The following is a 142,361-nucleotide window of genomic DNA, read 5'->3' on the forward strand; positions in this document are numbered from 1 at the left end:
GTTCTGTGGTCGCCGGGCCAGGGAGACCTGACGGGTGCAGCCGCCCCCAGCCCCTGTGACCCACGTGTGCCCCCCCATCACCCATTGCGGCCTCTGATTGAGGTTGATTAAGGCTTCTCTGGGCCTGCCTTGTGGGGTTCGAAAGGGGCGTTTTTAGGCTGATTGGTGATTACTCTTCAGACCCCATGTGCAGCTTAACATCAGAACTTGTGCCGAGGGAGGGAAGGCTGTTTGGAACCTGTGGTGGTTCTGAGCTGCGTGTACCCCAGAAAAACGTGTTCTGAAACCCATTCCATTCCTGTGGGTTGAACTCCTTGTAAATAGAACCTTTGAATGAGCTTATTTCAGTTAAGATGTGGCCCACCTCAATCAGGATGGGTCTGAATTCTATTACTGGAGTCTTTCATAAGAGAATGAAACTCAGAGGGAAAGAGAGAGAGAGAGAGAAGGAGACAGCCACAGAGGGAGCCTGGAAGAGAAGGGGGAGCCAGGAGAGGCCGCCTTGGGCCTTGTCGTGTGACAGAGGAGCCCAGGACCCAGGATCGTCAGCAGCCAGCCCCAGAATGCATCTTCCAGAAGAAAGCATCACCTTGATGACACCTTGTGTTCTAGTTTGCTGATGCTGCTGGAATGCAAAACATCAGAGATGGATTGCCTTTTTATAGGGGGTTTATTTGGTTACAAAGTTATAGTCTTAAGGCCATTAGGTGTCCAAGGTAACATATCAGCAATCGGGTACCTTCGCTGGAGGATGGCCAATGGTGTCCAGAAAACCTCTGTTAGCTGGGAAGGCACGTGGCTGGTGTCTGCTCCAAAGTTCTGGTTTCAAAATGACTTTCTCCCAGGATGTTCCTCTCTAGGCTGCAGATCCTCAAAAATGTCACTCTCGGTTGCTCTTGGGGTGTTTGTCCTCTCTTAGCTTCTCTGGAGCAAGAATCTACTTTCAACAGCCGTCTTCAAACTGTCTCTCATCCACAGCTACTCTCTCAGCTTCTTTTCATTCTTCAAAGTGTCCCTCTTGGCTTTAGCTCCTCTTCAAAATGTCACTCTCAGCTGCACTGAGTTCCTTCTGTTCATCAGCTCATTTATATGGTTCCAGTGATTTAATTTAGACCTGCCCTGAATGGGTGGGGTTACACCTCCATGGAAATTATCCAATCAGAGTCATCACCCACAGTTGGGTGGAGCACATTTCCATGCAAACAACCTAATCCAAACGTTCCAACTTAATCCCCACTAATATATGTCTGCCCCCACAAGATTGCATCAAAGAATATGGCTTTTTCTGGGGGACATAATACATTCAAACCAGCACACCTTGATTTGGGCTTTCTATTAGCTTCAAGACTGTGAGCTAATAAATTCCCATTCCTTAGGCGATCCCATTGCGTGGTGTTTGCTTGGGCAGCCTTTCTGTGCTGCCCTCCCCGGGCACCTTCCTGGGTGGGCAGAGCCGCCCCCACAGTCCCCCGCAAACCACCTGTGGGGGCCCCAGCTCCTTGCCTCTCTTAGGGTAAAATGAGCTTGTGTTTGCATGTGTGGTTGCTCAGGAGCATTCACAAGTTAATTAGTTGTTTTATTAGTCACCTGTAAATAGGCTTAATTTGATATATCCTAATTAAGGATCTCAGAAAACACACGTGTGGATGTGAAACCTAGAGATGGCAGTTTTAGGAGGGTATCAGAGACCCTTCGAGACATTAAATGCACGTACTTGTCAAATCACCTGGAGCCTCGCTTGCGTCTTTTATTTATCAGTCCACTTTGGAGGCTAATTTTAATTATTTGCTCATTAGGTGAGGTCTGATAATTAGGATCTTACAGATACCAAGTTTCAATGAGTGGGATTTCCCATCGTGCATTTGGGAGGCTCTTAGATCAGGACATGGGTTCTCTTGGGAAACAGAATCAATGAGAGATGTCTCTGATTATCAATTGTAAAAGTGACTCACGCAACTGTGGGTATGCACGAGTCCAAATTCTGCAGAGCTGTCAACAAACTGTCAACTCCAAGGAAGATGTCCGATGAACTCCTCGGGAAATGAACCGACAACTTCGACAAACTCCTCAGGAAACGAACTGGCAACTTTGACGAACTCCTCAGGAAATGAACTGGGATCTTTGACGAACGTGCTCGATGAACTCCTCAGGAAACGAACCGGCAACTTCGACAGCTCCCCAGGAAATGCTTCACTGGGCAGCGGAAGAAGAAGTGAAGGTTCTCTAACTGTCCGGCTTATAAGCCTCCAACTGATCACCCGGACCAAATCCAGCCAATCGCATTCTCTCACTGTGGAAGCACGCCCCTTGATGAGTCATCAGTCAGCCGCAGTCAATTGACTGATGATCCAGCAAACCAGCCCGCTGGTTTATTAACTAGCCTCAAATATCCTCACAGCAATCATCAGACCAGTGTCCGCTTGACCAGACAGCTGGGTCACCTAGCCAAGTTGACACATGAACCCAACCATCACAATTAGGATCTTACAGATACCAAGTTTCAATGAGTGGGATTTCCCGTCGTGCATTTGGGAGGCTCTTACAATCAGGACATGGGTGTGGACACGGGAGATTCCCCACCTTCCAGCCCTCTTGTTCAGACCTTGTGGAATGAAGCTGCTGTGAGTTTGAAGGCTGGGGGGCAGCGGGGGCTGCTTTCTGATCCAGCATTGGACTCGGAGTCAGGGAGTGTTAGCGGGCAGAGTGCAGACACCTCCTCTGGCAGAACCTTTGGGTAAGGGATAAGAAGGGCAATTGGGATGATGTGGCCGCACTGTACACTGAGGTCGGGAAGATGCTTTGAGCTTTACTAGACTGAGGATGAAAATGAGACTCAAACGCAGGTGAGGGATTTTAGCAGCCGGTATACCCACAGGCTTCTGGTCTGGGAGGATAATTCTCTCCAAGCCAACTCGCGATGGCCAGCTGCTTCCCATGCAACTCTTTTTAAGAATGTCATGGGTCAGGCAAGGGTTAAGTATTCACACGGGTAGCTCTGTGGCAACCCTGTGGGGCCAGTCCTTGTAGGTCTATCACGATCACTTCTGCAGATTAGGAGGCTGAAGCTCAGAGAGGGCATGGCTCTCACCCGAGGCCACACAGCAGAAGAGGCAGAGCTGGAAACTGAGCCCAGGCAGTTTATTTGTCTTTGCTATGAGCTGCCCAGGACAGCATTGGCTCCCACAGAGAGAGCAAGCAGCCCTGTGTGTGGTTATGTGTAGGTTTGCACAGAAAAACCAGAGTCAGTTGTTGCTTTTATAACCTGGGAAAGAAATTAGAAAACAAAAATCTATGGATTTTCCTGTGCTTTCTCAGCAATAGCAAACTGATCATTTTCCTTAGGAAGTAATGGTGTGGACATTTCTGCTGAGTTGATTACTTCACGTACTCTTTTGCAGTCACAGAGAGGAATGCTGCCGCCCTCTGGACATCAGAGGTGGCTGGAGGGATGTGCTTCCGGGAGGTGGAGGCCATGGCCAAGGACAGGGCTCGGAGCCACAGTGTCAGAGAAGGGGATCTGATCGAGCTGGGACAACCGCCCGGCCCCCAGCCTGGAAGTCAGGGCACCCAGGGGAGGGGGCCCTGGGGACTGAGAACAGCAGAATACAGGCTCTGTGTCTAGTACCCTCACTCTTTCTCCCCCTTCTCTTTATTTCTCTCCTGTCTCTTTCTCTCAATTTTCCTCTCTTTCTCTCTTCCCTGATGGTGGTGGAGGTGGAGGTGGAGGTGATGGTGGTGGTGATGGTGGACATGATAGTGGCAGAGGTGGCAGAGGTGGTGTTAATGGAGGTGGAGGTTTAGGTGATGAATTTGGAGGTGATGAAGGTGAAGGTGATGGTGATGGAGGTGGAGGTGATGGTGGAGATGATGGTGGAGGTGGTGGTGATGGAGGTGGTAGAGGTGATGGTGGTGGAGGTAGAGGTGGAGGTGATGGTGATGGGGGTGGTGGAGGTGAAGGTGGTGATGGTGGAGGTGGTGGTGGAGATGGTGATGATGGAAATGGAGGTGATGGCGGTGGAGGTGGAGGTGATGGTGGTGGTGGAGGTGGTGGTGATGGAGGTGGAGGTGATGGTGGAGATGATGGTGGAGTTGGTGATGGAGGTGGTAGAGGTGATGGTGGTGGAGGTAGAGGTGGAGGTGAAGGTGGTGATGGTGGAGGTGATGGTGGTGGTGGAGGTGGTGGTGATGGAGGTGGTAGAGGTGATGGGGGTGGTGATGGTGGAGATGGTGATGATGGAAATGGAGGTGATGGCGGTGGAGGTGGAGGTGATGGTGGTGGAGGTGGTGGTGATGGAAGTGGAGGTGATGGTTGTGGTGGTGATGGTGATGGTGGTGGAGGTGGTGGTGGTGGTGGTGATGGTGATGGAGGTGGTAGAGGTGATGGTGGAGGTGATGGTGGAGATGGTGGTGATGGAAGTGGAGGTGATGGTTGTGGTGGAGGTGGTGGTGGTGATGGAGGTGGAGGTGATGGTAGTGGAGGTGGTGGTGATGGAAGTGGAGGTGATGATTGTGGTGGAGGTGGTGATGGTGATGGAGGTGGAGGTGATGGTTGTGGTGGTGGTGGTGGTGGTGATGGAGGTGGAGGTGGTGGAGGAAGCCTCCTATACCCTGGGACAACATGGCAGCATGAGACAAGCTGTCGTTGGCTGGGTGTATGGGTGCCCAGTCCTCCCCCGGGCCCCCTGGAGGCTGTCCTGATTTTGGTCCTCAACCTGCTGGGGCCTGAAGGTGCAGGAAGGGCCCTGGCCCCTTGGGCCCATGGCCCATACATGCCCCAGCCCCCAAGCCCCGGCCTACCCTCCCCGCCCTGCCCCTCCCCACCCACCTTTGCTGCCGCCACCAGGACACAGACGCACCGGCTGTCAGCGGGTCCAGAAACCAACTCAGGAGGCCCCACGGTGGGCCTGGTTTTGGAGGCGAAAATGAACAAAATGTCCTTAGACGTTTTATTTTGATTAAAACATTAAAGTGCATGGCAGTGCCTTATGGAAATTGTAAATCTTTACTAGAGGAAAATGAGAAAATAGTAATGACATGAAATAAAGAGTTGGTCGCGGTGGCTTGCAATGCCTGCTTGATTTTACATGTAAAACTGTGTCTTGGAGCACCCAAATTAATTTTTGGAAAATGAGTTATTGACTGCAGATATAATTTATTATTAATAAGCAAAATATGTTTGTAACCTATGCCTGATGGGTAGTTAGTAGAGCAGGAAGAAGGACTGGAGAGGAGGAGGGGAGAGGAGGAGGGACCCAGAGGGTGAGGAAGTGGAAGCTTGGCCCCATGGGCCAGGACCTGCTCCCTGCCTCCTTCCGGGTAATTTATCTTGTAACAGCTCGGCGAGCGGAGTGTGTTCTGATCTAGTTTCTGCAGTGGGAGGTTTAAACAATGTGGGCAATGCCAGACCACCTGTAAGTGGCAGTCTGGATTCCTTCTGGTGTCTTTCCCCCCACTCAGGGGATAATCTTTCTCTTTATCTCTCCCTTGATGGTCCCTGGGGCACTGCCATCAGGCCGTCCTTGCTGGAGGGGCTTGGGAGGGTGGGTTGGTGGGAGCTGACTCTTACAGCAGGTGACAGGCTTTCAGCTGCCGCTCAGGGTGGTGACGGGGCCATGGCGAGGGCCTGCAAATTTGTGTGACTTCAGGAAGAGCTGTTTGTCTTGGACCCTCAGTCTCTTCTTCTATAAATGGGCACAGCAGTCCCCTATCATTCTTGAAGTTATGGCAATAAAAATAACAATCAAACTGATACGGTCAACATGCTTGACCATCTCCAGTGTTATACTGAATTTCAGGCCAGGCCTTTTATTTTCTCCAGGTAATCTTTATCTTACATGTATCTCAGGTATCTCCTTTCTTCGCTTAACAAAAAATTACATCTTTTGAAAACTTGGAAAAGAAAAGTATCCTCTAGATTCTTTAATCTTTAATTTTTTTATTGAGGTAAAATTCACATAATGTACAATTAGCAAATTTTCAGTGGGTCCACCAGGGTGGACAGTCCGGTGAAATTATGGTAACATCATGGTATAGTCTAATCAACAAAAGTTACATTTATACATAAAAATATATATTTGGACACTTGCTGTTTTGGAGTATTGCATCAAGATGCTGAATATTAAACAATAATAGGTGGAAAACGTTTATATTTGAAAATTGATATTAAAAACCACAAAGTCTTCCTCAAGTTTAAAACCCAACCTTGTGTAAATAATGATTTGGTCTTTGTCACCCAGTGGGGAGGGAGGTGAGGGTGCTCGGCCACCAGAGCCTGCAGAATTAAAATGATGATTTGGAGAGATTACAGATCTCCGAATGAGCAAAACTATATCTTTTATATTTATATGCCCATTTAGATAGAGCCTTTACATGTGTGATAATAGCATTACTTTACCAGCCATGTGGTTGGTGGCTTGATCCTCTGTACCCCAACAAAACGTGATAAACAATCCATTCCTGTGGGTGTGAACCTTGTACACAGGACCCTGTGATGAGATGACTTCAGATACGGTGTGGCCCAGCCGGATCGGGATGGGACTTAATCCCGTTACTGAAGGCCTCACAGGGAAGATCGCACAGAGAGGAGAAGCCGGGGAGGGCAGCCAGACGCTGAGCTTCAGCAGAACCTGGAGGGGGAGGGAGAGGACAGGGGGGGCCGGGACCCAGGGTCACCGGCAGCCAGCCCAGAACCACCGTCTTCTAGGAGAAAGCCTCACTCGATTTTGGAATTTTCCTAGCCTCAAAACCATGGGCCAATAAGTTCCAATTGTTTGAGCCAACCCATTGCTTTGGCTTGCAGGAAACTAAAACACCATGTCAAAAGTATCTACTTTTCAAACTTCCAATACCAATTCCCTAAAGCTTTGAAAATAAAATGCCTATTTATTTTTCATAATTACAGTGTGCATGTGTCCATCCTCCCCTTGCTACCACACTAGGCACTGTCCGTAAACGTAGTTCGTGTTTCTGTTTAGAAGGCCTTTGGTTTTCCGGGTTTTCACTCACTTGTTAGAGCCGGGCTGAGGAAGAGCGCTGTGATTTGAGGAGATCCAACGCCCTTTCTCCTCCCTGGAAATGCTTGGGCAGAAGCCAGCCCAGGCACTGTCAGCACGTTGGCTGCTGTTGTAAATCTGACCACAGCTGGGCAAGTCCACGGCTGACCCGCCGGGGAGAGGGCCATCCCGAGACCACGGGGCAGTGGCCTGAGAAACTCGGCACAGCTGCCTGAGCTGCACTTCTGCCATCGTTTCTGGCTCATGTTTGACGCTTTGGCCATCACCGGATCTCGATTGCATTCTCAGTGGGCCCTGGACATGCCAGTTCTTGGGCCGTGGGGCAGTCAGGATCTAGGGGGGCTGGGCTTGCAGACACCCCCAAAGGCACCCTTCATGTGTGTTGAGGTGGGCAGAGATGCTGGAACTGTCAGGGTTTGGAGGAGAAAGGGCTCTGTCCAGTTGAAGTAATCTAGGGATCCCTTAGTGGGGAGAAGAGTTGGATTTGGGGACCCCTCAAAAGGAGGGGAGTTTGATGGGAGGGAATCCCTACAAGAGGAGGTGTTTTAGTTTCCTAGCTGCTCAAGCAAATGCCATGCAAGGGGTCAGCTTAAACAATCAGAATTTATTAGCTTGGGGTTTGTAGTTAGGAGCCCAAGTCAAGGCTTCATCAAGGTGACACTTTCTCCCTGAAGACTGTGGTGTTCTGGGCTGGCTGCAGCGATCCTGGGTCCTGGGCTCCTTGTCACACGGCCAGGCACACGGCCGCCTCTCCTGGCTCCCCCTTCTCTCCCGGGTTCCGCTGAGTTCAGCTTCTGGCTGCTCCCTCAGTGGCTCTCTCTCTGTGACTTCCTCTCAGCTTCTTGCTTCCTGTGGTGCCGTCTCTCTCTCTCTCTCTCTCTCTGAATTTCATTCTCCTGTAAAGGGTTCCAGTGATAGGATTCAGACCCATCCTGATCGGGCTGGGCCACACCTTAACTGAAGGAACCTCACCAAAAAATCCTTACAAAGGGTCCACACCCCCAGGAATGGATTTGGTTTCCAGGAGCCTTCCGGGGTACATTCAGCTTCAAACCAACATAGTAGGAGTATTGGATTTGGAGGGTCCCTCAGAAAATAAGGGAGTTTGATTGGGGGATCCCTCAGGGGAAGGGAAGTTTGATTTGGGGGTTCCCCCAGGGAGGAGGGCATTGGATTGGGCCTCTGAGGGTGCCAGCGTTAACTTCTGAAGGTCGTAGCACCCCATCTGTCCCCGTCCTCTGTGGCTCCGGGGGCTGGTCCCAGGACCCCGGGTGGGTGAGGCCGAGGGCTTGGCCACCCCGGCTCCAGCCTCCGCCCCTGGCCCTGCCCGCCCGAGGCTGCCCGGCTGTGAGGGGCTTGGCTCATCCTCAGACCCCCTCTGCATTTCTGCACTGGCCCCAAGCGGGAGCAGTTTGGGCAGGACCCCAGCTCCCGGGCCTCGAGGTCCCCCGTCCTGCCGGTGGTCCTGGGCCCCGGCCCTGCAAAGGCTGAGGCTCGAGGGCTGCAGGGCGTGCGGTCAGCGGAGGACAGGGGCACTCGCTTCCCGGCTCCAAAACACTTTCTATTAACGGAGACTCTTTTCTCCATTGTAAGTTTTTGCCCATAAATGTTCCTAAACCTGATGCAGGCCCTTCCTGGCCTGCTAATTGGAGCCAGGGGTTGACAAAATGGGAGCCAGGCTAGTGATGGACACAGGAGAAAGCCTCGGGGGTCACTGTCAGCCTCAGTTTAGGGGAGCCTCTGTCCTCGGGTTGCAGAAACCATGTAGTCGAGTGAGCTCATTGCCTGCGAGGGGAGTAAATCCGCGCTCCACCCCGGTATCCCCCTCGGCCCTCAGGACGCTCGCTGCTGGGCCTGTGCACAAAATGGGGGGTGATAGGTGCACTGTGCGAGGCTGATTAAAGCGCTTTGGGCACCTCCGTGTCCCCAGCAGCGGTGCCTTCCCTCTGGGGCACAGGGTGCTCAGTGGACACACCGGGGACGAGGGTGCAAGTGGCAGTGCTGGGAGGGGAGGGGTCTGGTCCTGGAGTGACCATGGCCGGGTCTCTGCAGCCCCTGCCCACCCCAGGGGCAGGGGGCAAGCCTGCTTCGTGGGAAGTCCACGGGCCTGAGCCCAGAAGCGCCCCAGGGCCGGATGCCAGCCAGGGATGCCCACGACATCCCCTTGGAATCAGGAACAGGCAGAGTGCTCTGAAGACCCTCTGCCTCCCGCCCCTTCACTCCCAAACCCTTCATGGGGCCCCCTCGCCTCTCCCCGGATTCACCCCATTCGTCCTCTGCACTGTCCCTTGTCCTCTGCCCGGTGACGAGTGCCTCCAGCCCCATCGCACAGGCTTCCCAACCCTAACCGGAGGGGGCTGCCTCTGGCCCCCTCCCACCCACCGTGGGCCTGACTCTCTTCTGGGCTCCCAGGGCAGCCTGCGCCAACCCCTGAGGCTGTTGTTCCCATCGTGTTCTTGTGTTGGGGACACGGCTGCCTGGCCCCTCTGCTGTGGACGGGCGCCCTGAGCGCCGAGCTCAGCGAGGAGCCCCCGCCTGCAGCCTCGTGGCACCCCCAGTGTGTGCAGCCTCATGGCACCCCCAGTGCATGCAGCCTTGTGGCACCCCCAGTGCCCGGCTCCCTGTGGTCCTCAGTGGGTACTTGTGAAGTGGAGGCCTGGGCTCGGCGTGGCACGGTGTCCTCGCAGCTCAGGGCCTCTCTCTGACGCCTGTGGCTCCCTCTTGGGTCCCCCAAGAGGCTCGTGCTCTGTAGCCGGCTCTGTTCAGCCTGGCGCCACCTGGGGCAACCTGGCTCAGAGGGCCATGGGCACCGCATCAGAGCTGCCGGCGCTCGCTCTCTGTTCCTCGGTGCCATGTTTCCAAATGCCCTCTCATCCTCTGCAGGGTGCCAGGGCCCTCTCCTGCTCTCAGCCTTGTGCCCCTCCCTGCTGGGCCTGTCTGCGGGACCAGACCTGGCGCTTCCGTGGGGACCCCCAGGCTCCCTCGGGTGGATTTAACTCTGCCGACCCCGGCTGCACTCCCAGGCTGGCTTACAGCCTTTAAATCCTGTCCGAGTTACTTTTTCTAGAATGTCCGAGCCACCAGCCATAGGGTGGGGTCAGAGGGTCCCCATGGCCCCCACGGCTGGGATCGCCTGCCCAGGGAAGGCAGGGAAGTGGCTTCCACAGCAGTGCCACTGAGGTGCCGCTGGACCTACTCCGTGGGATTCTTCCTTTTTAAATTTTATTTGTAGTAAGAGTTCAGCCTGTTGCAGAGTTGCATGGCACCGGGCTAGACCGAGCATGCACGAGGCACTTCCGCAGAGAACGCGTGGGGATAAGTCACTCCTGACAGTGTTTCGTGGGGGTGCTGATTCCAGAGTCTAACTTTTTCTCCCTTTTTCTCTCACGTTTTGATTTTATTGCCATCCCTTTTGACGTTAGGAGAAATTGAAAACCTGCTTAGATTTCATAGCTTCACATTTCGGAAGTATGCGGTGCGGCGGTAGCCAGGATGGGTCTAATTTATTCTCCACGATGAGATCTCCCTTCCCTTTTTAATTGTGCGGCATTCCACGAAGGAGAACCGCTGGGATAAAAGGTAAAGAGAACCACCTCACAGGCAGAAAAGGCGATAAAACCAGGCGTGATGAAATCAGAAGCGGGAGAGGATAGGCTGATGGCCAAATGGGCCATTGGTCAGGAGCGGCCGGAGTCCCCGAGCAGCAGGGTGGGCTGCTCCCGGGCTGGACGACAGCCCCGGCCGAGCCCTGTGCCCTGTGGACACAGCCGGGCGAGGGCCACTGAGCTTGGGGTCCCGAGAGTGTGCGTCTCAGTGAGTACCTGCCCAGCGGGAGAGCCGGGACGGGGAGGAGAAAGCTCCTCAGGCTGCTTCCGAGTATGAAGCACCAAGGAACACTCACGTCCTTGAATATCTCCTCGGATCCAGCTGGGACCCTTCTGCACAGTCCCCGTTTCCATCTGAACCATCTTGGAAGCAGGGCCCAGATCTCTTGTGGTGTCCTCTAAAGAGAAATCTATTCCACAAGCAATGTGAGCTGTTTTGGATATGTGAGGGGCTTTACAGCACATACGGCACCACCCAGGATGCCATGCCCCCTGCCCCGTGATCTTGGCTCCCCTTTCTCGCTGCAGCCCCGCTCTCCACCTGGCTCCTCCCGTCTGTCCACCCCCAGCCCCCATGTGCAGAGGGATTCATTGGTGTCTAAGACCCCACAGCCTGGTCCCCGCTAGCCCACTGCCTTGGAGCCCGGCTGATGGAAGGAGCCCCCCGCTGTGCTGGGTCCCTCTATTCGGGGGGGGGGTCTTCTAGGAGGGAGGTTCTGGGTCGAGGTCCCTGGGACCCCAGGTCATCCCTTCACTTTGATCCCGTGCACACTCAGTTTCCCGGAAAAGACAGGGCTGTTCCTAAAGTCGTGGAGAGCCCTGCTCCTTCCCAGCCAGGGACCCCCAGGACCCCTCCCATAGCCAAGAGGGTGAAGACACGTTAGAGCCACAGCTCGTTCTATTGTCGGAGGCCTGGCAGCAGCAAAGGACCTTCAAAATTAAGAAAATTTAACAGAGAAGCACAGTTGGCACAACGTCCTCAGCTCCACACCCATGGCAAAGTTCAACCCCAAATTTCCCTTACCCCTGTGACTTCCTAGAAGCCACTCTTGGTGGTAGAGCTCCCAGAGGCCAAATGTCCCAATTAAAATGACTCTAATTAAGAGCAAGATGACAAAATAGCGCCTTTTCCCTGGTGAGCCAGCCTCGGCAGCACCCCCACCCCCAGGGTCTGCGAGGTGAGGGGACGTGACGTCGGCACCCAGGGCCCTTATCCCGCATGCTCGAGGGAGCCCACCCAGGGACTCTGAGAGGGCAGCCACGGTGCCAGCTCGGGGAGCTCACACAGCACTCTCCGTTCCTGGGTCACCGGGAGGGTCACTGTCAGCCCGTCCCGCAGCTGTCGACTGAGCCCCGCACAGGGGGGCTTGCGAAGCCGCGTCCCCTCCTCCCACCCACCCTCTACCCCAGCCACCCGCGGGGCCCCCTTGCTGCCCGAGGACTGAGTCAGTGCCGGGCACCGAGTGCCCTCCTCGGTGCCCTCCTGCCCTAGGGGACGAGCAAGGTCCCGAGTGCCCGAAGAAGGGCCCCGTGGCCCCTCCAGGGCGGAAGCAGCTGCACACGGTCCTGTGGGTGATTGGGGCACAGCAGACCCTGCCGTCCTTGGCCCGTTGTGACTGATTCTCTTTTCCCGGGTCCAGGAGTCTGGAGAAGGCAGCTACTACCCGGGGCTAGCTGGTCCCTGGAGAGAAGGCCCTGGCTAGCCTGGAGCCTTCTGCCCCTCTCCAGTCGGGACTGTGTCCCCCCGCTCTCTCACACACTTGCGACCAGCTTCTCACCTGTGAGAGCCACACACAGGGTGGCCCGGGCCAGCTCCGCAGCAGCCCTGGGACCTGGGTTTCCTTCCCTTCATTGTCCCTTGTGTTTGGGGAGGGGGAGAGTGGAGGGGGTGGCCTTGGATGGAGGCCGAAGGAGCGGAAATGTGGCATCAGTGTACATTGGTTGGGGTCGGGCTTTGCAGCAGGGGTGGGGCTAGGTCTTGCCAGCCTTGCCAGCCTGAATTGGGGACCCCCACTCCCCTAGATACCCCCAGCACTCTGGCTCTGCACTAGCCTCTGAGACCAGAGCTGCAGCTGGGAACAAGAGCCTCTTCAACAAGGCCTGAGAGTGCTGTCCTCCAGACGCTCACCGGCTCTTACACAAGTGACAAACAACCTCCATTCTGGAGCCATTTAATAGAGGAGGAATGTCTTGGTGGCAGAAGCTAAGGTGTCATACCAGGCTTTTCCTCAAAGTAGAATCATCTAGCTGCGCTGAGCCCGTTTGGATGCTCGACCAGCTGCGGTTTCTCTTGGGACAAAGAGGAGACCCCGGGGCTTCCTGGCTACCAACCTCATTGAACAGCCCGTCCCTCACCGTGATGAGCTAGTCCCAGCCGTGAGCCCCCGGAACGTAGCATAGTGACAGTCATAAGGAAGCCCCCGCTCATGCCGCTGGTCCCGGTGGGTTGGGCATGGGGGGCTGTGACTGGGGTTGGAGCACCACCATTTGTGAGGGCCGTTACGACTCCTGGGAAAGTCATCTCTGGGGTCATCTGAAAATCTCTGAGGGCCGCTGCCCACATTGGTTCTTGGATTTCTGAGTGGATCCCCTCGCGGCTGGTGGTAAATCACGCTGTGCTTATCCACGTGGCCCGGAACTCTTCTCCCGATAATCTGCGAACCAGAATAAGCCCCTTCACCCCAAATCTCCCCTTAGCATGGAGATTAATTAACATGAAGCATGAAGCAATTTTTCACTGAGTTGTGGGTCCCTGTAGGCTGGAGACTTAATTTTCAAATGTTTATCTTTTCTAATTAAACTGCAAAATTGTAAACACGTTATCTTTAAAAATAGAACAACTTAGAAATACAGAGAGGACCTCCTCCCAACCCTACCCTTCTCTCAGAGGAGCCTTCTGCTAAGAGCTTGTTGTGATAATCAGAAGATTTCCAATGTGTTTATGTGCATACGTATGAACTCACGATCAGACAGAGGAATTTTTTAAACTGAAATGGGATTTTTTTTTAGAACATATATATCTGCTGGATGATTTTTTTACTTAATGATAAATCTTGAAGACCAAAGTGTACTGATGTAGAAAGACCTTCCACAATCTTAACACTGCAGTGTTTTCCACTGTGTGGACATAAACATGATTTGTGTATTGCCGGGCATCGGAGTTGTCATAACATGGGGTCTTAGGAACATCTCGTAGAACGCCTTCTCCTCCCACATGCCCCTTCACACCGGGTGCAGGTGCCGTGTGCAGCTGGAGATGATGAAAATCGGTGTGCTGTTTCTGGAAAGACATAGAATAAGTATTTTTTTAATGTAATGTAATATTAATGAAAATTCTTGGTTTTCCTGAATCATTTGGCCCAGTGACTCTGTCCCTGGACTCCGTTCTAAGGGACACCACTGTCGTGGTTCCCGAAGCACCACAGCCTGGGGGTTTACAGCAGCAGAATCTGCTGCCCCGCAGCTCTGGAGGCCGGAGGCGGGGAGTCCGGGTGTCGGCGGCCGGCGCCCTCTGAGGCCCTAGGTCTTGGCGGTGCTGGTCCCGGCACTGCCTGGTGGAGGGTGTGGGCGTGATGCCATCTCTCCCCGGACCCACAGCCACCTCCCTGTCTCTCTCCGGTCTCTCCGTAGCCGTGGGAACCCGGGGGCGGAGCCTGCCTCCCCCCTGTAGCCATGGGAAGCGGGGCGGAGCCTGCCTCCCCCTGTAGCCTTGGGAACCTGGGGCGGAGCCTGCCTCCCCGCCTTGAAGCTATGGGACCGTGGGCCTGTCCCTCCACTTGCTGGCTTCCTGTCTCCTCATCTGTAAAGAAGGGATGGCCATTGTGTTCTCAGCACAGGGACATGGAGTGAGCTAGCCGGTGTGATAACAATACTTTGGGAAGTGACTGGTGCATTGTGAGCTCAATACCAGTGGGACAGTTATAAGGTCACCCGAGGCCCTCAGAGAGCAAGTGTAGGAACATCTCTCGGACCTCTGTTTAAGAGGGAAATTAGAGATAAAGATGTCTCAGGGCTCGACAGCAGAGATGGAGTAAATTGCTGCATATTGTTTGGATTTGGGTTTGGATTGGGAAACCAACAGACGTTTCAACCAAAGCCGTAGGGGTTCCTGGCCTTGTGTTCACAGGATCAGGTTGCTGTAAAGTTTTCACAGCTGTCTGACTAGTTAGGGTGCTCGGCCTCAGCTCCCCCTGCCCCGGGGTAGACATGCTGGAATCCAGCTGGGGGAGGTTGAGTTGGGGGAGCCCCTAGTTTGAGGACAGTGGGGTATACGTGCACGTTTCTCTGTCACTTTCCTGAAAGGCAGTGCTGGCCTTGCCGGGGTGGGGACGGCATTCAAGGGTTCTGCGTGCCTGTGTCAGGAAGAGAGGATGCAGGGCCAGGGGACAGCACACGTCCCGCAGCACCTGGCACGGGCAGGGACGTGCATCTGGGTCTGCGGGAGCAGGTTGGAAGGCTCTGGAGCCAGGAGCTGGTCCGTGGGAAGCCTTCCAGTCATCAGACATGGGAAATTGTAAGGTGAGGATCCATTTCCCATCAACAGCTCATCAGTAGACACTCATAATGCAGCATCTACCATGAGAAACACACTACATGTGTTTGCCACTTTCCAGGGGAATCCCAGCAAATAGAATTTTCCGACATCCCTGTGCAGGGGACAGAGACCTGGGGAGTGCCACTCCAAGTGCGTCTGCAGGTGGACCCGCATCTTCAGGCCTAGCAGCCACTAGGAATAAAAAAAGGGAATTTTGATCAACAACACTGCAGAAAAGAGACTGAATTATCTTTCTTTTCTTCTCTAGGAAGTGATTATAAAATTATTGAAAAAATTAGAAAATTGTTGCCAGGTGTTTGACAAGGACACAGTTCAAGAATGCAGGAGCAAAATATATTTTGTAAGAATGGTCAGGAGGTGAGGCTGATACTGTGCTATTTTTCTAGATTTTGTGCTGCTAGTGATATTTTTCAAACTTTTTTAATGTTAGGAGTTTGTTGTGATTTACTTGGTCATTATAAGTAGAGGTTCTCATTTGTACCCAGCTTTGGTTTGGTAATTCTATATTATGCTTCCTAAGTGGGCTCCTGCTGCTGTGTGAGCCCAGCCCCGCACCCGGCTAACGCACAGATGTTTCCTATCCCACGTGATCTCAACTGTGCAGATCGACACAATCAACACCGCAAAGTGTCCTCCAGGGTTCACAGCTGAGGCCTATGATGCTGGATGGTGGATAATTTCTTTTTTCACTTCATTTTGCATTTTGTTCCTTTACAAACTTTCTGCAACCAATTCTATTACCCTAAGATTAAAAAAAAGAGAGAGAGAGAGGGAGAGAGGACAAAGAAGGTCTTTGGGTTAGGTGCCCAGCTAAGTGCTCTGATGGAGCTCCTGGCCCCGACTCCTGAGACCACCCAAGAAGCCCCAAACAGAAGGAGCTGGAAGGGGGTCTTCAAGCTTGACTGGGCCTTGCTTTGGTGACCTCTCACTGCCTTTCTGCTCCCCTGAGAATCCCCTCCTCACTTGCCATCCTGCTCCCAGTCCCTTTTAGAGGCAGGTCTGGGGTCCTCCAGAAGTGCCTCATTCTCTTCCTCTTCTCTTAGTAGAGCTGGTATCAAAATATAGATGTACTGACTTATACTAAGAGGTGAACGGCTGCCAGGCCCGTCTAACTACTAGAGGCAATTGTTTTGTCGTCTTTATTGTTAGGATATTTATTAATTCAAATAACTTGCTTGCTGGTGGCATTTGAGCCAGCCTGGCAAATAAAGTGAGTCGGCTAAGGCGGCGGGAAAACTGAGGTTCTAGGGCAGTGACCCCACAATGAGGGAGGGCGGCCTCCTGCCTCCAGGGTCCCCCTTCCTTCCCTCCAAGCTGCCTCAGCAAAAGTGCAGGTCGTGTTCCCAGTGGCTTCCAGGGCAGTGGAGGGGAGGAATCATGGGGACACCAGAGGCCTCGGGCCCGGGGCCCCCGCTGCAGTGCCCTGGGCGTCTCCTGGGGGAGCCGGGGGCCCACCCTCTCCAGCGGGCAGGACCATGGCAGACCTGGCTGTGGTGCTGGCCCGGCTCTCAAGTCCGTGGAGCAGCCCTGATCACAGATGCTCTGCAACAGAGAGAAGCAGCAATGAGGAGGGGCGGCTGAGGGTCTCGTCCTGGGGGCTCAGCCAGTGCTGGGCCAGGAAGCAGAGCCGCCCCTGTTGGGGAGCTCAGGCCCTGTTTACACAGTGAAGCGGGCAATGCTTTTCGCCTCCTGAGAACTGCTGGCCGCAGTGACTCGGGGACGGGGAGATTCTCCCTGACCCAGAGCTGCCTGGGGGGTGGTGCGTGCTGGGGCAGGAGCCCTGTACTCCCCAGGGACCACCAGTGGGCCGTTCAGACGACTGGGTTTTTTACATTCTTAAATAAAAATTGTACTGTGTTATGAACATTTCATCAAAGCAAGTATCCATTACCTTTCTTCTTCTTTACGTTTCCTCTGCAATGCAAGCAGCAAACACCGGCCCTCCCACTGTGGGCCCTGGGGCCCTCGGCACGTCCCAGCAGGAGCTCATGGCAGCGGCCACCCTACAGGGGCAGGGCAGTGGACCCATCACACTTTTCTTCCCACGGATGGTTTTGCTGAGTGTCTGCTGAGGGCTGGCTGCAGGTGGGCACTGGCCCTGCTTCTTATACCCACACAGCTCTCCGAGGTGCCCCCCGAGGCAGGGGCCGAGGAGGCCCTGCTTGTGCTGAGGGAGTAGGACAGCAGTGTGGCTGCAGGCAGGGAGGGTCACTCGGCCCCTCGGGGACAGAGAGGGCTCTGCGGAGGACAGGATGCTGCACCAGGCAGACCCTGAAGGGGGCACCCACCCAAAGCAGAGGGTGGGGTGTGGGGTGGGCAGTGGGCACCTTCCACGCTGGGAGAAGGACTGTGCCAAGCAAGGAGTGTGGTGTGGCAGGGAACCACAGCCCCAGGGCGACGGGCTCGGCATGCCCGCTCTGAGCCTGCCCTGTGACCCCCCCTCCCACAGGAGAACAGGGGGGCAGGGTGGAAGGACAGATGGGAGAACATCGTTCCCTAGAGAGACACTGGATTCTATGGCCCATTCACGCATTGCTGGGGATTGAATCACGTCCCCCAGGAAGACGTGGTCACTTCTGAAACCCCAGCCCTGTGGCTGTGAACCCGTTTGCAAACAGGATCCTGGAAGAAGTTCTCAGCTGGGGTGAGGCCGCCCTGAGGGAGGTCATCCCCGGGGCTGAGGCCACTATAGCAGAGGACATTCAGCTCTGGTCAGGTGAAGACGCCAGAGAGGGCGAGAGGTCGGTAGGTGGCAGGGAAAGAGTTGGCCTGGGGACGCCCAGGGTGGGGCAGGCCAGCCCAGAACCCTGCAGGCCCGGGAGGAGGCTCGGCCCAGGATGTCCTTTACTTCAGGGCCTGGCCCTCCGGCTGTGACCCAGTCCTTCCTGCCGTTCGAGCCAACCAGCAAGTGGGATTCGTCACAGCGGCCTTGGCAAGCTGAGGCACTGATGGGCCATGGAAAATGGGGGTTTCCTTCTTTCCCCAGTGTTCCAGGCTGCCGGATGGAGGGCAGGCCTCTGTGTCAGTGTACAGTGCGGTGTCCACGGCTCTGAGCTGCCCCCAGCGCACGTGCCCACGAAGACCCCTTCTTGCCAGATAAGGACGAGTGTGGGGCTGTGGTTTGGGTTTAATGTGTGAGCACCACAATCCCAGCCTTGCGGGTGTCCTCGCTTATACGCTTTCATGATGCTGCATTTGTTATGGAAATATCAAAATAAGTGTCCACTTGCTACCCCTTTTACCTCACCCCTGGTGCTGGTGAGAGCGAATTCCAAGCTCCCTGCAGCTGAAACAAAGCCCGGGCTAGTGCAGCCAAGGCAGGAGCCGCCGAGGCAAACCTCTCCTGTTGGCAGATTTCTGTTCCAAGAGATCCTGCAGGTGACAGGCTCTGGCTCTCCCGGGATGTGTGCCATCGTCAGAGACCTCAGTACATGGGACAGTGGGAACTTCTGTGAGGTTGGAGTTAGTAACACTTGTGTATCATCAGCCAATTTTACCATCAATATTCATACCTCTTTTTTTTTTTTTGGCTTTTATAAAGGGGGTTTGTTTAGTTATGAATTTACAGTCCTAAGGCCATAAAAGTGTCCAAATGAAGGCATCAACAAGAGATACCCTGAAGAAAGGCCGATGGCATCCAGAACACCTCTGTCAGTCAGCTGGGAAGAAGGCACGCGGCTGGCGTCTGCTGGTCTCAGTTTATGTTTTAGCTCCTCTCTCGGCTCCTGTGGGTCCTTGCCTTTTGGTCCCAGGACGTTTCTCTCTAACGTCTAGGGGTCCTCTCTTAGCTTCTCCAGGGCAAACTCTGGGCTTCATCTCTTAGCTTAGCATCTCCAATCATCCTTCTGTCTGCATCTCCAAGCGTCTCTAAGCGTCTCTGTCAGCTCCCAAGTGTCTGTATCTCCTGGCTTAGCATATCCCAGGGCATTTTTGTTTCAATTTTCTTACCTCTTTGATCTTAAAATAAGTACTTTTGATCACACACACACACAGATGTGTGATCAATGTGTAAATATGTGCATATATATCCAGGAATTGGGTGCTTAGAATATGGTAAAGAAGGCATTTCAAATCCAGGGGAGATGGATATTTGGGTAATGGAATTGCAAAAACGGGGCAGCTGTCTGGTGAAGAGCTGTATCTACCTCACAGTGTCTTGGGACAAAGTCCAGGTGGAGCCGAGGATGATGTGCAAAGATGAAACTCTAAAAGTTCCAGAGGGAAGCATGCAAGAATTATGACGTAATTGTGGGGAGAGGAAGCCCTTTCTCAGCATAGCAGAGAACCCAGACGCTCTAAAAAAGGAAAAGACTGGTAAATTGGATAATAAAAAATGCAAAGTAAAACAAACAAACAAAAGATAAAAACAGCCTTTTGCAATGGTCATCACCAAGGAGCCCTGTAAATCTATAAGACAAACAATTCCACAAGGCAAAAGAAACACGGACAGAGGGCGCGAACGAGGAGTTCACAGAAGGGGAGGGACACACGGAAAGACGCTCGAACACAGTCCTGTGGGCTCCTTCTCCTTTCATGGGAAGGGAGGCGCCGCAGGAGGTGTATCTGCTCTGTTCCCTGTGTATTCCCGGAGGGCAAGGACAGCGCGCGGCGCACGGTGGCTTCTCAGGGAGCATTTGTTGGGTCGGGAAATGAAACACAGATCAGGTCTCTCGCCCCTCAGGTGGGCTCGGGTCTCCGCTGTCGGGCAGGGGTGTGGGAGCCCAGGCGCTGCCCGCGCTGGGGGGTCTGGGGACACTCTGCGGGCTGCGCAGCTGGGCGGCATCTGTCAAAACCAGGAACGCAGGTGGCTCTGACCAGCGACCCCACCTGCAAGTTCACCTTCACCTAAACCCAGCAGGTGCCAGGTGCGGAGCTCACTGCAGCAGGGTCTTCCACAGCCAACGAGCGCTCAGAGCCCGCGGCCACCGGACAGAGCGCTCGCCACCACCCCCATGGCGCGGGGGGTCAGGCTGCTCAGGACGACGCAGGCGATGAACCGGGGTCTCGAAGAAATACTGTCGGGGTAAAAATGAAGGTGCCAAACAAGCATATGTTATGGTAGATTTATCTGTTCCCAGAAAAAAACAAGTAATAGAACGGATGTGTGCTCCTATTTTTCGGTGAATGCATAAAACACGTAAGATCGTTCACCTGGGGGACGGCTGGCCACCTCCATTGCTTCCGGGAGGGGATAATTATTCTGAATGAATGCAAATTATGTGCCCGTTACTGGATGTAGGAATAACGGAAATATTGAAATTCAGCTTGGTTTTTGATATACTAATTCAGTATTAGGGGCGGCCTAATAGTAAACGCATTTTGGCCAATATTTGCCTCTTATTTCAGACATTCATTTCTCGCAGACTGTGGCCTGTATATTTTCAATGTGGAAGAAGTGATTGTGCAGGCGAGAGGAATCTTTTATCTCCCAGTAAAAATTTGGGGCCTTATTTCTGTGCTCTCCGCATGGGAACCAGCAGGGCATAGTTATTTTTATTGTGTTCCCTTGCATTCGGCAGCACTTTAATTTCCAGTATTTCAACTGACAAACCTCACCATCAGTGAATCTAACTGCATCAGAAACTGCCAGGGAGCTTCACAAGCATTCGAAACACATAAATAACACCACCAATTAACCACCACGACTGCGGAGCTCTCCGTCTTGTCAAAAGCCGTGCGAAAGTTGCTCTAATTGCACCCGCAGCAGGGCACGGTGGGCCTCCTGCCTGACTCACCAGGAAGGGTGCGGTGACAAAGCCAAGAGGAGGCTCCTTTTGGAAGTAAGCACGGCTCAGGGTGTGGTGTGAGCCTTCAGCTCTCTGTCAGATTGAACTGTCCGCATCACATGAAAGGCTGAGTGTTTGGAAAGTGGCAGCTGTCACGCTGGGCATTTTGAACTGCGTTGGGCACACACCTCTCCAGGAGCCGGTGTTTGTTACTCTTGCCCCTTTCTTTCCTGTTAACTGAGTCCTGCTAAAGCCATGTCAGCAGAGTGGCATGAAAGCTCCACAGGGGCATGGAGGGACCCACAGTTCTCTTACAGGCAGTTCTCTGGCTGAAGGGTGATAAAGGAGCCGGCAGGGAATTGGGAAGCTCAAGAACTAAGGGAGAACCTGGGGGCATCACCCCGATGGGCAGGTGGTCTCACTTTTGCTTGTCCATCCAGGAATTGTAAGGACAGAGTGCAGGAGCCTTGGGCGGCTGCCTCACTTACAAACCTGCCCTCCGTAAAAGCAGCCAAGTGTGGGTTGATGGGGGTCAGTCCTGGGCATTCGGCCAGGTAGGATGCTCCCTCTCTGGCCAGCCGTTGGTCGTTATGTTCAGTGAGGGTCTGGAAGACAGTCTTTGAGACCATTAGCAGGGCTCGGCATTACCTTGGACCTTGTCTTGGGTGTTTTACAACCTTAGCAAATATCTCTGTGCTCATTTTTCATCCCTTCATTCTACAGTCCGTCTTTGGAGGTGTGGGACTCAGCCCTGTGTCCAGGGTTTGGTCTGTTGCCCCTTCAGGTTGTGGTGCATGTTGGCTTTGGTGGACCTGGTTGTAAGGGGCTGGAGACCTGTGGTGGAATGGAGGGTGGGGTGGGGTGGAAGGGAAAGGCCACCTTGTGAGGTGAAGGGCAGCTGGCCCAGGGGTTGGCGGGGTGGGTGCAGGGTCCTTAGATGCAGCTCCCGTCCCCAGCTTCTGCCTTTGGAAGCCCCTTCATATAAAGCACCATGCACCAGGCCAACATCTCCACTAGGTAAATCAAGAGTAAGCTTTAACCCCGTGAGACTGATGAGAAAAGCCATAAACCAACCAACAAGCAAAAAAGCAGCTCATAGCAGCTCAGCAGCAGGTGCAATGCTCAGAGCAGAGTGGTAGACTAGATCTAGAACCTTCCATGACACAGCTCTCCCACTGTCAGATGGGAGCACGGTGTCAGTGACTTCCAGCAGCCGAGCTTGGTGCTAGGGTGCCTCCAGCTTGTCCCACCTCCTTGTTGTAGAACTGGTTTTCTTTTTCTTCCTGGAGCCTGTCATTTGCTGCCATCTCCTGTGTTCCCAAATGTCCCACTCGTGTCCAGATAGCACTCTGCAGCCATTAGATCTGAAGCCACAAGCTTTCAGAAGCTTTTGGGAATATCTTCTATCTTTTCCTGAATTCCTTTTTGGAAATTCAACTTCCTGGATTGATTACTTGTGTCTCTATGTCTCTGACTTTTACTTTTTAAGGTCTTTATCACATTCTCTATTTTGGGACATTTACTTGATTTCACCTTTCAAATATCTAGTCATTTTTTCCCTGTTTTGAGCTATACATATATGTTTGTGTGTGTGTGTGTGTATACACACACGCACATATATAGGTTGTGAGAAAGAACAATTAGAGAACAAAAAAAGCTTTGGGGAATGTAAATATAAATATAATTGCAGATTCATATATAATTACATTTACATATACCGTATATGATGTGTGGAGATATATATATTTCTAGAGATCATGCTTTCTATTATTTTTCCTTGGTACCACCTCATTCTTGTTTCATGGAGAAAATGCCCCCTCCATTCACTCTGAGGGCACTGTCACAAGTGTGGACAGAGCCTAGTAAGGAGCTTTCAAGTGTCCTTCCTCTTGCTGCAGCTGCCACCCCTGTCATCTGCTCCCCGGAGCTGCAGGATTTCCTCGGGTGTCCGGCAGTCCCAGGGCAGTGCAGCCAGGAGAGCAGCTGTCTCCAGGCGTGCTCTGGGCACATCCATGCAGCGGCTCTGGGCCCTGGTTCTCACCAGCGGTGGGTGCACGGGCAGCCGGCCACATGGCAGCAGGTCCCTAAATGACAGGGACGGCGGCTGGCCTCTGGAGCGCGAAGCACCCACACCACCTGCCTTCACTCTTACCAAACGTGGAGTCCAGTTTCCTGCTTTTACGTTGATTGTTTTTCTTTTGTTTTGCTTGCTCTGCACAGGGGGATGGGCAGAGTGACAGTCCCATTTCTCTCCCCTGGCGGACCTGTGCTCTTTCATGTATCTAAACATTAACTCGGCTGTATCCAACCTTTATTAAGTGTCTGTTCTGCGCCAGTGACATAGTGGATTTAGAGTGTTTTTAAGGATTAGCAGGTGTGGCTTCTGTTTTCTGGGGGTGTGCAGATAGGAAATGGGTCATTTAAATGGGATACGCCAGGACAGAAATGCACAGACCATCCTCTAGAACGGGGAGGCGTGGGGAGGGCCTTACTTCCCTCGGGCCTCTAAGTGCGGCTCTGCCGGAGAAGACAGCTTCCGGGGTCAGTGAGGGGAGAGGAAGAGGGATCCCAGGAAGCAGGGACTGTGCAGAGGCAGGAAGGCCGAGAGTGCTGGGGTGACAGCCGATGGCCCCTCCAGCTCCTGGAAGCAGAGGGAAGGATCTGCTGTCGGGATGGGGAAGTGGCCCTGGACAAAGGGGGTTGGTTGAGCCCCCGGCACCCGAGCGCCTGTGTGGGGATGGGGCAGACAAAACGCTGCAGCCCTGGTTTTGCCTTGAGGAGACTGTCTTCCAGGAGCAGAGGGGCACAGCCACCTGCAATTTCAGCACCTGTGTGCAGAGGTAGGAGATGAGACCATGGAGGGCAGAGCCGGGAGGCTCACTCCTTGGGGAGGGTCCTGGAGAGGGTCCCGGGGGATGAGTCGGCGCTCAGTGTGGTGGGTAAGGGCCAGTCGGGAAAAAGGGAAAAGGGAGGTGGCGGTTCTCCCGGGGAAAGCAGGTGGAGAGTGACAGCCCTGCATGGCGTGTGCTCGCGTGGCGAGGCCGTGGGGATTCCTAGAGAATAAGATCCAGGAGGGGAAGCAGTGGTGGGAGCAGATTCTCTCCTGCAAAGAGGGAGCAGCCACCGGAGGGCATCAGGCGAAGGAGGGCCAAGGCCAGGCTGGTAGGAAAAGTGCCGGCCTCACGGAGCAGAGATCCGATTCCGGGTGACAGGGAGCTGAGCTGCTGGCAACCAGCCCAGCAGGACCGGGAGGGCGGACATCCAAGAGAGGAACATGCATTCGAGTGTTTCCAAAACAAAGGGTCTCTTTTTTACCAGATGCTCTGTGTTACGTGGAGGATGGATTGTTTTAATTTTTAACACCTTGAAAAGACATACTCATTAAAAATGCAAGTCCCTTGGCAAATTGCTTCTAGTCCCTAAGCCCAAGCGTCCCCATCCTGGCTGGCTCCAAGCAACGCAGTCGAGTTGGAGCACCTGCTCCCCATCACTGGACAGAGTGCACCTGTCCTTGTCAGTAAAACAAGAAACGTGCCTTGCGTGTGCAGGGACGGGCCGGTGGAGTCGCTCTTTACTTGGGTGCCAAACCGAATCAGATCGTGCAGCTGAAAGCACAAATCCCTGCACAGAGCAGGGGCTGCTCTCCACGCCGCAGCACGGGCACCCACCTTCCCTGGCCCGGGTTCGTTAAAGGTTACGTTTGCCTTAAACTAATTAAAGCCATTTGTATCAAATGATGGGAATAACGTCCTTTCTGAAAATAGAGAAAATAACTGAAGGAAGTTGGTTAAAAAAAAGTGAGGTAATTTCATCAACTGAGATGAGAACTGCACTATTAATTTTATTCCATCTAAATGTGGAAATAAATCAGTTAGGTGAGAACTGCATTTTCATGTAGATTAGTCTGCAGAAAGAGCCGACTCAATATGAGCCCTTTGGAGTATAACTAGGCTACAAATGCCAAAATGCTGTGTATATAAATCAAAAGGCTACTGCAATCAAATATGCAGGGGGCTTTGTGTGCTTCTCTGGAAATCACCTGTGAGTTCAGGCATGCAGAGCTAAAAGAAGCATAAGTGCCCTTTTGTGCCTTAGAAGCGTACCCTTCTAAGTATCTGCTCATTTAAATCATGCACATATTTTAGGTTGGGATTAATTTATCACAAATCATGATTCATAGCGACTATGGTTTTTAAAATAAATGTTTATTCCTTTTGCAGTTACTGGCTGAGGGCTTCCTGGTGCCAGGCCCCCAGCTGGGAGCAGGGGACACAGAGGCACCAGGCACCCATTGAATCAAAGTCTTTATTCTTATATTTCCTTGATGTGTCGTTTCCTCCTTTCTCACTGTGATGAGGCCAGAGTATTTTTACAAGAAGCAAGAGAAAATTCTTCACACCTTTTCCCCTGCCCACTCACGCAGAAACTCAGGGACCTGGGGAAGGGTCGTGGGTGTGCAATGAAGCAGCTCGACATTGAGCATGGAAATGCACACATGTGCACATGTGTGCATGCATATACACGCTCATTCTCACACACTGTTGTGTCAGGGTGACTCTGATTTCTGCATCCCGCAGCTACATCTCAACACGAGGTGTGATTAGTCTCTGCCGATGTATTTGCAGAGAGTTGTCAAACGTTTCCCTGAAAATGTTGATGGTGGAATAACTGCTGCCACAGTTTGTGGGGAGGCCTGGCTGCCTGCACAAGCCGCAGTGTGCAAAAGGCAGTAAGTGGACTCACAGGGGCTGGCTCCAGAGACCTCTGTTCTGCTCCTGACCCTTAGGGAAAGGCAGCAGGCCCTGGGTATCGCTGCGGTCTGGGGTCGGCCCTGGGCAGTGGGCGTACAGGGCTGGCTGCAGGTGCACTTGTCAACAATAACCTGAACCCTGCTGGATGGCATCGCCATGGGCAGGCACTGCATGTGCTGCTTTCTATTAACATCTCTGTCCATCTCCAGAATCTTCCGTGTGCTATCAGGTTTCCCAGTCTGCTGGCTGGGAAATTGAAGCTTGGAGGAGCTAAGCAATTGTCCCATGCTAAGGGGCTCGTAGCTGGTGGAGCAGGTTGTGACTCGAGGCCTGGCTGGTTCCAAACTGCAGCCCCTGCTCGGAAACCCCGACGCCTCCCTGGGCGCCCAGGCTGGCTTGGCTCACCTGATCCCTGTCCTCTGGGTCCCTAGCTGACCCTCCCTTGCCTGGCCTCAGTGCTCCTCCTGCGCCCAGGCCAAAGCTCCGTCTTGGTGGGAGGCCCCGAGCTTCTCCTCGGCCCCAGCATCCCCAGACCACGAGAACGGAGTCTCAGGAGGCCTCTCAAGCCCAGAGACTGAGCGACAACCTCCCTTGAAGGAAAACAGCATTGCGGTAACAAGGCAGACTTGAAGATGCAAATGCCATTCTGGAAGCGTGCATTCTGCAGATCTTCCTGTTCTATTCCAGCCACTTTAATGCTGAAGCCCCCTTTTAACAAAAATCATTCCAATTTGATAAAATGCAATGGTGTATGTTAGACTATGAATATGTTTCATCGTGTGTTTCTCTTCCATCCCTATCTGGAGTTACAGAAAATGGTATCTTGCAGAAGTTTTAACATCTAAAGTTACGAATGGTCAAACTAGTTACCCAAAGCATTGAATGTGACAGTTGGAAGGTCAGGCTGCAGCACTTCATTTAAACATCAACAAAATGCACCTAACAATAGTACAGGCTCCATCTTGAAGTCCTGCTTCTTCTATGAAATATTGGAACCGAAGATAGTTGCTTTAAAAATTATTTAATTTGAAAATAAATTTTGATAATGGTATGCCAGTGGCCCCATGTGTTTTTAACTCCAACTCCCACAGCTCCTGTAACACCCGGTCTGGGGGACGCAGGGTCTTCAGCCGGGCCTGAGCTGGCCTCTGCCCTGCCTCTTGTCCCATCTCCCGCCACCTCCAGCTCCCTGCCTGGGCCGTGTCCAGGCTGCTGGGCTCTGGGTCGTGGACACACTCCCGCCTCTTTGGTCCAGTGCCCTCCCCTTTCCCATCTCAGTTTGGATGCTCCTTTCCCTGGGCATCTCCACACGGGTTGGTTACGAGTGGCCTGTCCCCATCCCGGGCTGCCACTGGCCGGCCACCCCTGACCCCAGACCACACGGCCCCTTCTTTCACCCTCTGCCCTGCCCTCCCCTCCACCCCACGTCTCCTGCAGTGCTTAGACCAGTGACGTGTGGCATACACTATTTTATTAATTATCACTATCATTTGGTATCATATAGACACAAAACTCCCCATTCTAACCCCTTCCAAGCATACACTCCAGTGGCACTAATTACACTCGCAGTGCTGTGCCACTGTCGTCACCATCCGCCACCATGGCTGTGCCGTGGCCCCACACAGAATCTCTGTCCCATCCAGCGATAACCACTGAGCTTGTCTTTGTGGTGAGTAAAGCGCAGGAGGGTGGGGTCGGGACCCCTGTACTTTTCCACCTTCCTTTCCTGAGGGTCAGGACGGCGGAAGGTGCAAGGAGCAGACTGCCAGGATCAAGGGTGCATGGGCCCCCCGACCTCACAGGAGACCCCCACCCCCCATAGCAGTGTGACCAAAGCATCCTCCCACCTTGAACCTATTTCTATGCCCAGTTCCCTCCCTCTGCTGTGGGTTAGGGGGTATGAAGTTTTCATTAACCTACAACTCCAAACCCAACAAACACCTGTGGCCCTTGTTTAGTTAGTAACCCAGGGGCCCCTGCCCACCCGGATGTCGTCGTGGCAGGGGCTTTGCCTCCCAGGGCCCTGAGGCCACCCCCCGCTGTGAGGCTGGAGAAGGTGCCTGGGGGGTAGGTGGGGTGGGGGCCTCTGAGGGGCCGCGCTAGGCTGGGGCGCTGCTCCTTGGAACCTTATCAGGTGTCCCACGGAGCTCCTAAAGCAGATCTCCATCCCCCGTCTGCGGCACCGTCCTTTTTTCAGGGGGAAAAAGAACACAACAGGTGACTGAAACCAAGCGGAATCTGTCTTCGCAGCTCTGAGGCCGACATCGCCACCAAGGTGCCCACAGGGCCGCTCCCTCCTGAGGGTCTGGAGGAGCCTCGGGAGATTCTGTGTGGCCTTTGCGGGCGCTGGGCTGGGTGTGGGGCTCGCCCGCCGGCACACATGGGCAGGGTGGGGGCTGAGTGTCCCTGTGAGCCCACCTGGGACCCCGTGGTGGTGACCTGCGCCGGCATCTCCCCTGTCCGGGCAGGGGCAGTGGGCCGTGCTGACAGTGTGGGGTGGGGGGCACTGAATCCTAGCCCCCCGGGAGGAAATGAGCATCAACCAGCACTGAGGATTATAAAATGCTGGCGTCTGACAAAGTCGTGTGGCTCTGCTGGAGTTTCTTTGTTTTCTCATTAAACAACTAACCTGCAGCTCTCTGGAGCGCTGAGTCGAGTCCCGTCTGTTGATTCTGCTACGTAAACAGGTGAAAGTAAGAGCCGTCAAGCGTGGGAAAGTAGGTAGTAAACCCCGGGAGCATTTTGAGTGGGGGAGCGGGGGTCCCAGGGACCAGTGGGCAGGGGCAGGTGTGTGGCCCTGGGCTGCAGGCTCCCCCGAGACCCCACAGGTGTAACAGGGGAGCCCCAGGGGTTGTGCAGATCTCAGGTCAGGGGGCCGGTGAGGGTCTCGACCACTGGTTTCCAGACCGAGACCGGCTCTGGGTTTCGGCCTGCCGTGACCCAGGATCTCAGACGCGTTGGCTTGAACAGGGGACACGGCTGTTGTGTCACAGCTCTGGGGGCTGTGAGTCCACGATCGAAGTATTGCCGGGGTGAAGGTGAGCTCTGTCCGGGCCCGGCAGTGGCCGGCGGTCTCTGGCTTTCTTTGGCTTGTGGCTTAACACAATCTCTGACACTGTCACACGGCCAAAGCCCCGTCTGTCCGTCTGTCTCGTCAGATTGGATGGGACCCACCCTTGCCCGAAGCCGCCTCATCCTAAGTGAGCACATCCCCAGACCCTGCTTACAGAGTTCATTTTCACCGGACCAGGGTTTTAGGCTTGAAGGTGTCTTCCGGGGACAGTTCAGTCCACAGCAGGCCCAAGGACACACGGACTTGTTCCTGTGGGAACGGGGTCGTCTGTCCCCCACTGTCAGGAGCTCTGCGTTTCCCTCCCAAGGAAGGCCCTGGAAGTGCATTTCAGCCTTCCCATGGCTCCTTCAAGCCTCTCTGGTCTTCCTGAGATCCCGGGTACCACATCTCCCGAGGCTCAGCCGGCGGGAACAGGAGGGAACCGAACACAGACCCACATCACCCCTTTTCCAAACCTCTCCGAGGCCCTTGGCCCTAGTGGGCTTCCTGGCTTCCTATGAGAGCCCGGAAAAATTCCCAGTTGGCTCCTGCCAACGTTGTCTGCGTTGTTGTTTTGTTTTAAATTCACAATCCTATTAAAAGTGAATTAAGTAGCTGGCACAGAGCAAATGCTCAAAGCAGCTTCCGGAAGGTTCCAGGAGGCCTCCCACTCTGATGCAAATCCCCAAGGACCCCGGCTCTGCTTCCAGAGACAGACCCACTGGGCCACACTCTGTGCCCGGGGCGGGGGGACAGTCTGGGCCTGCGCTTGGCCGTTTTGACTCAGCTGTGGAGGAGACACCCGGGACTGCAGGCCCCTGAAGACGCAGCCTTCTGCTCAAGGCCAGAGAAGGCGCAGGGAAGCCCGAGGAGCCTCAGGACAGCGGGAGGGAAGGGTGCTAATAAGCATCAGGGGAAAAAGAAGCTGATTACATAAAACACGGCAACAGGCCAGTGTCCATTTTCAGAGGGAAAAATAAATAAATGAGTGGAAACAGACTTCGCATTTCAGAGAAGGGGCGTGGTGCTCATCAGCTGACATTCTGGAGGGCAGGTGTCATTCAAAGACGAAAAGAAGCTGGGGTGCTGGGTGCCCCTGGAGCCTCCGGAGACTTGACGAGTCGGGAGGTGCCTGTCCTGGGTGTCGATGCAGGGTACTGCGGGAACCTGCCCCGGCCCCCACCCCTGTCATCAGCTGGCCCCGCGGGGGCTGCTCTGTCCCAGACCCCGAGCAGCATGTCCTCGGGGGGGTTGGGGGAGGCGGGAGGCCCGGCCGTCACCCCGACAGGCTGTAGGTTAACACCCGAGAAAGACAAGACCCTCGTGTAGCCTCGGACACCAGCTCAGGGGCTCCCTGGGGTTTAGGGGAAATGCCGTGTCAAAGCCAGTTTCCCCGCTGCTAAGGCAGGGTCCAGTGGTGCAGTTTTTATCACAGAGGCACCTTGGTGGTGTCACCCTTAGAAAAAGTTACAGTGCGGATGTTCTGTTCTCCCACGTGCCCAAACCCGCGCCCACTTTCTTCCTCTGGCGTCTGTCGGTCCCGGGAGCACAGGGGAGCCGGGCCCCCGTGCGCCTCTCTCGTGTGACAGCTACAACGTCTCCCTCATGACAGTGTTTTCTCTGTGTGTGTGCGTGTGTGTGCGCAGCGTCTGCCTCTCCGATGGACGGGCTCCTGAGCCCCCTGACGCCGACGCAGGTCACCCGGGTGACGGCAGTGACGAGCCCAGCTGTGACTTTCGTGACAACTAATCTGGTGGAGCAGGCGCGGCCAGGTGTGTATGCGCTGACGTCGGGGCGGCGTGGAGGGTCGGGGGCTCTAACACCTGCGCTGCCTTGGAAAGGTGGACGTGACTTAAATAGCTCGGCCGGGGACTGTGCCAGGGACCTCTGCCTTCTGGAAGGGGTTGAGTGCTGCACTTCTGCACGTGAGCCAGCGCGCCCTGTTCCAAAGCAGGCTTGCAAGTTTCGTGGTTCTCCCTCCCCGTTCCCTGTCTCTCTCTCTCTCTAACCATCTGCTTTGTTCCCGGCCCAAGTTTGTGCCAACATCCTACTCTGTCCACTACACGCCTGGTCTGAAAGCGCTCGAGTTTTCATTTCTTTTCTTATGGAAACTGTGAGATTTAATGTGTTTATTTTGCTTGGAACATCTCTACTTTTGGACAATGATGAAGCCTTTGAGCACAATTTTTGATGTTGCCTGGGACTCACCTGCAGCCCATCCATTCACTCAGTCATTCATTGAACACGTGTCTGCTGTGCATCTCTAATGCATGCGTTTAATAAAGAGTTACTGGGCACTTACTATGAAACAAGACTCTTCTCAGAGCCAGGGGTTCAGAAACAGATGTGACATGTTTCTACCCACAAGAGCTGGGACCTCCCAGGACTTGCAGGCAAAGCTGATGCTTCCAAGCTTCAGGGGCTCGGGGATTCCTTCCAGCAGGAAGCCCGAGTGCTGGGGCCCTGTCTCTGCTCTCTGGGACAGGCTCAGTGTCCACGGCAAGAGGGCCCAAGGACCCCCCCCCCCCCATGTCTTTAGAAGCTTCCTCCAGTGTGCCAGTTTGAATGTATTGTGTCCCCCAAATGCCATTATCTTTGTAGTTTTGTGGAGCAGACGTTTTGGTGCTGGTTAGATTTGCTTGGAATGTGCCCCACCCAGCTGTGGGTGATGATTCTGATGAGATGTTCCCATGGAGGCGTGGCCCCACCCATTCAGGGTGGGCCTTGATCAGTGGAGCCATATAAATGAGCTGACTCAAAGAGAGGAGACTAATGGAGTGCCGCTGGGAGTGATGTTTTGAAGAGGAGCAAGCTTTCTAGAGAGGAGCGTCGTGGGAGAAAGCCGTTTTGAGGCCGGAGCTTTGGAGCAGACGCCAGCTGCCTTCCCAGCTAGCAGAGGTTTTCCAGACGCCATTGGCCATCCTCCGGTGAGGGTACCCGATTGCTGATGTGTTACCTTGGACGCTTTGTGGCCTTAAGACTGTAACTGTGTAGCGAAATAAACCCCCGTTTTATAAAAGCCTATCCATCTCTGGTGTTTTGCATTCTGCAGCATTAGCAAACTAGGACATCCAGTCTCCAGTGACTGCGCAGGGACTTCAAGCACTTGATGAATTCCAGAAGGGAATAAAGTGACATCAAATGCATCCCAAGGTAGAGGGCCTTGCCTTCCACAAGCTGCGGGGTTGTGGTGCAGGGCCCGTATCCACATGGAGAAAACAGAGAAGCCAGGAGGCTGTAGTGCATTAGGGTCTGATTGTGTTTGCTCATTCATTCATTCATTTTTTCATCATCCATTCATTCACCAGCTGTGCATTCGGTCCTTGTTAACATGCTGGACCACTGCGAGTTCTGGGGATACCATGGGCAGACAGGTGCTTGCAGAATGCACACCCAGATCGGGAGATGAGTGGTCCACGGGGTCATTTTGGATGGCAGCAGCTCCACAAGCCATGGGGTGATGGGAGTGAGGTGGGGGGCAACAGGGGCTCCCCCGGAGCAAGCATAAGGAGCCTGTCTGGGTAGCATCCCCTGGGGAAAACTGAGTGACAAGAAGAACTGAGCAGCGATGTGGCCAGGGCACGTGGCGGGCAGGGCCTGGCCAGCACTGGCGCCTGAGCTAGAGTGAGCTCAGGGTGCCTGGGGAGCACGCGGGCCAAGGGGCTGAGTTGGCAGAGGGGAGACGGTGTCGGACATGCTGTGCCTGGGTGTGGATGTTCACTGGACACAGAGGACCTGGCGGATCCCCAGGGAGGGCTGCAGCTCCGTGTGGGGCTGGGGAGTCCATCTCTGAGCTTGGCATTGGAGCTAGAGCCTGATGCATCGCTCAGGTGAGACGGCTCGGCATCCTCATGCTGAAAATGCGAGCAACGGTGCAGTGGTCTCCACCCTGTGGCTGTCAGTGCCACGAGCATCCCCCGTCTCCATCCTCAGGCCGGTGCTCCTCGCCCCAAGCCTGCCGTTATCAAGGAACTGGGGTGTCTGGGCTCACGTTGATGTTTATAAAGGTTCTAGAACACTCTGGGAAGATGACACCCACCTCCACCTGCTGTTATGTCCAGGAGTGACTTTGACCTTCCTTTGTGAGACCAGCCGAGAAGGCGGGAGCCGCCTGGGGGTCCTATCCCAGTGCCCCCTTCTTTGGACAGACCGCGCTCCTGTCCTCCCATGCAAGCATTTAAAACCTTTTGTCCTTGCAGATGGAAACTCAAGGTATTAAAAAAAGGTAGAAAACAAATTCTCTTTGCAGTTTATCAACTCTGGGAAATCGTTTCCTATGAAAAACTTAGCAGGACTCAGGAATGATTTGGGGTTTATATGAGAATTATCTTCAATTATGGGGGTGCTTTCCAGATTTCATTTGCAGGATCAGGGGCAAGTTCAGACTTGCAGGAAGGGGCTATTCCTGCAGCTCCAGCCCTGGCCAAGGATTCCTTCTAGAACCTCCTCTCTGAGCTGGTACCTGACCCCACAAGCAAAACTCTTGACCACTGGGCAGTCTACTGACTGATGGAATCACAGTTTGACAGTAGCTCCAAAGACTCTCCTCTCTGAATTAAATCCCTCGTCTGTATTCCCCATAAGGGGCTAGCCCAGAAAACTGCCAAGATGAAGCCGCAGGTCCGGCGTCAGTGTCTGCTGATCGCTCTGCGCTGGCTGCCCCTTGTGCCGTGGTTCTCAGCAGCGTGTCCCTTCTGCACCAGCGACGTGGCCTCCGGGGCGGACGTCCCCAAGGCATTTCTGTGCTGAGTCCTCATACCCGGCACCTGGTGATTCTGACTTGCAGTGTCATGTTCCGGCCTTATCAGCCGCTCTCGGGGGTGAAATGCAGTGAGGGGGACCCCAGTCCCTGTCTCTCCTGGGGGGAGAGGAGGGACGTGCCCCCAGGTTAAGAACGCGCCTCCCGCTCTGCCTGCTCCCTCTGATGGTCTGTGTCCTCCCGACAGCCCTGGGAAGCCAGACAGGGAGAAGGAAGTGTCCAGAATTCCCTCCTCGACCCTCCTTCGAAGGCCCTGGCCAGGGAGGTAAAGGCCCGGGGCGGCGGCTCACCCACCCCATCTGTCAGTGCCCCCCCAGCAGGACCCGGCCCGCCCCACGTCCGACCTGGGTGGGAGTGGAGTCCGGGCTGCCTCCAGGGTCTCCTCAGTGGGGACAGGGTGGGCCAGGCCTGCAGAGCCTAGGCCAGCGGGGGAGGCCAGCAGGGAAGGCCAGAGGGGTGGAGGCCAGTGTGGGGTGGAGGCCAGAAGGGGTGGAGGCCAGCAGGGTGAAGGCCAGAAGGGTGGAGGCCAGAGGGGGTGGAGGCCAGAGGGGGTGGAGGCCAGTGGGGGGTGGAGGCCAGAGGGTGTGCAGGCCAGCGGGGTGGAGGCCAGAGGGGGTGGAGGCCAGCGGGGGTAAAGGCCAGAGGGGTGGAGGCCAGTGGGGGGTGGAGGCCAGCAGGGTGAAGGCCAGAAGGGTGGAGGCCCGTGGAGGTCGCCCCTGGGCGCCCGTGTCTCCTGCCCCAGCTGGGCCACACCCCCTGACCCCCATCTTCCCGGTTCCCACGGATTTGTCTGTTTGTTTCCGGCTCCTGCGAGCCGTGCCTGTCCTGTTCCCCCCACTTTGCTGCACAGTTGGCGCTGAGCTGCCTCCTGGGCAGTGGTGCCGGCGGCCTCGCGCACCTCCCCCAGGACGGGCTTCCCGCGCATGCGTCCTCCTCTAGGAGGCGGGGTCACATGTGGCCACGCCCCCTGCCTCCTGTGGGGCCGCGACCGGGGACCCAGGGCGGCTCTCTGCACTAGTGCTTTGTCTTTTTTATCGTGTTCGCTGGTTTTTCAGAGGCGCCCAATGAGCACAAATTGACAGGTAATTCCAGACCTCCCACTGGTTTCCTTTTCAACCAGGAAGATGGCGCTGTGTCTCTCTCGACGTGCACGGGAGACGGTGTGGTCACTTGGCCCAGACCTCACAGATGTTTTCCAGAGACGGTGCCTGTGGAGGGACAGTGTGCACCCACCCAGGGAAGGGAGACCGCAGCACCGAGACTGCGCATCCCCAACATGTACTGCCCTGCGCAGGAAAGGAGACCGGGGGCTCTGTTCCTGTTTGCTAAGGCTGCCCAAATGCAGTTTGCCAGAAATGATTTGGCTTTTATAAAGGGTATTTATTACGTCACAAATTTACAGTTCCAAGGCCATAAAAGTGTCCAAACTAAGGCATCAACAAGAGGAAACCTTCACTGAAGAAAGGCTGGTAGCATCTGGAACACCTCTGTCAGCTGGAAGGCACGTGGCTGGCATCTGCTGGTCCTTTGCTCCTGGGTTGCATTGCTTTCAGCTTCTGATTCCAGTGGCTTCTCTTAAAGCATCTGTGGGTTCTCACTTAGCTTCTCTGGAGCAAACTCTGTGCTTCGTCTCTTAGCTTAGTGTCTCCAAATGTCCTTCTGTCTGCATCTCCAAGCATCTGGGCTTGTGTCTGCACTGAGCGCTCATTCTCTCTCTTTCTCTCTCTCTCTGAGCTCTCTTAAGGACTCCAGTAAATGAATCAGGACCCACCTTTAATGGGAAGGATCACATCTCCATGGAAATAATCTAATCAAAAGGTCCCACCCACACACTGGCTGGGTCACATCTCCATGGAAACAACCTACTTAAAAGATCCCACCCACAATAGGTTTGCCCCCACAAGAGTGGATTCACAGAATATAGACTTTTATGGGGTACATAACATTCAAACCAGCTCAGCCTCTAAAACTGCTCCCACCCCATGTGTCCTGCCCTGCACAGGAAAGGGAGACCAGGGACTCTGAAATTGTCCTCCACCCGCCACGCATCCTCCAAAGGCCTGAACTTACTCTCCAGGAAGGAAGGTCACTGGACAAGCCATCGGTTTCTCACACAGCTCATCTGCAATGCCATAGATGTTTCTAGCAAACCTTACCCATTGTATTCCTATCAGATGCTGCATACCGAGGCCACCATGGCTGGGTCGGAATGGTTATTGCTGTGGATTTTCTTTGTAAATCCCTCTCATAACTGCCCATGGTCTATAACAATCAAGGAAGTCAGATCTCCTGCTCTTGCCACCAATGCCATGGGCTCCCCCCAGGAAGCCACTGTCAAGTTCATCTGGGGGAGTCCACCTGAGACTCAGTGGTCCCATTAGACCACCTGCATCCCACCTTGTCAGAGGAGATCGGTTCCAAAGGAATAGCACATCTGCAGCCCAACAAGGACCAGTTTGAAGTTACTGCTGATGAATTCACTATTGTCTTCCAGAATAAAAAAGCTAATTCTCTCTTCTGTCATTCCTTTTAGTTAATTCATGCTGGTGTTAACCTCTCCCATGACAGGAAAATAGACAAAGAAGGTTTGCACAAGCCCTCCCAGGTCACAGTGTGTGTCTTAATCTTTGGGATTTATCCCAAATGGTTCTAGATAGGCTCCTGGCTTTCAGCATCACAAAATGGGAAGGGACTTAAGTAAGACAGTCATTCATTTCATAGATGAGGAAATGGAAGACAAAGACTCACGTCTTTACTGCATTAAAATTAGGCTGAATTTCAGGTCACCCTTTGAATTAGGAGATGCTGATACAGTTCTCACGTCTGTTTGACAAGTCTGACAGTTTGGAGTTGACCGTGGTTGTTTATTTGCAGTAATTAAAAAATCAAACTTTTTTGAACCTTTAAAATTCTTTCCAGTGCTTTAGTCGGTATACGTCATATGTGTTGAAGTCACAGCTCACAATTCCTGCAAAACCTCATGGTTAGGCCAGGCGTTCATCCTTCCACCATCTTTGATCTGTGGCTGGAACCTGGCAATGAAGTCTCTGAGTCTTCAGTGTTGACGACACCACGAGGACAGGTTGCTTCTATGAAGACTAGTGGCCAAGGGGTGGGGGGTGGGGGTGGTTGCTGGAAAGTGGACTGTGGTCCCCGACCTCTGATAGGACACAGGTAAGCCAGCCTGGCTCTTCTTTTGGAGAAACAAGGTTGATGGATGGCTGAGCTACAAAAGTTTCCAAGGAGAAATATTGCACAATAAATGGAGCATGATTTTTCTTTCCACTGTTTTTCCAAGGGGGGTAAGTTATTGCATGTTATTTACCTCCAAGGGGGCTCTCATTGTCTGTTCCCCTCTTGGACACCTTCACCAATTTCTGCTGCCCCTCGTGGGGAGAAGCTAATTGCTCACATCAGTTTCCCTCCATTGTTTCCACAAACAGCTGGGCTTGAGCTGGATTCAGGATAAGCAGCAAATAGACACTTGCTAGTTGATTGACATGGTGATTTTCAGCATAAAGGGATCCTTTTCTCCTTCCAAACTTCCATGCGACCTTCCCAGTTCTCCTCATCGCTCAGCACTGCCAGGAGAAAACCCAGCAGGAGGCCATTTGGGAGCACTTCAGATCACAGAGTTGGACTTGATCAATAGCTGCACGGCACTGAAGGACATCACCTTCAGGCCGCTCTCAGAGGGTGGAAATATATCCCGTGCTCCCCTAAGTACTTCAGAGCCATAGTTGAACAACTTGTCGGTTTTCCTCCCTAAACTAGTTCCCTCCGCCACTCAGGGGAGGCTTTTATGACAACATCATCAGTGTTTGTGGAGAGGCCCAAAGCAAGGGGTAGTTTAGCACGTCACACTGTACCCCACAAGTGGTCCTTGGAGAGCCATAAAACGAGCACTTCCACGGAGGAATGGCCGAGCCGCAGACCCCATTACATGTGTGAGCTCTGAGGTGCACTGGCTTGTCCCACTCCTCCAGGGTGGCTGTGAAATCAGTGACTGTTTGAAAAGCTCCTGCTGTTAAGGAAGCTCTGCAGGCCACGGCACAGACATTTGTCACAGGAATTCTGAGTGATGTGCACCTCTGATCGGGGTCTAAAATGATTACTGAGATTGTCTTCGGAAATAAGCACTCACAATCAACAAAATAAATTCATTTATCACAAAAGTCAGATTTCAGGACCTGATTTTTTTAAAAGAGGAAGTATTTGCAATAAGAGAAAAACGTTGATCTGTTTTCTCAAGATATTGAAGAATAAAGTTAAGCAAGGTTACTCTCATTTGAAAATGGTATTATAAACACAACGTGGCCTTGCTGTTGATTTCCCTCGCACATTTCACAATGCGTATTGCTCTGTGTGCACCTAAGAGACACTGGCGTACACTGCCATTAATATTATTGTGACACGTTTTAGATGTGACCACTATGTTGAAAACAGTGTGTATATAGACTCAAAACCCAACTTCACCCTTCCCTCCTCCAGCCCATCCAGACTTTCTCTGTGGGGTTCGTTCTCTCCCCCACTTTAAGGAAATCTAAGCCAAGTGATCTGGGGCTCATTCTTGGGTTGTTAAAGTCAGCTGGTAACTTCTAGGCATGAAATAGGTCTCAGGTCTCAGTCCAGGGAAAAATCAAAATGTCCAACTTCCGTTAAGTTTAGGCTTTTCACCTCCCTCCCCTTGGGCCCGCTTTGGGCAGGTCTTGGAGGGGGAAGGAGGCTGGGTTCAGTCCGTCTTTACTTTCCCTCCTCCCCGCTCAGAAGGCTGTCTCTGGCACCCTCAGGATGGAGGAAAGGAAGAGAAGGGTCTTGGGTGCTCTTAAGATGGCCGAGAAGACAAGGATCTGGGGTGCTCTCTGGCCAGTTCTGGGGTGCCCCATTAAGGTACGTCATCTGGAGCTCACTGTATCCCAGGGGCCTCCCTCGTTCTCGGCTGCTGCACTGCTTCTTCCAACTCCCACCCTCTCGGGGTCTCCCACTGGGGTCCCCCCACAGCCGATGCAGGGGGAGGGGTCCGGCATCCCACGAAGGCTGCTCTCACCCCTCAGCTCCATTCCGAGCTCCCCTGGCAGCTGGGGGGCCCCTCCCCGCTCTGCTGTGTGGGCCGCAGCTGGGGGAGGCACGGGAAACCACACAGCTAGTGCCGGCTGCCCAGTTCCCGGCAGTGCCCGCTCCGTGTCACACAGGCCGGGGGCTGGCACTGACTGAGGGGGCCTCGGTGGAAGGCGAGACTGATCTCATGACAGTCTGGCCCACTCTGCGTGCACGTTATGGCAGGGCAGGGAGCTGATTATCATGAAAACCCACATTGACTTAATTATTGGCTTTTATTTCAATAGAAGGAGAAACTTGTAGTTGTCGATTACCAGGTGTTTAGCCATTAGGTCACCACCTTGCCCCCTCCAGGGAGTGGGGAGAGAGCAGGTGGCACCAGGCCAACACGTGTGAGCAGAGGGGCTTTGATGTGGACGTCAGGGAACCAAGCGTTGGTTGAGGGGGGCATCCCCATGAATGACAAAAGACACTGAGGGAGATGGTCGCAGGATGCCAAAAGAAAACACACGGAATATCTCATTCGCTGAGTCATACTGGCCTTTTTTTCAAACATCACTTCAGTTTCTACTTCATTGTGCTCTGGTGCCGTAAGGCAAATGGCTGGCTCCTAGATCATTGCACATCTCTCACTCCAGACCATGTGACACGCTGGTCCCATTTTGTAGATGAGGACATTGAAATGGGGAGGGGATATGTTTGTCTGGAGGGCAGCTGGGACAGAGATCCAACTCCGGGCCCCTTGCTGCCAGGACAGCTTGACAAGAAGTGGGCTTCAGGGAGCAATTCTGATGGGTTCTGGAAACCGTAATGCAACCCAGTGGCTCTGCTCCCCATCCTGAATGGCAATAAAACGTTTCCCCTGCCCTTCAGGTTACAGTAGAATTGAGCTCCTGACCTGGGCTTGGTTAGGTAGTTCGATAAAAGCTCATAGCCTCCTCCCCAAGGCTGATCTTGGAATGAGCCCTCAGATGGTCAACAAATGGCTGTGGTGTCCAGCCCTGAAAAGCCATCTTTGGTGGTGATGGAGCTGCCCGCCTGGGAGCTCTGTGGTCAGCCTTGGCCTCCTCTGTGGGGAGGGCAAGCACTGTGAGAGCCTGCACCCAGATGCATTTGTGGTAGAGTTCTTGGGCAGCAAGAACAAGCCATCCGGGCCGCCCTCAGAGTGACCACGGGTCAATGCTGGAACCTCGCTGTGGTCATGATGTCCTCCGGTCATTCATCCCTCTGTTCAGTGGATGGGGGAGCAGTCAGGGATGGCATCCTGGGGGCCTGTGTCGAGCCGACACACAGCGTTGTGGGGACAGGCCCCTTTGGCCTCCGTCTACTGCCCCCCGTGCACAGCTGGGCCTCCGAGCATCGGAGGAAGGCGGCTTCCTCCCAGAGCACGCAGGAGCAGGCTCCCCTGGAGGATGGCCCGGCCCAGCAGCCGCAGCGTGACGCTGACGGACGCCGTGATGGACGCCATGATGGACACACCAGGCCATGCCCCACCCGGGTCCTGTGCGCCCCTTCCTGCAAACCCCTTCCCCAGAAAGGGAGCAGAAGAAGCCAGAGTTCGCAGGGGGTGATGGTGGGGAGGCGTGGAAGCGGAAGATGCCAATTCAGCCCCCCAGGTGTGCCCTCCCTCCTGCCCCCGCACCCCAGGCACGGATGTGTCGGCCGACGGTTGTTTGGACCTTAAAGGGCACTGGGATCCTCGCCAGCTCCTTCTCTGTGTGTGTGCGTGTGCACACTCGTGGGTGTGAAGCAGTGGTTTTTGTTCTCCCTTCCTTGCTCTGCCTGGAAGGAGCACACACTGGATCCTTCCTGGCTGCGTTGGACACACGGGAGCTCCAGGTCAAGCCGTTTCGCTGCTTTCCAAGAGTTCTGACCTCCAAACGGGAGGGACCCTCCACGAACCCTCTGTTTGTTGGGTTCTGTTGTGGTTAGAAGGTTTGGGGTTCTGTTTTAAACCTTAGGATTAAATCAGTGGCTGTTCTTGCCCTCTTTCACTGCATCTGCTCACTCTTTGCACAGTGGTGAGGGTTACAGACATTTTTGGATGAAAAATTAGTGAATATTGATCATTTTCATCAGTGCGGATTCAGAAACTCATGGACCCACTTTTTCAACTCCCTCCCTCAAAGAACAGAGTGCTTTTATTATCAGGCCGGTGGAAAAGCCAGGGTCTACTCTGGGGAAGAGGAGACAATGCTACCCCGACGCTGCTCTGGCCGGGCCTGGGAGGTGCCGGGGGGCTGGTAAGGGGGCCCTGGCCCACACCTCACAGGCCCGGTGCTGCAGGCCAGAGCCGACTCCTTGCCAGCCATGGACCTCTCCGGGAAGGCCATGTCGAGGGAGCCGCACCCCACGTGGCCTGGTCCTCACGGCGTGGCCGACAGCGTTCCAGATGGTCCATGCACAGGCCCAGGGAGAGCGGGGGAATGTTTGAAGTCCCCGGGAGAAGGAATGTGAGAGGGCAGGAAGGCCCCGAGATGCCCACTCTCCGGCACAGCGTCTCGCCCTGGGCCCACCTGGCAGTGCTGCAGGAAAGGCTGCTGTCCGTGTGCGGGTTCCATGGACACACGCTGCCTCTCGTACTACCGGGCAGGCCACCCACGGCCACTCCACACCCCTGGGGGAGACAGCAGGCTGCAGGGACTTGGCCTCGTTCACATCACGGGGCTGTCAGGGACCTGGGTGGGGGCAGGAGAGCGTCTGAACTCAGGCACAGCCCAGGATCGGGCACCGGCAGGGACGGGGATGGACATCAAGGGGGGTGGGGGTCATCACAGGCAGGCACAGACAGCAAGGTGGGCAGCTGGGTACTGGGTGCCCTGGGCCACTAGGTGGGCCCCACGGGTGGGATATGGACCTGGTTGGAAACTCTCAGTGAATTAGGAATACAGGGGACCAACCTCAATGCCCTAAATCTCATCCACAGAAACCTCCTGCTTGTTAGGTTCGGAGCCATTCAAGAATCCACACAACGCAGCGAGTTAAAGTTTAAGTATAAAGTTTAAGATTTATTAGAGGAAGAAAGCAGGTGGGAGCCAGCAGAAAAGAAGAAAAAGATAATGGCTCCCACTCTTTATCTGAGAGCAGCATTTTTTAACGAAAAAAGGAACCCACGTTGGGTAGGGTGTCTGCTGGGATGTTCTGTGCCTCGATTGGGTAAGTGCTTATCCAGTTTGGGCTGATTGGTTGGTAGAATTCTGAGACAATATTCTTTTTAGGAAAGCAGCTGCATTATCTAGCTAGGGAGAGCAGACCTTTTTGGTTGTTCGTCTTATGGGCATATCTGACTTTGCCTTACCCACCTTCGAGGTGCTACTGAGGCTGGAACAGCCTTGGACGGCTTTGAACAGCCTTCATTCTTTAGTTTATGGGGCACCTGTTTTCTGTGAGATAAGCTGTGGGGCCCCTGAGTTAGAAACTCCTTCTACATGTTAGTTTCTTCTTCTGGGATCTAACACTGCTCACGTCGCACCTGATGGCAAGAGGAGGAGCGCGTGGCCCTGAGGTTTTGGCGTCCCCTTTGGAAACGGCCTGAGTGCTCCACCCTTGCGCACCATCTTGCCACCATCTTGCCACACTGGCCCACCGATTGGAGTCTTCTCCAGGGCTGCCTTTGTCTTTGTTTCATTTTCCCAAACTGCTGTGATACATGAGATGTTGATGACAATTGCTTTGGTCCCACAGATAAAAGCAGAGAGTGCAGCCGGCCCGCCCGCCCCCCCACCCTGATGCTGCGAGCCGAGAGGGAGCTCAGGGCTGGAGCCCAGCAAGACAAGGTGGGTCAGGCGACTCGCCGCACGGCTTTAAAAACTCTAGACCCCAGGTTCAGGGGGAGAGGGGTCTGTGACCCCCAGTACTCCTTTGAATCCCTGGCTGGTGTAGAATGACTGACATTCTGCTGTGTGAAGCAGAACCACAGCCAGCGAGGCATTTCCAGAGACCCAGGAAGAGAAGGGGTGGGGTGTCCATGGCCCCGGAACGTCATCAGTGGGCGCTCCATCGGGAGGAAGCTTGAGGAACCTGCATTCCAGTTTACACTTTCTCTGCATTTCCATTGTGGGCAGAATACATGAATATGCACAGGGCCAAGACTGCATTTAGACAGTGACACGCAGACAAGGATGCAGCTCTTATTTGGATTTTAACAAGAAAATGCAAACCCCGTTTGTTTTTCTTGGAAAATTCTAACACTGGGTCCTCCTCTTTGGATGTTTGCCAAATGGTGCTTTAAAAACTTTTTAGTTTGAAATACTTTCAAACTTGCAGGGCAGTTACAAAAACCTGGGAACTGCAACATGCCCCTAACCCCTCCCACCACCCAGATACCCAGATCCACAAATATAACATTTTGTCACATTTACCATATTCTGTCTACATATCCATCCATTTATCCATCTATCCATCCATCCATCCGTCTGTCCACCCATCCATCTATCCATCCATCCATCCATCCATCCATCCATCCAACCATCCATCCAAGCATCCATCCATCCATCCATCATCCATCCGTCTGTCCATCCATTCGTCCGTCCGTCCATCCATCCATCCATCCATCCATCCGCCCATCCATCCATCCATCCGTCCATCCATCTGTCCATCCATCCATCCATCCATCCATCCATCCGTCCGTCCGTCCATCCATTTTCTGATCACTTGAGTATAGGTAGCATACTTCATGCTCCTTGAAATATTAATACTGCCATGAACATTTCCTAAAGGACAAGGGTATTCACTTATATAAGCACTTTACATGCAGTTATCAAGTTCAAGAAATTTAACATTGATAAAAGCTTACAGTCTGTATTCCAATTTTTCGTATGTTCCAATAATGTCCTTTTGAGACTTTTCTCCTCCTTTACTAGATCGCATTCAAGATCGTGAATTGCAATTGTCATTGTCTCTTTAGTTGCTCTTTCTCCGTCTCGTTCTCCTTCTCTGCCTCCTTGTCCTCCTTCGTCTTCATTGTCTTTGTCTTCATCTTCTTCATCTTCTTTGTCTTCTTCTTCTCTTTCTCCTTCTCCTTAAAATTGTGGGAACATACATGCAAAATAAATGTTTGCAACTCAGCCCTCCCAAACATACCATTCAGTGGGATTAATCACATTCACAATATTGCAGTATCATTACACCTTCCAGTACTAAAACCTTCCGTCTCCCCAGACAAACCCTACCCCCATTAGGCATGAACTCCCCTTTCCCTGCCCCCACCCTGGAAATCTGCACTCTGATTTCCGCCTCTAGGAGCCTGCCTCTGATATGTTCTTTGGAGAGACCATAGGGCTTAAATTAACACCTTAAATCTTCAACTATCTTGTTTGCATTGATACCAGCTTTGCTTCTATAGTCTAGGCAAACTTTGTTCCTGTACCCCTCTGTCCTTCTCCTTTTTTGTAGTTCTTGCTGCAAATTACATGTCTATACATTATGAGTCCAAAAGCAGTGAGATATCATTACATTTCATGCATTTGCCTTCTGGATCCTGTAGGAATTAAGTGGAGATACACTCCCAAAGTACAACAGTGCTGGCATTTATATTTACCCATCACCACCTCTGCTGGAGGCCTTATTCCTTCGTGCCGTGTGGTCTGTTGTCTGTTGTCCTCTCCTTTCAACCTGCAGAACTCTCTTTAGCATCTCTTGTAGGGCCAGTCTAGTGATGACAAATTCCCTCAGCTTTTATTTATCTGGGGACATTTTAATCTCTTCCTCATTTTTAAAAGACATTTTTTGCCAGACACAGAATTCTTGCTTGGCAGGTTTTGCTTTCAGCACTTTAAATATGTCACCCCACCGCCTTCTTGCCTCCGTGGTTTCCATTGAGAAACCAGCATATAATGTTACTGAGTCTCCCACATGTTGCTTCTCTCTTGGGGATTTCAGGGGTTTCTCTTTATTTTTGGCTTTCAAAAATTTGATTATAATATGCTGCAGTGTGGGTCTATTTGTTTATCCTGTTTGGAGTTCGCTGAGTGTCTTGGCTGTGTAAATGAGTCTTGTTATTTCTTTGATTATTCTCTCTGGGACTCCCACAGTGTGTGTCCAGTTTCCTCTGTTCTCTTTTCTTCATTCATTCTTCTTTCTGCTCCTCAAATTGAATGGTTTTAATTACCCTATCTTCAAGTTCTCCGATTCTTTCTTCTGCTAGATCCAATCTGCTGTTGAACACCTTTAGGGAACTTCTAATTTCTGTTACTGTGGTACTTGGCTCTGTTTGGTCCTTTTTAAAATTTCCATCTTTTTATTGCTATTGTCTTTGTGTTCAGATGTTGTTTTCCTGATTTCTTTTAGTTCTTTGTGCACATTTTCCTTTAGTTCTTTTGGTGTATTTAGGACTAATTTTCTAAGTGTCTGTCTAGCATGCCCCTGGCCTTGTCCAATGCATTGTGGTTTCTAATGCATTAATCTTCTCTTTTGCCTGAGTCATCACTCCTTGTTTCTTAGTATATTTTGTGCCCTTTTTTGCAAATCTGGGCATTATGATATTTTAATGTGTTATCACTGGAATTTATACTCTGGGGCATCTGTTCCTTAAACTTGTATCCAGCTAGAGTTTTGACAGAGCTTTCCTTGAATGCTAGGAGCTAACAAAAAAAAGAAGAAGAAGAAGAAGTTAAAAATGAAAACACCTTTCCTAGTCTTTGCAGACTGACCTGTGTGACTGCTCTCCTTCAGGGCTTACCTATATAATGAGTTTAAAGAATAGCTCCCGGCCAAAGCGTGGGGACCTCTCAGATCCTTGGTGCACATGTGTCCCATCTTTGGCATATGCAGTCCTAGAAATTCCCCTGTTTACACGGTTCTGAATGTCCCCTCTTCCCTAAGAAACAGTTTTCCCACTGTCCTGGGCACTGCACTGTATGTCCTACAGCCAGAAATCCACTTGGCTGCTCTCCCACAGTATTCTTTATTCATGTTCTCTGAACTGCCTTGTACACTCAGAGCATGCTTGGGAATAGCACATCCCTCAGGCCATCACCAGACAGACTGACCCAGACAGACGTGCTCCCAGTATGTTCCCCACCGAGCCTGTGCAGGGTGAGGCAGGGACCACCCAGGGTGCCACAAGATCCTACTGCTTTTAAGAAGCAGTTTTCTTCATTCAGCACTTACTCTTTTACTGTGGTCCTTTAACTGTTTTCTGGAACTTTGAGAAACATGTTTCTGCAGTTCTTGTGGGTTGTTCAACACTTCTATGGGGGTACAGAGCCCTGAAGCATCTCACTTCACTATCTTGATTGGGGTAGGGGCCACCCAATGTCATTTTAGAGATTGACCATAACAGTATATTTGATGCACTAGTGTGTGTGATAGCCCAGCCCTCCTCCAATTAATCCAAGTGATCCCCTTTTATTGCTATGTTTAAAACTCTCACATTACTTCATTGCTCTGATTGGCCAAATGCACAGGATCCTCTGGTCAGTCTTAGGATCTGTGTTTAGATTTTCTCTTCCTTTCCTTCTGCCAGGTATCTCTCTGCCTTGGTTCTTGTAGCTCCCCTGTTCTCACTGGCTTCAGTGCCCCTTCCCCATTGGGCATCTTTCATGGCCATGATCACCTGGGTCACCCTTTCTGCGAGTTCATTAGGGCTGATATGAAACGACATAAATTTTCACAACTGTTAGTGCAAATTAAACGTTTGCTTCCTGACATATGATTTTCCTATAAGAGGTTAACATCCATGCCAAAATTGCTTATTAATTAAACAGATAGCCTTTCTAGTGCTTTAAATAAATACCTTCATTATCACTGGTTTCTGAGAGTCTAATTCACTTTTATTACTTTAGCATGGAAGAGGAGTTTTATACCATGATTAGCTGTTTTTATTACCACCAGAAAATCATAACCAGTGTAAGCCTCATGGAGAAGACCTTGGTAATTAGCGGTTGAGAATCTTAGCATTGCCAGATTTAAATTTCAGTACCTATCACAGATGATGTCCAACCATATTTACTTGAATAATTAGCTGAGGTGATCTCCTACTCAGAGACTCCTCATTGAGTTTCCATTGTTCAGTTAACTTCATAATGAAAATCCCCCTTTCTAGATCTTCTAATTGGATTAGTAATATAAACTCTGGTCTTAATTTTTTTCTAAAGACAGCTGTTTCTAAGTACTCCCTGTTATGTTAATTATTTATCCTGGTCTCATTTTCTCACAAGGAACAAAGATATTTTCTGCTAACAGAAAAGTCCAAAAAATTGTCCTTAAACTTACAAATGTAAATTTAATTATACAAATTAAAAATCATTTCCTAAACTTCATTATCATAAACGTTAATCATCATGCCCAGAGGGCTATGAGATAGCCCTTTGTTTTGGGATTGTTACTTGTGCGATGTTTCAGTAGAATTCATTCCATTCCAGGACTCACGCTCAGGCCAGAGGCCTCTCAAAATGTCCTCTGCTAAGTGTTTTCTTCTGAGGACTTCTTGATCCTCCTCTTTGGACTCCTCTCGCCCAGGAGAGTTCATGACAACATGGAATCTTCTCGGTTCTCATTTCACTGGGCGCCAAGGAGAGTCAGCTGCTCATTACCAATAGTTACCCAGGGATCACATTTGATAGGGTTACTTGTTTGGGTTTTATCTCATCCTCAGCTCTTACAGATACTTGGGATTCTTTTCACTTTTTGTTCAAATTTTAGGATTTAGTGCTTCCTTAATTCAGCACTCGCTTTTCTGACTACTCTGTTGGGAAGGTGGCTGAGGCAGTGAAATGGGTGGCCTCTGCGAGCACGTTGGTGGCCTCTGCAAGCACGTTGGCAGCCTGGCCAGCATGCTGAGCTTCTGACGTGGTCCTCGCTCATCTTGTCTGGCAATTTCTGCCTTGGGTATGCCGCCTTGCAGGACTCCGGAGCACAGACTTCATTTGATTTTGATTCATTGGTCAAATGGTTAATCATCGTCTCACTTATGTATATCATGAAGTATTGACTTCACAATGAAGGAAACAGAAACTCTAAAATTTTAAGATAACACAAATTAAAAAATAAAATGAATCTAGTTGTTTCATTGCACCTGCCTTCTCTGCTAAGACCTCATTTGTTGCCCTGGTATATCTCTATCTCCACCTGATCTTCCTAGAGGGCGTGAACACAATCTTTATCATGTTATTCTAAGTTTGAGATTAACATCATGGGAACAACTGGGAAGGGGGAGAAAAGAAAACTTCCCTAACCACTAGAATTTACTGTACTCAGTGTGCATTCATTTCTTTCTTGCAACCGCAGAACCTATTATTTAACGATAATGCCTTCCATACACTGTGCATCGAATCGGGAGACTACATTTATGTTAGAGTTTTAATTATCCAAATCAAAAAACTTCTGTTTCTCTCTAAATTCTGTCCGTAATGACAATGATCACGTGTTGCAGTCATATATATTTTCTTAAATTTTGGGGAATAAACCTTCATTTTCTTCTAGACAGCATAAGTTTCAAATGTTCTTTATTTTTTAAATGGGGAAACTGGATATCAGTCACCTGCACAAGGTAAAACTTCCTCCCTGTGCCTGGCTCCAGAAGGAGTTCTGGAAAATCGGAGGCGCTACCAAACACAGCCTTTGGGTGGGACAGCGACAGCACTGGATCGTGCCCTCGCCCAGAGGTGAAGCCAGTGGGATGTTCTGTACCCAGAACATGGAGGTGTTTGTAGGTGTCTCTTGCCCAGCTCTGCCCCATCCACTGCTGGACAAGCAGGCAGCTCCGACAATTTAGGAAATGAAGGGGCTGCCTTTGAGCTATCCTGCAGTCTGCTGTACCATTAATTCTACATTCCCAGTGTAATTGCCCAGCCCGATTGCTTTGCCGCACTGAGAAGGGCCTTATCCGTGCCCTCGTTGGCAGGAGCCACCGCAGGTGACTTTTGTTGTTTTTCATTTGGTTGCTTGTAATTCCAAGAAGCATGTTTAAAATTAAAAATAAAGAAAGCTCTCTCCTTGTTTTGGTTTAAAGGAGTCTCCGTCCATACTGATGAGGAGAGAGGACAGCTCAGCAAAAGGCAACAGACCAGTGGCCTCAGCCCCGGTGCCCGGATCCCCCTGGTAAGCCGCTCAGAGACCCGAGGGCAGGGGGAAACACGTTTGTCTCACCGCAGCCTGTGCTTGTTGTCGCCAAGGAGGAATTACATGCTTCTTAGTTAAGGCTGTGTTTTAAAAAATTAATTTGCAGCTCATCACAGGCATAGTTCTCCAGCGCTGTCACATTCTGCAGAAAGAAAAAATAGCCGTTAAGAGATAAGTTATCATACTCCAATGTGTCTGTGAGTGTGGATTAAAATAATAATGCTGTTGCTTATATATCAGTGAAAGACAGTGTCTGAGAAAAGTGTCGTGTGCTTTAAGCTTCAAAGGACTTTTTTCCATCTACTCCAAGAAAAAGAGTAACTGAAAGAACGTTAATTAAAGACGTTTCTGGCCCGCTCCAGCTGTCCCATGAGAAGTCCAGATCTTTGAGCGTGCCACACTCAAAATAGCCTCCACGAGGGAGCCACTGTCTTTGGTTTTTAAAGATGCCCTTTTATGCTGGAGTAATTTGGAAGCAGAGTAAAAAGGTTATTACAGTAAAAATTAGTTTAAAATCTGAAGATTGGAGTGTGGCATCCAGCTGGGAGGGAGCAGCTAACTGAGCGAACAGAAATAGCAGCCTTGTCATGCGTTTAACATGCGTCCAGGTACAAGCGGAGGCCGGCGGGGAGGGCAGCAGATACGGCTATTAGTTCTTCATTCCCAGGAGCCCCCCTGGGAGGGCCCTTCGGAGAGCACGTCGGGGTGCCCTGGCAGTGCCCTGATCGGCTGCCTCTTCGGGGACCCTACTCTTGTCTCGAGGGGAGCGGGTGGGGTCCGTGGGGCCCTCTCCATTCCTGGGTGGTGGGCGTCAGTGGGCAGCACCCAGGGGCCGTGGGGCCACCCCACCTCCCTCTGACTCCAGCAATGGAACGCCTCGTGGGGGCTGCCTCCTTTCCCAAACACAGTGTGGGATTTGCCATTGCCAAACTTCCCCAAATGTGTCACGAAGGCCGGCAACCCTTACCGTAACTCACATTTGTGGGGGGAGGGGGGGATTGGGATTTGCCCGGGAACACCGTGGGCTCCATGGCACTCCCCATGACGCCACACTGGGAGCCATGATTGGGTGGGGGTCACAGCTTTGCCCCCAAGGAGCTTCTCCTTGAGGTCACCGCCCTTTGCCTTCCTGGAGATGTCGGCTACAATGCAGAATGCCCAACAGGCTCCGGGAACTTCGGCCACTCGTCCCTCCCTCTGCCAGGTCACTGGCCGCCTCTCAGCACAGACCTTTTCCTATAACGCACCCATCAGTGCAGGACATGCTTGAGCCTGGCTGAGGGGTGTCTGTCGTATGCCGTGATGACCCGGAGCGCACGCCGTCCCTGCAGCAGAGCCAGTGGACACAGGAGGGGGCGTGGGGGAGCGGGGCCCGACGGGGGCACAGGAGGGGGCGTGGGGGAGCGGGGCCCGACGGGGGCACGGGAGGGGGCGTGGGGGAGCGGGGCCCGACGGGGGCACAGGAGAGGGCGTGGGGGAGCGGGGCCCGATGGGGTGGAAGCCACTGGTTCCGGGAACAGGGCCATGAGCAGGTCCCTGCAGGTTCCTGAGGGCAGGGGGCTTCCAGAGGATGGAAAGGGGGAGCGGGGTTGGTGGGGAGGAGTGCTGGGGCCAGGAGGGTGCACTGGGGTGCAGGGGTGTGTGATTGGGGTGGGGGTGGGAGGATTTGGTCTGGGCGGTGGGCTTCCCGCCGGAGTGATGCGGGAGAGAGGGGGCTGCTGTCTGGCCACCTTCTCCCCAACTCGCCAGGGAGATGGCGCGGGGGTGCCACTGAGGAGCCAGCCGGGCTGCGGGGTGGGGTCTCGGGCCATGGGAGGACAGCGAGACCCGCAGGGCACCGAGGGGCCCCGGTTTCCCTGGGGATGCATTTTCGACTCAGCGTTGGGCCTCCCAGCTGTGACCTGTGAATTCTTTCCCCAAGGTCACGGCGAGTCTGGGAACGCGTCTCGTGCACCCCTTGTTCTCCAGGGCCCCCCAGGCCCATCCCGCCCGGCTCCCTGACATCAGGGCTTCTAGATTTGTTGAGCAGCCCCTAGGCTCTGAGGCGGATGCTGGGAGGTTTGAAGCACAAAAATAATGGACAAAATGTCTTGGAATCTACTCAAAACATCCAAAATGCTTTTTCTAGTATTGTTTCATTTCCAATAATACTGAGGCTGAGAAATTGAATGAGGGGACGAGAGAATAAACCTAAGACCCTAAGCTTCATGTCTGTAGAGATGGCAAAGAAACTTGCCTTTTCATGTGAAAATCCTCCGGTATTTTTCTGCCTCATTTGCTCCTTAGCAAACACCAGGCGGGGAACGTATAATATGGTTTGACTTAAAAGTGATGAAGGCAAAGGAAATGGTTTCTCCCCATCTCGGCAGGAGTGCTGGAGCAAAGAGCCAAAGGAAGGCACAGGGAAGGCCAAACACAAAGAAAGAGTATTTTTAATTATTCTTAACTACACGTGGTTCTCCTGGGCCTAATTGCCAAGAGAGACGGTCTGCTGGGTAACCTCCTCGCAAGTGCTGGTGTTCCACTAAGCACCCCAGAAACACGGGCTCAGTGTCAGCACAGCGCGTGAAGATGAGGAGAGAGCCCTGCACTTCCGCTGGGCTCCCTGCCCGTGCCAGGGAGACCCTCAAAACAGCGTCAGGGTCCAGAGTAAATCCTCGAGCCACTTCTGTTATTCAGAAACCCATTTAGCTTTATACCATCAGATCATTTCAAGAATACATTAATCAGGGGTACAATATTTTAAGGAGAAAGAAGAGCACAAAGAGTACACATTCACTTTCCTAAAAAGTGATGTCCTAATAATTTCTACGTGAGAAGTTTGAGCTTGTATCATAACAACAGTGTCAATAAAATTTGAATTATTTTTCAGATCAGCCCATATTTTAGGTATGTTAGTATCATATTGTTCTTTTACTCTTTGGAGAGGTTCTTACCACTTCTTTTTTTTTTTAATTTGGTTTTTGACCCAAATGATAATTCTTTGGGAATTAAAACATTTTGTTTGGGGGAGGTAATTAAAGTAGTTTTCTTGGAATTGTTGATGATGTGGAGAAACTTCACGAGGCAATTGCTAAACAAAGTGCAAAATCCACGAGCTTGTGGCTTACTTTACCTTACAATAAATTCCAGAGCTAAAGATGAATTAAAAATTTTAAATGATCTAAAAGTGAATTTATAAGTTATTGGCTGTGTTCATGAATTTTTTCTAAAAAAAATTGGACATTGATTTTAGAATTATATCATTTTCTAAAAAATCTGAATCAACATGCTGTAATTTTTTTTAATGCCAATGATCTAATGGCCCAACCCATAGTTCTTTTTAAAATGCATAGAAAGAGATTAACATGTGCTTAATTAAAGAGAGGAGCTTCTGCCTCAGTGAGAAGGGGACCCCTTCAGAAGATCCCGCTCTGGCAAAGCCGCTGGATGATTTTCTCATGAGAAGCAAAGGCAGCTAAAATGCAAGACGGGGTGATGCATCCCCAGGTTAGCCTGGGCCTGTCCCTGATGTCAGGGGGAGGGGAGGGACAGCCACGCCCGTGTTTCTGCCCTAGAGGGGCACGAGGGTGGACAGATTCTGCAGAGGCCGGGGGTGTGCTCGAGTGGACACGCTGGACCTCACGTGTGGGCCGCGAGCTTTGAAGAGCTGAGCCGTGTTGCAAAATCCCACCTGCACTGCTTGGTCTTCCAGACGCGATGTTCACGGCAGCTTTTATTCTGACTAGGTTTGATATTCGGGTACCTGTTAATCTTTTTGAAACATCTCCTTTTATTTCTAGATAACTGTTAATCTCTTAAGTGTGGTATTTTTTAAAGTAGGCTCTCTGTAGTGTTTTAAAGACTATAACATTTTTGGCATTAAAAGAGTTAATATCAAAATGTTCTGGAATGAATTTGGTAGAATTTTTAAGAAAGATAGGAAAATTTCCCAAAGCTTAGCACATTTGGGTGCTGTTCAGCGAGGGAAAGAGCCTTAGGAATTACCTTACTGAGAGGGACGGCCGATGCGGTCACGTCAGCGTGCACCTGTTTGTCAGGTGTGCAGCCACTGGAAACGCCGCCACGCTAACGGAGCTGAGAGACGGCGCTGCATCACTCTTTCAAATAGATGCCCTTGAAGAGAACCCAAATGTCATTTTGTCCCTTTTGGATAATTGAGTCTTTTAATAAGTTAAAAAAAAATAAAATAAAAGGGCCAGGGTAGGTGTTACGTGTGTGCATGGAGGTGCTGACGTTAAATTAAATGTCAACCTGGGCTAGTTAAGGCAAATGGGAGAAACTGTGCGAGGACACTGCCATTTAGAGTCACAGCTAAGAGGCCTCCAGAGGGGCAGCTCCTCGCATTCAGAGTGGAGATGTGCCATTTCCAGTTTTCCTCTTGGCCTGTTTTTAGTGTAATAAAATAAAGTGGGCCTGCTTTATTCCTGAGACATTGCGAGGCCTCAGGGAGCCCCTGTTCACCATTGCCTGTACTGGGTAGGGGGTGATTCAGTCGATCTTAAACTGGGCAGAGAAGTCCGAGGTTGGGATTCTGCTGCAATGAGAAACAAGCCCCTTTGGGTTCAAGGTCCGCCGGGTCTCTGATGGTAGTGAGAGCGAGGAGAAGGCAACGTCCATCACCAGAAAGGCACGTTCTTCCGGGAGCCCTTGGCAATGGGCAAATGGAATTCTTTGGAAGCCTTTTGTTCTTTGAGGACAGTATGGAGTTCTTGGGCAATATCCTAATGTGGGGAACAAGCTTCTCCCTCTGCAAGGCTGCACGGAAGTCGGCCTGGGCGCTCGGATCAGCTCCTGCCATCGCTGATCCGGGTTTTTATGCTGTTCATTATTTCAAAGTGGGAAAATGAGTTTAAGTGCAATAACTAAAGATTGATAGACAATTTTTGCTTTCAAAATGCGGAGTAACACAATTAAGTTTAAAAATGGAGATCTTTAGGAGCAGAATAGGTGAACACGTTCAGCTGAATCTTTGTTCTTAGCTCAAACTTCCGCCCTTGATGCTAAGTGAGATCTTCTCTGAGAAGCCCTGGCGGAGATTGCCCTAACCCTGCCTTTCCTGCTTCTCTCTCTGGGTCTCTACACAGAACACGGCCCCTGTGTGTTTTCCACCTCAGGAGGAAGGGTAGGGGAGCTGGTGTCCCCCACAGGAAAACAGAGAGCGGACTGCTGAGCCGTCCCTTTCCACAGGCCACAGCCGGGAGCCTCTGGCAGCCTGGGATCTGTATGTGCAGCATCCACAGCCCCCACTTCTTGGCGGTCTTCGGTCTAGAATTCCAGGGTGCATCCCTAACCTGACCAGAGAGATGGTGAGACTCCCCAGGCCCACAGCTGCTCCCCAGGCCCAAAGCTGCTCCTCAGGGCTGCAGCTGCCCCCCAGGCTCAAAGCTGCTCCCTTGGCCCAGACGCCCCAGGCCAGGAGCTCTCCTCCTCCTCCTCGACCCTGGGTGTCAGCAGGCTGCACCCCCAGCCCACCAGGGGGATGAGGTGGGCTGCACAGTCCGGCCCAGGAGACAGAGCCTGAGAGAAGGTGGAGCACAGGAGATGGGCTGGGAGAGGGTGAAGAGCGAGCAAAGGGCACGCAGCTCCTGCCCTTTCATGTTCCGAGATCTCAGCTCTGGTGACCGTGACCCTGGGCACCTGGCTCTGTCCCAGCGGGCAGGGCACGCCTCCTGAGACAGGGCACGAAGGGCAAACTAGCAGGCGGGGAGAGGGCCAAAATGGGTGTTTGGGGTGTATCTCCTTCGCCCAGTGGGCTGCAACTGAAGCTTGGAGAGGAAAGCAGCTGGGTCTTCTACCCCTTACAGTTTGTGTGGATTTTATGATTTGAAGGACGACAGTGGGAATCCTTTTTTACAACAAAGCAACAACCCCTATCTTTCATTTTATAAAACCCAGATCTTCATGTATTGGGGCTGCTAATTGTGGATATACTGTCCCAGGCTTAAGTGGCTCTGATGCACTAATTTTAACCTCTGGGATATGGAGACAGTTAAAGAGAAGGTGGGATATGTCAGCTCTCCAGAAATTGCACAGCATGATTAGGGAAGGGGAGCATACACATATTACTTAAAGTGTGCCTAAAGAGGTACATAAAATTAATTTTGCATGTTACGGTCTGGCTCGGTCTAGTTGAAATCAACCTTAGCTAGTGGATGGGCAGATTTCTCCAGGGTAACTGCATTTAATTACACTGCCACCAATTCTTTGGTTCGATTCCACAAATTTCCCCAGGGCACCCGAACCTGGGGCACCGGAACCCACTTATATCCAGGATAACCTGGATGTAAATGCGTGCCGAGTGGATTTTGTCACTCAGCTCTACCCTGGGTAATAATCCCCTATTATGTCCTTAATTAGCTCCACTCTTTCCTTTCTCTGGCAGCTCCTTGGTGGCACATTAGGGAGTCGGTGATAATTCCATGCACTTTGGAGCTGTCCCAGCTGCTCTCTCCAACCCATGATTAGGTGGGCATCTCTGTACCCAAGAGCTAGGGGCTTAAAGAGTTCATGATCCCCCACAAAGCACCAAATTTACAACAAACACTGGTCTAGGATCTTAGGGAGAACTTGGGCATATAAATCTTCAAAGAATTAAACCTGTTTCTTAAGTTACCAGCAAAGCTTGGAAATACTTCAGCCCCTCCGTGAGAAAAGGAAGTATGTCGGCCTGTTGGAGAACTACACGGGTGCCCTGCGGCAGGGAGCGCTTTGGGGACCATGTCCTTCCTAGGGTCAGAGCACATTCAGTTCCTCAGGGAATGTAGCAGGGAATCACCAAGGACCTCAGACCTGAGACTGCACCCTCGACAGAGGCACCCAGGGGAACCAGTTTCCGTTGAGGCACTGGTCCTTGCTGAAAAGCTGCTTGGTTGTCTGTGGGAGGGACTCAGGTGGGGCCAGTGAGTGATGGGGGTCAGGCTTGTAGCATCACCTGTGCAGATCCCCCCTTCCTCTCCCCACCAGAGGAGGCCATGGACCCAGTTTGCTCCAGCATGGAGAGGGCTTCAGTGGGAACCCCGACTCTCTGCAGCATGGCTGCCGGGACCCACCTGCCCAGACCCACCTGCCCAGACCCACTTGCTTGTCCTCAGCCTGGTGTCAGGTCACATGAGAGCCGGAAGCAGTGGCCTGGGACCCCAAGTTGAAGGCCTGTGACTCTTACCCTCTGCAGCTCCCCATGGCAGGGTCCCAGCTCATCCCAACAAGGATGGTGGATTATCCTCACTCGGCTGTTTTCAACGACTTCGTAACCTCCCCAGCTCCATCCCTGTTGCTTATCAGAACCGTCTCAGGACCCAGAAGCCTCCCCGTGGTGCTTAGGAAGACCACTGGCTTGCCAGAAACCTTGCAGTTATGTGTGTTTGTTCTAGAAAACAGGAAAGCATTCCAGAGCCAGCTGGGCAGGGCGTGGGCTCGTGGTCCTGAGGGGCTGGCCCGGAGCTGGCTCTGCGGCATCCTCTCTTCCCCACACACCCGTGGACTCCTTCCTCCAGTCAGCTGACACCCGTCCTCCCAAGGCTTTCTGGCTTCTTGACAGTTTTCACATGAAATACTCGTCTGCTTGCAGAATCCATTAAAGATGCCCCAGTACTTTTTCAAATCAGCAGCTCTTAATCGAGTGAGCACTTCCAGTGAGCATGGGAATGCCTCCTTCAGCCTCTCACCCTCTGCCGCTGGGCAGTGCCAACCCTGGGTGAGACGGTGGGTCTGCCTTCCAGCACCCCCAAGGCGGGGTCGTGTCGGGCCAGTGGAGCTCGTCAAGGGGCAGGCGCTTCTGCGGATATGAGGGCCACTCACTCTTGTCACCTGGAAAGTTTCCCAGAGGCGTCCAGTCCTTCCTCCCACTTAGAGTGGTCCTGAGTCAGGCTCCCCGAGGCAGCACCTGGGGCAGGGCTCTGGACGCGAGTGAGGACTGGGGGTCACTTCCAGGGAAAGGGCGGTGAGGATTGCAGACGGGGCAGGGACAGGGCTGAGGGGGTCCGAGCCCCACCTCAGCCGGCGCCATAGGCGCTCGGGATTGCGAATTGCACCCGAGTCTTGAGCCCCCTTTCTACCTTGCATCAAATGGTGGTCCTGGCACAGACGGAGCCCCTGGGGCAGGGCAGCAACTGGGAGAGTGCGGTTATCTAGAGAAGGGAGCTGCCCACGCCAGGAGAAGTGACACCCAGGACCCCTGGGGGACAGATGCTGCCACTCCAAATGGCCACCAAATTGGAAAATTAAGAGGAAATAAGAATCAGAGCTACAATTAAGATTGGAAGGGACTTTAGAAACTGTCTCAGGACTGGACTCCAGCCCAACAACCTCTTTTATCAACAAGGAAGCCAACACCTCAGTGGCAAATCCACTTGTAAAGAGCCTAAGGCAGAGCCTGCCTGGGAACCCAGGTCTCCAAGCCCCGGACTCCTAGCTGAGTGCTCCCCTCTCACTGACTCCAGAGGAGAAAGTGGATTCGTTAGCCCTAGGGGGTGTGGGGTTGAGGTCATGGGGTTTGGGGTACAGTGGCACACATCACCAGTGTGTGTGTCTGTGTGTGTGTGTGAACTTGGAGGGCAGTCTGATTTCCTGGCTGGGGTCAGCGGTGCCCATTAGGTCCATCAGCTGCAGCTGTACAGTGTCCGTTGTTCTTTGTCTACCAGATGAGATCAGGGCTCCTGGGGGGACCTGTGGGTCCTCGCAGCAGCTCTGAAATCTTAAGTGAATGGACAGGGATGCAGAGAGACAGGGACGCTTCTGGAATTTTGCACTCAGGCCAAGAACAGTGAAACATCATGGGGAACATTCTACGCAAGACTATTACAAATGGACTCTGCTGGCTGCCAGGAGCTTTGGTCTTGGAAATGTTTTTCTAGCCACAGCCCAGTTCCCAAGAAAGCCTCTAAAGCAGGCGCCATTGGAGCTGTGGAAGCCGCTCGCCTGCACACTCGGCAAGCTGAGTCTGTGCACAGCTGCGTGGGGAAGGAGATGCTCGTGGCTTGCTCCTTCATCTTCCCACAAGGCCCTGATCTGCTGCCTCTTGCAATCTTATGATCTGCAGTCCTTGATTCCTGAGCTGAAGCTAGAAAATGAGTGCCCCTCCTCCGCGGGAAAACCTTCCTCTCCCTGCCCCCCACCCATCCCCTAACAGCGCTGGCCTGGGGCAGGGCATAGACGAGCTCTGCAGAGGTGCCGAGGAGCACAGCCCCCAGAGAGGGAGCAGGGAAGCATTGTCTCCCAGGGCTGCGTCTGAGAGGGAAGGAGTCGAGTTCCCATTACAGGGTTTATGCTCCTGCCAGCCCCTGCTTCTGTCTGGAGGGTTCATGCAGTCGCTGAGTTGTGCATAATTTACAGCACAGCATAATTACCTTCCACTTTACACGCAATAAGGACGTCTTCCACCTGCTGAGTCTGGCACTGGGAAGGCCTGCTGTCTCTCCCCGGGCCCTCCGAGGGCGTGAGTGCCTCCTGCTGGGCCGGTGGGGGGCAGGGCTCACCCTTTGTGGGAGCTCAGAGAGGACCCAAACCCTTGGGCTGGGATTTTGTTCCACTATGTCTGCGACCCCTGGCCCTCCAGGGGCACCCAGGCCTGCGTCTCCAAGTCACCTGCCTCAGGTGGGGAGCACACTGCTGTTGGGTCTGGTTTTGATTTCCCCAGAGTGAGATGGACTCTGAGGATAAAGCAAGTCTCCACTCCAGTCCCCACCAATCCAGAACATGAAACGAAAGATAAGGAATTCTCTCAAGGTCATCCAGAAGGTCAAGGGCAGATCTGGAGCTGGAGCATGTGTCAGCCAAGAGGGTAGGGGTCAGTCTCCTTCCATGTGCAGTGATGAGGCCAATGTGGCCAAGGCCTCCAGGTGCAGGGCTTGGGGTCAGGTCACTGCTCATTGGGTGGTGGCCACGGACCTGGGCCCAGGACCAGGAGGGGCCCAAAGATGAGGCTCACTGTTGAGTTGGCCAAAAACTCAATGATGTCCAGCAATGCACATTTATTATCTTATAGTTTTCTGGGTCAGAAGTACAAAGTGGGTCTCACTGGACTGAAATCAGGGTGTGTGTGGGCAGGGCTGGTTCCCTCTGGGGGCTCGGGGAGAGTCTGTTTCCTTTACTTGTCCAGCTCCTGAAAGCCACCCACATCCCTCGGCTGTGGTTCCTTCGTCCATCTTCAGGGCCAGCCATGGAGCATCTTTAACTCCCTCTCTGTCCACCTCTGCGTCCGTCGTCACGTGCTGTGGTCACACCACATGGTCCAGGTTGACCTCCCCGACCCAGGATCCTTAACCACGTCTGCAGAGGCCCTGTGGCCACGTGACAACATGTGCCCAGGTCCCTGGACCTGACATGGCTGGCATAGTCTATCTGTCTCAGGGTCTTTTCTGGGGAGCGTCCTGCTCAGCCCAGAATTGCCAGCACTGGGGTGCACCCTGGAGTGGCCTGCCTGCCTGTGGGAAGTGGCGAGCCAGGTCAAGCAGGGAGGTTCAGGGGTTCGGGGTGGTTTCCTCTGACAAAGCGGAATGGTCTGTGCTGGCCCAGATCTGCATCCACTGCAGACGTCTACACGTGCCTGGTCTGGGTGATGTGAAGGCAGGTCGTCGGGGGGGGGCGGGGCCCAAGCAGGGCCCTTCAGTGCCCCCCATTGTTCAGGGTTCATAATCCTGAGGGTTCCAGCACATGTGGCTTGTCCCTGACCATTTCCATGGCGCCTGAGGCATCCGAGGAGAATCACGAGGCAGAAGGGCCTTCCAAGCTGAGACCCGGGGAGGGTGGGCTCACCCGGGGGTGCCCTGCTGGGAGGCCCAGACCAGGCAAGGGCCCTGGGCCAGAGCCGGGCTCCGTCTTGGCTCCGTCCTTCCCTGCGACTCGTCACGGGTGAGCACAAAGCTGGGGCCTATGCTGGTGGGCTCAGCTGGCCCAGGCTCCGGGGGCTCCGAGGACAGAACCCACGTTCCTCTGTTTCCACCCAACAGTCTCACCGTGAGAGACCTCCCACCACGGGAAGGCCCTTCTCTCTTTTTTTCTTTCTGGCTTTTTTTTTGTTGGGGGGGAGGGATTTGGCATCTTTCTTTATTATCTTTTATCCTCTCTGACAACCCTCCACAGAAAAGGGATTTTAACATTATATATTATTCCTTTCAGATATTTTAGATTCACATATAAGAAAATACCGAACTTAAGCCTTTTCTACCTTCTTGTCAAAATGAGCCAGGACACCAGGGCTGACGTTGCTAATTTAAAGCAACCCATGTCATAGTTCTCCGGAAGGGCATGAGCTGTGGGTCTGGGGGTTCCTCAGCAGCCAGTGAAACCTCTGCTGCACACAGCGCTTCATCGGGGAGTTCATGGCACCCCAGCCCCGTTCCTCCACCCCGGGCCCTGGACAGAGGCGCGGCAGGGGCTCCGGTTCTGAGTCGGGTTTCGTTAAACCGGGGATGGTTGGGGTGCCGGGAAGAGTGTGGTTCTCTGTGTGACCTCAGTGAGCCGCTGGCCTTCCCTGAACGTCGGCAACTTTATCGGTGAAAGGACGGACGTGATAAAATATCTCAATGGAGCGAGATAAAATGTGTGACCGATGTATCCGTAAGCCCTCTAACGAGGCAGACCCACCATCACTACCCACCCTCTACCTGCACAGCCTTCGCAGGTGTGTGGCGTTCAGCCCCGAATGGCTTTATGGGTCGGCCGTGCGTCCCTGGTCTTGTAACGCAAGGTCTTTGAAATGGACTAAGTGGGTGTTTCGATGGCAGGTGTGTGGTCTGGACGGACGACGACCGGGTCTTCTTCTTCAACCCGACGATGCAGCTGTCCGTCTGGGAGCGGCCCGGGGACCTGAGGAACCGCGGGGACCTCAACAGAATCATCGAGGACCCGCCGCACAAGCGCAAGCTGGAGGCCTCGGGAGGTGACCGGGGCGGGGCGGGGGCACTGCTTCCACCCGTGATCGAGCTCCTGTTCCTAGCGGGCAGGACACGGAAGTATGTCTACTCCTGGCTCTGTTGGAAACTGATTTTTAAGGCATTGTGTTGACTATTTCAGAATTTAGTGATGAGTTATCATGGCTTTCATGCAGAATCATCCATCTTTCCGAGGGATTGTCTGCTGATTTCTTTTTGCACCAAGACACCCATCAGCTTCGAGAAGGTCCTCATTCTCTCAGCCCCTCAAAGTCCCCTCACCCACATTGCCATTCTCCAGCAGCTTATTTTTGTTCCAAATGTCTTAGGAACTTCAGTTTAGAGACCGGCTGTACACAGATGAGCCTATCTCCTTCTACCTCACCTCTTCATTTCAGACCTTCAGGGCTAAATGGGTGCATTGCTTTATTTGAATGGATGCTTTAATTTAATGTACTGGATTCTTTCCAGCAGTAGAGGAGTGGGATGGTTGACGGAGAAGTAGTTGTTTTTTTGCTCTGCTCTTGTAAATGTTGTTTCAGAGAGAGACAGGGGAAGAACTTCTTGGCATTTCCAGTGAGATCTAAGACATTTTTATCAGCTCCTGTGTTGGGAAAGCCCCACTCCCGGAGTATGAGGGCTAAAATAGCCATGATTACAGTGGAGGAGCGAGTGGACTGGCGTTCTCAGGCCAGCACGTCACCCTGGCTGCAGGGACAGGCCGTTGGAAGTGGGATCTTGACCCCTTGACAGAGGATTTTGTTGTGTCTCTGCAGGATATTTTATTGGGTTTCTAAATGCTGTTTTTTATTCCACTTCCTATAGGGCTAACGAGAGATGTCATCAGCCCACACTTTTGGTCAAATCCACAGGCTTATAACTGTAACTTCAGAAGATGTCATTATAAAAGTTTTCCAAGGCTTTTTAATAGCATCAAGAGACCTGAAAAATGTCACTCTCGAAAAGCTGGCAGAAGTCGTTTTAGATTGAGAGATGACAAGTTTAATATGTTTATTTCACTTAAGATAACAGAGAACATTCTCCAGAGAGCTTGAACCAATTGATGTTGGGTAAAGAAAAATGTTCTGTGTGCATATTTAATTGAATCTAAAAACTATACTGCATTCAGGGACAATAAGAATTATAGTTTGTGATTTCTTTCCCTCCTCTGATCAAGTGGCAGCTGCTTTCAAAAGGGATCATTTGCATGCTGGAAGAATGCTAATTATATTTATATATATAACAAAGTAATCTCCCAAGGTGTCTGTATTCATAGACTGAGAATGGTGCACATTTATGAAGATCATGAGATTTTCAAATCCCATAAGAAACATTAAGGAACAGTTTATCATAATGATTTTATTTGCATGGTAAAAGACAAATAACACAAGCAGATTCCTTGGTGCTTTCTTTTGCTTGCATTCCTGGAGATAATTGGCTGCTGTTTCTTTTCTTTTCTTTCTTTTCTTCCCAAATAATTGGCAGGAGTGAGACAGAAAAGAGCTCATTAAAAGTCACGGAAGAGTTGCTCTTCAGTTTTTAAGTGAAAATTGTTTGGACTGAATTATACCAGGCCCAAAGAGAAGCAGGGAGGTGCCCCGGGATCCCTTACCTGCTCTGATGCAGCTTTGGGGGGTCTGCAGACGGGGTGGGAGCAGGACCCCAGTGGCCCTGGCCCTTGATCGGGGCACTTTCTACCCTGCTGTCTGGATCCATCTTGTTCTTAAAAAGATCAACACCCGAGTCTTCAATCCAGCACACACGCTCAGAAATGCCTTAAGAATTTAGAGTGAACAGACAAGGTAGCTTGTCTTCCATCGATTTTATTACGGTGGCCCTCTCTACCTAGATAGACAGAAATTACAAAATTGCATGCAGTTTTTAGCCGTGCCTCCTCCTATAAAGAGGGGAAGAGAATTGTCTTAAACCAGATTGTGTGCACGCACGTATGTGGGTGGTTTCTGCACGAATCTTCAGGATATGCCACTGACCTGGACGCTCGGCTTCCGGTTGTCAGGACAGGATTGCTGTTTGCGTGTAACTTCTAATTCCCTAAGGTCTGCCCAGATTTCTGTGCAGCAAAAGAACTGGGACAGGGGGCATTTGTGTAGGATTAATTAACGATTAGGGAGGCAGAGTCAATGACCTCCAGCCACCAGCAAATGGCATTTGTCCTGGCTGGTCATTCATCGCGATCCTTCAAATGATTTGACCCCAATTATTATAAGAACGAGCTCTTGGGGAGATTGCTCTCTCTAGAGAATTTTGCTTTACACATTTTGTTCAGCTGTGAGTCATTGTAGATTTGAATATATTAATGCCTTGTTTCTAGTCTGAAACAGAACAATTAAGCATTCTAATTGATGCTCATTTTTTTAAGAGGAAAATGAGATAGATGAATTTCATAAAATGGCTGTCACGCTTACCTGCTGGTAGGTCTTTGGGGTGTTTAATTCGGACCAAAAGCAGAGGGATGGGAGCTGATGGCGCTGGGCAGTTTACTGGGTGCAGGATACAGAAATGCCAATGTGTCAGCCACTCTTTTTCATTGCATCAGCATTACTCAGAACTCAAGTGAAGTCCTCGATTATTTTCGAATTATCTTGTGGTGCATGCAGGCCTTTTATGGTTTCTGTAGCTGTGCTGTTATTTGAGAAAAATGCCTGTTGAACTGAAGTGAAACGTGAAGCACCAGCCTTCACTGCTGCCATCTGTTACATGTCCTGATATTCTCGGGATTATTACAAACACTTCCTTTTGGAAGATTTTCACCTGCCTCCTTACACCAGCTTCGGGATTCCTCAAACTCATCGGGGCCCTCCTTCCACTGAACTGAACCGCAGCAGCCAAGCCCTGGCTTCCCTGCAGAAGTCCGGCCAATGCACCTGCTGCTTCGTGGGCTCGGCCAGCGCAGCCTGCCCTTGACCAGGGTGGGGGACGCTGCGCCTCCTCCATGAGGGTTTGGTGCAGTCCAGGGAGAAGCACTGGCGGGTGATGAGATGAAGCACCTTAGGCTTCTCCTCTGGAGCAAAGATGGGGAGATCCGGGGAGGGAGCAGGGAGGAATGCCCCAACTTTCCCCTCCGCCTGCCTCTGTGTCGCCTGCTCGTGCCTCCTGGTGGCTGAGGGGGCACAGAGCCTGGGTGATGACTGCAGGGGTCCCCCAGGCCCTGGCCAGCGAGGAGGGAGGGGACGCTGGGGGCACTCTGGAGGGGCCCTGGGAGCAGCTAGCTCGCGCACCAGTGTGCGGACCCCCACGGCAGCATGTGAAGTGCACCATCCTGATGAGCTGCCAGTCGCTGCCCTGACAAGGACACACACCAGGTGGTGGAGAACGACGTGCATCTGTCACCTGACGGTTCCGGGGCTCGGATTCTGAAGTGGGTCTCACTGGGCCAAAACCAAGGCCTGACAGCCTTCCTTCTAGATGCTCAGGAGGAATCCTTTTGCTTCCCTTTTCCAGCCTCTGGAAGCCGTCTTCCCTGGCCTCGTGCCTCCCTACTCGAGGCCAGCACTGGGCAACTTCAAATCCGCCTCTGACACCCTTATAAGCGGAGGTGATTACAGGGGCCCTGGATGATCTGGCATAATCTCCCCCATCTCCAGATCAGCTGATCTTCAGCCTCAGAGCTGCTGTGCGTGCAACAGGTTTTGGGGCCTGGAACGTGGGCATTTTGAGGGGCCATCCCTCTGCCAGCCACCCCAGCTTCATACCCAGTTTCCAGAAGAGACAGTTAAGGATTAGAGAGTAAGCAACTTGCCCACGGTCACCTGTCAGTCAAGTGGGGACCTGGTTTGAACCCGGCGGGTGAGTCTCTGGGCCCGAGGGTGCCCCCCGCCGGCCTCTTGGGGCCCGAGGGGCCCGCAGAGGTCTGGACAGCTCTCTGCTCTCCGCTCCCTGGGACCTGGCTCGTGAGTCACCGGGTGAGGCAGCTGTGACTTTAAAACATCCTCATCCCCAACCTGCAGTGGAGGTGGCATCAAACGTACTTGGCTTCAGCTGCTCTGTAAACGCTTGAGACATGTATATTCCAGACAAATGTAAATTGATAATAACATTCGTTTCCCCAGGGAGGAAGTAAAATCGTCCTGTGTGTCAACACAGCTGTGACCTGCGACAGGGTCTCTCCTCCAGGTGCTGTTTGCCCAGGGACAGTGGGCGCCAGTCTCTAAATCATGACGGAGCAGGTGGCCCGGGAGGCCCAGCCAGGCCCCGGCGAGCAGCTCCCGTGAAAGCCGAAAGCCAGATGCTCTCCCCACGGCAAGGACCTGCGGGCCCGTGTCCACACATGGGAGAGGCGCCTGCCCACGGTGGAGCCCCTCTGTCCAGCGGGCTCCTTGGAGGGTGCCCCAGCCTCGGGTGATACCTGCACCCCGCGTCCTCTTTGCCTAGGAACAAAGCAGGTGACTGGCTTTCCAGGCTCCACGTCAGCGCCCAGACCGGGGCCAGTTGCTGGAAGATGACAGCCAGTGAGGCACTGAGCAGACAGGTCAGCGGCCAGAGACTCGCTGATCCGCTGCTCCGGGAAGCGGCTGCAGGCTGCTGACCCCCAGCAGGACATCCTGGGTCACTGGGCTCTGAGGCCCCATCTGGGATGTGGGGCCCGACAGCCCTGAGTGGCTGGCATAGCTCACCCCATGGTGGCTGTGGTCCCAGTCAGGGAGGCCAGGATGGGCAGGGACGCTGGCACTGGATCCCTGGACGCCCCGTTCAGTTCATGCCAATCAGGAGGCTCCGCAGTGTGTCTCTGCCCTCAGGGCCATGGGGGCGATGGACGGAGGGTGAGATGGGACAGCAGTCTCCAGAGGGTTCCACCCAGGACCTCAGGCTCCAAGCTGCCACCTCCCTCCCCACCGAGGAACAAAGAAACGGGAGAGAGAGGGAAGGGGGGCGGGGGCCCCTCTGAAGCAATTGTTTATTCATTTAAGAAACATGTTGGACCAGGAGGGCTTGACACGGGGTTCCAACATGGAGCAGAGATGGGACAGGTGTGGTGTGTTCTGGAATTTGGGGAGAGGAAGGAAGGGGGCTGGGGGTATGTTGCCCCTGGTTCTTGTTTCCTCACTCCCAGCCAGGATCTTAAACAGAACAAGAGCAACAAAAAAAAAAACAAAACAAAAAGGAACTTTTAAAGGATGAACATGCATGTTGCAAATCTCAGGGATTTTAGAAAATGCAGAGAGAGCCGTCTGGGTGGTGAGAAATGCTTTCAGAGAGCTCTGAGCGGGACAAAGCCTCCTGCTGGAGCGGGGACACCAGCCTGGCCACCAGGGAGGACACGATTTTTGCTTGTGCGGCCGCCATCGTTCCGGAGAGGGGGCCTTGGGGTTCCCGGCAGCCTTAGACCCTGGAGCCTCCTCACACAGGCACGTCCCTTGCGGCCTGGGGTGCCCGAGGCAGAGCTCTCATGTGGCCACCATAGCCGCTGGTACTGGGTTCAAGGCAGTGCCATGCCAGCCACCTGCCACGCCAGAGGTGAACGACTTCCAGAAGTGTAGACGGAAGCATGGCGTCCCTCCATCTGCACATTTCCCAGGTGGCTTTGGAGACACCTGGCGGTGGGTCCGGGGCTGGCACTCACCCCAGGCCATGTGTCTGGCCCGTGCCCGGCTGCAATGACCAGCGTTGCCAGGTGGGAGGGGCGCTCTGGGGACCCCCGGGTCTCCTGAGGAGCTTGTTTGTTTCCTCGGGCTGCAGTCATTTCACTCCTTCCTGCCAGACCTCTCAGTGACACCCTCCGAGCCTCCAGATCATCTCAGGCCACACGGTCCCCGTCTGTGCTTACGGGGCCATGGCTCCCCGAGAAGCAGGGGCAGAGGCAGGGTGAGTGGGCTTGAGGTGGGAAGCTGATTAGCAGAGCCCTGCTCAGGGATGGCTGTGGGGGGCACCTGCCCTCAAAGAGCGAATTGAGGATCCCACCCAAGTCACAGCTGTGGAGCCCCAGCTTTCCGGGGTGCCTGGGCGAGGCCCAGCCTGGACATCGCCACGCCATGCCCATCTCGGGACTCAGTGCACCCCGACCACCGTGGCTCTCCCCCAAATGCAGCCTTGCCTCACCCACTCCAGTTCTTCAGGAGATTTTGGCCGGATGTGGGGCCTGCCCTGTCCCAGGGTCTGTGAGCCCAGGTGCACGCCCCCCACCTACAGAGAGGCAGGGGCTCGGAGGCTTCTTTAGCCACCCCACCTGCGCCCCAGACCCTGTGATGTTCGTTTCTGTTATATGTGGGCTCTTGCTAGTCAATGTGTACAACAATGCAGTTTTAAAAGGGTGCATATATTTGTTTTTATGTATCTTTTTGCAAAGTCTAAGAAATTGAAGTGCTGCCTCCTCTGTTCAGCCGTGAGCTTATCATACATCTGAGGAAATGTCCGGTCTTGGCAGGCTCCTCTCTTCTCTCTCCCTCTCCCTCTCTGTGCTATCCCCCTCTTATTCTCCTTTTCTCCCCTCTCTCCTCCCTCTACCCTTCTCTCTCTCTCCCCCTCTTTTTCTCCCCTCCCCTTCAGGCCTGGAGGAGCCGTGGTTGCAGCCGGCCTGCTGGTGGACGGGAGGTCATCTGTGTGGTTTGCTAACGCAGTGCTGATGAGGACACCTCTAGGTCCGTATTTGTCTCAGGAGCACTCTTATAAGGATACCTAGTGTGCAAATTCGTATTTTTGGAATTGCTGGGTGAAAGGGCATATGCATTTTAAATTTGGAATGAGATTTATTGCTAAATCGTCCTCCAAAGAGGTGGGTCAGCTCACCCCCTATGGTGGACCCCGCAGCCCCCACCGCCGCTGTCGGTCACTGAAACTGTCTCCAGAACCGCTGTTTGGTTGGGTTGTCATTGCCTTATTTGAGTGAAACTGGGCACCTTTGCACGTAGTTTTTGTCCAGTTTCTGTTGTTGTTTATATTCCTGTGAACTCTCTCAGTGTTTGTCTTCCTTATTGAGTTACACGATCTCTTGTAAATCAAGGATATCAGCCCTTTGGCTGTAATGTGATCTCAAACATTTTCCCTGGTCTTTTGATTGCTTTTTTATTGCCATAAAACACAATTTGGTCTTGTATTTTTTAAGGCAGTTGAATTCATAAGTATTTTCCTTTATGGTTTTTGGATTTTGTATCTTGTTTAGGAAGGCTCTACTCACACACCGAGACTGTTAAAAACAAATACACAAACAAAAACAGTTAGAAAAGAAACAGCATGGTGCCTGTTTGTCATTTTAAGTAACATCTGTGTAATGGTACGGCCATGGTGTGGCCTCATTAACTTTTTTCTTAGTTTCCGTGTTTAGCCCTTGCTCAGTCAGCCTGGGGCGGGTCTGGAGCAGGTGTGACTGTGGTTGCCCACCACCCGGCCTGTTTCATGCCCCACGTCCACTGCTCCCACCGTCTCCTGCCGGAAAACAAGCCAACGGCAAACAAAACCCCAGCTCTTTCCAGTCCTGTCCTAGTGGAAACAGCCCCTCCTGACACCCGGGTAGTGGAGCACCACAGGGTGCAGACGGGGCAGGGGGCTGGGTCCGGAGGAGCCGACGGGGTGCCCGGGAGAGCCCCAGGAGGGCCCTGTGAGGAGGTGGGGCCGATCGGCGTGGCAGGGAGCTGGGGTGCGAGGGCGCTCAGGCAGACTGCCAAGCGGGGTGCCCATGGGGCGCTGAGGCAGGGACCAGGAGGCGGTGGCCAGGCAGGGGGGAGGTCTGGGAGAACAGGAGGGCAGTTCTACCCCAGGTCATGTTTGGAAATGGATGGAGACATTTTGGGCTGTTACAGCAGGAAGCAGGGGACGCTCCTGCACCCAGTGGGTGGTGGCGGCCAGGAGGGCTGCACAGGATGACCTCCCCACGGAGAGTTCACACGTCCAGCCCCAAACGGCAATAGGGAGAACCCGCGCGCAGAACCCAACAAAGGCCACGCGGGCCCGGCCGTCAGGTTCCATGCGCTTGAGTCCCGGGGCCCACTGGAATCGTAGCTGGAACCACCCATAGAGTCCCTTTTCTGGGTGAGAGCCTCCCAGTGGTGTGTGCCCGCCTGGGTAGAAGGTGCACCTGGGGGACGTGCTGCAGCCGCTCTCGCTCCTGTGCATCCTGATGGCCGGGAAGGCCGAGCATGTGCAGCTGTGGTCCGCACTGCCTGCGCAGTACTTGGCTTTTGGCAAGAACAGGCAGTCAGTGAGGAGGAAGCTTCTAGAATAAGGATGTAGGGTGGGCTGGGGCGAGCCGGGAGCTGCCAGACCTGACCCTCTCAACTTTCTGAGACCCTACGCTGTACTTTAAAGCGTCCGAATAGCTCTGTGCTGGGAGCTGGCAACCTGGGCGTTGCTGGGACTCTGAACGCAGTGTGTGTGCAGGACTGTCAAGTTTTGTAAAAGGGGAAGGTGTGAGGGGCTTTGCAGTTGTTGAAACTGCATAGGCTTTCCCCATAGACTCCACAGTCATTAGCAGTGGTGCTCGCAAGGCAGAGAGGCCGCTGCATCCGCACACCAGCCGGGCAAGGCAGCCATGGGTGGGAGGGGCCAGGTGAGAGGGCGGGGCTGGTGGGAGGGTGGGGCCAGGTGAGGGGGCGGGGCCCAGTGGGAGGGCGGGGCCCGGTGAGAGGGTGGGGGCAGGAGAGGGGGCATGGCCTAGTGAGAGGGCGGGGCCTGGTGGGCGTGGCCATGGCTAGTGGTATGCCTGTAAGGCCCAGCCCCCTTCACCTCTGCCCACGGGCGATGCGCTCCTCCACAAAGTAGATTCAAAGCTGATCGATACAGATGAGGAACAGGGTAAGAAGGCAGCTAAGATGCTAGAGAGCGTTGGAAATCACCCAGCCTGTTAGACCAAAAAAAACAATGGTCTAGAACCATCTTCATCCTCATTTTTCCTCTTTCCCTTTTGTGGACAGATACGAAACCCTGACAGCACCGTTTTTCTTTTTCATTTCAAAAGCTCATCAGGCATTTACAGGGTCGACTTCTTGAAGACGGAAATCAGGGCACCGTGTCTTCCGAGTCCATTTGGCTTTTTGAAATAGACACAGTCGTTAGAGAAGCGGGTTCCATGCGTGAAAGCAGTCTGATTGCTCGCTGCAGTGGACAAAGGGGAGCTGTTAGCAGGACCCGCCGGAAGCACGTGGACGAGCCCCTCTTCATCGGAGCAGTTGGTAAAGGAAGGGAGCCGGGGCTCGTCCAGGAGCGTGGAGGCAGACGTGAAAGAGGAGGAGTTGTCTGGGGCCTTCGTCCTGAAGGGGGGCGGTGGGGGTTGAGCAGACGCCACCTTCAGTTCTCCACCCTCAGCCCCTCGAGTAGGTCCTGCAACCTCAAAATCAGTTAAAGACAGCAGCTAAAGAGGACTGCTTTGCACGAAGGCAAAATCAGAGATCCCTGAAGAAATGGAAGAGAATGTACACCGAGAGAAAATTTCTCTTCTGCCTGAAGGGAAATCTATATAAGAATATGAAGACATTTCCAGATAACTCTGAGTGAAAGTGAGGGTGTCATGGCTTTCCAGTATCATCAGCACGGTGCCCAATCCTTTTACTTGCTTCTCTTTTAGACGACCACAGCGATGGATCGGGGTCTGAAGACAACAGCAGTGACCAAAGCGTGAAAACCAAGAGGAATCGGTAGGTGGCCGTGGCTTTTCCCATGACTTCTTTCCCCTGTGGATAAGTGGGTGGTGTGGAAAGAAAGGGTATCGTAAACTGGCTTTGAGCAACGAGCAAATTCCCCTGCTGAACAGATGGTGAGGGTCTCAGGAAATGGAGTTGTCTGGTTCTAAGTTCTGGTGCCCAAGTAAGCAGGTGTCTCAGTGGCTTACTCGCCTCAAACGTGATGCCGTGCTTCTCCCCCACCCCCGTCCTCTCCAGGGACCCCACCTTCAGCCTGATTGAGCTTCTAAAGTCCTGTAGAAGCTGCTGGAGAGGTGGATGGTGGTGCGGGGTGGGGATGCGTCATGGGAAAGAACACGGGTTTGGGTTGGGCAGACCCGGTTGTCATCCCAGCCCTATGACTTGCTTATTGTGAGACTTTTCGCAAAGTAATTTAACTCTGATGTCTGGTGTCTCATCTGTAAAATGAGACTGCACGTTCCTAATGGCAGGGGAATGAGAGGACGCCTGTGTGACGGCTCCTCGTCGTGCTCGGCTGACGGGAGGTTTGATGAAGTTCAGCGGCACGGCTTGGTCATGGTGGCTAAGGCACAGTGGTGGGAGAGCCTCTCTGTCCTTCAGGCCAAGGGCGTAATTCTTCTCTCTCAACCCCTCCCACTGGGCCCTCGGACTCTTGTTCCTTTCATACCGTGTTTCACATAAAGTGGTGACATTAGGTGTCTTCGTTTGTCAGGGCTGCTAGGACACCACACACCAGCTGCTTAGACAACAGGACTTTCTTGTCTATGGTCTAGAAAGCCAGAATTCCAGCATCAAGAGCTCAACAGGCTACAGTTCGTCTTGGGGTCTGCTGTGTTCTGGCGCTGCCTTAACACAGACCGTGGGTCCCTAGGCTTGAATTTCTGCCTCCATCTCCTGGGGATCTGTTTCATTCTCTGGCTTCTGCTGACTTCTGGCTTCTCCTGACTGGCTGCCTCTGTGAATTTCCTCTCCTTACAAGGGCTCCATTACCCGGATCAAGGCCGCCCTAATTCAGTGTGGCCTCATCGAAACAGGCCCTTGAAAGATCCCAGTCGCAACTGAGCCCACTCCTTAACTGATAATAGATTAGGAGCGTGTCTCTTGTGGGAGTGTGATTCAGTACCCCCAACTAGGCACGGATGTGTCTAAATTCCCAGCACAGGGGGCGTGGGGAATGAAGGGCACAACCTCTGCCAGAGAAGCGAAAGGGTGAATCTGAAAGGCACATCAATGAGAGGGCTTTCTTCACCCCTCCCTCAGCTAGGTTTTCATCAGCCGAGCTGGGAATCCTGTCCCACCGGTGGCCAGCGGACAGCTTCAGTGCTGCCCCAGACCTGCATCTCAGCCACACTCGGGGACAGCCTAGGAAGGAATCCGACGCCGTGTCCTTCTCATCAGGAACATTAGCATCAGCACCTCCCACCCCCGTGGGAAAGTGTTTCAGAAAAAGTAATACTTAATTTTTAATACTTTTTTTTTTTGCAATGATCAAACACAAACAAAATCTTGACTCAGAACCTGTGCTCCAGTCTCACTCGGATTTCTTGTCCAAGGGTGGTGGGGAAGGAGGGGCTGAGAGCATGTGCAGGGCCACGGGGTTTCCAGCAGCCTGGAAGGGGGATCCTCCTCTGGATGGATGTCCACAGAGCACCGAGCCTGCAGATTTAGACCCGCAGGGTTTTACTGAGGTTTTTATTTCAATACCTTAGGGCCGTTGCCCACCGTGCATTCCCTTAAAAATTAGTTGACCTGAACAGGGCACAGGGATATTGTCGTTTTAACTGATACTGAGTTGGATATAAGGTCCCAGCAGTGCAGAGAAGGGTCTGACCCTTTGGAAGCCTCTCCCCCACTCTGGGCTCCTGCTGACCGAGGCGCCTCCCAGTTAGCAAGTCGCTGTAGTCGGGGGCCCTGGGGCTAAGTTTCAACGGGGAGAGGGGATCCCAGGGGGCTCTTGAGTGGAGACACCTCCCACCCAATCTCATAGACCTCTGTTTTCTTGACCCCCCCAAAACTGTTCCTAAAAAAGTCACTTTTGAGAACCAAAGACATTTATGTGGGCTGTAAGGGAAGGACATCAACTGCCTTTGATGGGGGCGTTTATGATGAAAAACAGGATGGGCTCCCTGAGGCATGAGAGCAATGGAAAGCAAGCCATTATTTAGTGAATTTTGAACTTGGGTAGGAGGAAAAACTTGGTAGGATCCAAAATAACTTGGCTATCTGCCCTCGCAGCCCAGTTTCAATCTCTACTTGTTATCCCCTGAGACTGGCCTCGAATTCTGAACAGTTGGCATTCTGTAACGTGGAAACATTAATTTTAGTTTTAATCATCTGAATGACTTCCATAATTGAAAACTAGCTTTGAAACAACTGTGGATGTTTTGCATGGAGTCTTGGTAATTGTATATTTCTAAGTCATTTCTGCCCTGCAGATCCCTCCGTGAGGAGGTCATAGTGGTTTTCATCTCCTCAGTGACCAGAATCCCATACACTGTTGCCACGATTGGCTCTGCTCTCCACTGTGCACCCCCTTCAAAGTTAGTTGACCTGAACAGGGCACAGGGATATTGTCGTTTTAACTGATACTGAGTCAGATAGAGTGTCCCAACCCATTGAGATCTTGGAGGAAAATGTGTAAATAGCAGTTACGCAGCTGGAGTGAAGAGCTAGTGTCTTCCGTCAGGTCTGGTCATTGGTTTACAGGCGAGTTTACCAAAACTTTGCCTGTTCGGTTTTGATGCTTTACCCTTGTGCTCCAAGGCCAAAGGGAAAAGTCGCCTTCCCTCCCACACACACGTATCTGCAGGGCCCAGGCCCACAGCTAATGGCACCTGGCTGGGCGAGGCCCCTCAAACATCTTAGCATTGTTTTCTGTCTTTGTAAAGTTTATTGCAAATATGTCAGTGTGCCCCTCAAGCTCCTAACTGTTCTTATGTATTTTTATATAATAGACTCTGACGTCTATAGCGAGACAGTTGGCTTCCAAAGGGTCTGCTGAAATCAGCCAATTTTGACCTGTCTTTTTTGGTGTAAATGATATAATTTTTCCCATGGCGAACACTTAAAATCCTCTGTGGTGTATAACTAATTAGCAGACATATTAAGAAAAAAGGAAATAAACTATGAAGATTGTTTCTGATGTTGTTCTCTATCTGTTCTTTACATTTCTTATGAACCGCAACCCAATTGGTACACATTTGGACATTCATACCAATGAGGCAAGGTGGAATTAAATCAATTGTGCAAATAATTCAGGTCCAAATGTTATTTCCCCTAAAATTGCCTAGGAGAAGTGTGTCACAATGTCAAGCATTCACGCTACTAAAATATTTAAGCTACCTGGTGAGGGCCATTTCAAATAGCTTGTTATTTGCTACTTAATGGAATCTGTTCATGATGGGTGATCTTACATCTTCCCTGGGACTAGAAAATAGATTAATTGTTCAGTTTCCCCCTTTCTGTGCAGTGTCAAGAGTTTCTGCCAGTTTTGAGTGTATCAGCATTTTTATAGTTTAGATCTGTTTTTTCCAACATGCTATTTTGAGAAGTAAAGATTTATTTCAAATAATTGAATTATTTTGGGAATTCAACAAAAGGGTGTCATTTGATTTGAAAATCAGAATGAAATTATCCTAAAAATATGAAAGAAGAAATTGCCAGTAATCTGTATGGCTTTCAGCCCCTCATTAAGTGCCAGGCTTTGCCAGTTGATGAGCTGGGGGATTCCTGCTAATTTATTGGCTTTTCATAGCATCAAAGGGTGAAATTGCTTTTTTGTGCTTTCGGTTGTCATTGGCCTTATGGCTTTGGAAACATATTTACATTTCTATGCCAGTCAGGTATAGGTTTCTTGTATGGTGGGTGGCCAAAAGAAATCTCTTGGCTTGGAATATTGTTTATCATGGCATTGCGTAAACTTTGGAGGTCCCCAATTGATGGCTTCAGTGTAAGTGGTAAAGTTGACCTAACACCATAAACTCTTAATGGTGGGATGTTTTCTTGAAAGTGCATACATTCCGGAGGGGAAGAGCATTCACCACGGCCTTCGCTGAAGACCCAACCACCTAGAAGCAGCAAGAAGGGCCCCCTGTGGCCTCTGGCCTGCTCTCCCCAAATACGCTGTTCACCCTGTGACTCAGTCCTCTCCTTTCAGGAAGCCAAGGTGGCCACAGCACATCCAAAGCACGCTCTCTGACCCGGGTGGGCCTCTGACCTGGACTGCAGGCAGCGGGGGCATTAGGGGGACCCCAGCATGACCCTGAGGTGCCATCCCCAGAGCCATGTGGCTTATCTCTGTCTACCTGGGGTTCTGTGCCCCGCCTGGAAGTGACTATGGTGGGGTATCTAGAGCTGAGGAAGGACACCATCATTGTTCAGTTTCCTCATTGCTAAAGCAAACACCATGCAAGGGTCGGCTTTAACAGTGGGAATTTATTGGGTCATGGTTTTGAGGCCAGGAAAGTCCAAATCAAGGTGTCGTCACGGCGATGCTTTCTTCCCAGAGACTGTGATTCTGCTGCTGGCTGCTGGAGAGCCTGGGTCCTTAACTTGTCACATGGCAATGCACATGGTGGCATCTCCTGGTCGCTCTCTCTTCTGGTTTCCATTGATGTTCAGCTTCTGGCTGCTCCCTCTGTGGCTTTCTCTCTCGGTGCCTGAATTATATCCTGCTTAGAAAGGATGCCAGTAAATGGATTAAGACTCATCCTGATTGAGTTGGGCCACACCTTAATGGGAGTAACCTCATCAAAATGTCCCACTTACAATGGGTTAACACCCACAGGAATGGATTAAATTCAAGACATGTCTTTCTGGGGTACACACAGCTTCAAACCACCACAGCCATCAAAGTCAATAATAATAATAATAATCATGATAATGCAATGCCAAGTCTGGAGGCTTTGCAACCACTCTCCCTGTGACTCTGGCCCCAAGTGAAACCCATACTGGATGGAGTCAGCTGGGAAGAGAAGGAAGGAAAAGTCCCATCAGAAAGGAGGAGCCGGCACCCCATGCCACTGTCCACACACACACACAGTATGAGCTGCTCTTATTTCTATACAAATGATGTCTAGAACTCCAGGAAAATTAACTATGAGAAAGTGAGAGCAATACTTCTTAAAATGCTATAAAATATGTGAACTCTCAATTTATGCAGCAATAAAATTATGTTTTTTATTTGTCCCTGGATAACAACAGAATTATCTGCATTCCAGTGGCAGAGCCAGCCTCCGGGTCTCTCTTCTGGGTAGTGTCCTAAGATTGTAGAGTGCATTATCTCTGTGGTCGTTGGCATGCGTGGAAAACAAATTATTAATATCCACTCCCCCTTTAAGTTGTTCTTGGTTCATAATTCATGACGCTAGTAGTTCATTTGGTGCTCTGTGGGAACCTGTGGTTTCATAAATGGCATTGAGTCTGTGCCGTACGCTATCAGGGAATCCTGCACCGCGCCTCGTTGGTTTTTACCTTGCGAAGGTTGCATGTGCCAGCAGGAACGTGCCAGGGGAGCTCAATCTGCCTTTTTAGACTGAGATGTAGATATTCCCTGGCATTCATTTTGTCTTCAAAAGAGATTATAAAATGTATGCATTTCTAGGAGGGGGACCTGGCATCAGCTTTAATGAAGAGATCTGCACATCACTGTGCTCTACTCTGCCAGGCCGCGGGTGCTGTCTGTGAGGTTGGGTGAAAAGGCAGAGTTCTCTTTGCAATTCACAGGAAACATTGCTCTCATGTGGAGGTGTAGCTGAAATCTGAGCACCAGGAGGAAAACCTAGACCCCGTTCTGGGCCACCTGACCTGGGCTCTCTTTAGACCCTCCCTGGACCCCCTGATAGGGTGAGAGCCAGCTCAACATCACGCGTCTTCAAGAGCAAACACCTTCCCTGGCACCGTGGGTAGCTGGCTGGCAGGCCCCAGACCTTCCTCGTTGGCAGCAGATGTGATGCCAGTGGCAGGTCTTTGGGAGGGGAGAACCATTTGGAACCGCCACCTCTGAGGGAGTCCGTTCACGAGTCGGGCACCAGGTGCCCAGCAGTGGCGGGGAACTTTGGGCTCCTCCCAGGCCCTGGACTCCATTGCATCCCACAGGGTGCCCCGCAGGGAGGCAGGGCCTGGTGCAGGAGGCACACCCTCCCAAAGGCAGAGACCAGAGAGCCTGTTCCAGCTCCACCACAGAGGTGTGGGTCTGCAAATTCACCTGCTGCTAAGCGCCTACTGTGTACAGCGAACCACGAGCCACAGCCCCAGTGTGGTCCAGCCCTCACGATATTGGGAGCTTCCCATCCCTCATCCTTCAGGTATGACAGAAATGTTCTTGCCAGCTGATTGAATGGAGGAAGGCTCTGTCCTTCCAAAGCAGGGCATGACCTGGGAAAGCAGAAGGATGAACTCACTCCTACGCCCCAGGCATCTCTTGTTGGCAAAGTTGCAAGTCCTTTCTTGCAGCATGCACTGAGCAAACCTCCGTCAGCACGCCTTCTCAGCCGGTCCTGTGAACACAACGGAGTATGTTAGACATCCTGCTAGTCTCTGTCCTAGCTCTGACCCAGGACAGAGGGTCAAGTGGTCAAGATGTGCCCTTGGTCACCAGAACCCGCTGAGACCCAGCGTCCCCAGACCCAGGCGGCCAGAATGCTGTGCTGCACCCAGTGGCAATGTATCTTTTCTCTCTGGCTTGGTGCGCCCCAGAGGCCAGCTTGTGTAGCAGAAGCCAAATATTGAAGTCAATTGCACCTAGAGCACTCCCCATCCACATCTACCCTGTTTCCCATTGTCACACTGTGTCTTGGTCCAGCCCTTGATTCCTGGATTTGCAGTCTGGTTTTCTCAGTCTGCTGAAGCTCCCCAGCCTGTACTAAACCAAAGCTGAGTGGCACCTCCCTCTCCCCTGGGCACGGGCACCCTCCACCAATTCCCATCCTTCTGGCCACTCCTTAAGGTCTCTGAGTGACTAAGCCATGGCTCTGCAGGCCATAGTTCCTGTCCCGCGATGGGGAGGGCCCGTGGGCACAGGGCTCACAGCATCTCGTCAACACTAGAGCTGTGTGTCTCTCTCCACATTGCATCCCATGATAATGCTGTCAGGGGGCCTCCTCCGAGGCTGTGGGGTTCTCAGGCACCTGCAGAGGTGTGTTTCAGTTGAGTGTTAAATGATGAGTAGGACTTTCAAAGGAATGGAAGATGCATCTAGAAAGAGGGAGATGAAGGAGTCTGGATGACTGGAGGTTAGCTCCCTGCTGCCGTTTTCTCTCTCCACCTCCCTTCCTCCGCCAGAGTCGTCCCTGGGCCAGGAGCAGGCCAGCCAAGGGCAGTCCCTGCCCACTTGAGAATCTCCGAAGGGCCTCCCTCTCGGGGTTAGGGTTGTCTGATCCCTGCTCGTACTCCAGAGGGCTGGGACGTGAACCTGCCCTGGAGGAGGTCTTGCATTTTAGCAGACATTTAATTTCTAGCTCTACATAGATCCCCTTCTGACTTCTGAACTCTCCTTTTTAGATGGTGTCTGGAACTTTCCATCTGGCCAGTGCACTCAGGGTGCCTGTCTGTGCTAAGAGGAATCACTGCTATTGCTTTTCACCACGGGCAGCTTCCCTCCCCGCAGGAGTGAGCAGCCCGATGGCTGAAGCCTGCAAACTCTGACTCAAATTACAGTTATGATTTCTGAAATCGCTGTGGCTATTTGAAGTTGAAATATATTTCCTAAATCACCAGACGTTTTTGTGCCAGGTGGACCTGAAGGCACATGGGGTGAGCCCGCGTAGCTGATCTACCTGAACTCGTTGGATGCCTACCCATTTGTTTCTTTTCCTGACAGTGCGTCTACCTTCAGGGATATTTTAATCTAATTAGATCAGTCCTGTGAATTGTGTGTTCCTGGTCTGCCGGAGGTTCTGATGCTCATCACTCCAGGGGTACAGGGGCCGCGCCAAGCCGTGGGCTACATTTCACCCAAACCTCATCACTTCCCGCACAAGACTGACGGTCAGGAGTCCTGGCTCATACTCTAAGCCCTTGGGGGTGCCCCTTTTTAACAATCTGAGGTGGTTTCCTCGTGGCTCCTATGGAAAAGAGCGCATTTGTTTGATATTTATGACAAATGATAGAGTAGCTGTTCAATCTGATTGTTCCTTCTATTGTGAAAAAGTGTTCCGCTTGAATGAGGCGAGTGGAGATGGATGGGGAAGACGGAAGGGCACCATCTCCTTCTCCAGGGACAGGGGAAGGAGAGAGAGGGCCTGGGTTCCAAAGAGGAGATGACAGCCAGGGGGAGGGAGCTGTTCAAGGGCGGGGAGAAGCCAAGAGGCGTGCTTGGGGGGGTCAGGCAAATCCCCAAGGTCCAGCTGATACCACAGGATTTGTCTCAAAGCAAAGGAGTCTTAAGACGACAGAGAAGACAAAGCGTTTAAAATGGCCAAGCACTTGTTTAGCCCTCTAATTCTGCTGGAATGAAAATGACATCCATATACCCAATTAGCAAGTAATGCTTAATTTACCTATTTTAACTCTTTATCATGGAAAAGTCTAACATAAAAAATTGAACAGTATAATCTGCCCCACACATACCCACTACCCAGCTTCAGTGAGCTCATGGCCACCAGCCTTATTCCTCTAGTCCCTGTTCCCTTCCTCAGATTATTTTGAATCAAAGCCCAGATATCACAGAATTTCATTTGCAAGTATTTCAGGATACATGCCTAAAAAGAAGGAATTTTAACTTATAACTGTGGGACCAGGGTCACAAACAAATAACAATAATAAAAAATAGTGCCTTGATAGTATCAAACAGCCTCCAGTCAACGTGTAATTTTCATTGATGGCTTTACTTTTTCTTAAAATTTGACTTTTTGAATGATTTTGCAAATCAGATTTATACCTTGCATTTTGTGGATTTATCTCCTAAGTCTTTCCATATCTAGGCTTCTGCCTTCCCACCTCTCCCTGTTTTCTTTTTTTTTCTATTTATTTTTTAAAATACGTCTTCTCTTTTATTCCGAGAGTTTCCCTATGAATGCCTTGGCCTTCCCTGTTGAGGTTTAACAAGTTCTTCTGTTGCCTCTATTTTCTGTAAACTCCTAATCAGACCTGGAGGCTGGCTGGGAATCAGGCGTGATCGGTTCTTTTTGGAAAGATGCCTCACAGCGGTGCTGAGCTGCTCCAGCTAGTCCTTGGTGGTTCGAGCAGCCTTGGAGACTGTTGCCTGGATCTGGCATTTCATTAGGGGCCTTAAAAGTTAAATGCTCGTATCTTAATTCCACCACGCCCTTGCGTTTCCCAGCTTGACTACTACTACAAAGAGGAACCCATCCTCATAAACTAGTCGGTTCCCTGGAGGTAAGATTTAAGCAGGAATGGCAGGATAAATGTTTGACTCTCACCCTTTAATTTAGTTTTCAAAATGATATGCTGATTCCCTGGCAAGTCAACCAGAGATGACCCATTCATTACGAGCTCCTGGATTTGCTATCTAGTGGATTCCTCTCCATCTTTTGGTTACTATCTTCATCCTTTAAAGGCCCCTGGAAGGCACACTGGTAAATTTTCCTGGGTCTGAGGTGGACCTTCAAAATGTAGGTAAGCAGCTTCTTTATATAAGGACATTTTTATTGATTTATCTTTTAAAATATTCACCCTGCTTCATTGCTCTGAGTTTCTTTATTGGAAACTCCAAGTCTAGATCTTCCTTGCCTTTTTCCTACATCCCTTTCTTTTGACTCCTTTTTGTATTTTTCCTAATTACTTTTCATTTTTTCCCTCTACTTTTTGTCTTCTATTTCTCTGAAGTTGTTATCTGTGGTATGTACTAACTCTTGCATTCCTTCTCATTTATTCTTACTTTCATAAATGTTTTCCCCTTTCATTTCTAATTCTTTCCGGATTCTGTCTGACCTCTTTCAAATCTTTCTTTTTTTCCCAGTATTATTTTTCCTGAATGTTTCTATTCTGATATATGCCACTATTGAGGCACATCTATCATTTTCTTTAAAAAATGAGCACATTTTGTAATATGCAGTTAAACTTTTCATCAGATTCTCGGCCCCGTTGTCCTGCAGGGGCCTCCCTGCGCCTCCCTGTCACCCTCCCGTCGGTGACTCCGAGTGAGACTGGACGCGGATCGCCTTTCCTGCTTGTTCAAGTGGACGGGCGCTGAGGGGAGGGGGCCCCGGAGAGTGTCCCCAACTCCCCCACACGGGAACTCCCACCTCGGCTCTTCTGTGGTCTTAGAAATGCACGCTGATGCTCGGGGAGGTCTGCATCTCTGCCCCGGGCTCGCATCCACCGGGACCCTCTGTGTCCTTCCCTGGTGTCCCCAGGCTGCTGACTGGAGGTGCTGCTCTCAGCAGGTCACCTGCCCAGCCGCCTCCCTCGTCCACCTGGCGCTCAGCCCGGAGCCCCTCCAGTCCAGCTGCTGACCCATCAGGGGCACGGCTGTTGCAGGCAGGCGGGCACCCACCATCGGAGTCATGTGTTTGCAGAATCTGCGTGGGCTTTCTGCCCTCGGGCCCCAGCCGCCCCTGCTGCATCTCTGCACCCTTCACAGGAGCCCACGACACGTGGACCCCTCAGCGTTGGGGTCCAGCCTCACCCGCTCCAGTCCAGGGGGCTGGGGACGCTTCATCTACGTCTGTGAGCTTTTCGTTCTGTTATCATCATGGCCGTATCTGCTTCTCGGGGGCTTGGGGAGGTTAAAAACTTCCCTTTGCTTCCGCCATTACTTTCACTAGTTAGCTTTTGTTTTTCTGCCTTTGTTTTATTTAGCATCATGAGCATTTTATTTTTGTATTTTTAATCTTACAATTTTTTAGAATTCTTTATGCTATGGTGTGTGTGAATCAGGATATCAGGAGCCGATATCCCCAAAAGGAACACCTGGAGGCAGCAAGAGAGGTAAGAAAACAGTTTACAAAAAGCAATGAATTCGATCCAGCGATTGCACTTCTCGGTATATACCCGGAAGATCGGAAAGCAGTGACACGAACAGATATCTGCACGCCAATGTTCATAGCAGCATTATTCACAATTGCCAAGAGATGGAAACAACCCAAATGTCCTTCAACAGATGAGTGGATAAATAAAATGTGGTATATACACACGATGGAATACTACGCGGCAGTAAGAAGGAACGATCTGGTGAAACATATGACAACATGGATGAACCTTGAAGACATAATGCTGAGCGAAATAAGCCAGGCACAAAAAGAGAAATATTATATGCTACCACTAATGTGAACTTTGAAAAATGTAAAACAAATGGTTTATAATGTAGAATGTAGGGGAACTAGCAGTAAAGAGCAATTAAGGAAGGGGGAACAATAATCCAAGAAGAACAGATAAGCTATTTAACGTTCTGGGGATGCCCAGAAATGACTATGGTCTGTTAATTTCTGATGGATGTAGTAGGAACAAGTTCACTGAAATGTTGCTATATTATGTAACTTTCTTGGGGTAAAGTAGGAACATGTTGGAAGTTAAGCAGTTATCTTAGGTTAGTTGTCTTTTTCTTACTCCCTTGCTATGGTCTCTTTGAAATGTTCTTTTATTGTAAAAAAAAAAAAAAAAAAAAAAAAAAGCAATGAAACAGCCTCTGTAAGCTGCACCCCAAGTCCTCAAGCCTGAGGGACAAACATCCTCGGCAGCTTCCCCAGCTTGGCTCCACCCCACGCGTGCCCAAGGCTGGGCTCTCTGGATATCCCCTCAATGCAACCAGAAGACAACCAGCAAAGGAGGGGAGCTAAGGCTGGTGCCTGCCCCGGCCCAGGTCTCCTGGCCGTCATCGGATGATAACCGATTTGGGCACCTCAGCATCACCAGATGGGACTTCCCAAATGAGGAGACCACGCAGCTGCTTCTTAGTCACAGGTAGAGAAATACTTTCCTGTGAGTCACTCAAGGACCACTGCACTGCTGGGAAATCCCGGAGCCGAGCCAAGCCAAGCATCGGAGTCAGGACAGACATGCCGAGCAGGCTCTTGGCCAGTGTCCCCTCTGCAGCATCAGAGGTGATGTGCTCCTGCTGCATCCAGAGGTCTGAGCTCAGTGGTCACTGGGAGTCTGCCTCAAATGGGGCCCAAGGACGGACGGACAGTGGAGAGGCAGGGGCAGCCTCCGAGCTGACAAATGTGTCTGTGCACCTGGTGGTCCCCTCAAGCCCTTCCAGTGAGCCGCGATGGAGGACCCAGGATGGCTGTAGCTCTGGCCCAGTGTCTGACAGCAGATCATCCCATCCCTTCTGCCCAGCTGTGGTCCTGGCATACGGCCAGCGTGTCGTGGCCCTGTGGATAGCGAAGGCAGAACAAGATGGATGAATGTGATGATGCAGAAGGGAACTGACCCTTTGGCAGTAGGGGATGGGGAAAGTCTGCCTGGCCTCATGTGCAGGACTGGGAAGGGCCACAAGGACCACACAGGACAGAGGCCAGATGGCAGGGCCAGGGCTAAACCGACAGAGGTGTGGGGAGGGGAGGACAGGGCTCGCCAGGGCAGGAGAAGTGTGGGGAAGGCTGGCAGGCAGAGCTGGGGGTCCCTGTGTGTCCCCACCCGCCCCCGAGCACTCATCCCGCATGCTGGGAAGTGTTGCCTCTCTGTGAGGGCAGGGGAGCAGCCCTTCCTGCCCAGCTCGTCCATCTCCATGCAGTGCCAAGTGCCAAGCTCCCACCACCAGGCTTTGCCCAGGGCTGTGACTCCATCCCGCGGGGTCATCCTCCTTGAGGCTGCCATCGTCTTCCAGTCCCTGCTCTCCACAAGGGAAGTGCAGCTCAGACAGGACCGGCTGCCTGTGTCCCAGCCCCCGCCAGGCAGTGACCCTTCCCGGGGACCCGAGCCTGCTCCAGTTGATGCACCGATCTTCCTGACAGCTGCCGGAGGCACTGCACGCCATTGCAGTTTCAAGGCCCCAAACCTGGAGAATACAGATCTTTCAAAATTTGTCTCATCTGAGGACCATTTGTTACAAGCGCACAATGCAGTGCCTGAGGCCCCAAAAGGCAAAAAGATTAACAGAAACTTTGATTCCTGTAGAATTTCGTGTTGTGTCTAACACAGGAGTTACAAGCTGGCGGTTTTTTGATGATAAATTCCTTGTCTGTTTTGCCGGCAGAAAGAACTGACTCTCTAGATCCATTAAATCTAATAAAAGATGAGATGTCACCGCTGAACAGAGGACCAGACCCCGGCCTGGGGAGAGCAGGTGTGGATCAGAAGCAACCAGAACAGTGCAAGCGGAGAATCTTCACCATCATCACCTCAACCATCGGCTTCATCGTCATCATTACCATCTTCCTCATCTTCATCATCATCACCATCATCGTCATCATTTTCATCATCATCATTGTCATCATCATATCACCATCTTCATCATCATTACCATCATCATCATCATCATTTTCATTGTCATCTTCGTCATCATCGTTATCTTCTTCATCATCACCATCGTCATCAGCAGCAGGGGCACAGTTGTTGCCTCTGCTCCTGCATGGCTGGGATATAGCAAATATCAAAGCACAGGGCATTGACCAAAGCAGCCTTGCTTTATGAATTCCTTTGATAGCACTGCTCAGTGGCAGCACTCTTCAAGGGGAACAGAACTCAGTGCGAATACATGACCACAAATTCAGGAGCTGGACAAAAAATGGGATGTTAAATCCATGCTGGACAATGTCTCGAAAGAATCCCCTCCTTGCAGGACCAGGGCAGAAGCAGGAACGGTGAGAGCCTCTGGAAATCCTGAATCATACAAAAAGGAAGGCCGCAAACCCACGGCAGCCCCTTCTCTTTACAGAGTGAGAGCTGGAGCTCAGCGACAGTTAATGTGTCTCCAAGGAAATCGCAAGAAACAAGCTCAACCAAGAATCTATTGCGACAAACATTTTTTCACTTCTTTTGGGGCACCACGTCCAACACCGAGCACTGGAGAAAAAATACGTGAATGAGTGAGAGATCAGGCCTTGGAGGAGCTTTCCTAGTGGTCAGGAGGCAGGTGGGAAGTGACTCTTTAACAAAAGCATAATGTGTCACACTGGCTGCAGGAGCAACGTGCCTTGTGCGCCCAGGGGAGCAAACGTTTCGGTTTCTCAGCCTGACCTCACGGGGAGAAAGCCAGGGAGAATATCCCAAGCCAAATGTGGGTATTCTGAGAAGAACCTGTGAGACATGTGACCCACTCCAAACCAACCGGGCTCCTCCAATCGTGGTTTGCAGAGCATGAATGACGCCAGTGGCAGCCTTAGGTGGATCTTCCCGTTGGGGTCTTCTAATAGGGCCCGAGAGCACACCTTGGGCACGTGTCTGAGGTCGGATGCAGGAAGAGGAAGGCCGAGTACAGACCTGGGCCTCTGGGTGCAGCCCCCCATGAGCATTGGCATTGGTTCTGCAATGACAGCAGGTGGAAAGAGGAAGCTCCTGGGATTATAACACAATGAGAGGCAAGTATCACAAACCAGCCCCTGGGAGTTCCTACTGGGGGTGCAGGAGCCGGACAAAAAATATGATGTTAAATCCATGCTGGACAGTGTCTCAGAAGAATCCCCAGACAAGGCCCCCCCTTGCAGGACCAGGGGAGAAGCAGGAATGATGATGTCCGGCATTTGTTTTACATGTCAGTCGGTCCTTCCTTCAGGCGGCACCGGCCCTCCATCGTCCACATGCCTGCCCCACCTGAGCGGAGGACACGGGGCTGACGGGCCTTGTCTCCACAGAGTCTCTGAAGCTCGAGGCTTGAGATAAAGCAAACGAGTCAGCACATGCTCAGACCCATCAAGGCAGGGGACCCCGCGCACAATTGCAGATGCCCCCAAAGAGCTGTCTTTGGATTCGCATCTCAGCGGCCGCTGGCCGATAAGACAGAGCAGCACACAGTGTGCTGGGGGCCTCCTCCACTCAGACCCTCGGGGTGCCCCGTTTCACCAGGACGCGGCCCCTCCTAGGCCAGCCCCCTCCCTCACTCTGCCCCAGCCACACTGACCTCACTGCTGTCTCTAGAACGTCCCCAGAATGCTCCCACCTCGGTGCCTTGGGTTTGCTGAGCCCTGGGCCTGGAATCCTCTGCTCCCAGAGGGCCCTCCACCTCTTCCCAGTATTTGCTCACTGGTGGCCGTCTCCCTCTGGGAAGCTGTCCTGGCCACCTGCTGCGCCAGGGTCCTGCCTGCGCTGGTGACCCCAGGCCCTACCCTCCTCCGGGTTTGTTTGTTTTGAATTCCCTAAGCACGTAGGGTCTTTGAATCCGCCATGTTCACCATGTTCACTAGGTTTGTTTGTTACCCCCCATCTTTCCCTCTAGTGCCCAGAGATGCACCTCCACACTGAGTGCGCCTGAGCTGCCTCTGCCTCGTCTGGGTGGTGACTGGGTCTCAGAACAGCTGAGACAGGTGCGGGGTCTGTTACCCCGACCCTCCTGGGGTCCGGCCTTGGAAGGGGCCTCCTGCCCGGGCCACACTGGGTGAACCAAAGCAGAACTTCACTCTTTGGCCAAAGAATGGAGAAGGGTGGACTCGTGTCCTAAAGGCGCCGTCTCCCGAAGGGGGTGGGCGTGGTTCCTCTAGAGCGGGCCGGGGGTCACATGCACAGGTGGCTGGTGCAGGTGGGCAGAGGGGTTTCGACCTCGGTTCTGACCATGCACGGTCCCCGGTCATGCTGGAACCGCTTCAGAAAACGGCGTCTATATCCCACCCGGAGCGGGGATTTTACTACTATAATGAGCAAAGGGAAGGGAAGGTGAGGGCTGGGGGCTTCGGGTCCCTGCTCCGGGACGGGGCCTCGCCGGCTGCAGCAAGCAGGACCCTGTGGCAGTGTTGAGTTGGGTTCTTGCTGTCGCGCTGCCCGGGGCTCCGGGGCTCTGCGGACGGGACGGCGGCTGCGGGAGCTGCACTGCTCAGCGGCTTCTTGCAAGTGTTTGCTGGCTTTATTTTTCTGGAAATAAGCACAACTCAAGCAGAGATTGAAGTTAGATGGAACAGCTCTTTTGTTCGGACTGCATTCTGGTGGCGCAGACTCGGAGCAGCTCTCCGGGCTGATAAATGCCCACAGCAGCCCCTCCATGAGCTGGAGGGGATTGAAACTCACTGAACTGGCCCAAGTCTCTCCATTCCCAATCCTGCACTCCTTCTGGCATCCACGCTGCTAACCGAGCCCAGGCTAATTAAAGGGCAGAAATGGCCTCCAAGCTGCCTTCTGCCCCGGGAAGCCAGGCCCGGGGACAGGATGGGACAGGGCAGTAGGAGGACAGTGGGGTTGAGGCTGCAAGAGATAGGCTGGTCATTTGCAAAACAAAAGTGATGTCCGTTGGCTGACCCTCCCTGGGGGCTCTGCACAGCCTCTGGAAGGTCCTGCAGGGTCCTGGGCGGCAGCCAGACGATGGCCCTGCCTGGCCGTCAGCAGGCACCCCAGATGGTGGTCGTGCACCCACAGGGAGAGGTGGACGGTGTGGAGGACATGCTGGGGCCCCGGGGAGTAGCTGCCGGTGGTCGTGCCCCTTGCTGCTCGCCCAGCATGGAGGTGTCTCCCGTCCCCTGTGTGGTTGTGGGACCTGCCAGAGGCGCCCGCGAGGGGCACTTCCTGCTCAACACTTTTATGATGAACTTTCATGAAGACAGAGGAGGCCCAGTTATCAAATTCATAGGGAATTCAGGAACGGGAGGCAGAGCTCGTATGTGGAGGGCAGAATCAGCAAGTTTAAACCTTTCAACAGGACAAAAGGAGCAAGAGCCCATTTGGAAGGGAGAATTGCAGCGCTCCGAGGCGTTTCAACATCATCATGTCTGAACCACTTACTTGACCAAAAATGAGGTCCAGAGATTGTGCATGATTTCATGAGGATTTGCAGCAAGACAACCTCCCCTGTGGGGGCTCCTGAGGCCCCGCCAGCTGCCCTCCGATGTCCGCGTTTTTTCCGTGAGACGCCAGTCCGCGGGACAGGAGCCCAGCCTCAGCCTGGGTCAGCTCGCCGTCTCCTTCTCTCCCGCTGCTGCCTTCCGGAAAGGGGGCCTTCCAGCGTCTTCTCTTCCTGAAACGTCCCTCAGATGGTGGCATTAGTGGCAGCTTCAACTACAGACTGTCACACAACCCCTGGCACTGCAAGTCATCATTGCACTGCACGTTTCAGCTCTGGCACGCCTGGCACAGCTGTGGGTTTATGCAAATGTGCAAGTGTTTAGTAAACGTCCCTCTCGATGGCTCCACTGGGATGGGGTCTCCTGGTTTGCACCTCAGCCTCCTGTGCACACACAGACGCTGGTGGGAGAGGGGGAGAAAGAGGGAGGAAGGGAGAAGGGAGGGAGGGGGAAAGACGGAGGGAGGAGGGAGAAAGGGGAGGTGTTGGCCAGGGATAGCCAAGCGCAGTGTCTCCCAGGGAGCACGCTGTCCCGGAGGCTGAATAGGGGAGCACCTACCCTGGCTGGAAGGTTGGGCAAGACTAAGCCCCTTCCAACCTGTCTGTTGCACCTGGAATATTCCCCAAAGCAGTGGGCCAACTGAACGAGGATTCTCCAGGGCAGTGAAACCGTCACCTGATGGGAGGCATGTCCCCACTTCGCTCAGCCAGCAAGGGTCATGGGCACCCCACAAGTGTGCCCTTGGGAAGGCTGCCTCTCACCTTCTGTAGAATTTTCTGTTGGGCTACTTTAATCAGAATCATTGGAAATTACTTTTTGTTAAAAGTATGAAAATTGTTCAACCATAGGAATATCTAAAATATTAAATAGCTGGTTTGCATTTGCTTTTGCCCAACTCTAATTGAACTGATAGCTGAGCAGTTTGGAAGGTGTCCAAATGGTTCTGAACGAGATATTCGGTTGAATGAGCTATGATATGAGATCATCGGTGAGCTGAAAAGATTCCTGTTTATCTTATTTCAAGTTGCAACAATGCAAGCCTTGTTTCCATATGTCTATTTTTAGCTAGTGAGAATTTATTACAAAGACATCCTAATTATACTCTTTGGAAAATGATGCAATTGCAAATCCAATGGTAATTTTCTTTTTTTCAAAATTCTACCTAATCACATAACCAGCCAAGATGTAAGTTCTCCTGAAATAGTTGGTCTATAAATAAAATGCTCAGATGAGCTGAGCAAGCATTTTTCCCCATTGCACATTTTGGATTAGGTGGGATTCGTCTGCAGTGCAGCCCCTGTGAGTGACATGGAATACCACCCACGCCTTCTCCGCACAGACCCCCGCAGGATCGGGGTGGCTGGCCTGGTCCCGGCACTGCACGGCCGTGTGGCCTCGAGCCGATCTCTTGTCCTCACGGCCTCCTCTCCTCTCCAAATGAGGGGCTGTGCTGACCTTTCCTGGTGCCCTGAGGCCCCCGAGTAGACAGACATCCAGGCGGGTGGTTTCCCTGTGAATGGAGCCGATGACCCCGGGCCGCCCCCTCTCAGCACTTGTGACGTGAAGGGCTGGGCAATCCTGCCTGTGGGGGGCTTTCCAGTGTGCTGTGGGCTGTTGGCAGCACCTGGAAGCCAGTAACACCTTCGCAGTTGTGACGACAGGTGTCTCCAGCCATTGCAAATGCCTCCTGGGGGCCAGGCGCCCTCAGCTGAAAACCACGGTGCTAGACTCATGTCAGTGTCAGAAAGGCGGATTGCTGGAGTGAGGGACTGAGAACCGGGCATCCCGGGAGCTGGCTGGCGGAGGTGCAGGCAGACGCACACTTTTAGAGCCTACATCCTTGTGATTCCTAGAGCTCTGAGTGCACAGGACAACGTCCAGTCTGTAGATGGCAGAGGGACTGATGTCTTCTTAGTGATTTCTCTGTATGATGTCCAGGTCCGGCCTGACCCTGGTGCTCTAGATGATAGCACGCCGTGGGAACGGGTTTGTACCTCTTTGTGAACAGTCAAGGACCGTGGGACCTGGTCATGGTTGGGTGTGGGGGCAGAGCCAGGTGGGGGGAGAATTGGTGGCCCAGTGGCCCAGGGGGCAGGGCCAGGCCCAGCAGAGGGTCTGTGTGGTCAGAGCGAGGTTGCTCTCAGGCCAACACAGGCCAAGGCCATGTCACAGCCGAGAACAGCACCGTGTCCACGGGGAGGGTCGACCTGCCCCAGGTGGGGCAGAAATCAGATGTGAGACCAGCAGTGTCTACATCTGGACCAAACGTTCCCTCCCAGTAGCAGGCATTTGGTTCTTTAAAGAGAGGTTCCCAGATGCTTCTAGAAGGAGTAGAATCATAAAGAGATCTAGCATGTGACCAGTTAAATAAATTCCTGCAAAGCAGATTTGGTGCTCCATAAGGGTGGGTGTTCCCCCTCCCTTCGGGAAGAGTAGGAGCCCCTTCTGTGGAGGGGGAACTCTCCACGCTGGCCAAGCCAGCTTGGGGGACACCTGTCCACCGGGCCCATTGGGCCAGCTCCTGCTGATGCCCAAGGTGCCTTACGCCTCAAACTGGGGTCGCCCCGGTGCTGGGGGAGTGGCTTCCTGAGGACCCCCGAAGGTCCCACCCTCCACGTTCTCTGCAGACAGCCCCGGAAGACCCCCAGCTTCCCCTTTGAGGTTCAGGGTCATGACGATGCTTTCCCCACTCCGAGCACCGACAGTCCCATAGCTGTCTTCCACCCGCTTTTCCAAGATGAAGTGCTCTTTATAGAAAAGTAACCAGGTGTGTGCTCCCGTGGGAAGCCCAGTCCCTCTGCGCCTCCTTGAAGACCACATCCCTGCAGCGGGATGGGGGGCTGTGTCTTCCTTCCCATGGACCGACGGGGCACGGGGGCTTGACATGAGGCTCGCAGCCCGGGAGGGCACCCTCGTGTCCGGCTCCCGCTCGCCCCTTCCTCTTCTCTCCCTGCTCCCAAGGATGGCCAGCGGGGCTCCGGCTTCCATCCCAACTCCCAGCCACCGGTGCAAGAGAGTGTCTTGCAGCCTGCATCCCCCAGTGCACCAGGGAAGAGCCTGTAGAAGTCTCTGCCTTTTGCTGGGCTGATGTGGCCCAGCGTTGAAAGGGGTTTTCCCAGAATCTCTGCTTTTCGGGAGCTGCCTGGGGGGCTTGGAAGGTGAATGGAGTCTAGGTGGGTCTCCAGCGGCGTCTTCACCTTCCTCTTTGTGTCTTGTGCCCCTCAAGGACCGAAGGCCACGCCAGCCCGGAGCCAGAGGAGGCAGAACGGGGGGACAAGGCCGGGCAAACACCACCACCCCAGATTCTCCTGCCCTTGGAGGAGCGTGTGACCCATTTCCGAGACATGCTCCTGGAGAGAGGGGTAAGGAAACCCCTGCACGGGTAGCGAGTGCACAAGAAGAAACAGCGCTGGCCTCAGAAGTGAGCCACTGACTGTCACCCCCACCCCCGAGCCTGAGGGACATTTTCCCTACTGGAATTGAGGTTGCGGATGGTTTGAGCCAAAGATGACAAAACGAGGGGCAGGGCCAGGCTTTGAGAGGCGCGGGGGCTGGGGGGTGCGGGAGAGCCTGGGAGAGGGGAGCGGGGAGTGGGCGGGTCTGCCTGGAGAGGGGCGGGCAGTGGGGTTGGGTGTGCAGGGCCCCCCGCATGGGGGTTTCCTCCTGAACCCTCGGAGGGCAGCTGCTTACCTTACCCAAGGGCCGTCAGCCCCCACGGGGAAAGGCAGCTGCTCCTCAGAAACTGAGGGTATCTTCATTGGAGCTGATTTCTGAGTCTCTCTTTGAATTTAGGAAAAAAATTATTTATAATCAAATGTCCTTCCAATGACTTTTATTTCCTGCTTTGGCTTTTGGGTGTACAATGAGCCAGATACAATATTTCAGCCCCGTTGCATTTCTTTGCAAAATGGGAAGGCACGTGGAAGGTAGTAATGGGAACTTCTGCACGACGGGGATTATAATGCAGCTCTCAGTGGCCTCATTTGTGAAAAGCTAGTGTCCCCTGCAGCCATTGCCCCTCCCAGCTGCTCCGCCAAGCGGCCGAGGTGTGCAGGCCGCAGAGAACAGGGACGTGTGGCCCAGTGGGGCACCCGCCCTTCCCAGAGCAGGGGCAGCGCGTGGCTCCTGCAGGGACAGCCTGGGGCTCCAGCATCGGTGCTGGGCAGGCCCTGAGGGTGCAGGGAAGCCCGGGAGCACCCCGCTGCAGAACTGTGAGTCGGAAGGAACCAATCCCACCTGCTGCCTCTGTGGGAGACTGCACTTTCCTTGCACCATGAATTTCCACGCGTGCATCTGCAGGTCTATTTAGTCATTCGCTCAAACGTAAAACACAGCCCCCCGGGAACCAGAAGGAAAAAACAGACTTGTAAACTCATAACTACAATACAGTGTGTTGAACCATTAAATCAAAATAGATCCCAAGTAACACAGAGGAAGAAAAAGGAAATAATGACATGAACACAGGCACGCGCGTGCGCACACACACACCGAAGACACACACCATGCAAACACAAGCACACCTGCGTGCACACACGTGCATATGCCACATACACACATGCACACACATGCACACACACACTATATACACGTGCTCTCACATGCACATGTGTACACACACACCCCCCATATACACAAAAATATCCCAGATATGGATAGATGGCATTTTTTAAACATGATTTTGTAACTATTTATTAAGCTAAAATTTCATTTTAAGAAAGCACCGTATTCCCTCCGTCCTGCCCCGCCTTTCATTTCTTTCAAGCCATAAAGATGGAATCACAAATCCCTCGCAGGGAACACCCCGTGAACAGCTTCCACAACAACCCGCACCCGGTGCGTCCGCCGGACCCAGCGAAGTCCGCTTCGTTCTGCCCCAGTCAGGCATTCTCCAGTGTGCTCCGCCTTCCCCAGTGCATGTAAACAAAAGGCATCCACATAAAATCCCTGAAGGTCTGTAACGCACGAGAATGATGAGCAGCCGGGAAAAGGTAGTGTGGGCCGGTGCTCCGGGCTTCCCAGCCTCAGGGCCTCTCCGGACCACGGTGGAGGAAAGGATCCTCACATTCCGCTCTCCAGATGGCACGGGCGGGGGTCTGGGGCACGTGCGCCCCGCCAAGTCTGCCCTGGCAAAGCAGGGGGGTGGCTTTTCCCGCTGCAGTCAGACCGGCCTGCTGGTCTCATGCCGTCCCCATCCCCACCGAGGCGGAGCAGGGTCCCGCGGAGGACAGTCCGCCCACCCCAGGCAGCCTCCTGCCCTGCGTGTCCTGCGCCTCTCCCCACTCCTGGCCCGGCTGCCTGGATGCCCCCACCCCGGCCTCTCGAGACCCCCTCGGCCTGCCCAGCCGAGTTCCTTGCCACGCTGCTGCCAGACCACAAGCTCCTGGAGGCCGGGGCCCCTCGGCCCCCTCGGGATGCCCAGGCCAAGCACACAGTAGGGGCTTCCAGGCTTCCCTGGGCTTGCTCAGCATTCCTGTGGGGGCTGCTCTGGGCACAGGCCTCCTGTCTGGTTCACACGCCCCACTCCTTCCAACGCCCCAGACCTGCGGCCCCCCAGACTCGCGGGCCCCCAGAACCCCGGGCCCCCAGTCCTCGGCCCCCCAGGTCCCCCAGCACAACACCAGCTTCAGAGCAGGTCCACGGAGCATGTGACTGAGGAGCTTCTCTGAAAACAGACTCACCTGGAGGCAGCTCTTGGTGGCTTTTACTTTTATTTCCTTCCAGCCACTTTGCCACAGAACGGCACAGAGCAGGGTTTATGGGGTATCACGTGTCTGTGCTGCAGCCGACACCCCTGCCCCACGGTTTCTGATAACCGGATCCCCTCCGTCTCTGGACATCAGCGGGTGCACTCCTGATGCTCCATTGAGTTACTGGGTCTGCAAAACGTCCCCACCCTTTACCGCCCAGCCTCTTCTGATGGCAAGGGTGCTGTGGAAATATGTAAAATTTCAAGTTTCTAGATCAACCTCCCCCGTCAGCTCTGGTTAATCTCTTAGCAGGATACAGGGCCCAGCCTCCTTGAGACATGAAGATGCTGCTAACGTTTGAGAAATCTTAGCAAACATTTGTCTCCTTTGGAAGCCAGCCAGACCTGATTTGTCAACACCATGTTGAGCAGCGGTGGGGGTCAGTGCTGGCTGAGCCTGCCCTTCCCTCGGACAGCAAGGGGACAGCACGGGGACAGCGAGCTCAGCTTCTACGGTCTTTGGAATTTATCCCAGTGGCCTTGGTTAAGAGCGTTTACTAATGAGATTCCCAAGTGCATCCTTGGCTCGTCGAGGTGCTGATTCGTTTCAGCCTCGGTTCTTCAGGACTGATTCACTTGGAATTGTGACGCGTCAGCCTTGTTGCACTTTTCCCCGAGAGAGGGGGGCTGGGGTGAAGCCCAAACCCCCCAGCCTAGGAGGATCGGAAGAAGGAGCCACACGCAGCTCGTGAGTAGAAGAAATCAATCTGAACTTATGGTGAAGACGATAAAGCAATGCCACCATTTATGACTTTTTGACTTTACAAAATATGCCAGCAGATTTTATAAGTTACGCGTGCTCGTGACAATTTGATAGTGAAGCCTGTGAGATTTCAAGTTGCTTAGAAAATGCTGCATAGAAAGGTCAGTTTTTCATGGGCTGGGTGATTAATCAGGTTTTTTATTGCGTTCGTTCAGTACTTTGGTTTAGAAGTTCGTGTGCTCATGGAATGATGACGCTGGCCCGGAGGTTTCTAGGAGTCCAAAATGGCCATGGTTGGGACTGGGTCATAGAGACTGTGGACTGGGGGCAGTGACGATGGTTTTGGGTTTTTGAGGTATGAGTGATGATTCAATGAAAGTTTTCTGTTTACTTTTGCTTTTTGTTTTACTATTACAAACTACCATGGGGCTTTACTTTAAATTTCAGTCTACAAAGGGGCAGGTTTAATTGAATATCAGGGTATTAATTTAACCCTGCCTTTGTGGATAAGTGAATTAGAGATGTGTTAAATTGACACACATCCCTTGGAAGCAGGGACCGGAGAATCAAAGTGGGTTGGAGAAACCCAGGTTTTGATTCAGGGGCTCCAGACGTGTCCCCTTGGGATCCCTCTGTGGGTGCCCTTGGCCAGCTCCGTGCTGGGGTCAGCCTGGGAGACTGAACGCTGGCCCGTGGGGCAGGAGGACCCCTGGGGTTTGGGTTGGCATCTGTGCTAGACTGAGAGCTTCAGGGTGCACACTCAGCCTCTCCCACACTGAGGCCGGCTGTCATCAGGGGCTCTCGTTCCAATGTGTTTGCCAAGGACACCAGGCTCCCCGAGGACGTCCTCCAGTGTCCTCTCCGTCCATCAGTGCCACCCACCCCCATGACCCCTGATTGCCTGCCCTTATGTCATGTCCCTGTGGCTACTCTTCAAAATCCTGCAAGGCACACACCAATGTCTCTGATAAAATAAAATTATAATATAAAGGCAATGCAGGCTTATCATAGAAAATTTGCAAAATAAAAAGAATATAAATAAGAACAAAAAATAACCTAAAATCCTATGCTAAGAGACAATTACTATTATCAGTGGCATAGATTTCCTCCCAGTCTATTTTCCTGTGGGTAGAAATTTGAAATCGATAATATCAAGCATAAGCACGTCTGTCTTATAGGATGAATCAATATTGAACTACAGTTGAACATGTGTGAACCAATTTTTTTAATGTAGTCGAACTCATAAGGTTCAACTTTATTTATAAATTTGTAAACTGCTTTCTCCCTTTAAGCTTTTTAAAAATATGATTATAAACTCTTGGAAAACATTTTTGATGAAGGTATAATGTTCAAGTCTTTTTCAGTTCAAAGAGCTGCCATTTTCCTTCCTTTACTCTATTTCCCAAGTTTGCTCTTTCAGTTAATACTTTGGTGATCATATTGGTACATCAACTTTTGTGTGTTTTTTTTTGGGGGGGGGGGTTGTCTTTTTTTTCTTTTTGCATATAAGATTGTCTCTTACATGCTATAAGCATTTGACCTAGATTACCAAATTGCTTTTGAGAAAGTTTTCAATACACTTTAAGCCCCCGTTAGCTGTATTTTAGAGTCCCTGGCTGGCTCGAGTCCCTGGCTATTTGTTTGTTAGCATACTCTACCAGCATTGATTGCTAAGAAGCTTAAATGCTGCTGTTCATTATTTTTTGGAATTTCAATGTTCGTGCCCTCTGATCTGCGTGTTTCTCTTGGCCTCAGTGCCGAGCCCCTCTTTCCTGGATGTCCTGCCCTTTGCCCCTTACCTCCGGGTTGTTGCGTCAGGCCGTTTCTGTTGGCGATTGGAATGAGCTCGAGCTCTGAAGACGGCCGTGGGGGGCTCCTAACCTCTCATGCTCATTTCTAGAATGGGATTAACCCCAATGTGATAGTAACCCTCACGAGCCAATCGGGTGACTATAGTGTAGGGGATAACAGTGTGGAACATTATTTTTTAAAAACCTGAAACAAGAAAAATACCCGGAATCCCAAGAGCTGTGGGATAAGGGCCCCTGGGTCCCGGGTGTCGGGAGAAGTGGGCGAGCAGCAGCTGCCCTGCCCTGGCCCTGGGCTGGCCTGGGGTTCACCTGTATCATCAGCAAGTCCTTTCCCAGGTGTGGATGGACGTACGCCCCCCCCCCCCAGGGCAGCTCTCCACCAGGGGCTGGGGGGCTGGGGGAAAGCCCCAGGGCCCATCCCTGGGTGGGTCGCTGAGGCACGGTCAGCCTGTGCTGTGGGCCTCACCTGGTGTCCCCCAGAGGCCACCTGCCCGTTTACACACCTGGACCTCCAGGTTTCCTGCCCTCCCCGGATTCTTCTCCCAAATGTGCCACCTGCACCCCAGCCCTTGACTCAGGTGGGCTTCGGGACATCCTAGAGGAGGACGGAAACCTCACTCGTCCCCAGGGGCAAGGTGGGGTGTGGCCTCACCCCCAAATGTGGCTTCTTGGTCTGGGCTTTGGCCCTCCCTGCCACCTCCGAGGGCAGGGAACCCCAGAGGCGGAAGGAGAGGAGCAGCTGAGCTCCAGGGACTCTGGGAAAAGGACACCCCGCTTTGCTCTCAGTCCAAGCCTTCTCCAGCAGAGTCGGGGGACGAGGAGGAGCCAGAGGGGAGGAAGGACATTTCGAGAGAGAGAGGAGGGCTGGGCAGGGTTCCAGAGGAAGAAACTCGGCCCTCACCAGGGTTGTGGGAGATGGTGGGGGCTGAGGTGGTCGGAAGCAGGGGGGTCATGGGGTGACTGGGCTCTGGCGGGGGCTGGGGTGCACTGTGGACGGAGGGGGAGGCTCCGGGGAAAGAGGGGTGGGGTCTGGAGAACCTGGAGCAACCATGAACAAGGGTCAGTGGCCAAAGTCTCCGCCCAGGGGGGCAGGTTCGGGCTGGGGTGCTGGGAACCCCTTCAGGTGGCCCAGGAGACTCCCGAGAGGCTGTCACCTGCGCCCCCACCTCCTCCACTCGGGAGAAAGTGCCCCTGCTCCTCCTTGCTGAGACCTTCAGGAAAGTTCCCTGAGACCAGGAGAATCAGAAAGGGACGGGGTCAAGCAGGGAGGGCAGGCGGGGCAGAGGGCGGGAGGCACCGCCGTAGCTTCTCCCCTGACCTGGCCCACAATCTCGGCAGCCGCGTCCTGCCGCCCCCTCTGCCCAGGAGCCGACGGGGAGAGCTTCACGTGCCTTCTCATCCAGAGACGATGTCACTGCAGCAGGCTGCTCCTCTCTGCGGGACTTCAACATTCAAAAAAATTAGAGGAAAATTTCTAATTTGATTAACACTCCGTGCTCCAAGTTCAATGTCGCCATTTAAAAATACCGAGGAAGTGAAGGAGCAAATGCATTTTTCCTGATAATCAAATTTGGCCCAAAACATAAGCTCCTGGGTGACTATATGTGCTCGAGATGGAAATTAGCCCCACACTGGAGGCCATAACCCCAGCCCCGTGGCCCTGAGCAGAGGCAGCAGCTGCTCTCTCGGGGGAAGAAGATGAAGCAGTGATGATGTGAGAAGATGGACGGACACAGACAGACAGACAGGCCCACGCAGGGGCTGCACTCCCACAGGTGCCTGCAGAGCGAGTGGCCTCCGAGCTGGCACCGGCTCTGTCCGGGACGCGGGCGTTGGAGGGGAGCCCGTCACCTCTGGCGTTGACCGGCACGCGGGTGGGGTCCTTTGCAAGGCCCGAGGATTTAGCCTCCAATCCAAGGCTTGGCGGGAGCTGCCCTTCGGCTGAGCGTCATCTCCCGCTCCGGCCATTAGGGCCCTTGGCCTTTTCTGTGAACCAAGGATTTGAAAAACACTTGGAATAGCTTTTGGCTGTGGAAGAGGAAAGCAGCTGACAGCAGGCTCCGGCACCCGCTGCCCATGGTCTCCCCAGTGGGTGGTGGCCTCAGGGGTGAAGCTGCTGGGCCCCGGAGCTGAGCGGGTGGACGTGACCCCACTTCGTGTCCCCCCACAGACTCCCTCAGACGCTTCACTTTTGCTGAATCCGTTTTCTCTAGAGTTGACTTGTCCCCAGGAGTAACGTAAGGTGCTTTCTCTCAGTTTGGGAGATGATTTTGGTGAAGCTGGGAGTGAAGTTGGAACCATGTTTTACTTGGTTTTGTTTTATAAGGTCAAGGTGATTTTCATTCTCAATGCACAAAGTCTTTGTCAGCTTCCAGTGGATCGAGGGGTGATGTTTTGGATAGAGAATGACAGAGCATTCCTGGGACAAGCTTTGGGGGGCTCTTCACAGCTGCATTGTCCAAGCACCCCAAGTGGGTGCTCAGGGGAAGGCGGGGCCCATGTGGGGGGCTGCTCAGGGCTCAGCCAAGCCAGGAAGGCAGCAGAAGTTAAAGCTGGGGGCACGGCGGGGCCGGGCCAGGAGGCACTGGGTGCCTGGCAGTCTGGGGGAGCAGATAGAGGAGCAGCCATCACCTTCGTCCGGACAGGGGATGTTGCAGTGGTCAGGTGGCCGTTCCGCTACTGGTTCTGGAAAGATAATGTTCTTTCCCAGCTCACTGAGTCCCAGCTGGTTTTGCCCTCTGGAGATGGCAATCTCCTGCCACCTGTCACCTGCAGTGGTGACATCCATGGCTCAGGTAGAGCCACTGAGGGACTCTTGGCTGCAGAACACCTCTGCCCAGCCATCCCTGGCGCAGACCCTGACACCTGCCCAGCAGGGTGATGCCTGTGAGTTTTCATTTGATGGTGGCACCTGTAGGGCTTGTAAAGGGCTGTGATCCTATGGCCTCCGGGCCCTGCAGCCACATGCCCCCGGCTGCTCTCCCTCAGTCCCTTTCTTTCAAACAGCCAACTCTGGTCTCCTCCGTTGCAGAAATGGAGGGAATGGGTGGCACCTCACAGACTAATGACGAGTCAAAGGCATTGGGCCGGCATTTCCCCAAGATGGTCTGCTGTCCTGGGCTGCCAGCCGCTGAGTGGATCTGAAGGGAAGAGGGGGCGGCTGTCTGCCCAGCCCCTGGTGGCCCACCGCCCACGTCCTCGGGATCCCAGCTGGGGGGAGGGCTGATGCTCAAAGCGTGCATTAAACAGAGAATCCACACGTGCTGCTGGGTGGGGACAGTCAGTCCTAAGACCATGTCAACAACACCAGCAATACTGACTCCCACGCAGAGAGACGGCCCCGGCACCCACGACTCGGCCTGGGTCTCTGAGCTGACGTGCGCGTGACACCATGGGCGCCGGGTGCCCGACAGTTGGAGTGAGACGCCGAGACAACAGGACCCACTTCAGGGAGGGGAATGGAATCCATCCATCATGCAGGCACTTGCAGGGAAGGCTGTGTTTCCACAGGTAAGGGTGTAAGAGACGACTGAGGAATTCAGCTGCTCAAGGATCAAGTCGTGTGAAACCTCCAGAAGATCAAAGAAATGTTAGTGAGGCAGGTGACAGAGGTGGCCACTGAGAGACGGCGTCTGCATACGAGAGAAGTCGTAGCGGGTGGTAGCCTGGGGAGCCTGCTGTGAAGGCAGAAGTCCAGGGTGCCCCCGAGACCCCTGCCGCCCGTCGTCCACGGTCTCCGCAGTCCTTGCTGCCCGGTGATGTTCCCTCGTGTCGGGTGAGACCCGGCCCCGGGGCTGCCAGGGGAGACTCTCCTGCTGGCTTTGAGGAGGCAAAACGCCGTGTTGCAGGGGACACAGGTGGAATCCAGGAGCTGAGACCCTCTCGGCTGATCCCCAGCAAGGCAGGGCCGCAGTCAGCAGCCACAGGAACCGAATTCTGGCAACAACCGTGAGGTGGGAAAGGCACCCCGAGCCCCGAGCATCCGACTCGACTGAAGCGCCGGCCCGCTCCTGAGCAGGGACCCGGCTCTGCCTCGACTGGACTCCTGACTCGGAAAACTGCGATAATGCCTTTGTGTTGCTTTAGCTTCTGATTCCATGGTAATTTGTTGTGCGGAAAGAGAAAACAACATACTTGCCCACGTGTTTGTCAAAGAGAAAGATCAAACTTGCCTCTGCTTGAGGGACAGTCGTCCTCTCCCGGGTCATTCCGGAAGGCTGGTCATCCCAGTGGTGGTGTCCATGGTGTGTGTGTGTGTGTGTGTGTGTGTGTGTGTGTGTGTGTGTACACGTGCTGCCCCCCAAAATGAACTTGTGGGCAAAATAACTGGGTACACAAGTGCAGGTTGGTAGGACTCTCATCAGAAGTGACTTATAAGTGTTCCTTATAACTGCAGTTATCAAGTGTCCTTGGGGGGGAGCTCCGTCCCCCCACTTGGAGGTCAGTGAAGGGTCCTGTTTCACAAGGACCCCCCAGGCTTTCCCCAGCACTAGCCTCCATCACGGGTTCCACTCCCAGGCCACCCCTCTCTCAAGCACCGCACCCTCACCCTTCTCCAAGCTTCCAGAGCATTTGTCAGCGTGTCGGGTAACATGATAAGGTCCGTTTTGTGTATTTTTGTAGAGATGGCTTCCTTTACCTTCTAGAGAGATTAAACTCCCCTCTGGATTTTATAGCCTTTGGCTATATATTATGATTTTTAAGTATATCTTATTATACATTTCAAACTTCAAAAATGCTCAGGAAGCTGGTGGAGTTAGTTATGTGAAGCCGATTCCTAAGCCTCCTCCAGCTCCCAGCAGAGTTCGAGATTCGAACCTTCCAGGGTGCCCCAGCTCCCACCAGGTGGACGCTGCCCCTTTGACTGAGCGGGATTGTGGTTGGTCGAACCTCTCCCCGTCACAGCCCCAAATCCTCATGTGGTCAGTGGTGCCCTGTCAGAGGAACACAGAGTCATTCCGACGGGACACTTTCCCAGCTAGACCTACCCCTGTCCCGGCGATAGATCGTCTTGCCGAGGCCAGCCCAGCCAGCAAACAAGACCATGCACGTGACCAAGAGGGCTTTGATTCTGATCATTGAAGATAGAGATTGGCAGCAAATAAAATAGTCCCATCTGTCACGAGGTGCCAAAAAAGCACGTGTGCGCTGACACGGTGTCTCTAACAAAGAATGTGAGTGGGGCTCTGTTTCCATGTGCTGCCCACTGGCTTCCCCTCCCCACCGTGCCCGGCCCGGGAGGCACTCCGCAGCATGCGCGTCAGGCTCCTCCTCCCCCGTTGCCCTCACAGGAACACCCAGGATCCCCCACGAGTCTCGGGGCGCCCTGCGTGCCTTCCCCCAGCTCTCCTGCTGCTTCCTCTGTGGGATCCCTCACCCTCCACCACGATCCCCCACTGCCACAGTTGACGAGTCCCTGCACCTGCACCATGGATTGCCCCTGGATCATCACCCAGCCTCCTCCAGAACCAGGAGGAGCATCTGAGCCCCCAAATCCAGCCCTGCCCCCGGCTGTCTGGAAACCTGCCCCCAGGCTGAGGCTGATGCCCATTCTCGGTGCCCCCAGCCCACGGGTGTGAGACTGCTGGGACACTCAGCGCCTCTCAGGAGACCACTGTCACTTACGTGCCATATCCCAGACCACAGGCTGCCCAGTGTCAGAGGCCTGAACTGATCTTCTCAGAATGTCCGGCACCCGGCACGGAGCCTGAGGCAGAGTCCGCGGATGTTTATGTTTTCAATTGAATGAATTGTTTTACAGTGACTTAAACATGCCTTGCTCTGTCTGCTGAAAGCATCTAGAAGCAAATATCAGTAGCACAAGCACACCCAGCATCCAGATTTGGGTTCCTAACTGGAACCAGGGCCCCTTGGAGGAGTGCCTAAGGCGGGGCATGAACCAGGTAAGCCAGGGGCGTCTTGTGGTAAGGAAGTGCTCGGAAAATTCACGACGATGGGGGCATGTCCCGGGGACACAGGAGCCAACAGACAGAGCTCCCAGAGCCAAAGCTGGGACAGTTTGAGCAACAAAATAAACAATATTGTAGTACTTTATTATCCAAAAATGAAATACATATCCAAAAGTCCATACTGATATAGATAGATGATTGAATATATAAATATGTGAGGGAAAAATGGACAAATCCCCCATCCAGAAGAATTCATATAACTTCTGTAGCTAAGCCTCCCTTCAAGGACGTGAGCATGACTTCCCGGCTGCAGCGGTGCCTGCCTTCCTGCCAAGCGCACAGCATGGAAAGGGGGAGAAAGGTCACGTCACAGCGGAGAGGACTGAGAAACACGGCCCCAGCCAGAGAAGCAAGGTCAACGTCAACATGATGGATCGTGTGGGCAGTTGGGAGCCTTGATACGATATGATAAAAATGGCATTTGACCTCCGTGGTCATCCTTCCAAAGCCCATCACCCAGTCTAATCATGAGGAAAACACCTTACTGACCTCGGTCCAGGGGCATGTGATAAAACACCTGAACAGTCTTCCTCCAAACTGTCAAAGCCACCTCAGACAGGGAAAGTCTGAGAAACTGTCATTGTCTAGTGGAACCTACAGAGATGTGATGACTCAATGGAATGTAGAATTCTGGAAGGGATCCTCGGGCAGGGAGAGGAAATTGGGAAGCAATTAAAGAGCTCTGAATAAAGTATGTACTTTAGTTAAGAATAATGTATTAATATTGGTTCAGTAGTCATGAAAAACAAACCATACTAATATGAGATGTTAACAATGTAGAAAGCTGCGTTAGGGTGTATGAGAACTCTGTAATACACAAATTTTCTGTAAATCTAAAACTAAGGTAAAGTAAAATAGTTTAATTTTTTATAACTGACATAGCTAAAAAGTGTTCAAATGTTGACAAAAAATCAACTAAAATTGCATTAAGTCTAACTTATCTGCAGCACATTGTCCTCTGTAATGATTTGCTGGGTTCCAGCACAGTTTACAAATATCATTTCTCCTTGAAGATGTGCCCTGCTGGGTGCTACACCTCCGCAGGCATGACCGGGGCTTTAGCTCAGGGGCTCGGGGCTCTGGAAGGTACCCAAGGAAGACTCAGTGTCATGAGTCTAGAAATTAAATTTCCTAATGCTCTAAATATCGATTTTCCTGGGGAGTTTGGCATGTCTAATGCTTTCCTACAACACTGCCTCATCGGGCCCATCGTCCATGAATGCATTCTTTACCATTGATCATTTCAGGCAAGCGTTAGATGCTAAAGCAACTCTATTGAATGTCTTTCTCCAGGTGTCAGCGTTTTCTACTTGGGAGAAAGAATTACATAAAATTGTGTTTGACCCACGCTATCTTCTGCTAAACTCTGAGGAACGAAAGCAGGTATGTCATGGTAGGACAAGATGACAACTCCAGAGACACAGCATTAAAATGACGCCTGCATGCCACGGTTGTGAACACGTTTCATTTAAAAACTGTCATCTTCTTATTTTGTTGTGCATGTGTGTGTGGAGTTGTTGTTAAAGACGGAGGGCTCCAGCGAGAATGGGGTGAGTTACAGGGATGGAGGAACCTTATTCTGGTCATTGTTCTTATCTGACCTTCTGATCTTGAGCCCATAAGACAAATACTCATTTTCAAAGATGTAATTAACAAATATTTAGGACATTTACCACATTGTGAATGAATACTAAAGATGCATAAGGTCTTAAAACAGCAACATGCTGGCGGGGTCAGGGAATGTTAGAAGCGTAACTAAAGGACAGAAGTTCTCGAAAGCAGGCACTCAGGAAAGCAAGACATAGGCTTGAGGTACGTGCCTGGAGGTCATTTTAAAGCGAGATTGGAAAGGGCCCTTCGCTGGCTGGTTTACCACTGAGGGTTCTGAGCCCAGCACTGTCTTCCAGACTGAACTGACAGACAGAGGGACACGCTGTGATGCCCGGGCCTCTGGAGGGCTTAGTTGTTGCCGGGCAGGGGTGGATGGCATCACGATGGCATGCACTTGTGCAGCCTTGGTGTGCCCAGCTGGGCCCCGAGTGGTCCGTGGAGCACACCCAAGGAGAGCCCTCAGACAGGTGCCAGAGCACCCAGTTTCCATGTCTCTGGCCCCAGCAGGTGCAGGTAAGAGGCCGCACCTCCCCTCCCTCTGCCCTCTGGGGGCAGAAATGATGCACACGCGGAGTGGACCATCATAAGGACCAGTGAAAACAGAAGCACCCAGAGTTATTTCTGAGAGGAGGGTTCTGCCTTCACATTCCTGGACAGCCTCCATTTGATTTTTGGGACAGCAGAATTCAGCAAAGCCCTGGGCTAGGAGTATGGACATTGCAATTTTACTTTTAATCTGTCGTTGGTTCATGAAGCCCCTTTAGGGACGTGCCTTAGGTGATGTCGATGAAGCACTGGCAAAGCCGAGCCTCAGGCATGTGGGTCCTCGTTGTGGGACCCCACGCACCCCCGTGGAACTGCACATGTCCCTCAGGAGGCTCGGGGTGGGGACCGTGGGCCTGTGATGGGCTTGCACAATTCGCCCACATCAGTAACCCAGAAATTGGATCCCCTGAGAAGTTGGAATGACTTCTCTTTTGTGGCCTTCCAGCTGAGTTTCAGTTTCCAGAAAAAAAAAAAAATTCTGAAAATCTGTGAAATATGCTAGCAATGACTCAAAATAACACCAGAATAGAATAAGATGAGTTGGAGCAGTGTACTTTATTCTATAGCCAGGGAGTACTATTTACCATCAGTACTATTTTACTCTCTTCTTGCAAGATTAAAAATCAAAAAGTTCAGCTCTTCAACTGTGAAGACACATAGTAAGAAGCCTGTTGATTTATGTGACAAAATCATTATATGCTGTAGTGAAGATCCACAAACTGGTTCTAATAACAATCATCGAATATGTGATTGGGTCTGCTTTGACATTGTTGTCGTTGAAACTCTCTGTTTCACCAATGAGGCCTCAGGGGCTGTTAGAGACCGTTAGCCTGTGCGAGGAAAGTTTCAGAAGTAAGACCCGTCACTGGCCCCCCTTCCCCGTGAACATGAGCCCGAGTTGTGACTGGTCTCTCCCAGCGAACCCACCCATTGCTGAGGACACGTCCCTAGCCCTGCATGGAGAGTGACCCGGGAACCCAGCTGCTCGGGGCGCCGGCTGAACTGAGCAGGTTCCTGGGCAGTGCCGGTGTCCCACCCTCCTGATGTCCCGGGACACAGACATCCTGCAAGACTCACCTGAGCAAGCTCGGCGTGGTCAGGTCAGAGCCGCCTGTGCCCAGTGGAGCCTGCCCGGGCTGTGAGGGTCCTGCCCTCGCCTGGATGTGTCCCCTGCAGACAGATCCCAGGCTGGGGTGTCGACTCCCGGAGAAATCACCCAGAAGGAAGCATCAGGCCTGTCCTACCATAACCCCAACTTGGGTCCAGAGACAGCCCCAGGAGGAAGGGAAGGGAGCTGCCCTAACTGGCTGGTGGCATCCGCAGAGCATTGGGTTAAATGCCTGCATTTGAAGAGGAGCTCAGCCTGCACCAGAGAAGAAAGACCGCGGTTTACCCAAGGAGCGGGGCTGAAGCTGAGCTGACGGAAGAGGCAGTGGCTGAACCCTCTTCACAAAGCTCGGTCCCGTTTGACTATAAATCAGGTCTGCACGGGAGCTGCTGTCACGCCATGCATTGGCAGGGAAACTGAGGCACACGGTGTGGGAAATGCAGGCAGCCCCCCTGGGCCGGGAGGGAGCAGAGCCTGAGCCTGAGCTGGGGAGGAGGTGCTGATCAGACCCATTTCTATGGGAATGAACAGCATTTCACTTTATTACTCTAGAACATGCCGGAGCAAGTTAATGCCCAATTATACATTTTTAAGAAGTCATGTCCCACTTCGTATGAAACTGGTAGAATTTGCTAAAGATCTTTTTACTTAGCATTTAATTAGAGCATTATAAATAAAGTCACAGAAAAAAAGAGAGAACAGTATGATTCAGTGGATAAATGGGTTTTGGCAGAGATAAAAGCAGGTATTTCTGATAGCTCTGACCCTATTGCCAGGCAGTGTTCCAACTCAGATTTTAAATTAATAGAACACTATTCTGACTAATGATGGAGCCTCCAGTTTGTGTTTGGATAGTAACCCTGCATTCACCTTTTTTATTAGTTTGAATTGGAAGACAACCTGAGAGCTTGCAGATTCCTATTTGCCTTCAAGGTGAAGTCAGCGAATTATATTCATTAAACATATATCCCCATGTTCTAAATTTAAGTCATTCATGAGTATTTCATTTTGCTGTTGTGACACCAGGAGATGAGTATCTTTCTGAATTTGTAATCCTCTAAACAATTTTGTTAATTGAAATAACATGACCGTGCCTTCTGAAATGGTAAAGTAAGGAGTTTTTTGTTTGTTTTTTCTAACCTGCCGCTGTCTGCATGTCCCCATCTTTATCCACTTGGCAGGAATTCGAGACCATCTGAATCCGTGCTGCCCAGAACATTTCTAATAATTCTGCAGTGGCCATGGATTGGCTTGGGACAGGATTGCTATTTATTGATCTGCTGGGATTGTATGTGGAATTGTTATTGATCTTTGTATGTATGTTTTTATAAGAGTTTAAATCATTTCCAGGTTATTTTCTTTTGAATATTCTTGCAGTTTGGATAGCATTAGGAAAGAGACAATTTCTCCCCCTCTTTGGCTTTGTAATCTGTAAGTGACAAATTCTCCAACACGGGAACAGTGAGAGTCCCCAGTGTGACCCAGGAGAGCATCAGTCTATGGGCGGTTCCAAAGAGACGGCCGCGGGTGCCGTGTTGGGTGCTGGGCTCCGGGAGAAATGTCCTGGGGCCCTGGACGGGGCCGCCTGCCAGAGACGCCCGTGTGCTTTGGACCGAGGATAGGCCTCCTGCCTGGGTGAGCATTCGTCACACTTCCCTGTAAACTGGGGGTGCGCGGCGTCCTGGACCGGGTCCCCTCGTTGGTGGTCCCTGCGGCCTCGCTGGAAGCCCTCGTGACACCCCAAGAAGAGTTGCACCCCCTCCATCGGGCTTCACCTGATGAGCCAGGACCTGAAAGTCAGCAGCAGGTTCCTTGGAGACCGGAGAGTGGCGAGTCAGAGGCTGGGTTTGTTTTCTCTTCACAAGTTAACATCTTTGTTGGAGAATCAAATGCTAATTGTGTTGACATCGGAGCTAATAGAACAAATTAGGTGCTCGAATGCAACACGCGTGTAACTGGCAGGTTGTGACAGTTGGCAAGACAACTCCAGGCTGCAGAGGCTGCTTGCTAAGTCCAAACCAGGGAAGACGCGGCACCCAGGGCTGGCATTTCCCTCATGTCCGCTGCTTCTGGGGGGGCTGCCGACTCACTCGCAGGGTTTCCCAAGCAGGGATGATGCGTTGATTGACCTGGAAATGGGGTCTGTACATGGAGAAACATATCAGGCCTCCTGGGAATCCAGGTTTGCTTATTCAGATCAGCTGGGTTCGCTGAGAACACCGCAATCGAAGAGCTGTTGCTTGTAGCTCCAGTGTAATGAAGAAGAAATGCTTGCCCCCAATTATTGCTATTTTTCATGTTGTGTTTGGAACACAGAATTTCATTTCTGATATGCTATTTTGTTATACTTTTCTTTTGTGCACGTGCTTTAAGATATTTGAACAGTTTGTCAAGACAAGAATAAAAGAAGAATACAAGGAAAAGAAAAGTAAATTGCTGCTAGCCAAAGAAGAATTCAGAAAACTTCTAGAGGAATCTAAAGTGTCACCCAGGTATGTAGAGAGAAAAGCCACAGGCAGTAATTTTACTAATTATTGTAATAAAATGTTTAAAGACTGTTTTGTTAAATCATGTAATCTAATCCAACATTCCATAAACATCAAAAATGTACTTTTTAGAGACCTGTTGCTTTCCCCTTGATTGTGTCGTTCGTGCGAGGAAAGCCAACCTCCCCCTTTCCCAAAAGCCCAACACGGGGTGCCGTTTGCTACTAAAATGCAGCTAATCACCTGTTTCCTGCCCTGCGTGGTTCTCAAAATTCCAGATCCCTGGTCCTTGACCTAAATAATGAATCATTTGTGAATCTTCATATGATGCTGCCTGTTAGTAATCTAGTGATCAAGGAGGAAAACCACAAAACAAGCAACAACTACAGCAAAATAAATCCAAATGATTCCCTCTTTCCAAATGTTTTGGCCTTTGGCTAAAGTACAAGAAGGGATCTGATATACCCAGGCAATGGAATAGACCAAGCCTGGTTGCCAGAACTTTCCTAAAATAATGATGTAGTATGCCCATTAAGTAAAACAAAATAATAGGGAAACGGATATTAGAAATTGGGGAAAAAATGCCTACGTTCAATTTTCCTTTTAAATTAGCCTTAATGGATTGACGTTTTAAATAATGAAAATGCACTGCTTTTAGGATTATAAAGCTACAGCTTTTTAAGTATAAAAATGATTGATTTAATGTATTTTTGTTTTAGATTGAGGCACACAGTATTGTTTTTTAAATGGACGTTGATTGGTGCTTTCTAACAAAGACGTGAGCTTCCGTTTTTCGGTTGTTCATTCACTTGGTCGATAATTGGGTAGCTTAAGCTAGTGTTAATTATGTCCTCATAAAAGCTTGCCAGCTATTTAAAGTGAAGTAACTTTCTGAATAGGAAATAAAAATAGTATGAATTCTCCCATCACAAAGTGCTAATCTGGAAAAGCAAACGTGTCGAACCGTGGCCCGTATGGCTTTGTGCGGCTCGAGAGCGTGCCCAGCCGTGGCCAGCCCGTGCCGACCCGGGGGAGAGGGGCTCAGCCTGAGGACTCGGCTCTGCAGCCCATGGTCTCGGGGCACGGCCTGGCCCTGGCCCCAGCTTGGTCACTGGACGTACCGGTGTGTCCGCGTCCTCGTCTGAAATGGGGCAGCAGCACTGACCACCCAGAGCGGCTGGAGGAGAGACCGTCCACACGTGAGGCCTGGGCAGAGCCCTCGCAGCTGGGAAGCACAGGCCCATCGCAGCTATTTTAGGAAGGCGTGTCACTGCCAGCCCTGTTTTCCCATCCTAAAATGTGCTCCATGAGCTGGCACGTTCCCCTCCCCATCCTAGGAACGCCAAGAGGAAAGGTCCAGAAGGTACTGAGTGATTTGGAAAGGGATCACACACAGAGAGAAACAAATTGGAAATTCACTAAGAAATCAGAAGACAGTTAAACTTACCCTTCTTTAAAAATTACATTTAATTTACAGGAGGCACAACTACTATAATTATAATCTTTAAAAAAGTTTTAAACATAGCAAAGTCTCAAAATTTTCCAAAACCATTTATTTTGGAACTTCTTTGCATTTTATTTCAACTGTTTCGTAGGAATCTTAGTAAAAAATATGCCCGTTTCGATTACTGCTCCCTAGATGGCCAGGTGAGCTTAAATCGGGCCTCGTGGGCATCCTAGAAACAGCCTCATCGTGGGGCAGCTCCTGAGGCTCCGCGGCCTGGCAACCTGAGAGTTCTGCAGCTGTGCTGGCTGCAGGCGACAATCCAGAGCCGGAAGGAAGGAGGGAGGGAAAGAAGGAAGGAAGGGAGGGAGGGAAAGAAGGAGGGATGAAACCAAAGAGAAGCAATTTTCTTCCAGAGAAATGTTCCACACAAGCATAGCTGACTATGAACGGGAAAGTGGCAATGCTTGGTGAGAACTTATGAAGATTAATAATTGTTTAGTGACAACAGTGAGAATGGGTCCTCTAATTACTCTGCTTATTTTCTAGCAGCCATATCAGTAAACTCTTGTTGTGCACAGATTTACAAATAGATATCGTGTTATAATTTAATACAAAATTAAACATCTGCAATGAAATAAAACGTTCTTTGACAAGAGAAAAGGAAGGGGTACCAAGAATCCCCCCGACAAGGAATTCCTACAGTACAGCTTTCCCAGACCCTCCTTTGGGCCACCCTCTCGGCCCCAGGTGGGCCGGCAGGCAGGGCGGCGTCATCAGCTCTGGACACTGGTCTGACCCCAAAACAATCAGCCCCCTCATGTGTGCCAGCTCCCCTGGGCCCCGGCTGCTCTGCAGTTCAAGCTGGAGAGGTTGGGAAGCCGTGGGCCTGCTTGGCTTGCAAAGGCTGTGTTTATCGCTGAGAAGGCACGTCCATGCTCCCTGCCTGTCCAGCTGCCCCGGCCCTTGAGCGTGGCCTTGCCAAGCCAGCCTGGCCTCAGTTGGGTTTTCTTACGGGGAACTCCCTGGCTCAGCAAGTATAGATTCACACAATCAATATTTGAGTGTTTTCTACCTGCCAGCCTCTGGGCTGGGAATTCCAAAAAGGAAATGGTGCTTCCACTTGATGGGGGAGAGAGGACTAGCAGAGTTAAAGTGCACATTAATGTTCGATAAGATCACAGCTGAGATGAGGGCCATCAGACAGAAATCCGCAGATTCACGGGCCTCTAGGATATGGTGTGTTTCCCTGAAGAAGGCCAGCCCGTCCTGGCTTCCAGTCACAGCAGCATTAACTGGGTGAAGAGAGGGTGCTCCTGCAAGAGGGAGCAGCATCTGCAAGAAGTAAGGAACAGAAGCTTCCGGGCTGGGCAGAGATGGGGTGGGGGGAGCTTGCAGAGGCAGGTAAGGACAAGGTCACTCCGGAGGCCACCTGGGTGTAGAGACAAGGGGGCTCTGCATGTTTGGCCAGGGCCCCAGCGTGGGGAGCAGGTGGGCCGTGGGGGGCACAGGCTGAGGGCAGTTCACTGCAACCCATAAACCTGCACCCCATGATTCAGAGGCTGGTGAGAGGCCTTTGTCCCACCTCAAGCAATCCCGACACATAATGCTGCAAAGACCCAACTCGCTCTCAGGGAACGTGTCTTAGGAAAATGTTTGTCTTTCAGAACCACATTTAAGGAATTTGCTGAGAAATACGGCCGGGATCAGAGGTTTCGACTTGTGCAAAAACGGAAGGACCAGGAACATTTTTTCAACCAATTCATACTTATTCTTAAGAAACGGGACAAAGAAAACAGACTGAGACTGCGGAAAATGAGATGAGTTGGTGAAAATTGCAGTAAGACATGTGGGCCAGTGCTGAGGCTGCGAGAGAGGCTGGGAGAAGATGCGGGAAGGACGGGGGCTCCCGGGGAAGGCCCTGAGCCAGGCCCACCGAGCCGGCGGAGCTGATCTGGGGCACTGCGGGATCGCGACTGTTTCATATTGAAGCTCTCTCTTTTGTACAACGTTCAGAGTTTGATGCATTTCTAATTGCCGTGATAGTCAACCCCTTAATTGCTTTAATTATGCAAATGACTTGTAATATACACAAATTATAAATCCACTGCAGGTTTGTAATTAAGCAGACACCGATTCCATCTATAACAATCTCAAGGCAATTTCATCATTTAGGCCAATTTCCTGAAACTTTTCTGGAAGTCTTTGTGGGTGACTTCAGTTTCCCAGGAGTCCAGTGGTGTTGGGAATCCCTGCTCCAGTGTCCCGCAGTCTCGTCTCGGTCTGGTTTTCTGCATCCTGTGATCGGGTTTTCTTTGTAAATCATTGTGTAGCATAGATCACTTACAGATTCCTAGGGGCGATGGCCCCGCTCTGCTCAGAGGGGCGTCCGGGCCGCAGAAGGGAGACGTCTGTCTGTCAGAGGTCCTACTGAAACAAAGAATTATTTTGTACAAAATCATCATATTAATACTTGAGTTATTTTTATCGTATGCCCAGAGTGTGCATGAGATTTTTCTCATCATCTTTGTATTAAAAAACTTAAAATTTTTTAAATTAATAAATATTTTAAACCAGTGTGTTTTTGTGGCTAAGATTTCCAATGCAACCTTCAGCGGTAGAATTGTGCTTCAACTACATAGATGCAGTAAAATATATATAATTGCAGATAGGAGCTGTGTAAGTACTCTTCAAACAAATCTTGATAGAAAACTTACTAGTTCAAGCATGGAACAGTGCTTGATAAACCTTCAACCGATCAATTATAAGTCTTTAAATTGTTGAACACCCATTTATTCATTTCAAGACTAACAAGCCCCTGTTCAGACACAGTGTATTTGCTAAGAGACACCCTCACACCTGCCTTCACCCTCGTGACCCACACAGTGACACTTTTGCTATACATGTTACAATGTAACCTCTTCCTCATGATATACTTTGGTCTTCACACCAGTATAGTTAGCAAATCACCTTCTATGATGGGTTATTTCTATGGGTGCCAACGCCATTCTATCTGTTTGCTTGCTTGCCTTGTTTTGTTTTTCCAAGTCTGTTCAACAGGTGAGTTTTCCTGATAATATTTGTAAAATTGGTAGGGAATGTGTTTCTTAAAACCGTTGATTCCCTTAGTGCGGGACACTGATTACGTGCTTTGACTTGGCGGGCCTGGGCTGGGGGACCTGATCAGCCCCTGGGGAGGGTGGTGGGCACGGGCGACAGCGCCCTCCACTGCCCCCCAGGCCTGGGAAAGTGAGGCCGGAGGCAGGCCCCATTTCCTCACCCAAAATACTACTGTTGGGAGAGGCTTGCCGGAGGGAACCGCCTTTTCCCCACCCCCTTATCTCGCCTGGACACTCCCCGTTGCCAGAGCAACTCCCCCACCGCCAGTGCGCATGCACAGTCACCGGAACTACTCCCGCCCCTTGTCTATCAACCTCCGCGCCCTCTCTGAACCAATCCAAGCCTTCGACCTCTACAGCTACCCCGCCCTCTAATCGCCCAATATAAGCTTGTGCTCTCGCCAAATAAAGCTCTCTCTCTCTCTTGGTTTCATCATCCCTCAAAGTACCGTGTCCTGCCTGTTCCTTCTCGCCGCCCTCCACACCTTGCACGCCCCCCCGCCGGGGACCTGGCCAAATCCCCCGCCTCGCCTTCGCCTCCGGGAAAGAGCCCCCGCCGCCGGTACCCTCAGAGCAAGCCTGGGAGCCTAGGATTTAGCAACCGGCCGCCACCCCCCCCCAGACGAATCAACTGCGACCGCACCTTAGGACATAATTGCACTTTTCTCTGAGGAAATTCAGAAAAGCATAGATCCGGAGAAAACCCCATTGTTACCAAAAATCAAGCAGGAATGAGAAGTAGGCAGGTCCCAGCCTCCTCGGGCAGATGCTCTCCACCGCCTCTGAGCTCCACCTGCTCGCTCCTTGGGGTGGGGGTACCGGCCGCAGGTGACCCCCTCTGGGCTCTGCTCTCTGCGGCCACCTGGGTCCAGCCAGCGGGAGGCTCTGCAGGAGACGGGGTGGAAGGAGGTGAGGACGTCTATGCCTCTGGCTGTTCCTGGGCCGCAACGTGGGATCAGCCCGCTGCCCTGGCCCCCATCTCCTGCGGGGCTGCATCTAGTTCAAGCCCCACCTGCCCCCTTCATGTCAGACCCGGTAACAGCTCGTGCTCCCACTGGCCTCAGCTGGTTCCCTAAACCTGGCTCACTTCTTTGCAAATCGCCCTTTGATTAAATTGCTCTGTTTCCATTTCTTGATTTTACTCTTTCCTGTCATGAATCTGACAAATATAGTAATTAGGATCAGAGGAGACCACAGAAAAGACAATACAGAATAGGATTGTGAGAATCAGTGAGGGCACAGCAGGGGCGAGAAGGGGCCTGGTGGTCTGGGCCCTGGGATGGCACAGTTACCTGGATAATCCCTGGGGTAACATGGGAGGGGTGCAGGCGGGCGCCAAGGGGATAGGGATCAAGTCACTTGGTCGCCATGGTGACGAGGGTCTTTACAAAGACTGTGGCATGGGCTGGTGCATTCCGGGTGCCCTGGAGCACATCACAGCGAGCCAGACAAACAGGATCGTGGAGTGCTCAACTCAGTTCAGTGGGAGAACATCTGAAAGTGTATATGGCAACAATAAAGGAATCCATTATTTGTTTCAGTTAAAGGACAGAGATGGCTGGAGTTCAAGCCCAGGGCCTGATGGAGTGTTGTAGAGTTGCAATGCAACTTTAAGTTAAATACACTGGATTTCTTTTTGCTAAAGTAAGTGAGCTGGTGGGGAAGGAATGGGACCCTAAGACGTGGGGTGGGCACATTTGAGACTGAAGATTTTGAATCATCCAAAGTTCCTGAAACTTATCAGCTGGTGAAATCAGACCCACAGATCACCCCATCCCCACCTTCTACTGCCATTTCCGGTACCCTTTGATAAAACCAACCTTTCCTTGCATAACAGCCTTCCAATTACCGTACGTGGTTTGGGGCCAGTCTTGGATTTCTCTATCCAGGCTATGCTAGGATGGCATTCTTGTTATGAAGTGGACTAAGTGGGTATGTGGCGGGAGTGATGAGCCCTGTATCTCTCAAGTTTTAGATGGTGGAACAAATCTCCCCAGCTCCCCCAAGGTCTGCTGTCACTTTCAGTTTATCCTCTGCACAGTGAATAGGAGTTCTAGCAGCATGACTCATCAACCACCAGGGTTTCCCACCCAGAGTCTCCCTTAACCAAGGAATTCCTTTAAACAGAAAGCAGTTCCAGCCATGGCTCACACTCACCGGGTTCACTGGTATTCACGTGTGCCAGTCCCCCACGAGTAGTTGACTGACAGCATCCTGGTACAGGCCTGGCCGCTGTGCCATCCGGGAGAGCCTCCTGTGCCACTGTGGGCTGACTTGCAGGATGTGTTCTGTGCCTAACCCAGCAGCCTGTGCATGGTGGTGTCTTCCCTAGAGCCACAATACTGACTCCAGTCACCAAAGAGTGGAGGCAGGAGGCATTTCTCACCATTGTATTTAATAAGCCACTTAAAGAATTTTTACCTTCACCCCAGCAAGTCTGGGTTTAGTGAGTTTAGGAGCCTGGATTCCAAGAATCCAAGAGCAGAATCCACTGGAGAATGTGTCGTGTCCTTTTCAATCGGAGGCTGTGATTGCTTCTTAGCCATTCACTCTCCTCCTGGCCATGAAACAACAATTACAGAAAGGGGGTCTCCGTGCTGGCATGGGTGATTGGCCCCCACTGTCAGAGGGGTTGGCATCGATGCCACATGGTGAGGATGAGGAGGCCCGTGTTTGAACCTGGGTGGTTCACTGGGCACTTTGGGCATCACTCTTAGCATTTAGCTGGACCAGCAGGAGAAGGCAAGAACACAGCACGGTTAGGAGGCTCAGGATCTGTGGGAAAGAAGGTCCAGGTGACTCCACCTTGTTAACAAGCCACTCTGCCTGCTGGCAGAGGGCCAAAGGGCATGGCGTGGTTGGTGGACGCTGGGGTGACCATCTTAGGACTCATGGCCTCCTCTAGAATTAGGAACTGGAGCCGCTGTGCTCTCAGATTGTTGCTCTGTCACCTCGTAGGGTCGATAGCTACAGCTTTGTTCCAGGGGGGGATCTGTTTGCACTCACCCCACCTCACAAAATCTGGCAGCTGAATGGCTTGGCTCCTGAATTGAGACCCTAGGTTTTGTCTTTGCCAATATCGGTGTGGACCCTGGGGGCCAGAGAGGCGGCCTGTCCCCTGGCTGCTAGCCGCCTTTCCAGACCCATGTCCCAGAAGGCCCCATAGGCTGTGACCATGAGGTGTCCTTGCTTGCTGGCTCTCTGTTGGATTCTGTCAACAGGATGCATCAGCAGGGAATTGGGAGGGGGGCGTTTGGGGAGTTTCCTGCCTGCCCCCTCCATGCTGCACCTGCATAGTGACGTCTGTCCCTTTCCCAAGGTGAGAGCCCTGCTCAGGCAGCCCCTCCCGCAGCCGTGGCTCACCTGGGCTCTGGGAATGGCTCCTTTCCCTGTGCCCCTCCAGGCCCGGGGCTGAGGGTCCTCCTGCTCTGGCTACTCCCGGGCATTTTGACGTCCCTCGTTTCCCTGCAACTCTGTTTGGATGTTTGTCACAATCTGTCCACTGAGCTCTCGCCCATCAGTGCTATGGAGTGGGACATCTCTTTGCTATCACTTTGTGTCTGACATGATCACCGTCACCAGCATCACACTCAAATAGCAGTTATCAACAGTTCACAACTACAGGGGATCGTAGCAGGGGCAGCATTAGCAGGAAAACCTGAGAGGATACACGTCAGCCGAAGTCCAGCCTTCGTGCTGGATGGAATGAGACAGCACCTATCATCTTAGAGTGTGGGCAGACATGGGTGCTCCTAGGAAAAGTCCCAGGCCTTTTGGCCTTTCATCCAAATGTTTAGGAACTTACATTTTAGTTCATATAATCAAGATTATGAATTTTATAAAGTTAAATTATTTTAATTTGCATATATCTGTATAGAAAGATGCCTTTATATTTTTACATTAATCTATGTATCTATTCATGTTTTATCTCTCCATCTCTGTCTATCATCTCTCTATCTTATTATTTGTATTGGTCAACAACTTATTGAGATAAAGGACCAATTCAGGGGTAATAAAGCCTTCAGGGAGAAAAATAAGCTTAAAAAGACTGGTTTATGTGTGTATGTGGATGAGATGCCAAATAGTTGCTCACTTTGAGGGCAACAGATATGAACTTAGTCTTTTGTGTATATTTAGGAAATTATAGCAGTACAATAGGCCATTTGAGATTTCTGAAAGTATTATTTATTTTAATGTTTGCATCTTTCACTTTCATTTTAAATGTTTGCATAGCTTGGATTAACTCAGTAGCAACCTCTCAGTTGACTCCCAAGTAAAATTTAGCTGGAAACTAAATGAATCTTCCAGCAGAGCTACCCTTCAGTTGGCAGCCAGTCCAGTCCAGGGCCACCCAGTGTGCAGGGGGGAGGAGGCTGACCCCGGGGCTGAAGCCCCCCTTTGATGCTCCGGGGCCCCTGAGGACCGTGATGGAGCCTTGCGGAAGGGAGCAGGCTTGACTTATAGGTGACAAGTTTAATTCTGAAAAATCCTTGGGAAGTACCATCAAAATATCCCATGGTGTTTAGTCCTGGGCTGCTGCCCCCACTTAAAGAATTCAGAGTAAAAAGTGAATGACAGGAAGAGATTAAAATATAAATGAACGCGTGCATGAGAGGGTGAGCCTTGGGTGATTCCAGCTCCCAGCCTTCTAGAGGTGCCGGCTGACACCAAGGGGGACAGAGAGCAGCGTTCCCCGCCAAGCCCTGCCCAACGTGCAGATTCCTTAGCAAAACAGAAGCTGTCATTGCATTCAGCCATGAGCTCTCAGGGTGATTTGTTATGCACTCATCGTATCTGGAAATAACTCTTATTTCCAAAGGACCATGAGATTTTCTTCGTAAATAATCAAATATTAACCGTGGTAACTCATTTGCCTCAGCACTTCCTCCGCGCCAGGCCCTGAACTGAGAGCTGGTGGCTCCTTGCCTCGTTTAACCCTCTCAACAATGCTCGGGTTGTTGGATTCCTCACTTCACAGAAGAATCCTAAGTTTAGGAAGTGTAGGCGATTTGCTCAAAGTCACCAGGGAGTTTGGTGACCCAGCCAGGGCCTGCAGCGAGGCCGGCTGCCCCCAGGCTCTGCCCTCCCCGTGCCTCTCCCACAGCCTGTCCCTGGAAGTGGAGACCCCCTCCCTCGCGCCCTCGTTCTCCCAGTCCCTCGCCGTTCACTGTACATCTCCTACAGGACACGACTGGAAGAGAGCTTCGCAAGCCCTGGCCTTCGGGGTCCACGCTGTGGGAGGGGTGGAGAGGGAGGAGGGAAGAGGGGGGCCGGGAGACTCGGGGAGGCCGGGCTGGGCGAGATGCAGAAGTGGGAGAGGCCTGGCAAAGGCCCAGGGGCCTGGGAGCAAGGCTGCCTGTGGGGCTGCGAGCGGCTCCCCCGCCTGCAGCCAGCGGGGACCCTCAGGGACACACCCCCAGGTCCAGAGGGGCCTCTCCCACTGTACAAACGCACAGAAGGACGAAACTGGGGCCCACACTCCCTGGGGCTCCTCCTGAGTCTATCAAACGAATGTCCATCGAGAGTAGAGTTGCCGATGATATCACTGATTCACCTGCTCAACGAGGTTTTGTTCTACTTGTGCCACATGCCGGGAGCTGTCGTCCTCATAGGAGATCCAGAAAACAAGACGGACGTGAGCTCCTGGACTCCGGGCACTTAACCTTCAAGCAAGCAGGGAAGGCAACGAAAGCAGAGCGGCACGTGAATGTCACGATCGAACGCAGTGAGTGTCACGAAGGAAACAGGCTGGGGCAGAGGGGAGGGCAGTCGGGGTAGGGGTGGGGGGCAGCTCTGAGCTGGGACAGGCTCAGAAGGGGGCACGGCCCAGGCATGGGCTTGGCCTGCCAAAGCCCGAGGGGTGGGCCGTGGACACGAGGATGCAGGTGGCTGCAGGGTGGCCCGGCTCAGACTGCTGGGTGGCACAGCCAGTCCCTGCCCCACACCCGGGGAATCCATGAGGATGCTCACCCCTGACATGCCCACGGGAGACTGCCGTGTGCTGCATTTACACTAATCACTTGGGAGATAACACTGGCATCACAGAGAAAACGGTGGGCCAGGCTTTCCCTGCCACCCTGTGGAAAGTTACCCCCTCCAAATCCAAAGGGTCCTCTGTGGTCAGACAAGCTGTCATGGAAGTAAGTGACTGGACTCCCCAGGACCCTGGCACGGCTCTGGAGAGGACCCATGGGCTAGTGGTCAGAGAACTGGGCTGGCCTTCCCGCTTGTCTGGGCCACCCCTCCCAATCTGCATAACGGTGAGCAGCCCTGCCTCCTATGGCGAGGTGGAAGGGCTCCTGGGGTGCCGGAGTGCCCAGCTAGTTGATGGCGACACTGTTGGCTTCCACTCCAGCCTTTCTCGCTAGGCAGTCAGATGGAGAGACATTGCCCCCAGCCCCGCAGAGCTGAGTCTCTGCGGAAACCCCTGGTCACCTCTGCAAGGCCCCTCACTGGGGATCTGAAATGATGGGGGTCTACCACAGATGGACATGCAGACACTGGACCCTAATTTACCTGCCACTGGTGAGTGGATCAGACCTTGGGGGACATGCACTCTCTAACCATCATGCTTAGAGCTAAGGCATAATTGCATCGGACTGGCAGCTTTTTCCCCCCCAAGGCAGGTCCCCTTGGAAGACACAGCCTGTCTGGAGCAGGGCCCCAAGCAGACGGCACACCTTTTGTAAGTTGCCCATTTTTTCACTGGGAGAAACCGCTCAGACGTATTTTTCTCCATGACAGGGATGATCATTTCCATGAGCCCAAGCTGCTTGAAGCCAATTAGCCAAGTTCCTTCCCTGCACTGAAGTTAAATTAGCTGTCAATATTTGCCCTCCTTTCTCTCCCGATTCTTCCAACCGTGACCATTCCCAATCTCCTGGCAAGAACATCGTCCATCAGAGGAGCTGAACCTTTCAGTCTCTGGCTGCTCTCTAATCAGTGACTCTGAGCGGCCCACCTCTGACCTATTACCTGTAAGTTCATTTCACATTTCCTTTGGGGTACACCCACGGGAGCACCTTCTTATTTGGCCCATGCCCTGCCTTCCACCCTGCCATGATGTCAGTGACCTCTCATGCAAAGAAAGTGAATGGGCAACTTTAAATGCATTGAATCACGAGATGGTTGCCACGCCAGCTGGAAATTGCACAGCTGAACGCCATTCCTGATCTGAGAAGTCTCCGCAGGATACAGCAGGGCAGGATAGAGAAAGCCGGTTAGCTGTATGCTGTCTCCCCTGCTAACGTAACATATGGGCACTGTGTTCTCCCAGTACAATCTGTGTGTGGTGGTACGTGACTTGGTGGCGCTGGCCGAGACCATCCTGAAATGATCAATTACTTCCAGTCCAGTCACCTCGCCCAAATATTCTCAAGCTGTTGTGCCCTCAGTTTGCAAACCACAAATGAAAACAGCTGCTCTCCTGCTCTCGCGGCCTCACTCTCCTCCATCCATAAAAGTTTGTAATCAAATGGCTTTACCAACTCATTCTCTTCAAAGCCCAGTGCATGCATTTTGCTCTGGGCACTGCTAGAATAACCCGCAAATGGAGAGTTTGCAGAAATGGAACTCTACCCATAAATGAGCAGCTGAATAACAACTTCATCTCCACTCTGCCCAAGTCATCAGGCCTGGCGCCCACACACAGCCGGATGGAGAGAGCCGGTGGCGCTTCTCCCCGATGGGCCTGCTCCTAGCAGCCGCTCTGAAACCCCAGGGCAAAACTCCTTCAGACCCGGTCTTTAACACATAAGAACAAATCCCTTCTGCCAGAATCCCAGATACAGAGTTTCCACCCATAGCTTTGCATCAGTCAAATAAGCAACCACTTGCCCCCTCCACCTCCAACGCACCTCCACCTGGACTGGTCAGTTTAACATCTACCTAGAATGGGATCTTTTCTTTGGGTTTTGTTTTTTTCTTTCTTAGGACCTGCCGCATTCCCAGTGAAGCAGTTTGCCAAAGGAAGTCCACTGGACACACTGGTTTGGGGCCAGCGGACAGCGTTCTCAGCAGCCTGCTCCCTCCCATGTCCTGACCTTCTTTTATTCAGCTGGACTCCAGCCCCCACAGCCCACCCCCAGTGTCTGGGCTTGTCTGAAAAACAGGTGGATCAAGGGCCGTAACAAGGCTGTCTGCTCAGGGTGACAGGAGGTTCACAGAGCTTGCATTTCAGGAAACCATCACTGGATCATAAGCCCTGTGTCTCCATGTCCCCAGTGTCTAGTGGCCGAGCTCCCAAGTGAGTGGGTGCTCAGTTGTCCAGTGACAAGCCAGGAGGGCCAAGCGTCTCCCTCTTCCTTGGCCCCCCTGGCACCAACACTGGTGTGTACATGTGTGTATGTGTGCACACGTGCATGTGTTTACATGTACATGTGCAGAATCGTGTGTGTGTGCATGTGTGTGTATGTGCCTATGTGCATGTACATTGTGAGTATATGCATGTGTGCATTGCATGTGCAAGTGCCTATGTACATGTACACACATGTGCATGTGTCTGATTATGTGTACACATGTGTGTATGTGTGCAATTGTGTGTGTGTGCATGTGTACAGTGAATGTGTGCATATGTGTGCATTGTGTGCGAGTGCCCATGTATATGTATGCACATGTGCATGTGTAGTGTGTGAGCATGTGCATATGTGTACATTGTATAAGTGTGTACACATGTGCATGTGTGTGCATTGTTTGTATGAGTGCCCATGTGCATGTGTGCATGTGTACCTACATTTCCATGTAATTGTGTGTGTGCCTGTGTGTGCATGTGTCTAATTGCGTGTGCATGTGTGCATTTGTGTGCACACATGTATGTATAGTGTTTGTGTGCATATGTGTGCACTGTGTAGGCATGTGCACATGTGCATGTGTGTACATTGTGTAAGTGCCCGTGTGCATGTGTACCCACATGTGCATGTGTGTAACTGTGTGTGAGTATGTCTGTGTGCATGTATCTATGTGTGTGCATGTGGATTGCAATGGCGCATGACCCTGGCCCCACAAGATCATCCGGATCTCTGCGTCTCTGCCCCACCCCTCTGGGTGGGTGCCTCGTTCCCCCGGAGTGTGCTGGCAGCGGGAGTGTGGGCCTGCGTGCCCGGGAGCATCTGCCTCCCTGGGTCTCTTTGTGGCCCTCCCTTGGCGTGTCCGTTCTGCAAAGCCCCTCCACACGCCTCCCCTTCGGGTCCTGGTAGTTGTCCTGGTGAGTCATCGTTTGGGGAGGTAATCTCTACCCCGCACAGATAGAAGTCAGGGAGGAAAATAAACTGCTTATCATGCCCAGGGGAGGACAGATTATTTTTCTGTACTTTCAGGGCAGTGCACGACAGTGGCTTCAGTGGGTAATTTCACTTGATTCATCTCTGCGACTAACCGAAATGTAGCTCTCCATTTTACGCCTCTAAGTCTGCCAGTGAAGTCAGAAAATGTGGGCTTCCCATATGCTTTTAGTAATAAATAACCAACTGGCAAGTGTGTGGAGATATGAATCATTTTTACTACCATTCCAACTTCTTCCAGTTCTCTGAAACTCACATTTAATAACAAAGTTGGAGATCTATATTGTCATATTTTTTTTGCAGCTCAGACTAACAGAATAGAAAATACTCTCTTTCAAATGCACCTGCAAATGCACCATCTTCGCCAACATCATCTTTTATATAATGTACTGCCCTGGACAACATGAAAAGAGGACCCCTAATCTCCTCACAGGTAAGAATGCAGAAACCAGCAGAGTGGACTGGGTGGCACCCTTGGGGGTTGGGAGCTGCTCCTTTCTGTTTCCTCTTGGGCCGGAGCTCCTTTGGCTGTGGCGAGGAGGCAGGCTCTCCGCCCAGGGCCCGCTGCACTGGAGTTCAGGATCACTGCCACTACATTTTGGCTAAATCACAGGACTAGTGCCATAAAAGAAGATGTAAAAGAAGCCCACAAAGCACTCAGGATTTTGGGGTTTTATTTCAGATATAAAAGAAATATTTATTATGGTCCTACCTGTAGTAGATGTTTCTTGCCACATGCATCATCACATTGCAATTTCCATCATATTTCAGGACTGGAAATGGCCCATGAAGGCCCCAGGTGTGCAGCTCTGGGTGTCGCCACACAGCTCGATGCCGTCGCTGCGGAATGAAGCTGGCTCTGCCTTCCTTGACAGCCTCGGGCATCCGCGACCTGGCAGCGACTGCCCCTCTTGCCGACTCATTAGGCCCGTTCTTCAGCCTGAGCTCGGGCAGTGGAGCCAGGTTCCTGGAAAGCAGGGACAGCAAACCCCAGCTGGAGACTGCAAGAGCCCCCTCCCCATGCGGGGTGGCCCGGTGGCCTGATTTCCTGGGTGGCTGCCCTTGTCTCCAGCTGAGGCCGCAGAACCACCAGGTCACACGCAGCAATTCAGCTCAGCAAGTATGGAGGACCGACTCGCCACTGGACCCTGCTATGTCCTGGGCCTGGGATGGAGCAGGCCGGCCTGGCCTCTGAGGAGCTCAGAGTCAAGTGAGGTGGAAGGAGAAAGGGAACCTCCTCGTCTAGCATGTTCCGTGTCATGGTGGAAGGAAGCATGACGGAGCTGATTCCGGCAGGCGGAACTTGAGGGCTGACCCCTGCCAGGCGTTTCTCGGGGAGCTTCTGGTGTGCCACCCATTCCATCCTCACGAGGGCCACTTCCCCATTTCACGGAGTCGCCACCAGGTCCCGGAGCAGTGCTGAGGGCTCGAGCCGGGGTCCCAGCCCACGCCGCTGCCTCGAGGGCCTGCGGGTCCACACCGTGCTCCAAAACCGCCGAGGTCTCGACCTTCTCCTCCTCAAAGAAGGAGGCCTTTGCGCCGCCCTAGGAGAAGAGTGCTGTGTATATGCCAATTCCACAGGTCTCGCCGAGGACAGCCTAAAAAAGGTCCGAGAGGGACTGGAACAACGCAAAAGAAACCGTGAAGCCACCAGCTATTGGTCCCACATCTTTACCCCCCTCCTCCCATACCTCCTCCCTCTCCTCGGCCCCCTACTAATGATTATTCTAGCTCTCACCCTAGGGCCCTGCGTTATCCGCAGAATTGTCCAGCTTGCTAAGAACCAAGCCAATGCTGTCTTTTCATCATTTGTGCAAGTCCAGTATCAACAACTTGCCTCCACTGAAGAAGCTGACCCTCCGCAGCATCGCCACCCTCGCCCATCCCGCAAGCAGCGAGGCCCCTCTCGAACGCCCGGGCGCCACACCAACGCCGAGCTCCAGCCTCTCTGAGCCACCGTCAACCCCTTTTCCCCTCCCCGGCCTCCCCTTCCCTCATCCCTTGGTGGACCTCTCCGGTAAGCTTCTTCCTTTAATTAAAACAGAAGGGGGAAATGCAGGACACTGATTACGTGCTTCAACTTGGCGGGCCTGGGCTGGGGGACCTGATCAGCCCCTGGGGAGGGTGGTGGGCACGGGCGACAGCGCCCTCCACAGCCCCCCGGGCCTGGGAAAGTGAGGCCGGAGGCAGGCCCCATTTCCTCACCCCAAAGTACAATCGTTGGGGAGGGCTTGCCGGAGAAAAACCCCACCCCCGTGCCTTACCCGTACCCTCCACCCTCTTCGTTACCGGAGCAACTCCCGCACCTTTTCAATCAACCTTCACGCCCTCTCAGAACCAATCCAAGCCTTTAACCCCTACAGCCACCCCACCCTCTAAACCGCCCGATATAAGCTTGTACTCTCCCCTAATAAACTCTCTTGGCTTCTTCATCCTAAAAGAACCGTGTCCCGCCTGTTCCTTTCTCGCCGCCCTCCATACTTTGCACACCTCCGCCGGGGACCGGGCCCAGTCCCCCGCCTCGCCCTCGCCTCCGGGAAAGAGCCCCCGCCGCCGGTACCCTCCGAGCAATCCTGGGAGCCTAGGATTTAGCAACCGGCCGCCACTCCCCCCCACTAGACGAGTCAACTGCGACCGCAACAGGGTACAAACCCGTGGCACGTACCCTGCATGCAGGCCCTGATCCGAGGACCTGGCACGCCTCACCTCCTTCAGGCCGTCCCGGCTGCCATGACAAGCACCACACACTGCTGGGTCTCGACAACGGGAATTCATTGTCTCACGGTTTGGGGGACAGTAACCCACAGTCAAGGTGCTGGGGGAGCCGTGACCCCCTGAAGCCTGGGGCGTTCTGCTGGCGGCTGGCTATCCAAGTCAGCAACTGCCTCTGCCCCTCGGCCGCCCCTTCCCCTTCGCCATCCCTCCCCCTCTGCCACCTCCTCACTCTGCTCACGTCCTGGGATTAGGGTCACAGCCACCCCAACTCTCTTGGCCTCACCTTAACTGATAACACCTTCAAGCACCTTCCTGACGAACAGGCCGGGCCCACAGGACCAGGGTGGGGCCTGCACTTGCCCGTGTGGGGATGTGACCGCAGCCACAGCACGAGCTCACACACCCCCGGGGGGCCCTCGTGAGGTGCTGAAAACCAGAGCTGCTGGGGCCAGAGCGCCGGGCGAGCTGGGACAGACAGGCCAACTCGAGAGCCTCTGGCTCTTCCCCTGCCAAAGAGCACAGCCCTCTTACGGGAGTGTCAGGGTCAAAGGGCATCCCAGGGGTCCATGGTGAAGGCGAAATGCAGGACAGGAAAGGGCTTGCCTCCCCCAGGGCGTGAGTCCTCAGGGGGAGGCATCTGGGTGGCTGGACAGGGGACCCGCACGGGGAGGGTGCGGGGTGAGGGGGGGATGCGGGCACTGGGGGTGGGGAGGGCTCCCCGCTTGGCTCGGGCTGGGGGCAGCCTGGCTGCACTCCATGATCACTTCATTTAATCACTCCTGCAGCAGTATTTTTGTAATCCCATTTTCTTATTTTTCAGGTTGCAATCGGATAGAGAATATATAACCTGATTATATACCATATAATGTATTAAGCCAGTAAGGCCCTAAAATTAAAACATTTAAAAAGAACTATCTAGGGAGGTAGTTAAAATCCATTTAAATCCTTATCAAATAATGGAAATATCTTCAGGAAAAAAAAACGTATTCTCTTAACTATGTGTTCCTTTCAATGATTATCTATGATTTTAATATAAGTCTAAAGACAAACTTCCTCGAAAACATTTAGGATTTAAGCATCCTTTTCGGCCGCATGCTGAGTGAGCAGCCTGGACTCGGGGTGGGATCTTAAAGGGTCTCTAACCAGATGGGGCTGGTGGTTGCAGGGCAAAGGGGGGATGCACAGGCCCAGGGGTGCCCAGAATTCCCTGCCCCCCTCCTCAGCACACAAGCCCGTGGGTGCTGCGCTGGGCATGGGCCACCTGGCAGGCAGTGTCCGTCGCAGCCCACGGTGCACCCAGGCCAGCTCTTCTCCTCCACAGGCCTCTGTCTCCCCATTCGTAAGCTGAGGGTGTGGATATGAATTCACTCTCGTGCTGAGGTGAACGTGGGGCTGTGGTGTGCACAGCACCCACAGAGCTAGGCTGGAGCTGCTTTCCCAGAAACCACAAAAAAAGGCAGGTGGTGCAGGCGCCAGGCACTGCGGCAGCTTGTGGCTCATGTTGGCGTGGGTGGCAGCTGGCCCAGCTCCACAGCACACTGGGCTCTCTTCCTTCAGCTTCTCCATACCCTGGACCAGGGAGGTGGAGAGAGAGCAGCTCGTCCTCGCAGCTTCCAGACTGTCCTTGCTCGTGCCCTCACCTCCTGCCCCCCTCCTGCCCTGCTCCTTCAAGCAGAGGCACCTGCCCCATGTGGGCTGCTGAAGGGGCCTCCACAAAGCACAGTCAGCCACTATAGCCATCCGCTCTGGTTTGCTAATGCTGCTGGAATGCAAAACACCAGAGATGGACTGGCTTTTATAAAAGGTAGGTTTATTTGGTTACACAGTTACAGTCTTAAGGCCATAAGTGTCCAAGGTAACACATCAGCAATCAGGTGCCTTCACTGGAGGATGGCCAATGGTGTACAGAAAACCTGTTAGCTGGGAAGGTATGTGGCTGGAGTCTGCTCCAAAGTTCTGGTTTCTAAATGGCTTTCTTCCAGGACATTCCTCTCTAGGCCGCAGCTCCTCTTCCAAATGTCACTCAGTTGCTCTTAGGGCGGTTGTCCTCTCTTAGCTTCTCTGGAGCAAAAGTCTGCTTTCAACAGCCATCTTCAACTGTCTCTCATCTGCAGTTCCTCTCTCAGCTCCTGTGCATTCTTCAAAGTGTCCCTCTTGGCTGTAGCAAGCTCGCTCCTTCTGTCTGAGCTTATATACTGCTCCAGTGAACTAATCAAGACCCATGGTGAATGGGCAGGGCCACATCTCCATGGAAATTATCCAATCAGTTATCACCTACAGTTGGGTGGGTCACATCTCCATGGAAACACTCAAAGAATTACAATCTAATCAACACTAAAATGTCTGCCCCACAAGATTGCATCAAAGATAATGGCGTTTTGGGGGACATAACACATTCAAACTGGCACACCATCCCTCACCCCATGTCACTCCCAGGGGCTGTGCTTCTGTGATTGGACCCTGATGACACAGCCTGTCCCTGGGGGTGACCCTCTGGGGCACTCAGAGAGCCCCATGTCTGACCCACCTGCACACCAGCACGTGACGCGCTGCCAGGGTGTGGCGTCCCCTGTCCAGTCCTGTCCCTCCACGGCCATGCAGGTGGTCAGCCCACTGTGGTCTCCCTCCTGCCCCAGACCCAGGACAGTGCAGGGGTGCAGACTGACGCCACCCCTTTGCCACCACTCCCACCCCAGGGCCGGGTCTCTACAGCCTGGAAACTCCTAGGTTTCTCTCTATGCCGGGCGCTCAGTCCCAAGAAGTCGGCTGCCTGAGGCTTGTCCATCATCTTTTCCCAAAGGACAACATGAAACACACTCCCTCATCTGATTCATTCTCAGGAGCATACCGAGGGGATTTTTCATTTATCTGGTCCATCCGCTGACCCTGTAGAGGACGCCCAGAGCAAGGGAGTGAGTGTCCAGTGCCCAGGGCTCCCCGCTCCTGGCTGTGGCCCTGCAGCTCCACCCACTGTGTCCTGAGCTCTGTGACGGGCATCGCCCAGGTGGATGGGGTGGACGTCCTGGTGGACACTGTGGTGGGCACCGCTGCCCCCGGGAGGGTCAGTGAAGGAGCACCCAGAGGCCCTGTTGGAAGCAGAGGGCTCCACGATGCCTTGCTTTCCTTGTGCATGTTTCAAGAATGCCTCACGTGCTCGGCCGCTGCGGCACCACCTGCCTGCTGTTTGGAGGCGAGGACATGGAGAGACGAGAAGACTCAGCATTTGGAGCTGCCAGACTTGGGAAAGCTCATGTTTCCATCAGGCTCTGAACACTTGAGCTGGTCTACATGGGAGCTAATTGAACTCAGACAAAGAATAAAGCACCCTGGCTGGAGAGCAGGAGGAGCCGAGTCGAGCTGACGATGACGGGCAAGTCATGTTGGAGACCCAGACAAGGGAGACCCAGGAATGAGAGACTGGGGCATAGAGACCCGGGATGTGGGAGACTAAGGACATGAGACCTGGGATGTGGGAGACCCTGGGATGTGGGAGATCCAGGATGTGGGAGGCCAGGACAACACTCACATGCTAGGCCGAGTGGAGCAGACCTGCCGTGGCCCATCAGCCTTAAGTGACGAGAGGCTGCCCAGCGTGACCGTGGCTTCACCCCACATCCCTAACTGGTCTGAGCAGCTCTTCTGTTGCCTCCAATGGAGTGTTGACCCAGATGGGCTCTGGCCTTTGAAGGGTTTACATTATATTATGCCCCTGATTCACTCAAGCTGTTCCTCTGTGAGATGCGACTTTCCGAGAGGGAGGGTCTTGCCACAAAGACCCCTCTGGGGTGTCATGTTAGGCGGCAGCACCTCGGCGGTCCATCTGAGGACTGGGGGGCACTCGGGGTGCTGGAGCTCAGGCCCTGTTTTGTTCCGAGTCCAAGTGTTAACCCACTGACTGCAAAGTGCAGGGCAGCGCCACGTGGCCGCCAAGCCGAGGGTGCGTCCACCCAAGGCAGCTCCTCACGGGGCCTCCACCCGCCACAGGCCACACCCTCCTTGCTGTCCCCATCCACGGGGTGATTGGGTTGGCATCTGCTTTCATTTCCAGTTTGCTGCCTTGGCTGTTTCAGTGCCCGGCTGCTGCGAGGTGGTGGACGGGCCTCCGCTGAGGTGAGGACCCCTCGTGGGCCCACCTCCATCACACTCGGGAGGACGAGATTCTGTCACGTGCAAATCCTGTCCGTCTGTGCATCCAGCCTCACACGGGGTTAGCTGGTCACCTGTCACAGAGACCCCCAACCACTGAGACGAACCAGGCTTCTTGTTTCCTCGATTAGCTGCTCAAAATAGAAATTTCTGATGAAGATCAAGTAATACAATTAGGACAAAATTTACATCCTTAGAAAAGTTCATTGATGGCCTCAGCAGGGTCCTTGAACAAAATAGTGACTAATTGAAAGAGGCTTTTTGCGAGAGAAATACTGAGGGCTCTCCTGCTCCCACTAGATTTAGGGAAGCAGGGAAAGAACGTGGCCCGGAAACCTGCGGCCCCAGAGGCCGGGTTCCGCCCGATCGGTGGAGGTTACACACCTCGCTGCCCCAGCTCCGTGAGGAGCACATCCTCTGTGTCAGTGTGAGCCTCTGCCACCCCACCTTCCACGTGCCCCCCAGGGTCAGCAACGAGGCTGGCACCCCAAGCGCTGTGTGCCCTGGGGGCTGGCGCCCCACCCTGGCCCCCAGCTCCCGCCCCCAGGAGCCCTGGGGGGCTGCGGTGATGCCCAGACTGGAGCTCGCTGTGGCTTCTGCCTCGGACAGCAGGTGCTCAGGAGGTGCCTGGTGAGGACCCCTGCCAGGGGTCGGCTTGAGAAGGGAGTGAAGTGGGAGGGATGGTCTGAAGAATGACAGGGTGGCTGCGTGAATGAGCAGGGTCCCCTGGAGGCTGCAATATGTGGGGGCCCCGTAGCACCCACCGGTGGGGACCAGCCAGAGCAGGGCGGCCCAGGTGCTGCGAGGTGCTTTCATGTCAGCCCTCTCTGGGTCCTTGTGTTCTGGATAGCCCTGGGTTCATGGTCCCCAGGGACCATGGAGGTTCCTTCTACTTTGCAAGGCACGTCCCACATCCCGTTGCCACCCAACAGGGTTGCTGCGAGGAGAGCACAGCCGAAGGGGCCCTGGGTGGACATCTCCTCGGGGCATCTCTCACAGGGGTTTCCCTGGAGGGTCAGAGCTGCCCTGTCCCCTGGCGTCTGCTTCCCACACGCTTGTGGGCTCTCGCCCGTGGGACCCGGTCCCATGATTTCACTCTGCATCTCCCAGTTCCCTGGACAGTCCAGTGTGGCCTGGACAACAAGGGGGCAGCAGTAGAGGCAGATACTGGAGTGAGCTGGGCACCCAAGCTGAGTGCAGGCCACCGGGATGCAAGGACCATGGGCTTGGCTGAAACAGCTCCTGGTGGGGACACCTCGATCTCAGAGCCTGGTGGCTGGAGGTGGGTGTTGCTCAGGCTGAGCCCTGTGGGATAAACATGCAAGAAACTGACCAGGAACTCTTGGTGAGTGTGCACAGGGGCGTGTGTGCATGTGCATGCGTTTGTGGGCAGAGAGGGGAAGCCTGTCACGTGGTGAGTGACCCGTCTGCTTTTGGATTATAGGCAATGACACAGCTGGCCCAGGAGAACCTGTGCTTTCCCAACATGTGAGGAATAACCCCTGGATGTGTCTGTTCAATAAGAAACACACTGTGCCCCACATCTGCCCGCTCCGGAAAAGGGAAGCATTAGATAGCACGGGGCAACCACATTATTAAATGCACAATCTCTTCTGGAAACACTAAATTTTTTTGCTATAAAAAGTTTTCATGGGCACATAAACATCGTACACCATGTAGCTGTCGTACAAATGGAAGTGTGGGCTTATAGATTAGAGCTGAGCAATATTATAAACATATTTTTAGAGGGATATGGTGTAAGTAGGGTGAATGCTGTTGGCAAAATCCTAATCGGCACTGAAGACAGGCCACACAGCAGGGACAGGAAGGGCCTGCTGACGGGAGGAGCCTCTGGGTAGGGGCTGGGGTGCCAGGCGGACCGTTCCTGGCTGGAAGGGGACCCAGCGGCCTTTGCCCTGTGCCCACCACCACCTTCCACAGGACAAGGATCCATCTAAGCCTCCATTCGTCATCCTTTATGACTCCAATTGTCTCCAATTTGGCCACCTGTGTCCTTTGGCCTTCTCTGCATTTCTTCGTTAGTCTTCGGCACTTCTCCACTTTGTGGTCCATGAGATGTCCCAGGTCCACTTAAGACTGTCCCTGTTCCGGATGGGAAAGCAGCCATTTGCCCAAGAAACCTTGACCCTTTAATGTAGAGCTGCAGGAGAATATATAAGTATATATGCACGTGTGTGTGCATGTGAGTATTTGTATGCATATATCAAGTAGCTTCGCTTTTATATTTTGTGGTGGTTTGGTGATACGTACCCCATGTACTTAAATTACTCTGCTCCTGTGGGTGTGAACTGATTATAACTATGGTGCTGTAATTCATAACATTTTTGGAAATTTCCTATATAGCTACTTGTTAAATCCTACTTTGAAAGATATCTTTTTGTATATATGTTATATTTCACAGTAAATAGGACCTTTGGATGAGCTTATTTCAGTTAAGTTGTGGCCCACCTCAATCAGGATGGGTCTCAGTCTTGTTACTGGAGTCCTTCATAAGAGAATGAAATTCAGACAGAGAGAGAAAGAGAGGGAGAGAGGGAGAAGGGTGGGGGGGGGAGAGAGAGGGAGGGAGAGAGATCCACAGAAGCTGCACATCAGCGGAACCCAGAAGAGAAAGGGGAGTCAGCAGAGGCGGCCACGAGCGTCTCCATGTGACAAGAAGCCCAGGACTCAGGATGGCCGCAGCCAGCCCAGGACACCAGTCTCAGGGAAGAAAACGTGGCCTTGATAACGCCTTAATTTGGACAGGTCCTGGCCTCAAAACTGAGAGCCAATGGATTCCCACTGTTTAAGGCAATCCATTGTGTGGTGTTTCCTTGAGCAGCCAAGGACACTAAAGCTTATCTACATTTATATTTTTACTTCTTTAAAAATTGTATCTTTTAAATCGTGGGTTCATGCCGATACCATTAATTCAAAGCCAACATCTCAGGCAGGGTGTCTACGTGAAACCCATGATGTTGGGTTTGAATTCCATTTTCCTCTGTTGTACGTATTACACACACACACACACACACACACACACACACACACACACATTATCTGTATTACCCTTCTTCCCCAGTGAAAACTCTCATTCCCAACAACATCAACAAATAGGCTTACTCATTTGCTCAACCCTACAGTATGCACCAAATAATTTCAGAATTACTACCTCATCACACTTTCATCAAAAAAACTAATTAAAATTCAAAATTTCTGTTGTAGTCATCAGAATATATCCCATCAAGGGTAGTTTAATTAGAGAAGTCCATTCAAAAGATACTAGAATTATTTTTCTGAGTGATTTTTGTTACAAATTTGATATTCGTCTGGGTCCATGTATTTTGGTTTGAATTCAATTTCATAGCTGTCTTTTTCCTCATCTCTTAATTAGGGTATTTTAAATATGTAAAATATTGACACAATTCACAATTAAAGTCACAAAAGAGATTAGTCACAGATGCCTCACTCCCACTCCCCGCCCCCATCACCACTCAGGTTAGAGGGGAGGGGGCTCCTCAGATGCCCCCGGTTCCCCTCCTCAGGGGGCAGCCTTCTGTACGCCCACCCACGATGTACGGGAGGGGCACACCCACCCTCAGCTGCGCCAACATCAGTGTTGTCACCTTATGAATCTGTGTTGAGCTGTGAGGGGAGAAATGGGATCACCATGTACTTTTAATGTGATTTTCTCCTATTATGAGTCAAGTTGTAAACAATTATTTGTAGTTTGTCATTTGTCTTTTGATTTGCTTATGGCAAATTTACCATGCAATTAAAAAATACATATGCCATTGCATTTAGCAATCTTTTATTTTATTGCTTCTAGATTTCAAGCCATAGTTAGAAAGCTTCTTCTGACATCCAGGTTTTAAAGGAATTCACCTAAGTTTTCTCCTAATAGTTGTACATAGCTATTTTTTACACTTAGATACCTGTTCTATATGGAATTTTTTCCATATGAGATATGGATCCAATTTTATCTTTTTCCAAATGGCTATCTGGTTTTCCTAATACCACTTAAATTTCTCAGTAATTTGAGAGATGCTTTCCTTACTATATACTAAATATCTCACTTACTTTCATTTATTTATGAATTTCTAGTTTCTTCTACTGGTTTATTGATTCATGTTCCAACAATACACTGTTCAAATCACAGGGGCTTTAACATATTTTTAATATCTATTAATTAACCCTTCATTGCTCTTCTTTTTAAACTTTTGAAAATATAGTTTGTATTATTTTTCCATACAAAATTTAGAATCTACTTGTTTGGTTGCAGAACAAAATACTTATTAGTGTTTCTATTGGTATGACATGAAATTTACACATTAACTTGAGGAAACTGGCATCTTCCGAATTTTGGATAGTCCTGTCCAAGAACACAAATGCCTCTCCATTTGGACAGGTCTATTTTTTTAATGGTGTATAGAAAAGTTTCCTCCTATAAATTCACATTTTTATTAATTTTATTTTACACATTTAATATTTTTATTGCTATTGCAAATTCTGTTTGCCCATCCAGTATACACTGTATCTGGTATTGTTTGTATATATAAAGGTTATTTGTTTTTATGCCACTATTCTATCCTGATAATTTATTGAATCCTTTTATTTGTTTTATTTTTGTATGTTTAGGTTTTAGTTTTAGTTTAGTAACTTTTGTTTTATCCTTTATTCTCTCAGGTTTTAAGGAATACTGTCATATTATATACAAACAGAAAGAGTTTTACTTCCCCTTCTATTGTTTTCTCCTGTCTGATTGCATTGGCTAATATCTCTAGTGCAATATTAGAGTGGAAACAGCAGACATACCTGTCTAATCATGTTTTTCAATAAGGCGCAATGTTGGCTTTAGGGCTGAGACTGCACATATTTTCATGTTAACATCAATGCTTATTTAATTGACAGGTTTTTTTGCTGTTGTCATTTTAATCATGACTGAGCGTTAGACTCTGTGGAAGGCCATGAGTAAAATGTCAACATGAGGTCAGGGCTCTCCCAGGCCTGTCCAGGAAACTGACCATGGAGACTTTTTTCTCATAGCCCTGTTTTCTTGGAAACCACAGGAAAAAATGAATGTGGGATGCTGTGCCTGTCTCACTTGCAGTGAAACCCTGAGAAGAGGGCCAGTCTGTGAACTCAGGACAGGTAGGAAACTGAGGCCTCAGCTCTCTGTCTCTTATCCTCGGCTCATATCCATTGGGAGCTGGACATGCAATGTGTGAGAGAGGGGAAAAAAGAAGCTAGGTTGTTAGGTAGCTGCTGGGCCTTCCAAGGAGATGAAGATGCTGTGTGTGCCGTCTTCCTGTGCCTTGTAACTCTAAGAAAATGCGTGCTGGATTAAAACTGATTGTGCCCAGTGAGTTTGGGTGCCAGTTCAGCTATCCCGTGAGTCCACACTCAGTCCTTTCTAAAAACATGTGTTATTAATTCATAGGGTTAGTGCTATATGCTGTCTTTTGTATAATAAGCTCCCCTTCCATTTTGTATCCCGATGTTCTTAAAGCAGTGCTTGTGAGTAAGAAGGGTTTAGGAAGGGACGGATGGATGACCCACCCACATTCCACCCTGTGGCTGCCTTCCTGGGGCTCCGAGTTCCTGGGGGAGGGCTCAGGAAGCACCAGTCTTTGACCATTTTCCCCAGTGATGTCTGCTCTGCTCAATAAAACCTGAAGTAAAATGGTTTCCTGGGAGCCAGTGTTAATTCTGTGATAGTAAAGCTGTTCCCAGCACAGTGCACTTGTAATCCAGCTGCAGAAAGGGATGGTGTGGCGGTTAGTAGGGCTTCTGGGACTCACCTTGGTGGAGGTGCAAGGTTGGCCCTGAACCACCAAGGAGATTTCGAGCTAGAATGGGAGGTTCTGGGGACCAGCACATCCCCACAACCCCACAAAGGCACTGACAAGAAGACATCCATTTACTGGCTGTCCTCAGGGCCTAGACTTCCCAAGGAGGCAGCTCCCATACCCCAGGGGCCTTCCCTGGGATGAGGATGCTGGGGGAGCTAACCTACCTTGGGGAGTGTTGTTGGTGGATGTGGGGTTACAGTAAAGACAAGGGGGTCCTGAGTGACCACGCTTAGGTCTGCGTTGGCTTCTTTGCCAGTAACATGCATGATGGCAAACACAACTCCCACCTCCTTGCCCAGGAATCTACAAGATAACACACAGGGGAGTCCTTTGTAAGCTGAGTTTAAAGACCTGAGCTCTGTAAGGCAATCTACTAGTTCTAAGTTCTACCAGTTCTAAGGCAATCTGCTTATTTTTTTACCAAGCATTTACCAGGGGTTTATCACAGGCCAGGAACTGGGTATGATGCACTGACGGAGAGTCATGGGCTCTGCCTTGTGGAGCTGGAAGTTGAGACTTGTTTTATTTTTAATTATTTACACGTGTGGGCAGATAATCACTCTTACTTATTTCTGTGCTTCCCTCAGAATGTTTTGCATTTAAAATTCTCAATGAATTTTGTTGCATTGAATTATCAGTGGCCAACCCCGAGTCTTCCTTTTGCGGATTAAGCTAAGGATGTAGGCAGGATACAGTATCTCTTCCTAAAATTTTTAAAAAACATTCTTTTTTCTGTATTTCCAACAGTCAACTGTGTTATGATGTTAGTGTCATTTCTAGAGGATGGTGCACAGATGACAGGTGTGCTTCACTGTTGACTTTTAGCATGCTCAGTGAACAAGTCCCCCCAGGTTCCCGGGGGTTACTTCATCTGCTCATATGCACATGGGGCTCTCTGGCTCTTCCAACGTGCTGCCTGCATTCAGAGAGCAGCTGCTGGCAGGGTCTGGCCGTCAGGAGGAGTCACCTCAGAGGTCCGTTTCCTGAGCGGCCTGGGGAGCCGGGGAACTTCCTGGCAGGGGTGCTCGGGCTCGCATCTGCCCAGGCCCTGCCCTGCACCTGTGCCTCTGGAACTCAGTGCCGCAGAATCCGAGACAGGCCCCGATGTTGACTGAAGTCCTGGCTCACCCCTGTGGCTGTGGAAGGCCACCTGGGTGGTGAAGCCCCCGCTCACTGGGCACTGCCATGGACAGAGCAGGCTGCCGTGGATGGGCAGTGGCCGCGGGCCCGATGGGCAGCCAGTGCCGGCTGTGGGCCTGGTGTGGGTACGATTTAAGAGCTGGACCGGACAGTCCACACAGCTGCTTTTCTCCAGCGTTCCATCACTAAGTGTTTGCAAGTTGAGAGCATGAAAGCAATTCTAGTTAAAAGGGGGGTGTGGTCAACTGAGTTTTGTCCCCCAAGACAGACAGAAGCCCTGACCTTGAGTCCTGTGGGTGCAAACGCCTCATAAATGGGGCTCTCAGAGGTCCTGTTTGGAGGCCAAATTGAATCGGGGCCTTGACCCACCTGGCTGAGGCCTCCTAAGCCGAGGCAGCTCAGACACCGCCGGTTAGAAATGGCCGGAGAAGGAGAGAGGGACCGCATGCGAGGAGGCGGACAGCCACATCGGAGAGCCGCTGCCTCTGGGGGAAGCGAGCTGCTGGCCCCTCCAAGTTGGACCTCTGGTCTCCAAACCTGTGAGCCCACGAGCCCCGCTGTCTAAACCCACCGGCCGCGGTCTTTGTCGGGGCAGCCCTGGCGAGCTAAGGCGGGGAGAGGCTCCCTCAGTTCTCAGACGGCCACATGGGCTTGGGGATTTGGAAGACATGTGTTTGAATCATGAGCAGGTCAGAAAACTGGGCCGGTTTTGAAAAGATCCCTAATGTCATAATCCAAGAGCACCTGGCACCGTGTGGTACTCTTGGAAGAGGAGGAAGCCCAGGAAAAAGGAGAGTCAGTCCAGAAATCATCCGACAGCCTCGAGGGGCTTCACACGGGAAAGGGGGCCACGGATCACGTAGGCAGGCATGCAATCGTCAGTGCAGGCTAGCAATAAATTGTGTATTTTGACCAAAAAACAGGTCTTTGGGGTCCTCCCATCACACTAATATCCCAGAGTAAAAGCTGCATAGGGACTCAATGCAGAACAGAACAAAGGAAGAAAAAAATATCAAAGAGAAAAATTTAGGAGATCCATTCCATGATAGATGCAGAGATAAGATATTTTTGTTCATTTCTCTTTTGTTTCATTGTTTATTTTAAATATATAGACAATTAAAGAAGTCGCCAGAAAGATTATTGTCCTTTGGTTATGACTAAATGATTATGTAAAATATTCACAAATATCATATTAAATTATTTCCAACCCATGGAGCTTGGGGAAGAGAATTTATCTAAATACGTCAAAGAAAGGGTTAAACTTCAAAGAGACAGGAACTCAAAGTAACTGACAAATTAACAGTATTTTCTTTTCCTTAATAGAAAACTGACTGAAGGAAATTAATCGATTATTCAAAAAAAAAGAACACTATAGCATATAAATACAGAAAGTATTCAAATTTACTGGTAATTAGGGGGAGATAATCTTCACAATTGCTAGACATGTGTTACCTACTAAATTAAAAAAGTATAAAAATAATGACTAGTCATTGCAGGTGTGGGAGGAGTGAAATGAGCATTTTCCTGCTGCTCAAGGGCTATTAATTGAATCACCCTTTCTCGAGAATTCTATTTCGCAATTACTTTTCTTTTTATCTATGTTAAGGAAAGAGCCATATGGGCCACCTAAGAGTTTTTTGCAAAGCTGCTCATCACAATATTATACATAACACGGAGACGATGCAAAAATCTTATGTCCAACAATAGGGGAATAATTAAATTGTGGCATATGCAATAGATAATTACGTAACCATTAAAATAGTGCTCTAAAATTTTCAATGATCTGTAGAAATTTTTAGTACTGAGTATTAAGTGGAAAAATCAGCATATAAAATTGCACATGCAGTGTAATCTCAATTATGTAAATATATGTGCATAAGACTAGAAGAAAATGCAGATGAATTTAACAGCACTTACCCCTGGGTTACAGCGTTATAGGTTTTTAGAAAATGTTTCTTCTTTATCATTTCACACCAGCCTGAATCAGTTTCCAAAAATAATAGGAATGAGGAGGAAAACCAGTGAGAGTCATTTAAAATAAAGGCCTGGATGGGGCCTACAAGCTGAGGAGCCTGAGTTTCAAAAACCCCAAAGTTACTGTGTAAATTGTCTTCGCCCGCCTCTCTGTAAAAATCAAATATTTCTATTCTTCTCTCTATTGATTTAAGGAGCATTTCATTATACATCATTACACATTTATGGATCTTAGACTTTAAGTCTGTTTTTCCCTCTTTCTTTCTTGGTGTCCTGGTGTTTGGATGTTATTTTACACTCATAGATCGGAGGACAAGTTTTCCTTCATTTTCTCTTCACTACTGGATGTAACTGGCCCTGGAGCGGACACAGCTCCCAGGTCTGCGCGGGGCATTTAGGGGTGCGGGGACCTGCTCCCCAGCCTCCTGCGGGGTGTGGGCCGGGGCTTCCGAGAACCAGGGGCGGCGGGGGGCTGGGGGGAACGCAGGGCTTGGGGTCAACTCTAACGCTGCTGGGATCGAATCATGTCCCCACAAAAGACAGGGGCCTGTCCCGACCGAGCTCCAGGGCAGGTGCCCCCCTGCAAACAGGAGGATGTGGCCAGGTCGGGTGGGGGTCTCCATCCACACGGGCGGCTTGCAGGAGGGGCACGCGGGGGCAGCGGGAAGAACCCCGCAGGGTGCGCGGGCCTGTCGGGCCATGGAGGACAGCCGTCCCCAGCCCGTCCTGAGCGCGGCCTGCAGCGCTCTCCGGTCAGCAGCTTCCAGGCTCCGACCCGGGAGGGAACATGCCCGCCCCGAGCCAGCCCCTGCGCGGGGTCTGCCAGGGCAGCTCAGTGCCCACTGCGTGGGGCCGTGGCTGCAGCCGTCTCTTCAGCAGGCCCAATCCTGCCTGGATGGGATCACTAGGAAGATAGATTTAGGTGCTAACTGGGAGTGTTTTGTTGGCTCCAAGACAATGCTGCGGGGCCTCTGGGTGCTGGGTGGTCACTCCGGGGCGAGGCCACTCCGAGCCGAGGGAGGCTGCCCCTCTCATCCTCCACAAGGCTGGTGCTGGGGGCCGTGACCGGACTCAGATCCGAGCTTCAACCGCCCCACCCCGGGAGATGGGGTCTTGTGTCTGGGGCCCCCGAGTGACATCAGCAGGGAGATGCTGTCCAGAGAAGGATGCTGGGGGCCAGCTCCCAACAGAGGCACCTTCGTCCCCAAGCCAGCTGCTGAGTGGACTGTCAGGTACAAGGGGAGCAGGCAGGGAAGGGGGTGGGCTGTGGCGTCCAGCAGCTCAGCCGGGGCTCCCTCAGGAGGAAGGAGTCACACACTGATCCAGGGGCCTGCCCCAGCTTCCGGATCGTCGTCAGGGGCCTCCATCTGTCACCCCATGCCCCCACTCTGTCCTGGGGACCCACACTCGCCCTCTATTTCACCAGGAAAGAGGAAGCCAGGATAAGGCTGGGGGCTGCCCAGTGCCTGCACAGAAGGCAGGGCTGTCCACAGCTGTGTCCCACACCATCCGGAGATGCAGGGGTCCGCAAGTCAACCACTGAGCAGACTTGTCCACCGGGGGATGATAAATCACTGTCCTGGCCAGTCAGCACGGGTTCCACTGTCCGCAGTGTGCCTGTGGCCCCGGGGATGGGGACAGTGGCCTCCAGCCTCACTCCCTCCTCCCTCCCTTCCGCTGTTCCGTGAATGCCCCTGAGCCCTCCTGTGTGCACCAGGCCCAGGCTGCTGGAGCCCTCACCAGGGCCCCCCGAACCCCAAGGGAGAGCCGGGCCTCTGCCACCAGGATACTTGTGCACATGACAGTGGGAGCCCAGGGCCCCAGGAGTGGCAGGAAGGACCCTAGCAGGCCGAGCAGGAAACACTTTGTAACTCAGTTGACATTGGAGCTGGGTCACTTCAAGTGGCCTGGGAAGAAGGCAGGGAGTTCTAGAGGGGCAGCAGCAGGGGCGGAGAAGGGGGTCATCTGCGGATGTGTGTGTGGGAGCACAGGGCTCAAGAGGAGGCATTCCTGGGGGTCTCGGGGCCCAGCACGGCAGCTCCGTGGCTGTACGCGGAGCACCCTGGTTTTTTTCCCTTCAGAAGGACTCCTCCACTCCTTGCCGCCATCTTACTTCATGCCAATGCCTGCCCTGCCTGCGCTTTCCTTCCTTGGGGCTGAATCTCCCCCAACCCCTGTCCTGAGAAGATGCCGTGGATCTCTTGTAGCTCTGAAGGGTGTCTCGGGTGCAGGATGGGGCAGGACAGAGCAGCTTGGAGGGCGTCTGTGGATGGCCAGGCAGACGGTAAGGGGGTCTCCTTTGGCTCGCCAGGAGGAACCCTCGTGCAAGGTCCTGTGTGCTGGTCCTTGTCCCCATCAGAAAATCACTGCATCGCCACCAGTCGGTGGGACACGTGGCGTTGCTGACACGGGGAAGTCGGAAGCTCTGTTTGACTATGCAAAGCCCATCCTCTGGAGTCTTAAGGTCAAAATGCTCGGGAAACGGCACGCTGATATGAAACCTGACACATCCACGGTTCGTTCCCAGGCTCTAATAACCCAGGCAGTCACTTTAGTCATGGCTCAGAGAGTCAAGACTTAATGCTGCTTAATGAGGAAGAGGATGGCTCTCAGCGTGGCGTGTGCAGGGGCGTGCACCGCAGGCCATTAGTGCTGGGCAGACTTGGGGAGTCGCTCGTTTCCTCCCCCACATTTTACAGTTAAGGAATCAGAACCTGCAGTTCACACTCTCGCTGGAGGGAAGCTACTAACTTTATTAGTTAAAGCTCTTGATTTTTGATGTTTTATTGCTGGGTCATTTTTAAATGGAGACGGTTTCACTGCCCTGGAGACCGTAGCAAGCTCGCTAGGAAATGTGATGGGCTGCAGGGCAGTGCAGGCTGAGGGGCACTTTGAATCAGAAACATCCCGGCCTCTCTGCATGAGCTTGCTCCAACCCACAATCTATAGCTTCTCTTGCGGGGACTGAGCTTGTACCTCGGCTTGCCAGGCCTGGGCCAGGGGACCTGATCACCCCCTGGGGAGGGTAGTAGGTACGGGCGTGAGTGCCCTCTGCAGCCCCCCCGAACCTGAGGAGCGAGGTCAGGGCAGCTCCCTTTTCCTCACCCAAAATGCCACTGGTAGGGGAGGCTTGCCGGAGGAAACCGCCTTTCTCCCAACTGCCCTTTCCCCACTTCCTTATCTTACCCACTCGCTCCCTGGTGCCAAGGCCACTCCTGCCACCGCCAGCGCGCATGCACCGTGGCCAGAACAACCCCCGCCCGCTGCAACGGCTCCTGCGTCCTCTCAGAACCAATCCTAGCCCCTCTCCCTTCAGTATTGCCATTTAAGGCTGCTTCACCTCCTTTCCAGCCCTGCCCTTCTTACCAGCCTATATAACCTGTAATCACCCCTGAATAAATCACTTTGGCGCATACTCCTACTGGATGAAGAGTGTCTTGTCCTTATCGCCGCCCTCCACACCTTGCACGCCTCTCGCCGAGGACCCGGCCAAGTCCTCCGCCTCGCCCTCGCCTCCGGGAAAGAGCCCCCGCCGCCGGTACCCTTTAAGCAGCCCCGAGAGCTGAGGGCTCGGCTACCGGCCGCCCCTCCCCCCAGAAGCAGTAACCCCGACCGCATTCTCTGTCTGCTAAGAAGAGCAGCATTTTGCCATTTGTTTAAAGTGCATGATAATTTAGAATGTCTGAAATATGTTCTGCAAATGTTCCTTTGGGAAACAGAAAATATAAATTATAAAAGTCCTGAAGTTCAGTGGTAGTTCACTTCTTTTTTAAATCATGGGTCTCTTTGAGATTCTGTATCATCTACGACTCATACACAAAAGATTTGCACATCTTTGCGCTTTTCACAATAGAAGATATTTTCAATAAAGACAAATTATTACATTTTGTAGGAAAATATCTTCTAGCTTTCATTTTCTCATGCCAAAATTGTTTCCCACTTCATGTAAAATAATTGACACAAATCTTAATTGGGCCAATGAACATAAAAGTGAACTTGAGTAATGCACAAAAGAAAACGAATCAAGAGAAAGCCACTAAAGCTGGGCATAACTGAGAAGTCGAACGTGAGTCATGTGTGCTGCATCATCCCGCCATGCTTGATGGTCAATTGATGGTGGTTGTCACTTTGACAGCAGTAAATGACAAAGATGCTGATATCCAAAAACGTCCATTTGCAATAGACTGTAGAGCTTCTAGGCTTGACTTTGCCAGCTGAGAGTCTCCTTTTGTCATGGAACAACAAAATTCTCTGAGTTCCCCATGGGCTAGGTGTTTCTCTTTGCTCTCAAGCCAGGGAAGCCACCATTGAAAACATCTCCCTCCCTGTCATCATCCCAGGGATCGAAGGCTTAGAAACACACACTGCAATTCTGCGTTGTCTGAGCAGATTCGCCATTACGGGCATGCTGCAGAGTTTCTAGATAACTGCAGATTCCTTTCCCTTTTTTAAGTTTAATTAAACTTTCTATTTTGAGGTCATTGTAGAATCACATGCAGTTATAAGGAATACTAGAGAAAGCTCCCATGTGCTGTCTGCCCAATTTTCCAGTGGCAACATCCTGCACAGCTGTAATTTCTACATCACCACAGAATATTGATAGAGATACAGAACCGTCCGTCCCTCGGGGCCCCCTTCGCTGCCCTTTTATGGCCACACCCAGCCCCCCCCCCAACAGCTGGAAACCTCGGATCTATAACATCTTTTTCAAGTGTATTATATAAACACAGCACGTCATCTTTTGGGATTGCCCTTTTTCGCACTCAGCATCATTCTCTGGCAGTATGTCCAGGTTGTTGCATGCGTCAGTCATTCTTTCTTTTTCACTGTGGAGTAGAATTCCATGACATGGATGTACCACAGTCTGTTCAACCCTTCCCCTGTTGAGGACAGCTAGGTGTTTCTAGTTTAGGGCTATAACAAATAAAGCTGCTGTGAATGTTCATGTACAGGTTTATCTGTGAATATAAGTTCTCATTTCTCTGGGATGAATTTCCAAGAGTTCAATTGCCGGGTCATATGGTAGCTGCATATTTAGAGTTTTGTTTGTTTTTAATAAAGTGCCAAACTGTTTCCCAGAACAGCTGCACCATTTTACATTCCCACCAGCAGTACATGAGCCATCCAGTTTCTCTGCATCCTCGTCAGCATTTGGTGTTGTCATACTTTGTTTTAGCCATTCCGGTAGGTGTGAGCGGCATCTCATTGCACTTCACGTTCACATATCCCTGACGGATAATGCTACTAGACATCTTTTCATATGCTTTTTTGCCATCTGTATAGCCTTGTCAGCCAAATGTCTGTCCAACTCTTTTGATCATTTTCTAATTGTATTTTTTCTTTTACTGTTGAGTTTTGAGAGTTCTGAATATGTTATAGATTCTAGCCCTTTGTTGGATTTATGGCTTGCAAATATTTTCTACCAGTCTGTAGTTTGTCTTTTCATCTTCTTGATGGGGTCTTCCAGTGGAGATAAATTGATTAATTCCAATTTATCAATTTCCTTTTTATGGATTGTGTTATTAAAATCAAGTCTAAGAACTCTCTGCCTAGCCCTGGATCCCAAACATTTTCTCCTCTTTTTTTAGTTTAAAATATTGCAATTAAATCTGTGATCTGTTTTGACATAATTTTTGTATATTGTGTGAGAATTATGTGAAAGTTAATTATTTTATCTATGAATGTCTCTTTGCTCCATCACCATTTGTTGAAAATGCTCCCACTCTGTCACTGAATTGCATTTACACCTTTGTCAAAAATCAGTTGGGCATATTTGTGTAGGTTTGTTTCTGGGTTCTCTGTTATGATCCTTGTTTTTGGTGTCTATCCCTCCACCAATACCA

At 52.1% G+C, this 142,361-nt stretch overlaps 1 protein-coding gene across 1 annotated transcript; it reads left to right on the forward strand.

Moving 5' to 3' along the window:
- The first annotated feature begins 42,240 nt into the window (after positions 1 to 42,240).
- On the forward strand, positions 42,241 to 111,499 carry LOC119510916 (transcription elongation regulator 1-like protein). The gene is made up of 8 exons (XM_037805344.1): positions 42,241 to 42,295; positions 48,472 to 48,560; positions 60,308 to 60,462; positions 69,969 to 70,038; positions 90,097 to 90,232; positions 102,393 to 102,482; positions 106,738 to 106,856; positions 109,962 to 111,499. The coding sequence occupies exons 1-8, from the start codon at positions 42,248 to 42,250 to the stop codon at positions 110,116 to 110,118; spliced, it is 864 nt and encodes a 287-aa protein (XP_037661272.1). The 5' UTR covers positions 42,241 to 42,247; the 3' UTR covers positions 110,119 to 111,499.
- The last annotated feature ends 30,862 nt before the right edge of the window (positions 111,500 to 142,361 follow it).

The sequence above is a fragment of the Choloepus didactylus genome, chromosome 15 (genome assembly GCF_015220235.1).
Source record: "Choloepus didactylus isolate mChoDid1 chromosome 15, mChoDid1.pri, whole genome shotgun sequence".
NCBI classification, from domain to species: Eukaryota; Metazoa; Chordata; class Mammalia; order Pilosa; family Megalonychidae; genus Choloepus; species Choloepus didactylus.

Excerpts from the sequence above, each read along its gene's own strand:
- LOC119510916 (XM_037805344.1), top strand. The coding sequence starts at position 42,248 with ATGCTGCGAGCCGAGAGGGAGCTCAGGGCTGGAGCCCAGCAAGACAAG. Across the intron at positions 70,039-90,096 it reads GTGAAAACCAAGAGGAATCG|GACCGAAGGCCACGCCAGCC; the intron begins GTAGGTGGCCGT and ends GTGCCCCTCAAG. Across the intron at positions 106,857-109,961 it reads GAATCTAAAGTGTCACCCAG|AACCACATTTAAGGAATTTG; the intron begins GTATGTAGAGAG and ends TTTGTCTTTCAG.